Source organism: Natrix helvetica, assembly GCF_964273705.1.
Source record: "Natrix helvetica genome assembly, chromosome: 4".
Classification (NCBI taxonomy): domain Eukaryota; kingdom Metazoa; phylum Chordata; class Lepidosauria; order Squamata; family Natricidae; genus Natrix; species Natrix helvetica.
The window spans coordinates 87,615,009-87,759,187 of record NC_138550.1 but is presented as its reverse complement, the minus strand read 5'-3'; positions in this window follow the sequence as shown (position 1 = coordinate 87,759,187).

The window sequence follows — 144,179 nt, the reverse complement described above, 5'->3', positions numbered from 1 at the left end:
ATGCTTGGACAGTAATAGATGCTTCTCTTTAAAAATATAAATCAACAAAATTAATTCATGTAGCAAGCGACAGAGCCTACAATGCAAGTTGAAGTTTTCAACCTTCAACTCAAGGTCTTATTGTATTCATTTATTTATTTATCTTTTAAAAAAACCTCCCCTTACAAAAGACAAGGTAGAAAAACACTGAATATTCCAGAGTGCCATGTTATACTTAGTACAATATTAGCAAGGCTTGGTTATTTGACAGGAAAATATCCATGAACTATTAATATGGAAATATACTTAACAGTTCCGCCTATACATTACAAAGTTGTGTGTGTGTGTATGTGTGTGTGTGTGTGTATGCACGCACACATAGATATACATATACATATACTCATACACATATATACATATGCAGGCAATATAGCATCAGTTAAAAGAAATGCAAAAATAGCTTAAAATTGCTCTATTTTTAGCTAATTATTTTTTGTTTGCTCATTTGAATATAAGCACATTTGGAGGCAACGCTTATTGGTCATGGGAAATTTATTTTAGATTATAGTTAGGCTTGCACGAAGCTTTAGACAGCTTATGGCCCTTTAGCGGTTGATGATTACTGGCTTTTTCCCTCTCATTACTCAATGGGAATAAAAGCAACATTTTCTAAACAAAACGCAAGTCAGGATATGAATAATGAGGAAAAATAAATACGGTGGCAGGCTATTATCTTTCCCTTTTATTCTGAAAATCTAAACATGTTATAAAAGAAATCAACCAATTATCCTATTCTGCTTGAGGTTTGTTTGTTTCTTTATGGGGGGCTGATAGCTTTCAGTTTTGACAGGATATTTTGTATCATAACAGAACACCATGTCAAGCAATGTTTGCTTCCATAGGAAAATTGCTCTGTTCTTCTGCTGTAACCTTTGTGGTAAATTTGAAACCTAACAACATTCTCCTAAAGTATTTGTCCAGGGTCTGACTAAATGATGGATGGACTAGACAAATCAAATAACTGTTCTCTCAGGTTCGCCATGTTATATTTAAACCCGCCATCTCAAGTATATCAAACCTTTCAAGAGGAAGATGACCTTTTGAAGTTTTCTTCAAACTGGATTTGTAGCAAGACCTAATTGGTGCTGTGACCTAGATAAGTGAAGACACTTTTGCCTCAGGCTCGAGTATTGCTGATTTGTAACACTTAACGACAAATGATAACAGGAGTCACTGGCTACAAATAGACAACCGCCTCTCAAAGTATTTGCCTTTTATCAATTCTGAATGTTTTCAGCAATGTTACTGGGGAAAGAGAGGGAGGAAAAAGAGACAGCTGGAGTTGACCTTTTCAATGGCTGTCCTGCTTTCTTTCTTTTTTTTATTTCCTGGGGCTTGAGCTCTGCACACAAAGAAAAGGACTAGTATGTTGAATTGCCTATTTCTTGCCAAGTTTTGGGGAACTGACAAACTGCAGAATATACCCATCTCTGTATTAGAACTGAGAAAAAAAAATCCGAATTCCAGCAGCAAGTATTTCTTTCACTGAGGGAGGCATTGCCCATGACACTGCAACTGTCACAAATATAAAGAATGGCAGTTGCAAAGCATCCAAATTTTGATCATGGAGGCAATGCAATGGTCATACGTATGAAGTAAGTCATAAGTCACTTTTTTCAGTGCCATTGTAACTTCAAATAGTCATTAAATTAATTATTGTTAGTTGAGGGCTACCTGAGTGTATGTGTGTGTGTGTGTGTGTGTGTGTGTGTGTGTGTGTGCACTTATTAAAAAATTAAAAGAAAAAATACAAATTTTGAAAAACAATAGCAGGGAAAGCAAAGAAAGATAATAAGTGAAAAAAGTGCAAAGAAAAAAAGTTAGAATGAAATGGCTTCCTGATTTCTTAATACCATTTACAAGTACATTTATATTTTACTCTGTTTTTGTATGTATGTATGTATGTATGTATGTATGTATGTATGTATGTATGTATGTATGTATATGTATATACATATCTTCCTAGCATTTTCCTGATAGTGCAGAGACTGTTTTTACTGGATTAAATAAGTCTTGACCCATTGGTTGCAACAAGAAATGGCCGATTAGCTTGTTACCCAAACTTGACAATGTAAACTGAGAGTGAGTGGTCTAAAGTCACTCAGCTGGCTTTCCTTCATAAGGCATTACTAGAACTCAACAGTATTCTCATTTCTAACCTGATGCCTTGCTAACCTGTTACAGCTGATAAGGAGAGCCTGTGGCTTAGTGGCTAAGACTCCTGCCTAATATGTAATACAGCTCAGGTTCAAATCCCAGTAAGGGTATGGCTAGCTGATGAGAGCTAAATAGCTTGAAATGGATCTATACTAGTCTCCCTTTATTTATTTATCAACACAAATAAATATAAAAAGGCAACATTAAAAATAAAAATATGGTTTTCTGCCTGGATGGTTTTCTGTAATGAGCCGAAGGACAGAAAGAGGGAGTAGTGACCTTCCTCCCATATTTAGGCATACCAGGGGTTGTAACACACACACACACACACACACACACACACACACACACAAACATATATATATATATATATATATATATATATATATATATATATATATATATATATATATATATATATATATATATATATATGTTGTATTTGTGCTGATAAATACATATACACACATATATGTGTGTGTGTGTGTGTGTGTGTGTGTGTGTGTGTGAGAGAGAGAGAGAGAGAGAGAGAGAGAGAGAGAGAGAGAGAGAGAATAAATCCGTTCTCATTTATATGATTGTTATATTGTTCAGACGTTTGCAGATGACACAAGTCATTGGCCTCATTTGAGACACTGATGAGACTTCATACAGATTGCTGATTGAACAATTGGCTCTGTGGTGCAGCTATAAGAATCTGAGCTAAGATGACAGTGGATTGTAGAATTATTCCTTCTTTTTTTATCTCCTCTTACTATATTTGACAGCATGGTATCAGCAGTAGAGCCCTTCAAGTTTGGGGATTCTATCATCTCCCAGGACCTATCATTTAAGAGGCACAACAAAGAATATTTTTCCTGTCAATTCAGGAAGTTCATACTGTTCCAGGAGCTGTTGATAGAGCTTTGCAGAGGAATTATTGAGACTGTCACTTGCACTTCTATAACTGTCTGGTTTGGTACAGCAACCAAAGAGGACAGGATCCAGTGGATAGTTAAGACTAAAAAAAACCCCACCAATTACAACCAGCCTGCTTTTAATAGAAGACCTGAATATTGCCTGGATCAGAAGGAGGGTTGCGAAAATATCTGCAGACCCATCACTTCCTGAGGACCCCTCACATTGTTACAACTCTTTCCCTCAGGATGTTGCTGTAGGGCTTTATATGCCAAAGAAAACTACAAACAGAGACACGTTTTCCCTTGTGACATCACTTTGCTGATTACCTAATTCTCACAGTGCTGCTTAATGTTTATATATACTTACCCATGTAGTATGGTTATGATATTATTTATTTTTCTTATTAGCTTTGTTACTCTGCCTTTTATTGGTATTATTGGTTCATGCACACATATTCAGCCAAATATTCAGCCTGGGTTTGGCATTTTTGTCTACCTATCAAGTCCCAAATATGTTTTTTCAACAGGGAAATAGACTGTGTTTTTACTTGAAGACATTTCACTTCCCATCAAAGACGTTTCAATAGTGAAGGATGGAATGATTTATATTTATATTCTTACAGTCATCTGATCATTAGCACTATTTCTGGGAGTCATTGAGACCACTTGGAGGTTTATGTATGCCCTTGAGTTCACCTGGATAGTGCAACTGGGTGTGGAACTTTTTTGGATTTCTTGAAAGGACTGTGTTGTAAATAAGAAATAGGTTGCATCCCTCTCCCTCTGTTGAGATAGGGCTATTCAATCTTAATGTAAATGGAGTCAGCTTCTGGTCCCCGAAGGTGACGGATGTTTGCGTCCGCTGCTCGTCTTCTCGGTGGGCTCCCCTTAAGCTTAGGGGGAGCACAGGGAACCTTAGAGGGGATTCCTGCCGTAGGGCGGCTTGTTGGAGCCCCCTGGATCGGCGGCAGCTGCAGAAATAGCTTTGCCCCAGGAGCCGGGGACTGTGGGGGGTGCGCAGCAGCATGCCTTCGCTGAGCGGAGCCTGGAAGGAAACAACTAATCGGACGTTACAGCTGAAATGCGGTGAGGTGGGAAGTTTCCCTCAATCTCCTTTTTAACTACTCAATCGATGAACAGCAGCCTTTTTAAAACTGTGCTTTCAATCTTTTGAAGTGTTAGGACTGGAGGGGGGGTTTCACCCACCCCTCGGAAAAGCGGCAATTGGAAAATCCCTCTCTCTCAGAAGAGAGAGAGAGAGTTAAAAGTTACTTTCTCTTCCTCTAAGCAATGGGAGGATGATTTCTTGCTACAACTGCAAAGGAGGACTGCTGAGTTGATTCTTTTAAACTATTTTATGGAAACTTTGGACGTTGCTTTCTGATCTCCTGTGAAGGCGGAGCCAAGATGGCCAACTTCTCCTTCTACTTGCACTTATGAATGAAGTTTCCCTTTTGAAAGAATTTCTGGCTTTGTATTATATCACACCCTAGAGATCTCCAGGAGCCTCTCCTTGCACATATTTCCCTTGGATTTGGAACACTTGATTTATATCACCTGGCTTGGAGCTGTATAGAGACCAACACTCTCCTCTGGATTTGCTTGCCGTTTGACTTTTCCCGGTTGTGTCTTTCCACAGATGCCATTTCTTTGTGCAGACTTATAGCTATCTCTGAACTTGATATGGGTCCTAAAAAATTACAACCTGGCAAGCCGTCTTCGGCCCCAACATCTTCTACGTCCATCCCGGTCACCCAAAAGACACCATTGGCTTCATTTTTACAACCTAAAGTGACTGAAGAGAGCTCAAAGGAATTATCCATGGAGCAAATGTTTCAAACTATTATAAAGGGACAAGACGAACTGAAAAAGCAACTGGCAGATTTAACTGATGAGCTCAGAGAAATGCAACAACAAACAACACAAAATAAACAGAGAATAGGTGTGCTGGAGGAGGGCGTGACTGGGCTAAGGGAAGAGGTTAAGACAATCCAGAAGGGGAATGTAGAATTTGAAAATCATATGATAAAGGTGGAATTTGAGAGAATGTCTTTTTTTCTTAGATTTCAAAACTTGCCAGAAACAGAGAATGAAGATCTCAAGGAGATCATGACCACAATCTTAGCAGAATATATTAAAAGAGATAAACAACAGCTATGATGGGATATTGATTTGATCTATAGAATTAACTCAGCATATGCTAGAACACACAACGTGCCAAGGGAAATACATGTTAAATTTCTTAGAAAGACTACAAGAGATGAGGTCTTAGGAGCTCAAAGGGTGGGACCACTAAAATATAAAGACAAAGAAATAACCATTCTTAAACAGATTCCAAAGAAAGTAAGAGATAAGAGGAAGAAATATTCTTCTTTAGCAAAGAAATTATATAATAATGGAATCTGGTTTAGATGGCTATTGCCAGAAGGAATGCTGATTTTTGGGAGGGCAGCAGAATTAGAATCAACACAGTTGTGGAGGTGGAGGCCTTTACTAAGAAACACAGTGCCCTCCTAGATGAAACAGGGGACAGTACACAAGATATGAAGGAGGGAGGGGCCGTGGCTCTGCCGGCAGACAGGGGGGAGGATGCAACACTCAGAAGACTCAGGTCACAAAAATGAGTTGAAACATTATTGCAATTGTTGTTATAATGTAATTCATGGAAGGAATACAAAAGTGATTGAATATATTGTTGATTGAATGTAAAAACAAAAGGCTGCCAATGTTTATTCAAATTCTGATGTTTTCTTTTTTTTTTTGTAAAAATTGTAAGATTTGGGGGGATTTCTATCTTCCGCATGATGTAGCTGTCAAAATTTTCTATACCTATTTACCTTTTTCCTCAAAACATTTGCAAAAAACCAATAAAATTTTACAATACAAAAAAATCTTAATGTAAATGGCCTCTTTGAACCCTCTTTCAAACCAGTGGTTCTCTCTGTTCACAATGTGGAGTTTGTTGTCTTCAAAAGAGTGACCTTTGTCTTTCAAATGTAGCTGGACTGTTGAATCTTGTCCTGGTAGGCCTGTTCTCTTACATTGCACCATGCATTCGTGAAGTGGTTGTTTTGTTTCTCTAATGTACAGAAGGATACATGTTTCATGGCATTGTACTGCATATATCAAATTTCTCAGTTTGTGTCTGGATGTTTTATCCCTGGAGTGGACAAGATTCTGCCTTAGTGTAATTTTGGGTATAAAGTGTGTATGTATATTGTGTTGATTGAAAATCCTAAAGAGCTTTTCAGATATTCCAGCAACACATGGAATGTCAACATTGCTTTGTTTATTATTCTGTTCTTTGTTATGGCAAAACTCCTGCTGGGTCTTTTTTGATATTTGATTTTCTTTTTCTTTCTTTCTTTCTTTCTTTCTTTCTTTCTTTCTTTCTTTCTTTCTTTCTTTCTTTCTTTCTTTCTTTCTTTCTTACTATCTTTGTCTACTTTTTTGAATGAGGGCTCTCTAATCACCCACTTTACTTTTCATGTTAAAATGTATTCTCAAGCACAGGGGAAATCAGGAGATACAGGCACTTAAAATGTGTATAAAGTTTTATTTATTATTTATTCTACAAGAATCTGAACTACTAACAGTCAAAGGACATTCAGGGGAGTTAAGGCTAGAAAGGAATTCAAGGTGGGTTGGAATTAGATATCTTATGGGCATGTAGGGACACATAACAGATGACATGTTTAACCCCCGTATCAGGCTCAGTCTGGTCATTTCCTACATGTACTTTTAACATTGGGGGGAAAGTGCACTGAAGAAGTCATTACAAAACTGTTCCCCAAACAATTATTTCAGAAGATGTGGTGTTTTTTTTCCTGATTCCATTGCAGATAGTGAAAGAGCAGTAATAATGCTATAATATAGGAGATAGTCCCATCCTGGAAATATTTTGTTATGAGAAATGCTAGAAACCATGCTTCTGGGTATATTGCATTTCTGTTGATTGCATCCCTAGATTCCTATATATATTACATCACTGAAATCCTGAGTTTGTGGGTTTTATATGACTTCCCCAGAGAAAGAAAGGCAGCTTGGGGGCTTGTTAACATGAAATACAGATATTGAAAGTAGTGCTCATCTAGAATAATTCTTTTGAGGATAGGTTGCAAGAAGTGGCTTTTGAGGAGGGGAAAAATTCATTAAGGGAAAAAAAACCTTAAATTTATCCTTATGAACATCCTTAATTACCAACACTGACATCATTATTGCAGGGTTATTTTTTTAACCTTTATTTTTTACCCCACTTGGTTTGATAAAAGTTGTTTAAATAACAGTTTAATACTATGCTCTGCATTGTGGTTCTAAGCACTATTGGAGCATTAACTCTGATACATCTCCTAGAAAAAAAAAAGATTCATATTGATCGTTGGTCTTAATAGAGACATTATGATATTAAGGAAATACAAACCCAATTGCTTAAATGATAAGGTGAGACCAGTTAAAAGAAACATTGCAATATATTCTTTATAGACTTACTGTTCCTTTCTTGGGAGGTATTCCAATGACAGTTAAAGCAGTAGCTAGAAATACAAACTAAGATAGTGTACACTGTCTAAAAGTGGACAATTGCCTAGAATGTTTGTCCATTAAAGAATATATATATATATATATATATATATATATATATATATATATATATATATATATATATATATATATATATATATATATATATATATATATATGTATTTGTGTTACAACCCCTGGTATGACTACGACTATCAGTACAAATACAACACACACACACACACACACACACGCACACACACACACAAACACATATATCCCATATTTAGTCATACCAGGGGTTGTAACACAAATACATACCTATTTCCCTGGCTCAACTGATAAGGAACAGAGACCGTGGCTTAGTGGCTAAAACTCCTGCCTAAGATATATATACAGCCCGGGTTCAAATCCCAGTAAGGGTATGGCTAGCTGATGAGAGCTAATTAGCTCCAAATAGATCTATACTAGTCTCCCTTTATTTATTTATCAGTACAAATATAACATACATATATATATATACACATGTTGTATTTGTGCTGATAAATAAATAAAGGGAGACTAGTATAGATCTATTTCAAGCTATTTACTACACACACACACACACACACACACACACACACACACACACACACACACATATATATATATATATATATATATATATATATATATATATATATATATATATATATATATATATATATATATGTAGTCCCTGACATATAACCACACTTGAGCCCAAAATTTCCATTAAGTAAAATGTTTAAGTGAATTTTGCCCCATAGCTTTTCAGTGAATCACTGCAGTTGTTCAGTTAGTAACATGGCTATTGAATGACTCTGGCTTCCCCCGACTTTGCTTGTCAGAAGGTCATGAAAGGATCACATGACTGCAGGGTACTGCAACCATCATAAATATGAGTCACTTGCCAAGCATCAGAATTTTGATCACATGCCCATGGGGGATGCTGCAACGGTTGCGTGAAAAATTATCATTTTACTTTTTTCCAGTGCTGTTCTAATTAGTCACTAAATGAACTGTTGTAAGTCAAGGACTACCTGTACAATGAATGATGAAGTCCAATGCGTAGTTACCAGTCTCTAAAGAATTTTAAATCAGCACAGCAATGAAGAACAGGAAAGATGAGCCAAAAAATGAACAAGATGACATTATTGGCAAAATGTCAAAATGTTATAGGGGATAGATATATTTAAGCGATTTTCAACATCTGTCTCTGCACAGAGGAATTAGCATATTGGAAGGGAAGATGAGATGCTCACCTCATCATATGGTTTTATCTATGAAAATAGCTTAGTTTTTTGCTAACTGGAAATGGAATAATTACTGCAGGTCACTTGTTTGCATAATCATAATGAAATTTCACATCGTAGAAATCTTGAAGAATGCTTGCACATTGAGATATATTTCTGTCTAGCTAATGTTAATTGAAAACTTCCAACACTCAGTTTCTAAAGATTGGGGTGGGGGTGTTTGTGCATGTGTACATTGAGGGTTGTGACATAGTCATCAAAATCATTCATAATGTTTAGATTATTGCTTTAGTTGTACATCACTCTTTAAAAAAATACTGTAGAATTTCCCCATGGGCTGATTTTAATTTGTGGGTTGTCTTCTTCTTCTTCTTCTTCTTCTTCTTCTTCTTCTTCTTCTTCTTCTTCTTCTTCTTCTTCTTCTTCTTCTTCTTCTTCTTCTTCTTCATCATCATCATCATCATCATCATCATCATCATCATCATCCTTTTCATCAAACATAGCTGCAAATGTTTACTACCCCAAATTATTGACCTTTTCACTTTTCTTCAATGTATCTCTGATAAGGGTAGACTGAGGCAGTCTGGCAGGACTTAAGATGTAAATTACATTGCAGTCAGAATTCTTTCTTCCTATAGGAAAACAAGCCATGTTGCAGAGAATTGGAAACATGACCAAAACAACTATCCTGCCCCAGGAAAATGCTTAGTTAGTTCTGTTCACCAGTTTACAGCATCTCATTAAGGTCTGCTAGTTCTAACAGAGAAAGGTAGTTAACCTGTAACTTGTCATGAGAGCTAGGTTTTGCTCTTTGAGGGACAAGAGGTGGCTAAAGGTTGGCTTTGAGACACTCCTGACTGGGAATCTGGGAAATGTGTATATACATGGTTATGAATACATGCAATGTATTCGAATACAAGGGACTATTAGGACAGGGATGGTAGGAACGCTGGTGGGCTTATGCACGCCCCTTAAAGACCTCTTAGGAATGGGGTGAGGTCAACAGTAGACAGTCTAAGGTTAAAGTTTTGGAGGTTTGAAGAACAAAACACAGTGTCAGGTAGAGCATTCCAGGCGTTGACAACTCTGTTACTGAAGTCGTATTTCCTGCAATCAAGTTTGGAGTAGTTTACCATAAGTTTCTGTTGTGTGCTGTTGTTTTGTTGTGGTTGAAGCTGAATGTCCTCATTGACAGGTAGGACATTGTAGCAGATAATTTTATGTACTATGCTTAGGTTGGATCGAAGATGGCGAAGTTCTAAGTTGTCTAAGTCCAACATTTCAAGTCTTGTGGTATACGGTATTCTGTTGCGAGTAGATATTTGGAATCAAATCCAAACAGAAACATCATTGGTTTGTATTACTTACTTGTAAGATGAATATTATCAGCCTCCAGAGTGCATATTTTCAGAGCACAAAATATAAGCTGGGGCTATGTTGACATTTATAAGAGACTTGATTTCACTGAGAAAAGACTTGACCAAAGAGATCCAAATTGACTTGATTATACTACATTCCAGCTGGCACATATTTTCACTGACAAATTTCTCAAGACTACCCCAGAAAAGAAAACATACTCCTGAAAGTCACATTAAAAGCTTTTAAAAAAAGACTTACATTAAGGAAATTTACATTAAAGATGACTACATCAAGGAAATTTACATATCAAAGAGCAAAAAATGGGATAATTTGCATTTTAAAAGGTTCTTAAGCAATTTATTTTAATGGCTACATGAATTAGGGAAGAGGTATACAATGGCTGGGGAGGGTAAGAGATATTGCAAACAAAACAGTCATGGTATATTACCAATTTTTAAAAAATAATTAAACAATCCTATAGAAAGAACAGACTGTTATGTTATTAATGCCAACAGCAAAGTGACAATATTTTAATTGATATACTCTGTTTATAACAGGACAGTGTGATCAACCCCCTAACATTTTTATAAAGCACTGAAAAAAACTATTTAATAATGAATTAATTAGGGCAAAGTAAACTCATGATGAAGAATGCTCTACAATTCCAATTCAGCTGATTTGTTGAAATTGCAGAAGCTAATCATATATGTTTAAAAATCTCATTTTAATCAACACTATATAGTGTTTTAATCTTTCCTTTTAGTGATTAAGGAAGACCCTGTTTGCAAAGTATAAACATGGAACAGTATGATGTTTATAGATCATTCTCTCTTAGATAGAATAGGAAGTCATGCTCCAGATGGCCTTAACATATGGGGGAGATCAGCAAAGATTTAAAGATATATAGTTTGTAGCATGAAACAGCTTATGTGCCCAGATGCTGAAAGTGAAACAAATGAATATCTCTTTGCAAAAACAAAAAACAAAAATTGCTGGTAGGCATTTTGACAGACTAAATGGTTCTTTCAAAACAAGAACTGCTGATTATACTATGTATGTTAAATATTTCTGTGGGGGGGGGGGGAAGCCTTAGCTAAACTAGCCAAAGGCTGTAGCTCAGTAATTGGACATATGCTTTGTATACACAGAGTCCAGAGTTCAATCTTTGGCATGGTTAAATAGACCTAGAAAATTCAAAAATTTTGAAAGCTGCAGTGGTCAATCAATGGAGATAAAAATATACTCTGCCAGAAAGGCTCCAGTTCCAATTTAAAAAGAAAAAGAAAAAAAATATAGCATAGAAGAAAAATAAAAGGCTGCAAGAAAGAAAAAAATTGGAAAACTCAAGTACATTTAGTTAATGTTTATAAAGGAATCTTGTCTTTCCTTTGATACAGCCTGAACTCACATCTGACAAAAAGTAAAGGGCTATTGAAGCTTTGCTTCTCAGGAGGTCTAATAGTGTTTCTATTTTGTGTTTCTATTTGTGCCCGTGTTTTCCATTATAGCAATAGCAATAGAATTTAGCCTTATATATCATCCCATAGTGCTTTACAGAACACTGGGCAGTTTATAATGTCAGCATTATTCCCCCAAACAATGTGGCCCCTCATTTTACCAACCTCAAAAAATGTAAAGCTGAGTCAACCTTGAACCCTATCAGGATTGAACTCCATACTGTGGGCAGAGTTTGCTTGCAATGCTGCATTTTAACCAGGTTGTTGAAAATAAATTGTGGCTTTTTTTCAATGTGACATGTTTTTCTTTATTACTGTTCAGTCAGCATTGTGATTTTCTATTTAGATAATTCATTGTGTTCATACAGTAATTCTGTTTTCATGCTTCATTGAAAAGTAACAAGAAGTTTGGTTAAACCTGATGCCTGGGCGTATCAATATTAGAAACAATTATTTTTCCCCAGTTTTAAGGAACTTATGATGAATACAATCAAACATCTACAGAATACACATACATCCCCCAATTAAAAAAGAGCAAGTATCAGAAATAAAATGATTATTCAAATATCTTCAATTTTCTTGATCGTAACATGGAAATGGTTTGTCATTGCCTTCTCCCAAGATTTAAAGACTAAATTACATCCCTGATAATTCCCAGTGGTTCCACAAGGAAGTGTTTATTTGGTCTGGACTTGTTTAGCTTTCTTAGACTATCTAACATCTGCTATATGCTGCCAGCTTAGCTGGGTAATTACTGTCCCAACTGGTGAAGTGTATTAACTTTGGTTTTCAAATAATTGGTCAACTGCTAGGGTTATTAATCAGAAATAGAAGGAGTTAAAATTGCAAGCCATTACCAATATGTGAGAAATCATTTAAACTAATGGGTATTGGGTTTGATGATAAGAGTGCATAAAGTATCACCACCCCGAGTTTTAGATTTATAACCAGAGAAGCAAGTTTAGAAAGCTGTAAATTCCCATTAACCCTTAGTCCCAATTAAAGCAGAAATCACAGCGGGTTCTTTAACTAGCTGGTGTGAAACCATTTTCACAATTTACATAACAGAGTTTTTCAATTTACCCCAAGGCAGAGATTATTTCCTTTACTTTATTTTTTTTCCTCCTATGGTGGTTACGTGAATTTATTATCCTTGCCATCAAAGCCATCAGGCTTAGTGGGTGGGCTTGAGAAAGATAACTCAGTTGACTCAAATGACTGATATGAGAATAAAATCCGATCACTCATGCTGCATTGCAAATAGCCCTAAAGTTATGAGCCAGATGAATTGGATGTTAGGATTTCTTTGGACCTCTCTCAAAGTCAACTGATAGGAACTGACCATCAAGAGATATCTGTTAGAGGCATAGAAACAAGCTGGGCTTGTTTATTAATCCATAAAGCACTTTTATTTTAATCCCCCAAAAAACTTTTGTCAATCAATCAGAACAGAGCTGGAAGGAACCAGAGCTGGAGGTCATCTAGTCCAACCCCCTGCTCAAGCAGGAGACCCTATAACATTTCATATAGATGGCTGTCCAGGCTTTTCTTAAAAACCTCCAGTAATGAAACACCTGCAACTTCCGAAGACAAGCTGTTCCACTGTTTAATTTTCCTCAGTGTTAGAAAGTTCCTCCTTAATTCCAGATTTCTTCTCTCCTTGATTAGTTTCCATTCGTTGTTTCTCGACTTGCCTTCTGGTGTTTTGTAATATAAGTTGACTCCTCCTCAAATACTGAAATACTGCAATCATGTTACCCATAGTCCCGTCAGTCTGTCAGTCTCCCTCCCTCCCTCCCTCCCACCCTCTCTCTCTCTGTATGTGCTTAGTTTCTTTCAGCCATACTTGTTATATACATGGGTAGTCAATATAAACTGTATGTAATCAACAGTCAGCTCCTATTGAAATTAACAGGATAATTTGGCTGTGATTTTGATGGGGCAAAATATGACAAACATAGTTTAGATCACTCCAAAGAAATTTAAATGTCCAGATTTAAAAATAACAAACAAATATTATCCAAACCTCTACTCTTATGGGCATGTTTATACATCTAACCATGGCTCAGAAAGCAAAAGTTACTGGAAAACAGTAACACACCACTTGCCACCTTTTCCTAACAACAAGAAAAAACAACTGAACCAAGAAAAAGTGACTGGCTGGGTGACTTTTAATTAGGTGACTTTTCACCTAATTAAAAGTAAAGTTTTTCTCCTCCCCCCAACAATCAGTCACATGGCTCAATCAAGGTTACCCGTTGCCTGGTAACTTCACTCCTCCCTCCGGCCACCTGTGGGAATGTCCTTGGTTCCCAGGAGAAAGTATTTTGTTTTGGCTACAAAACTCCAGCTATCTCTATTCCCCCCAGCTACCTATTCCACAGCTCTGGTGTGGCAACATGGAAGTCTCAAAATGGCCTCAGTCAGGTCAGCTTCAGGGTTGACAGTTATATTACAATAGATATGAGTTTAAAGAGACCCTGCCTTGACTCTCTTTGGTACAAGACAGATGCTTTACAAACTCAATCTACCTCACAGGAATGTTGTAGGAAAAAGAGGAATATTATGTATGTTCACTGCTTACATATATAATAAATAAATAAATGGTTAATTTCTGTAAGGATTGAAGGGAAAATGGATAAAAATGAAACCTGGCAATGACTTATAACCAAGACATTAATAATGAAACTTAAGGCTTGATTTTGGCTGCTTAAGAGCAAGCTATTCAAACTAATGCAATCAAGGCTAGAATAGAAAAATCATCAAATGATTCAGTGCAAATTGCACAATGAAGCAGAATAAATTGTAGATCATATACTCAGCCCATGAAAGAAGATAATGCAAATTTGTTATAACAAGGACACAACACTGATGCCAAAATGATTTACTGGAAAATCTTTTTTAAAAAATTAATTTGCTAGTAATAAAAAAATTCATGGGAGTTGAAAAAGTAGTAAGAAATGAGCAGGTTAAAATATTGTGGGATTCCTAATATAGAGTCATAAAGTCTTGGCTCATAATACGCCAGATATAACTGTTGTTGAAAAGAGAAAAGTGTGCATACTTGATTACCACGAGAAAAAAGATAGAAGACAAACAACTGGAAAAAATCACAATATATCTAGATCTGAAAATCAAAATTGAAAGACTATGGCATAAACCAGCTGTGGTAGTCCCAGTGGTTATTGGTACACTGGGAGACATAGCAAAAAATCTTGGAAAGCAATTAGAAAATCTATGCATTGACCAAATTTCCATTAGTAAATTGCAAAGTACCATACTGCTTGAATCCATACATATACTATTCTGATACATTACAAAAACATAGGTTCTTGGGAACAATTTGATGCATATGAAGATCAACACCATCTAAAGAACAGGCAGCTGGAATTTCACATGTTTGTGTATATAATAATAATACTATTATAATAATAATTTATTTTATTAATAATAAACTATTGTTATTAATAATAATATTTTTCTCTCAGTTATACTATACCCCTCCAACAAATTTGTTTTCTGAATGGAGAAGCATAATAGAGGAGAGATTTCCTGCCCTTACACCACAAGTTGCTATAACCAAACACTGCTTCCTTTGGGTCTGTCCATTGCTAATTTTATTTCTTTAAGGATCAAAATGGAAAGGGTCTGCTGTTTCTATTCCAAAGTCCAAATTAATCCACTATCTTGAAGCAATTGTCCTTATATTCAACAACATCATACTTGGAATGACATTTGTGCATTTCTTTGTGCCAGAAAGAATGTTATATTTTCTGCTCACTCTGACCGGTTCAAGTAATTGAAACATAGCACTTAATTGATCTCTTCTGCCCTATAAGCAAAGAAAATAAGCTGATCTGGTCAGTCTTGATCCAACTGCTTTCTTCCCTACCTTGAGTATGTGCACCTTTTCTCGAACTCTATTTGGGAAAAAGCTAAATGTATTTTTGGCACAAATCCTATTGACTTTAACCAGAAACCTAATGGAGAACAAGAACCTGTTGAAATTCTAATGCTCTCAGCTTTGATTTTAGGTCCAACTTTAACTCATCTTATGGTTATCAACACCAAACAAACAAACAAACAAACAAACATCCAAACAAAAGAAAACACCTGCCACCTGAGCAGGTACTGGGATTTTTGAACTTCATCAACTTCAAAGATGAAATGATTGTATATAACAAAATGAATATATCAATTTCACAACTGTAATATTCTAAAGTAACAACAACAACAACGATGATGATGTAAGGCAGGAAGCACATTTCAGATTTCATTATATTGAAGAGAAGACTGATTTTTTTTCCAGAGAATCTGCTGTCCAAAAGTAAATTATACCCACATTTTAATGCATATTTCACCTGGTTCCTTTAAAACAAAACTAACAAAGAGATCTCTAGAGATCTGAAGAAGTTTCTTGGATGAGAAATGAAATGTCTTCAAAAGGAAAATAAGAAAATCCAGTTGCCTCCTGAAAAAGCACCTTTGAGACAGGGGTGAAATCTACTTATCTTCACTAATGGTGTCGCAAATGTGAATGCACGTTTGTGCGCTACCTCCAAGCATGCGCAGGACCTTCCACACATGAGGAGAGCTTCAAAAACATGTGATGACGTCTGGGCAAGTGGGTAAAGCCTACTACTGAGTGCACCTGCAAGGGGAAACATCTACTGTGCCACATGATTTAGATTAGCTAAAAAGCAGGAAATACTGTTTTCTAGCTAATATAAATCGTGCGTCACAGCTGATTGTCAGAAATACCGGTTCACCTGAACCGGTAGCAATTTTTAACTACCAGTTCAGGTAAAGTGGTAGCATTTTTTACTACCAGTTCAAGTGAACTAGTCTGAACCAGTAGCATTTCACCCCTGCTTTGGGACAACCATGACCTGGATGACTGAGAATCTCTACAGATTTTTAGATATACAATTTGGGTTGAACACTTTGAATGGTGTGGGAGTAGGAATGGATTTCCAGAGGAAAAATTACAGAAATCTGGAGCACCACTCAGGTGACCCTGAGTTCACAGATAAACCTCCAAGTGCTTCAATGACCCTCTAAAAGGAGGCAGATTACTAGCTGTCTTCAAGGAATATAAATCCTTCCATTCCCCACTATCCTGTCAGAGCTGAAGAAGCTTCTTGGATGAGAAGTGAAACATCTTCAAAAGAAACACAAGAAAGTCCAGTTGCCTCCTGAAAAAGCACATTTTCAACTAACAAAGAGATGTGCTTCTGAAATATTATTAAACACAATATAAACAATGGAAGACATCTGATAACCTACATTTTCCTCTCAATTTCCCTTGTCACTTCTTATATCTTTCCATATTCTGCAAAATTGGACACTCATTAACTAGGTTTTCTTTGATGGAGTTTCATAGCATTTCATGTCTGATTCTACCTTTGCTTCCCAATATTTTAACGTTCAATCTGTTCAGGTAATCTATCAACAATGTTGTTAATTGCAACATAAGTCTACGCTTCTGCAAGATCAATCTCTTTGATTGATTGACTTGTAAACTTTGATATTTACATGAATAATCCCATAGAGATAAAAAGCTGCTTTGATTATTTGTTGACATGATGTAGTTCAAATGTATAACTTAAGCAGAGTGAATACATAAAATTGTCAGGCATTCGTTGACACTGAATGGAAATAATGATTAAATAGATATTTGCTTTTTCCTAATAGTTATCTCTCCTCCCACTGAAAATGCCAAACAACAGTCCACACTATTCAAATCAGAACACATTTAACACTTTCCTTTTTGTTTGAAAGCTCCTAAATTCTTATGCATCCTAAACAAAAAGCAATTATCAGTTCTTTGCTCAAATAGCATGTTTTCTCCTTTCGAAAATTCATTGTACTGAAGCTGAAAGTCACAAATGCAATTAAACTTTTCAAAAGTGCTTAACATCAAATGTTAATGCTAATAAATTTGCAGAAAAAACATATTTAATTACTATGTACTTGCCATGTAATTACAGAAACTGCTGTTCCATGGTAACATAAACATATTAAAACTAGCAAGACCAACAACTTTTTAAAAAAACATGTTTTATTTGTTTTTGAATAAGGACAAACATATTTAAAAAAAAACCATCTTCCATTACAAATTGTAGAAAGTGTGTCAATAGGTTACAGTATTTTCATACATCTCTTTCATAGTCACCACCTGCTTTTCATATCAAATTGCATATTTTAAATTCAACTATATTCATGTATATCACAATTATTATATCGCAACCTTAATATATCTCTAATTGTTTTTACATCTTTTTATATATAATATTCAAAATCTAGAATAGGATTATATGATAACATTCCATTAAATCATCCTAAGGTCATCCAATCACAATACATTTTTATAACATATTCTAGATAAAGCTTTTAAACCTCCTCTCATAATCTCCATATATTGTTTATATAAAATTTCATATTATCAAACTAATGTATCTATATGTATTGTTATCATTATTAATCATTATTTAACTATAGTTATTGTCACTTCATTTTATACATACTACTAGTACACTAAATTTAGCTTAATTTTTATTATACATTTTCATTGCATCAACCTGTACCCCTCCAGCAATAGTACGGACTTATATCTCTTGTCATTTGTAGCATTAATGTTCTAGTTACTTTCTTAATAAATCTTGTATAAACCTCCCTTGGCAACATGCTATTCCTTTCGTATCTCACAAAAGCTTGAAACCCAATATCTGCTCTTTCCATTAGCTTATCTTTGGTTATCACTAGTGCTTCTATCAAGATTTCTTTCCTTAACTCCGTCAATTTTTCTCTTTCCTTTTCTGTGCTTTGAAGTCTGGGGTAGAGTTCCAATCCATTCATCTGCCCTTTCCATATTCCACTCATTTTTTTCTTTCATCTTTTGAACTCTGTACTCCACTTTCTTCATTTGGTAAACATCCTCAGTTTCTCCATCAGATTTTTCTGTTTTGTATTCCATATTCTCCAATTTATCTTCAATTCTCTCTGTCTCAACTGATAGATTTTGAATTCCAAACACAATCATTTGCAATGTTACAGTTTATTTTTCCTGCAGAGCCATTCTTCAAATTTTGCAGACACTGCCACTAGAGGGTTCAAGGCTATTTTAATAAACTTTAAACAGGTTCATTTATTATCTTTCAAGTCAAAATGTTGTCTTCCCTCCAATAGCTAGTGATAGAACTTCCAAAAGGCACCTGTATAAACAACTTGTGCTCTTCCTACTATTACTGTCAGTAGACAAACTGAAAGAACCTTGAATCTCAAATGAGCAAAGAGAAAGAGAAAAAAACCCAATGCATCTCTTATAAATAAGCAGCATCAGACTAAGTTCCATCCTGATATTGAAAATGGTTAGTTCTGGTTTTCATCTTCCTCATTTGATGTCCTCCCTATATTTAGAGACCCTTCTATTCATCTGCTTCCTTCTTTTTCTGTGAAAAAATGTCTTACTCAGTGCTTGACTCCAATTCTTATCCCATTTCATATCTATTCTCTGCGAACACATGATGTAATCACCTTGCTGAAGCTAAGCAGTCTTTATCCAAGGCACAGGTGTCAAACTCGATCATGTCACAACATATTGTGATGTTTTTTGCCAGGGTGGGCATGGTCTGCACAAGAAACATCCTCCAGTTTGATGCCCCTGACCTAATGCCTACCTGACACTCCGAGCAACATAGTACCTGTTAAAAGAAAAATGCTTCCCTGTGAATCTTAGCAGATTGGAGTTTCCAATAGATTCTACCAGGAAGCTAATCTTCCAATCATTAAAATTTTAACAATAACAACAAGAGCTTTCATTCCTGAACAATAGAATGGGTTGTGAGAAAACAGATTATTAGCTGTTGTAGCTATTTGTTCAAAGTATGACAAGGTGAGCTATCAATTTCTCAGAAATGTGGTATTTAATTGGAAGCTTTGCTTTTTAAAAAGTCTACATTTTTTTAACGATTAGAGCTCTAATTCAGTCAGCATCTCCCAGCCATTGTTGCCAAAGCTTCTCAGCATCTATATTACACTGAAAGCAGTTTCTATTAAAAATTAAGACAATGCCTCCTCGTTTTAGAACAGCTCTATGGAGCTCAAGCAGGAGACCTGAACATTCAGAGTTAGATTTTTTTTTTCTCAAGGAGACAAAGGCATGGAGTTGCTTTACAGATGTAGGTCAGAGTACCTTGTCTTTTATTCAAACTAAAGCTGAAACAGAGTCCTTAGTGATTAACATGAACCAGATGGAAATTGTTATCAGAAATTAAAAGCCTTGGTAGCCATCAGAGCATAAACATTCTCTGTGAGAGAGAAGCTAAGTGAAGCAAGCCAGCTTTTGTTCATTATGGTACCAGAGAATATGCAACACATGACAATTCCCCTTTTCTACTCACCAACTTCAATTGTGATTGGGGCAAGGAAGTAAAGGGAGAATGAAGAATGACTTGTGACAACCTGAGCATTAATGATGATAGTCCCAGCAGATGAGCAGGAAATGGAAGCAGCTGTTGTGTTCAAATGAGAGAGAAGTGATGACTGGAAAAAACACACATGGGTATTTCATAAACCTGATGTTAGTCTTCCTGAAAAATAGAAAGTAACTAGAAAGGCAAGCTGTCATGTTCAGACTTTTTTCTTTACAAGGTACACAGTGCTTCATGATAACATACAGATGTAAATCTGTCTTGCTTCTTCTTTTTAGGATAACAACTCTACTTCTTCATAGAACTGGAAATGCCACTCATTGTGAAACTTCCTTGTTGACAGTCAGGAATGACTGAATGGTATTTCTTTAAAAGATTTACAGAATCCTATGATGCATTGTAAAGAAAAAGAAAGCCATGAACATTAGCCACTTTTTAAAAAAATGTTGGGCTCAGAGTATGTTACTGTCTCTATATTTTCATTGCATCTTTCCTGGGTTACTTATTAGTACATGTCTTAAATGCTTTGGTAATGCACAGGAAAAGCTCAATTATTGAATGAATTAGAAACATTATTGCAACTGCAATTGATATGCAATATAATTAGAGAAGGAGAAAATGATAATTATTCTTCACTGGTCAAACCACTTTCTATCAGAAGCTAGTTCACCCAGGGATGACAATCTTGAATATTTGATCTGAATATATATGTGCATGTCTGTATCCTTTTTAAAAAATGGTAGCCATTCTTAAATTTCTTTGTATATCTTTAAGATGACACATTCATCATAAGCTTTTAGGAAGTTCACATTCCTCCATAACTATTTAGCAGAACTATCCTTTTAGTAAAATAAATATAGTTGCAGGTTTTCGAATGGGTTCACTGCAAGAAGCTACTTTACCCAGAAAAATAAAACATTTCAATTTCTTATTTGTGTATTGCTGCAATCAGAATTCATTGCATAAATTAGGGCCATATCAGAGGTTGTTAGAACCTCTGATATGGCCCTAATTTATGGCCCTATTAAAAATACAATATATATATATACAATATATATTGTATTTTTTACATATAAAAACTTTATTGTGAAAGCATTGCACAGCTGGGGTATTTAATTTCTTCATGTTGTAGTAGCAGCTTTCTTACAAAAATACCAGACTGTTTTGGGTAAGTTAACACCTCATGTGAGCCTTATAATTTCTTATGCAGTGCAAGGTCATAGCATGTAATCTAACAAGGTAAAGTATATCTGCTTCTTAAAGGACGCAAGAAAGGAACAGTTTAAGGTTAATTTTCTTTTCAAAAACTATTATATCATGGTTTTCTATTTTATAAGAACCTTGGTGGCTAACTATATATTTTATTTAAAAATATATTTTAATCACTTTCTCTTAATACCCATTTTGTACTCAGTTGTTTCCCTTAAATGCTTCTCTATGTTACAGTTTCTAAGAAATGGCAACTCACTGATTTGATCTTTTAATTTGTGAGAGAAAATAGTAGATCAGCACATTGAGGTATGTTAAAATTCCATTAAAATGTTGGTGTTTTACAAGAACACAACTAAAAACAATACTGTGCTAAAGGGTAAATGACCGAGTAGCTAATGTTCTTGCTCTGCCATAAGTAACCACATAAATTGAGAATACTTATAAATTACTTTTCTTTCTTCAAAACCAACCTGCTGCTTTTTTTTTTTTTGCTTATCTACCTTTTCACTTTCTTTTACCACATTTCCCTTCATGAAAGTGAAGGAAAGAGAAAAAATATATATTCTAATTCTCCACCAAGGTGGAAGAATTACATCAGTCCTTCAGTACTCATATGCCGTTTAGACCTGGTACAATAAGAACATTTCTTCCAATGCTTTTCTTAAAATGTCTCAGTTGATAGTTTTGTGACTGGAAACTATAGGAAGGAGGGGCCTTGTTAGAGGTAGCCCCAAAAATTTCTGCAATAGGTACATCTATTATTTTGATATATGTCATTTCAGGACCAATGAAGAACTTCACCTTTTTCTTACCTTTAAATACATCTTCCAATTATGTCTGACAAGTGGTACTTTTAATGTAGTTCTTTAATGTTGTCTTGTTAATGAAATGTCTATTGTTTTACATCATTCTCAGTTTTCTTGGGAATTTTACTTAAAGAGCATTTGGGTTTTCAAGTGGCTTACACAGATTAATATAGAAGTGTTTGTAGGAATCACATTTGCTAACTTTCCATGCTCAAATTCTATTTTGCAGGTTAAACCTTAGAAACACCCACAAAATGATTCTTGGCAAACTGAAATTTAAAAAGCACATTATATATATAAAACTTTAGTAAGACCACATTTGAAATACTGCATCCACTTCTGGTCACCACAATATAAAAAGATGTTGAGTAACATCTTTTCCTCTGGAAACTTTCCCCCCCTCTACATTCTAGAAAGAGTGCAGAGAAGAGCAACAAGAATAATTAGGGGGCTGGAAGTTAAAATATATGAAGAATGGTTACAGGAATTGCATATGTCTAGTCTAATGAAAAGAAGAACTAGGGGAGACATTATAGCAGTTTTCCAATATTTGCGGAGCTCCTATAAAGACAAGGGGGTCAAACTATTTTCCAAAGCACCAAAAGGCAAGACAAGAAACAATAGATGAGAACTAATCAAGGAAAGAAACAACCTAGATATAAGGAGAATATTCCTAATAATTAGAGCAATCAACAAGTGGAATAGCTTGCCTTCAAAAGTTGTGGATGTTCCATCACTGGAGGCTTTCAAATGAGATGAGACAACCATTTGTTTGAAATGAAATATGGTCTCCTGCTTCAGCTTCAGAGGTTGGACTAGAAGACTTCCAAGGTTCGTTCCAGGTCTGTTATAGTACGTTCTATGTTCATTTCTCCTTAGCTAAATTGCTATACTGCAGGAGACAATCTGAAACCCATGAGACGTGATACATTAGACTGTAAATGCCATCATCTCCAGACATTTAACATATTTAAATGTAGAATGACTTTGCAAAGTATGCAACTTTTCAAACTGTCTACATCGCTAGCTAGTCCAGGTGAAGATCCATTCCAGTTTTTTAATATGATTGTATTTGCTAAAGGTAGCATATTTGTTCACTGGACTTCAAGTACAGAAATTATGATTAAATTCTCTTTCTCAAAAGATGTTACTCAAGTTTTACTGCAAATTGGAATGGATTCCTCCTGGATCCTTTTTAAAGAAGTTGGCGTAAGGAGATATATTTGGAACATACAAATCTTAGTTTTTTAATAAATGTCTTAAACATTTTTCTTGGATGAATGCATGTTTAACTTTTCAACAATGAGACTATTCTGGAAATAAGTCTCTCTTTTGAAAGTGAACTGCTTCTGTTTGTTATTATTTTCTCTGAATGGTTTTTTAGCACAGTAAAAGCCTGCCTTAATTTCCAATATATTTGAAATATAATACATAATGCTACAGAGTATAGTGAATGTAAAATCATGAAAATATAGCTGTTATGAATTTTTAAAGCAATTTCCTTGATATACTTTTCCCAGAGAATACAGTTAAAGTAAATATACTGAGAAATCTTTTTTTTAAAAGCAAATTTTCTTGATACCATTTGTAACATCAACTCCCCAGGTATAGATTTTCCCAACATAAATTACCCAACTACTCCTCTACTTTCTACAGCTTTCTACTTTTTTCCCAATTATCTAAATGTTTTATGCAGCTGCTCCTATTCATATTTTCAGAAACTATTTTTTTCACATTTATCCCTAAATTATCCCATTTTTAGGATGCATTTTAAAATTCATTTTGCATTTGTAGATTTTGTATTTTGTTGTCTTTTCAGATACATTTCACATAGACTTTACAAAAAAGTAAAAAAAAATGTTTTCTATGTTATCATCATAAGCACAATGAAGTCCTTTTTAGTGGATTTCACACTACATACATACACACACACACACACACACACACACACATAATGTACATATAGCTGGAAAATGGCTTTCTTTAAAAATAAAAGATTAGGATATAATTTATATCATTTTTCCCCAACCTGAGCAACATCTGGATATGTGGACTTCCACTTCTGGAATTCTTGGTAATACTAGCTGTGGGAGTCTGGGAGTGAGAAGTTTACAAATTTGGAAGTGGTCCAGGTTAGGATTGACTGATTTACATGATGTAGGAGGAAAGAGGTGGATTGGAAAGAATGGGAAGTTGCGTAAACAAATTAACTAAAGGAAGAACTCAAGAATGGGAATGAGGAAATGAAACTGGGGGAGGGGATCACAGTTAGCATTAGTTGAAGATTTTTTTCATAGTTCCTGGAAGTGTATTTTCCCAGAGATTGAGACTAACCAACTTTTCTTTGAAGCAAAGCTTAAAAACCAGTCTGTTTTCTTAGGTCTTGGCCTAGAATGGTGTGTGTGAGATTGTTTTTACATATTTACTTACAAACATTCATTCATTCATTCATTCATTCATTCATTCATTCATTCATTCATTCATTCATTCAATGTGTACTGTATGGATACTATTCTCCACAAGTGAGTAGTTTATATCTATTTCCTCATTTTTTGCAGGGGGAGGGGACCACTGAAGTAAAGACAAGGATAGAGAAAGCTCGAACATCATTCTTCAAAATGAAAAAGGTCTTCTGCAGTCACGACATAAGCCTAAGATTGAAAATCAGGCTTGTCAGATATTACATCTTTTCTATCCTGCTCTATGGAGTGGAGAGTTGGTCTCTGACAGAAAGCCTCTTGAAGAGACTAGAAGCATTTGAAATGTAGATTTACAGATGGCTGCTATGTATAAGCTGGATTGACAAAAGCAGAAATGAGGTGATAAGCTGCCTGGGAAAGCCAAGGGAAATAATCAAAACCATTAAAAAGCAAAAGTTAGAATATTTTGGACATATGATGTGACACCCAGAAAAATATGGCATACTTCACGTAATCCTCCAGGGAAAGATTGAAGGCAAACGAGGTCCAGGCAGAAGAACAACATCATGGCTTCAAAACCTAAGGGACTGGTTTGGACAAAACTCAGCAGCACTTTTTCATGCGGCTGTTAATAAAAATAAGAGCATTAACATGATTGCCAACATCCGATGATGAATACAGAAGAAAGAAGGAGAAGGAGAATAAATTGTTTATGGTATTGGGGTAGGTTTCTCCCCCCCCCCCCTTCTATATTGCCCAGAGTTGGACATTTCTGGAATTCTGGAAAGTTATAAATCAGTGCAAAGGGAATCTGGATGATATTACATATAATGATGTATTTGTACCTCTCTTCTTCAGCTTTTCTGTCTTAGAAGACTCCGAGAGCCAATATTCATGCTATAAAGCCCCAAATGTCATTGTCAAAGAAGGCCCCTTATCAGCTTCAGCAATCTTGTACTCCTGCAATTTACTCTTTGTCAGTCTTTGCAGCTACTCTGAAATTTGCAGTCTCACACAGAATTATTAATAGATGATGGCATGTAAACTATGTAAAGAAATGTAGAAATGCACAGAAGTAGTAGCATTGTGAAGAATTTATAAGCCCTTGTGAATTAAATTAAAGATTAATCTAGCAGCCTGCACACACTAGAACCAAACAAGAATGAAAGGGTCACTGAGGATTCTTCCAATAAGTCATCATGAAGATCACATTTAGAAATATATGCATAGTTGTGCAATCTTGCAAGAGAAACATGTTGAAGACCAGAATCTAGAGGGAAAAGAGATGGGCCCAATTAAAATAATGTTAAAACCTAGCATATTTGAAGACCTATCAAGAATGTTAACATTTTTTTTCATTTATGACATCATTTTAATTAATATGCCTTATTCATATCATATCCTAGCATATTTTTGTACTGGAAATTACAAACAAGTATAATTATTTTTTCTATTGATTTTACTTTTTCCTCCCTTTTCTAGCACCACTTTCTCTGTCCACCTCCATCAAAAAGTTCACTTTGCTTATAATTTTCTTCCCCACATCCATGTTCTCCCACCTTCTCCTGTAATAGCAGCACTTTAAACTTTTTAAATGTTACTTTTCTTCCCATTTATTTTCTTTCATCTTCTCCAATCAGAATTTCATTTCACATATAATTTTCCTACGATCTACCTACTCCAATAATGATATTTCAAAAAAAATCTAAAAGTTTTCTATTTTCCATTAATTTTTATCTCCCTAGCTCAGTCCATTTCCTCCTACCTTCTCCATTAAGACACACTTTCTTTTTTCCCCCTTGACTAATTTTGTAGGTGTTTTATTCTGTATTACAAGATTTTTTATAGATCTACTGTGAATATCCCCAGAATGTAGAAGATAGACTGTTTGCTGGTAGACACTTCAAAATACCTCTGAAGGACATGGAAAGAAGAGATAGGAGCAGCAGTATCACTATCACCACCACATGCAGTGTGATGGTGCAGTGGATAGAATGTAGTATTGCAGACTAATTCTGCCAACTGCCAGCAGTTCAATCCTGACTGGTTCAAAGATCACTCAGTGTTCCATCCTTCCAAGGTCAGTAAAATGAGGATTCGGATTGTTGGGGCAATATGCTGACTCTGTAAACCACTTAAAAAGGGCTGTAAAGTAACTGTAAAGTAATTCCTGATAATTAGTTACTATAGTTTTCTTGGAGGTGGTTTGCTACCAAATTTTTCTTTGATTTTTTTAAAAAAACTTCCCAGGGTGGTTAACATTTTTGACACTTTTAATATCACTGTATCAAAGTACTAACTAGACCAATCTTGTTTAGTTTGTAAAATCAGTTAAATTCAGTTAGATATTGCTACCTAGTAAATCTATCTACTGTGGCAAATTGTGAAATATTATAGTTGTTAGAATTTCTGCTCAACAGTTAAAACAAAGAGTGGTTGGAGGTATACACAACTACCTCTTCTATTCTCAAACACATTTTCATACACAATTCTCATTGTCTGCATGAGAAGTTAAACATACCTCATGATGCTGCTGAAAATTGAAATTAATCATATCACATGTTGATTCTAGTAGGTTGATGATTCCTGTATATTGACTAAGCTCTGATTTCAATCAAACTGAGATGAATTAAAGTTCATTTATGTATTGTGCACCTGTGTAAACTGCATGTGTAACATGGTTAATTGGCTGATTTCCACCATACTTTACATATTCTTGGCTGTTATGAAGATAGGAGGGCCCATTTGTAATGTTCATGTAGGGAATGATTTTACTCTATCTCATTCAATTACTTTTTGTGTGAAAGTGCTCATTTGCAAAGCCTGTTTCTGAAATTAAACAACAGCATGATCATAGCATACAGACATTTTTGTATGGTTTGACAGCTGCAATTTTCATCTGCAACTCCATGCTGATTTCTTTACTAGGGTAAACAAAATGCATAAAGTAATGGCCAGGCAACACAATTCATCATTCCTGATGTGTGATTTCAGAATGCATAGGTCAGAATATATAATTACTAAGGTTGAACAGTTTGTAACTGTGATGGAAAGACTAGTTGATTCAATTTCTGAATCAAACTGATTTTCTGAATAAAATAATTTGATTGAATGTTTGGACCAAATTGGATGCCTCTGATTCTCTGAACTGATTCTAATCAGAATCTAAGTGGAATCAATAAGTTTTCCACTAATGGTTACATGTATCTTTACATAATTAATACAATAAAGTTTAAAGATGCCTACTGATTATCTGCCCAGTTGTTAGAATTTGTTTTTTCCATAAGAAGCATGTATAGGATGAACAGTGTGTAACTGTCTGATTAAGTTACTCGAAGGCACATAGATCCATAATTCTACAGTTACTACATGTCATGATCTTGAATAAAACTGTTAGATCGGGTAAAGGAAGGCACAAGAGGCTAGCAATAACAGCTCTTTATTAAAATACGTGCAGACACCCACTGAGGAGATGGTCAGACAGCTCCCCCTTTTAAATGGGAGCTGTCCAGCCTCTCAGCCAATCAGGTGCTCCTCTGTTCCCGCTGGCAACAGAGGACCTGAGTGGAGACTTCCATTGTTTAGCAGCAATAGAGGGGGAAGTATCTAACAAAAACTGCTAATTTTTAAAAAAAAAACGACCTAAGGATCAGCAAATTAAACAGCATAGGTTTCCACTGGGACTAGGCATTTGAAAGAAGAGGTAAATTAACAGGACAGAATTACAGGAGCATCTGGCTGAAGGCATGCCTTAAATTTTGAAAATGGAAAAGAAAAAATTGAGTGAGAAATATGCATAGAATAAGAGACCGGATCACAAATGTGCTCATCATTAGCTTTCTCTGTGAAAGTCTATCCATAGCCAAATTAATCATTTCCAGACTTGACAATCATTGTTGTAAGTAGTAAAAGAAGGCAAAAGCATGAAAGGATCAATAAATGAAATGAATACAATAAAAAAGAAAAGAAAACACACATACACACACATAGAGAGAAAATTGATTACCACAGCAATTGGAAAGCTGGAAAGTTTGAATTCTTTAAATCCCAAAGTATTTTGTATAGTTAAATGAAAGGGCAACTACAGATTTTCAGAGTCAAAGCTAAACAACCAATATACAGCCAGATGTGATTGCTCAGTTCAGTTGTTAATGAAAACCAATGTACAATATCATGTTAAAATGAAAGGAATCATATCTTGATATCGTGTCTAATTTTAGATAAAGCTGGAGGTTCTAATTCTATGTTAATCATAACCTCCAGTTGTGTCAATCATGTCGGGTTGTGGGAAGTGCTCAGAAAAATGGGAATCTTATCCTTACGAAAAATTTATATGCAGGTTAGGAAGCCACTGTATGGAAAACATGGTTCCAGGAGTGTGATATGGCTGAATAGCCCTCTCCTTATTTATCCAACCAATATGCTGAAAATATATTAAGGGAAGCTGTATGATTATCTGAATAAAATATTTTATTCAGATAAGTGTCAAAATAAGTGTGGTTTAAAAACCTGGGGGAAGAAACACCAGGAACCTGTGCTATGCTGATAATATTACCCTGATAGCTGAAAATTCAAATAATGTGTAAGCTCCAAGAACTAAGTTTAAATACAAACAAGACCAATGACCAAAAAGTAATGACAATTAGCCTTAGAATTGACAGTTAAGCTATTGAATGGTGCAGAGGTGGTATTCTGCCAGTTTGCACCAGTTTGTGTGAACCGATAGTGGCAGCAGTGGGTGGCTCCACCCACCTGCACAGACATCATCATGGACGTTCTGTGCATGCTCCCGGTTCTGAACCAGTAGCGAAGGTAAGAGGATTTCATGCCTGCAATGGTGGAGAATCTTTTATCAACAGTAAAGAATCAAATAATCAAGAAATACAGTGCAGAGTAGCACTCGGTAGAGCAGGCTTGAAGATCTTGGAAAAAAATATGAAAATGCCATTATATGTGTTTACCTAGAAAGATCAGAATTGTATAAGCTGTGGTATTCCATGTGACACTCTATGGCAGGGGTGTCAAACTCATGACCTGTGGGCCGGATGCGTCACATGCTGGCCATGCCCATCCTCGGTTTACTGAAGGGGGAAAAAGTCCCGATATGTCATGAGACAATGTCGTGACGACATGAGTTTGACACCCCTGCTCTATGGAAATGAAAGTTGGATTTGAAGAAGATAGGGAGAGTATTAACCCTTTGATCTTTAGTCTGGGTGAAGATTCCTGAAATACTGCAGACAGCCAAGGAAAGAAACTGTTAGCTCATTGAACAATTAATCCAGAGGTCTCATTCGCGCAAATGACTGTGCTTAAATAATCTCACTTCAGTTTCATTATCATCCACTCTGTCTGGGAAAGGATGTAATGCTGAAAAAGTAAAAGGAATGAAATGAATTGTAAGTGTTAGATATTAACATATATCGGGACAAGTCTTCCCTCTGGTCCGCTCCTACAGCGGGAAACAGGTATCCCTCTGATTGGTCGAGGGGCGTGCCCAATCCCTATAAAAGGGGAACCCTCCGACTACCAAACAAGCTGGATCACTATTACTACTAATAAAGAGCTGTTAAGTCACTTCGTGTCCGCAGTCTGTCTCTCGTTGCCCAGATCTAACATTGGCGACGAGGATGGGATCGAGAGACAGATAGGACGAAGAACGCTACCTCCAGAATCTCCGGATTTGATCCAGCCCAGGAATTCGGCAGCAATTCCGACAGCCATCTCAGATCACCGCAGCGCGGCAAATTCAAACAGAGAAGATGGCGATGCATGCTCCCCCCGCTCCTTTCGACCCAGCAAACGACGAATGGGAAGCCTTCATGATTCGTTTCGAGTGTTTCCTCGAAGCGAACGAATACACGGGGATCACCGATGCAAGGAAGAAAAACATCTTCCTCGGCTACTGCGGAAAAGAAGTCTTCAATACGGCCAGAGACCTCACCGCGCCTACTCCAATACAAGCAGTATCGTGGACAACGTTGCAACAGACTCTGCAAACTCACTACGCGCCAAAACCTTCCCGCCATGTCTGCCGCAAAGAATTCAACATGAGGACTCAGAAGGCGGGAGAATCCATTAATCAATATGTTGCAGCCCTACGAAAAGCAGCAGCTCACTGCGAATACAGGGATCTGGAAGAACACATCTTAGAGCAACTCATCTGTGGGTTAAGAGACATTTCGCTGCAAAAGAAGCTGTTGGCAAACCCGAATTTAACCCTACAGACAGCGTTAAACGAAGCAAGAGCGTCAGAATCAGCGGAGAAATCATCTGTAACCATACAACGAGGGGCCAACATAAACCAGCCAGCAGCAAGGCAAACCAGAGTGCACTACGAGGACGCAAGCCCTGACTACGAGAATCCCGAGTTCGAGGACAGTCACCTGATGCAGAGCAGTCACTTAAGGCCTGGGGGGAGACCCGGATCCCGTTTGCCGCCCTGCGCAAGTTGCGGAGGGAATCACCCCAGGTCTACTTGTAGGTTCAGGAACGTTGTTTGTTCGCATTGCAACAAACTTGGGCACATCGCACGAGTGTGCCGGAGCGGAGTCCCTGCCTCACGGCAGCCACCCATGTACCGCCAACAGAAGCCCAACCCAGGGGCTTGGCGAAATCAAAAAGGGCGCCCAGAGAGAAATCCACAAGTGTTTACCCAGAGAGAACATTTCCAAAGAGCTGAACGAGCGTATCCCCAGAGAGATTACTCACAAGGAGTTGAGCGAGCGTATCCCCAGAGAGAATACACACAAAGAGCTGAACGAGCGTTCTATCAAGACGCTCAACGAGAGTATTTTCAGGATGTAGATGATGAGATAGAGTTGACCCAGAGAGAGGAGTTGCGAACGTATCTCACCACAATACATCAAGTCCGCCCTAAGCGGCCCAAAAGGCTGAGAGTCACAGTCCTCTTGGAGGGCTCACCCTGCGAGCTAGAAGTTGACACAGGATCGACCCTGACGATCATTTCATGGGCATCCATGAAACAGGCTATCCCTAGCCTCAGAAAGAGCCAACTACACGCTCCAGACGTCCTGCTACGAGACTACCAGGGGAACCAAGTCCCCATCGTGGGCCAAGGCACATTCCACATCCGTTTCAAGGACATCGAAGCCCAGCTGCCCGTGACCATCGCCAGCGCGCCATTGCAGAACCTTCTGGGGCTTGATTGGTTTGAAGCCCTGGGGTTAGAAGTCACCGGGATCAACGCCGTAAGAAACAGCAGCGCTGAACAAATTTTTAAGGAATTCGAGGATGTGTTCAGCCCCGGTCTTGGTAAGTATGTGGGTAAACCAATATCATTCAATTTAGACCCTAAGGTGGCGCCAATCCGACTTAAACCGAGACGAGTGCCTTTTGCACTCCGCCCTAAAATAGACAAAGAGATAGATAAGTTAGTGGAGCAAGGAATCCTTGAGCCGGTAGATCACGCGCGCTGGGAAACGCCCATCGTGACCCCAGTCAAGCCAGACGGATCAGTCCGCATCTGCGCGGACTATAAGTGCACAATTAATGTCGCGCTACAACAGAGCGCATATCCTGTGCCAGTAGTACAGCACTTATTGCACTCGTTGGGGCCAGGAAAGGTATTTGCAAAGTTAGACATGGCACAAGCTTACCAGCAACTGCCAGTTGATAGCGCCACAGCGGAGGCCCAAACGATAGTGACGCATAGAGGAGCATTCAAATGCAACCGGCTACAATTCAGCGTTAGCATTGCCCCAGGATTGTTCCAGAGCGTCATGGAACGACTGTTGCAAGGGATACCAGGAGTCGTCCCCTATTTTGACGACATCTTGGTGTCAGCTGCAAACGAGGAGCAATTAAACAAAAGAGTCAGATCTGTTTTGGCCAGAATCAGAGAAAAGGGTCTCCGCCTTAAAAAAGAAAAATGCCAAATTAACGTGCCTAGTGTAGAATTCCTGGGTTATAGAGTCGATGGTCAGGGAATACACCCCACTTCAAAGAAAATTAAGGCGATCCAGGACGCCCCCACACCACGAAATCAGACCGAGTTGCAGGCCTTCCTCGGATTACTTAACTTCTACAGCGTTTTTCTGAGACAGAAGGCGACCGTTGCTGAGCCACTACACCGTCTACTCCAGATGAACGCACCATGGAAATGGGGACGATCCGAAGCTGCAGCTTTCGCCGGAGTAAAGCGTCTACTCACCACTGACTCATTGCTTGTTCAATACAGCCAGACCCTACCGCTGGTATTGACCTGCGACGCATCACCTTTCGGAGTTGGAGCAGTCCTCAGCCACAGGATGCCCGACGGAAAAGAAGCACCCATCGCGTTCTACTCCAGAACTCTTTCATCGGCCGAAAGAAATTACAGCCAAATGGACAGGGAAGCGCTGGCTGCCGTCGCGGGAGTAAAGCGTTTCCACGAATACCTCTACGGCCGCGATTTTGAACTGATCACAGATCATAAACCGCTGTTGGGACTTTTGGCGGGCAACCGCCCCACTCCGGTCTCCATTTCTCCTCGCATGACCAGGTGGACTGTTTTCCTGGCTGCATATTCATACAAATTGATACATCGACCGGGCTCCACTCTTGGACACGCAGACGCACTCAGCCGTTGCCCATTACCTGACATTCTGCCAGACCCCACTCCAGAAGTACCGGTATTGCTCATTGACTGTTTGGATTCGGGACCGGTTTCTTCCTACGATGTTGCAAGGTTCTCCTCTAAAGACAATTTAATAAAGCAAGTTCAAACTTGGGTTTGGAGGGGGTGGCCAAAGGGAAATGTGGGCCCGGAATTCAAAATGTTTTGGTCGAAACGGGACGAGCTCTCAGTACTACAAGGATGTTTGTTGTGGGGGGATCGAGTTGTTATTCCGCATGCTTTACGTAAAAATGTATTAGATGCTTTACATGTGGGTCATCCGGGGATTGTTAGAATGAAGGCGTTAGCAAGAAGTTACGTGTGGTGGCCAAACATGGACAAAGAAATAGAGGAGTGGGTGGCCACTTGTGACCCATGCCAGGAATCGAGACCAGCACCCCCGGAAGCGCCCGCCACAGAATGGGAGAAACCCAAAGCACCCTGGTCGCGAATACACATCGACTTCGCAGGGCCATTCCAAGGTCAGACTTTCCTTATAGTTGTGGATGCATACTCAAAGTGGCTAGATGTAGTCCTAATGACTTCAACCACGGCAGAGGCAGTCATAAAGGTTCTACGGCGACTCTTCGCCACCCATGGCCTGCCAGATCTCCTCGTATCCGATAACGGGCCCCAATTCACGGCCATGCACTTTGAAACATTTTTAGCAGGGTTGGGAATCCGGCATGCCCTCATCGCGCCATTCCATCCAGCATCAAACGGACAGGCGGAGAGAATGGTGCGATTCGCAAAAGAGGCCCTCGTCAGGATGGGTCCAGGTGATTGGCAAACACGCATTGACCATTACCTCCTCATTCAACACATTACCCCGAGCGCAACGACGGGTAGGAGCCCCACTGAACTACTCATGGGCCGTCGCCTACGGTCTCACCTAGACCGGCTCCACCCGAATTACTCTGCCACGGCTCCCCCAGACTCTACAAGTAAGGTCCGGTCTTTCAGAGTAGGGGATTCAGTATACGCTCACAACTACACGGGGGGAACATTATGGATGCCGGCAAAGGTCATAGGCATCACGGGTCCACGATCGTATTTGCTAGAGCTAGAAGATGGGCGGAATTGGAAAAGGCACATCGATCAACTGCGGGGTCGCCTAGCACACTCCAACCTTAGAAATGAAGATGAAAGTTTCCTGTCTACGGAAAGTCAGCCACAAGAAAACCCCAGCATAGGAAACAACGACGCCGGCGAGCCAAGCGTGGAACAAGACTACACACACGTAGCAGAGCAACCCCCAGACAGCGCAGCCGAACAAACTCCTGAACGCCCGAGCAACGAAGGCACAAGACCTCCAGAACGGGAAATAGAAAAAGCACCCGATCCTGCAACTACTTCAAACCAACCCGCACCCAGTCCTGCAACCACTTCAAGCCAACCCGAACTACGACGTTCCTCCCGAGCAAGACAAACACCCACCTACCTAAAAGATTATGTTACCTACCGCAACGTCCCATCTAGGAGGGGAGGGGTGTTAGATATTAACATATATCGGGACAAGTCTTCCCTCTGGTCCGCTCCTACAGCGGGAAACAGGTATCCCTCTGATTGGTCGAGGGGCGTGCCCAATCCCTATAAAAGGGGAACCCTCCGACTACCAAACAAGCTGGATCACTATTACTACTAATAAAGAGCTGTTAAGTCACTTCGTGTCCGCAGTCTGTCTCTCGTTGCCCAGATCTAACAGTAAGGTAGATGGACACAGGTACAATAGCAAGGAATACACTGCAAGATCCAATCTGGGTTTGGTCACCAAGATCAGAAGTTTAGTCTTCCAAGCTTTCGGACTCATGCTGGAGCTCATCCTCAGGGACTTCCTTTCTAGTAGAGTGTAAGCTTTGGGCTATTCTCTGTGTGTTATTTATATGGTGCCTGGTTGTATATGGCTTTTTAGTAGTTGATTTGGAGCTGTTCCCCAGGCTTCAATCACTTCCCTGGCTATTTTTTGTCCCTGCTTCTCCAGCAATCTTAGAAGCTGCAAAATTGAATGTATGTCCTAGTTCCAGGATGGTGAACCTATGGCATGCGTGCCACAGGTGGCACGTGGAGCCATTTGTCAGGGTGATGCCCTGTCAGCTAGCCAGCGTGCATGTGCGCGTTGGCTAGCTGAGTTCACCCCTTTTTAAAGGCATTTTTTTGCCCTCCCCAGGCTCCAGAGGCTTTATAGGAGCCTGGGGATGGGGAAAAGAGCCTCCCCCACCCCCACCCCCAGAGGCCCTCCGTAGGCTTCATGAGCTTCCCTGAAGCCTCCGGAGTGCAAAAAATCGGCCCTATGGGCAAACCAGAAGTTTCGGAATGAACTTTCGGTTTTCTCGGAGGGCCGTTTTAAGTGCTCTGGAGGCTTCAGGGAAGCCTCCTTAAGGTCCCTGAAATCTTTGGCGCATTCAAAACGACCCTCTGAAAAAACTGGAAGTGACTTCTGGTTTGTTCGGAGGGTCCTTTTGACTGCTCCGAAGGCTTCAGGGAAGCCTCCTGAAGGTCCCTGAAGCCTCCAGAGGGTCTCCGGGGGGGAGGCTTTTTTTTTTAGCCCTCCCCAGGCTCCTATAAAGCCTCAGGAGCCTAGGGAGGGCGAAAAAAGCATGCAAAAAATGGGGGGGGTGCCTGTAGTGCGTGCATGCGTACTGGGGGGTCACACATTGCATTATGGGTGTGGCATGCCCACACATGACCCCTCTGCACTTCCCCCTCTTATGGCATGCGAGCCAAAAAAGGTTTGCCATTGCTGTCCTAGTTCATTGCAATATGAGGCTACCAATGAGTTTGGGTCTCCTTGTTGGACAACTTGCTTGTGTTCTTGCAAACTGGTAATTAGCTTCCTTCCCATCTGTCCTACATAGTCAAAGGGGCAACCCATGTAGAGGATCTGGTAGATTACATTGAAAGTATCTCACAACTCCAAGCGATCTTTACAATGTATAATTTGTCCCGATATGGAATGCACTGTGCAAAGAACAAGTTAGGGATGGATCATCATAAAGAAAATACATATACATGGTCATTAGAAGTCAAAAATAATGGTTACACATAATCAATCAAAAAGCTTATAAATTATCAAACAGCAAGAATTTCAATGAAATAAGCACAATTCAGCTTGAAAAAGAAAATATAAAATGATTTTTTTTAAAGGATGTGATGCTGTGGGTGATCAGCATGATACAAAGAATACCTTGGTGTGGACCTATTCTTTTCCAACTTGTCATCTCCCAAAATACCTTAATTACAATGTATCATAATTCATCCTTACCATTATGACATCTGTTATAGTGATTCACCTGAAATGCTCTAATTTTGATTAGTTCAAGAAACTTTATGCTAGCCTGTTAAACACTTTTTATGGAGGAGAAAGAGGGGGAAGGAGGAGGGGGAAGGAGGAAGTGCTAAGAAAATAGAGAAATTTAACAAGAAAAAGTTGTAAAACTTGACTATCTTGTCTGCAAAGATAGTTTTGAACAGTTTGGCCATATGACCAGAGGGAAAGACTTTGGCAGCAATAACAATGAGATCAAAGTAACTGAGCAAGTCTGGTAATATATTAAAAGGCTATATATTTAACTTTGTATTTACATATTTTCTATTTAGTAGGATCTTGAATAATTTTAGAGAAACGTGGAACATTTTTGCAAAGTATAATATGAAAGTTACTATATAGGACAATGACTAAATGATGGGAAACACCAATTGTCATTATCTAATTCTTCAATGGAAATATATATTTCATTTATCCAACAGTGAGACATGGTATATCTAAAGTGAATGATATAAACGTCAGTGATATAATCTGCTAGTCAAAAAATAATATAAAAGCTAGGTGTAATTGCTTAGCAGCTGCAAACTTATATACAAAAAGTTCAAAACTCCAATTAATACTGCAGTCCAAATGTTATTTTTATAGATCTCCTGTCTGGGTGCTAGAATATACTGTAGGTGCTCTAAGGGGCATTGTCGAACTATGTTGAGGCATAAGGGTCTGTTACAGTGATTCCTACTGACTTTTAGTGACCTCCAAATGTCTAATGTTTATTTGAAAATTCCAATTAAAGAGAAGTCTTCCATTTCACCAGCAGTCTCAAATCATAGGGCTGTATGATTCTCATATGTATCCTTAACTACTGAACTTTTGCATTATTAAGTACCTGTATGAAATCAACTGGCAAATAGTATTCTCAGGTGTTTGAATGGTTGTGCATATGTGTGTGTGTTTGTGTGTGTGTGTGTGTGTGTGTGTGTGTGCATTACTCAACAATATTACAAGTCATACCTAAGTATACAGTAGAAATTTGGTTTCTTTCTTTGTGGTGCAGTAAACACTTCCCACACCCCCTTCCTTTTCTGGAACTGTCAAAGTGGCTCCATACTTGTAGCAACTTGACAGTGACACTTTGGACAGATGCCTCAAGCATTCCAACTTGTCCTCTGCAGTGATAACACATTTCCACTGGTTACACTTTCACAGGAATTTGTCATTATTTCTATTCCGTCTTCTCTCAGCTTCAGCTGCTTGTCGAACCCTTAAGATGGAATGTGCATTCTGGCAGCAAATGCTAAACAATAACACTAATTTGAACCATACACTAACCTCAAAACCATCAGATGTTTATGGATGCTTTTGACTGTCTAGTGTCCATCCAACTATCATTTTTGCTTTTCTTTTTTAAAAAAGAAGCAAATCCCAGATTCAAAGCCATTGCATCAATTACTCACTAATGAGAAATAGAAATCCAGAATTTTTTTAAACATATTTTTTCCAATATTTAAATGAAAATATTTGGTGACCCAGATTAGCAGCATGGTGGCCTAATGATGAAACTGCTCACCTCTCACTGGGAAGGTTGAGAGTTCAATTCCAGATAGTTGTTTCTCTCTTAAGGAACAGAGAAAAAAAATCTGCTGCAAACTCCATGTACACATCAGAGAGGGTATCCGGCCAGTAAAGACTCAGCTCCACCCAGTCACCCCGACTCTGCCCTGAATTAAGTGATTATGAGGTTGTAAAAAGAAAAAAAAGTGCTGCCACACATTGGTTCCCAGAATATAGCAGATACTTAGTTCTCACTCTAGAAATACAGCATCTACCCTTGTGAGAATGACTTGCTTTGAACCAAATGACTAGTAGCTTTGAAAGCTTGTTCTTGAATCAACTATTGGTAACTTAAGAAAAAAATATTCCCAATGTACTCACCTGTTCCATTCCAGGGTCTCTCCTTCTGGGACATCCTGAACAAGAGGGGTTGGAATGTGGTGGAATACAACTTCTTCCACATGGCAAAACAAGATTTAATTTTACTAGCTCTCTTTTTTTGTATGCAAAATCAAAATGAATGAATGAATGAAAACTACCTCTATATTACTAACCTCTATATATTTCAATTACTAGTCATTGAAACAAGTGATCAGAATTGTTGATACAATGGAGAGGATGAGGGTGGAAATACATGAAGCAGCTGTCCAGCTTTGCTTCCATGTTTTTTTGAAGCACATTTACTGAATCAGATCATGTTGGGGATGTCTTTGAATATTCACAATTGTGTAAAGACAATACCTGGCCCTACGTGCTTCAACCTCCAAGACACAATATTGTCTTTGCTTGCTTTTAAAGCTACAGTATATGTTAGTAGCAGGGGAAGAGTGATTCTCATTTGTCAGGGGCTCAATCAGCAGAAGTGAAAAAGATTATTTAAAATTTGAGGGTAGCATTTCCCTCCTCTTTCATGTGGCTCAGAGTTGTGGAAGTAATCGTGAATTGGAATGATTATCTTATTCCTTCAGGGTCTTGTAGTTGGATTGACAGAAGGTATTTATGAAGCTGTATCAGAAAAATAGCTGTGAGAAGAAAAGTCTCAGCTTGCCTTTTCCACAGTCCCTGTGTGTGTGTGTGTGTGTGTGTGTGTGTGTGTGTGTGAAGGACTGATAAGCCTATTTATTAACATCTAATGTCTGGTTGGGCTTGCAACGGATGGGCAATTGGTTTCTATCTAAGATAATAGAGAAAGGCCACTGATTATCTTTTCATTGCCCTTAATGACCGCTTATGCCCTTAATATCGCTCCTGACGGGTTTTTAATTGGGTATTTTAATTATATTTAATTATTTAGGGGTTTTTTAATCACTGTATTCTAATTGTTTTTTATTCATCAGCCGACCTCCTCCTTGTGTATGTCTCGGTATATGTCTCTGTTATATGTTTGTTTTGTCCACATATTTATTTCATATGTTTCATTGTACGCCGCCCCGAGTCCTTCGGGAGAGGGTGCGGCTAAGAAATAAATATTTATTTATTTATTTATTTATTTATTTATAATATTCTCTGGCCCCTTTACGACAGAAAAGAAACTAATCAGTAAAGTAACCTCTCTGGTATTAGTGGACAGAAGGCATAATGATAAGTTGGGAAGAGAAATGAATCATAATCACTCTTCATTGGATAATATCTTCCATTGAAGTCTAATAGTCCATTTCATGTTAAAAGGTTATTTCCAGATACAGGGGGGGGGGGGAGAGTGCATTCTAATGAGCAGTGATGAGACTCACCTCATTAATGACCTTAGCAGATGAAACTTATATTTCAAGTTGAATTGTTATCATGAGAGATTGATTAAATTGATTCAAATTGCACCTGGTTATAATGGCAATTTGAGACACTATTTTGTGAATGGTGTGAACAAATTATGCAGTAAGAATATCTTTGAAAACGCAGTTGTTTAATTCTGGAACAAATCTTCCTCTTCCTCCTCCTGTTCCTCCTCTCTCCTCCTGCTCAACCCCTCCTTCTCCTTTTCCTCATTGTCTTTCAAAAGCAGAAAATATTACTGTGCAAACCTTATCTAAGGTAAATCGTCTGATACTGTACAGTTTTTGCCTTTAACTTTTTTTTCTCTTGCTGATCATTTTTCTTTCAATCATCCTATTTTTTTTTCAAGTTCAAAAGCCTTAACCACTCTCATCAGCAACACTCCCCCCACTTTGCCAAATGTAATCTGTTGGGAACACATGAAAGCCCTAAGGTGAGGGGAAAGATCCCCATCAGGATGCACTTAGACATTGGCATTAGACTACATCTCAGCAGGAGCATACATTGTCTGTGAAATTCCCAAGCCCTTGCAATTTCAAAGACCTCAACAGTGGCAGATTCAGTCTTCACATAAAGCATCAATTTATAGAAATAGCACACCCATCTAAACACCACCTAGCTATCAGCAATGTGAATTCTCAAACCATTCAAATGGGTTCAGAAACATTTTGTACATTATAAAAAGAAACGCTGTGAGTAGGTCAGATCGGCTGATTCAGATCTCTATTTTCCACTGCTCTATTAAAAAAATGACTTCACACAGGAGCGAGAGATACATTTTACCCAGAAACAGAGAGAAAGAATGGACAAATGACTTGAATAACCAGTTTTGCAGCAGTAATGCATTTAGTTCTCAGTCAGCGACATCTACAAATATTAATACCGTTAATCCTTTTGCTCTGATAGAGATATTCAAGCATGAAAAACAGAGGTAAGATTTAGCAGAAATCCTTAAAAAAAAAGTAGCCCGCCTATCAACTGTGAAGTGAAGCATAATATTGATCTGACTTCATCTGATGGATTCACATTTTGGTGGAAAAGTGAAGACCTTAAAATGGGATCAGTCACTTTTCTTAATGCTAAACTAAATTTATTACAAGTTTTTTGCCACTAGCATTTTGAAAATCTGTTTGCTTCATTGCTTTCAGAACAGGTCTATGTGTAAGAATTGTGGAGGACCTGCCAGGAGATGTCATCAGGAATAATTGTGTCAAAATGAAAATTTGACACTTTGGATCCCAGCACTAAATTTGCACTGCTATCATAGTAAGACCACTGTCTAAACAACTTCAGTCAGGTTCTGAGCTACTTTTCTTTTCCTTGACAAGAATATTGTACCCAATGTTATTGACATCTGAAATGTAAAACTAATATTATGTTTAGGATAATGCAGAGGTGGTATTCAGCCAGTTCTGACAGATTCTGGAGAACTGGTAGTGGAAATTTTGAGTAGTTTGGAGAACTCGCAAATAGGTTGGCCCGCCCCTGCTGCCTCCTAGCCTTCCATCTGATCTTCTTTTGTTGCCCTGAACAAGAGAATGGAACTGGAAAGCAGGTTAGTGGGGTGGGAAGGGAATGGGGATTTTGCAGTATCCTTCCTGCCACACGTACAAAGCCACATCCACAAAGCCACACCATGCCCACCAAGCCACGCCCATAGAATCAGTAGTAAAAAATTGTTGAATCCCACCACTGAAAATATCTCTGAAAATATCTTGCACTTTATCTGGAAGTTGCAATTAATCCATAAATTATCAAGTAGATATGATGATTTCTCTGCCCCTCCCTGCACATTCTTTAACCCCATTAAGATTATTGACATTTTAACATTTATTTATTTAAATGACTTACATAGCTACCCATCTTATTGCATAGTTCTAGGTGGCACAGGAAGGTTAAAACCACAACCAAACCAAAACCCAGTGACATAATTTATGTAATTTACAAATCAACACAAAGTACAAATATACATCCAAAAGGCATAGTCAGGGCTAAAAGTCATTCTATCTCCAGTCCATGAAGATAAGAACCCAACAAACCAACTAACTTAATTTTCTGACCCAAATGCCTAAGGAAACGTCCATGTGTGTAACATCTTTGAAAGACCTTCCAGTTCTCTGGGGAGATGCTATTGCACAGGGTAGGGGTTAAGGTAATGATAATTTAATAGCTGACCAGCTGCTGTAAGGCTGTAAAGATGATTAAATGAAAATGAGTCAGCAGGGTTACTGCCACTTTAAGAAGCTGTCTACATAAGGGAGGCCATGTGAGGGCATCTCTTTCTCCATGTGTGCTTCAGTGTTATAGTTGAAGATTGCTTGCTTGCCTGGCTTTGCTCTCTCTCTCTCTCTCTCTCTCTCTCTCTCTCTCTCTCTCTCTCTCTCTCTCTCTCTCTCTCTCTGTGTGTGTGTGTGTGTGTGTGTGTGTGTATAAAGGGGGAGTAGTGAGCTCCCTCCCATATTTGGGCATATCAGGGGTTGTAACACAAATACATACATACATATATATATACACACATACATACATATGCACACACACACACACATGCACACACACACACACACACTTACACACACACACTACTCTGACAGTAGGCACTGAAACAGAGAAGACATGATTTCTAGGTCCCACAAAACAGTATTTCACAAAAGAAGGGTTCTGATGGGGTAGGTAGTCCTACAAATAACCTGTTCCTGTGCCTTTTAAAACTGTATGGATTACAACCAGCACCTTGAATTCAGAGGTGGTATTCAGCAGGTTCTGACCAGTTCTGGAGAACCAATAGAGGAAATTTTGAGTAGTTCGGAGAACGTGGAAATACCACATCTGACTGGCCCCACCTCAGTCTATTCTCTACCTCCCGAATCTCACTTGATTGGTAGGGAACGGGGATGTTTCAGTAACCTTCCACTGAAGTGGGGAGGGAATGGAAATTTTATAGTATTCTTCCTCTGCCACGCCCACCAAGCCACACCTACAGAACCAGTAGTAAAAAAAATGAATCCCACCACTGCTTGAATTGCATGTGGAATCCTCCAGTAGTCAATGCAACGTATGAAGCAGAGGTGATATAAGAATGTATCATGAAATTACCAAAACTGCTCATGCTGCTGAATCTTAGATCATTTGTATTTTCCCATGTAGGGTGCATTATAGTAATCCTGTCAGCTGTGAATAGGCTGCCAGGCAGAAATGGGTGCAGCTGATGCACAAGATCTACAAATATTTCCTAGCTAAGGTTGTCTCCTACTTTTCAAGCAGAAGCCATGAGACCAGAAGGAGCCACGAAATCTGTATAGACATGGGGGATGTGAATTTCTATTCAGGAATAAGGATGGAAAGTCTTTATCTTACATTTGGATCCATGGACTCGCAAAATTCAAGAAGCTCTATGCCCCAGTCACTTCCATGGGAATTCTGCATCTAAAGTCCAACTCTATGTGAATCTGAGCAATATTATCTGAAACATGCCTAAAATAATCATCATAGTGGCCACACAAGAGTTTCCTGAACCTCACATTACTATTGCCCAAGATTTTTTTTAAAAAAATGTCCCCACTGTTGGGATGTTCATCCCCCACCCCCACCCCCATAAATTGAGGCAATCACAACTTCAGTCAGGTCCAAACTTCTTGAGGTGGCTCTGAATTCTTCACTAGCCCCTGACTCTGGACCGTAGGATAGTAAATTAAAATATATCAATGCTATAAGCCTGGGGAATTTCACTGCCATGGACTTCAGCAGCTCAGATGGGAAGGGACACTGATGCACTTTTATCAGTTCAAGTTGATGCTTAGAGAACCAAATCAGCGTCTCACAACCAGTTATTTGTAGAGCAGCATCCCTGAAAGCCATCAGAGCCTTTTGGATAACAGTGATTTCAGTGCTGCCAAAATTCTGGTGCTATATTATTATTATTATTATTATTATTATTATTATTATTATTATTATTATTATTATTATTATTATTATTATTATTATTATTATTATTACTACTACTACTACTACTACTACTACTACTACTACTACTACTACTACAACTACTATACGATTGTATCACAGCGGCCAGTTGATTCGCCAGATTTGGCATTGATTACTAGTCGGGCCCCACCTAGGGGCCTAGGACGTCGTAACGTATTTTCGTAATATACGTGCAGATCCAAGCAGTGCAGCTTTTTGCATTTGACTGATGGTAATTTTGTCAAGTTTTAACTGTTTTAAATGTAATTCCAGTGCTTTTGGAATAGCACCCAGTGTGCCGATTACCACTGGAATTACCACTGCTGGTTTGTGCCATAATCGTTGGATTTCAATTTTTAAGTCCTGGTATTTCGTGACTTTTTCATGTTCCTTCTCCTCAACCCTGCTATCACCTGGTATTGCGATGTCTATGATTGTAACCTTCTTTTTCTCAACCAGTGTGATGTCTGGTGTATTATGCGCCAGTATTTTATCCGTTTGTATGCGAAAATCCCACAAGATCTTGACCATCTGACCCTCGACGACTTTTTCAGGCTTATGTTCCCACCAGTTTGTTGCTGTTTTAATGTTATAATTTTTGCACAAATTCCAGTGGATCATTTGTGCCACTGAATTGTGCCGCATTTTATAGTCAGTCTGCGCGATTTTTTTTACAGCAGCTGAGTATGTGGTCAACAGTTTCATCAGCCTCTTTGCAAAGTCTACATTTGGCATCATCAGAGGATTTTTCGATTTTGGTCTTAATGGCATTTGTGCGGATAGCTTGTTCTTGCGCAGCCAGGATTAGTGACTCTGTTTCTTTCTTTAATGTACCTGCTGTTAACCATAACCAAGTTTTTTCACTGTCCAGTTTATCTTTTATTTTTTCCAGAAATTGGCCATGCAATGCTTTGTTCTGCCAACTCTCCATTCTTAATGTTATCACATCTTTTTTGTATTCTTGTTTCGTCTGTTGGGCCTTCAATAGATTTTTGTTCTTTACTTCGATTAATAGATGTTCTTGACTTTCTTTTAAATAATCAGCCAGTGCATGTTTTTCTTCTTCAACTATTTGCTTCACTTGTAATAATCCTCTGCCACCTGATTTCCGGGGTAGGTATAGTCTATCAATATCACCACGTGGATGTAAACTGTAGTGCATTGTCATTAGTTTCCTGGTTTTTCGGTCTAAAATGTCCAAATCAGCTTGTGTCCAGTTAACTATACCAGCTGTGTATCTTATAACTGGTATTGCCCAGGTGTTTATGGCCTTGATTGTATTTCCACCATTCAATTTAGATTTCAAAATTTTCCTAACTCTGTTGGTGTACTCTCCCCTGACAATAGTTTTTACTTCTCCATGCTTGATGTTATCCAACTGCAAAATGCCTAAGTATTTGTAGGCTTCATTTTCGTTGCATTTCATTAGTTGGCCATTGGGCATTTCAATTCCCTCACATGCAGTGATTTTGCCCCTTTTTATGGATACAGTGGCACATTTTTCCATGCCAAACTTCATTGAAATATCGGTGCTGAACACTCGGACTGTGTTTGTCAATGATTGGATTTCTATTTCTGACTTTCCATAGAGTTTCAAATCATCCATATATAATAAATGCGAAATTTTTTCGGCTTCTTTGGCTGTTTGGTAGCCTAATTTCATTTTTTTTAAGATTACTGATAGTGGGATCATCGCGATGATGAAGAGAAGAGGTGAAAGTGAATCACCCTGGAAAATTCCTCGCTTGATATTAACCATTCCGTAGTTCTCATTCCCTACTGCCAACTCGGTTCTCCATTGTTTCATCGCCTTTTCAGTAAAGGATGTAATATTTTTGCTAATGCCAGTTGTTTTTAAGCATTTTATGATCCAACTATGTGGCAATGAGTCAAATGCCTTTTTGTAATCAATCCAGACCATATTCAAGTTCGTTTTTCTGTTCTTACAATTTTCTAATATCATTTTATCAATTAGGAGCTGATCTTTTGTGCCCCTGCTCCTTCTTTTGTTGCCTTTCTGCTCTACTGGCAAGATGTTGTTTGTTTCCAAATAATCCATAATGTTATCTGCAATAATGCCTGTGAGTAATTTGAAGGTTGTTGGCAAGCATGTTATTGGTCTGTAGTTTTCAGGTATTGTTCCTTTAGTTGCATCTTTCTGAATCAAGTATGTTTTTCCAGTTGTCAACCATTCATCAATTTGGCCATTTTGTAAAATCTCATTCAGTTGCCTGGCCAATATTGCATGTAAACTGGTCAGATATTTGAGCCAGAAACCATTTAATTGGTCCTTTCCAGGTGATGTCCAATTCTTTACTTTTTTTACTCGATTTTTGACCATCTCAGTTGTTATTTCTAATACTTGCATTTGTTTGTTGCCAATGCTTTTCTCAAAGTCATGTATCCATTTTGCTTCCTTATTGTAGTCCTTTGCATTTTCCCACAATTCTTTCCAGAATTCAACTGTGGCCTGCTTTTCTGGTTTTTGACTTTTGGTGTCATCATTCACATTAAGACTTTGATAAAAACGCCGTTGGTCTGATCGAAATTGCTGATTTTGTTTATACTGGATGATTCGTGCCTCATATCTTTCAATTTTCCTAGCTGTTGCTGTTATCTGCTGTTTTACAATCTCTACAGCTTCAATGATGTTTCTTGTATCCAATCTATACCTTCTGATTAGCTGATCTATAATTTTGTTGTTTCTAAGTCGTTGCTCACGCATGTTCTTCAAATTGCTAGCATCTGCCCTTAATTTTTTGACTTTTTGTTCCAATCGGATTTTCCACTTTGGCTTTGATGCTTTTTCTGTTGTGTAACTAGGTGCTTTGATTTTAATGCCTAGTTCATTAGTGACTATTGCGGCTGCGCTGTACATTAACTGGTTCGTTTCCAAGATGGATCCCGATTCAATTGTTGAAAGCACTGCATTAACCATTTTCATGATAGGGGCCAAAATTTTCTTAGGCACAGTTTTTAATGATGGTAAACATTGCCGTTCCTTATTAAGCAGAAAATGCTCCATGATCTTGTCCTTCAATTCTTTTTGTTTCTGAGTTAGTTCATCAGTTGGTTCAGTGATAACTGGTTCTGGTGATAGTGTTGTTATTTTCTCCCCGACAGCTTCTTCTGGGAGTTCTACTACAATGCCTTTAGGTGTGTCTTGAGTATCAGTTATTTCTGCTTGTGATGTTGTTTTCTTAGTTTTGCAATTTGCTTGAATTTCCTCAAGTTCAACTTCACTAAACACTTTATTCCGTGTAATAAATCGCCTTTGATCTGCAAGTCGTTCTTCACTAACATTTGAATCTGGATGTTGTTGTTTCCATAATTCATACATTTGCTTTAAATAACCTCTTTTCCCAGGCTCTGAGTTGTAATAACAGGCCATTATGGCACGGTTTTCATCTGCAGTATATTTTTGTCGTTTTGTTGGCTGGTCCACTTGTAGCCCACTTGTCGACGGATGTCCAGGGACCTCAACATCCGCCGCGGCCCTTGTTAACCTGCGCGATGACCGATGCGGTATATAATTTTTATTTGTTTCTTTCACCATGTTATATGGGTTGGCGGGTTTTTTTTATGGGGCCAGGTTGCCAACCTGACCCCAACCCTCCTCCTTTCTCATCCGGGCTTGGGACCGGAAACGGCGGAGTTGTTGTTGTTGTTGTTGTTGTTATTATTATTATTATTATTATTATTGTTGTTGTTGTTGTTGTTTGTTTGTTTGTTTGTTTGTTTGTTTGTTTGTTTGTTTATTTATTTATTCAGTTTATATAGCTACCAATATCAATCCGATGTTATATAAAACCCGAACGGGAACATTTCTAAGCAGGACCCATCTGTCAACTTATAAAGCATTTGTATGTCTGTTAGCAAGTTGCCATGGTGAGGAAATGGGGGCAGCACATTCCAGGCATACCTTCAGCTAGAGTCAAATCTCAGATTACTACAGCAGGCTTCTGAGGCATGCACCTTGTTGTAGAGTGTGATTTATGACACAGACTGCGGGAAGGGAAAAAACAGGGGCAAAATTCAGCCATAATTTAAATAGGGTCAGATCTGACTGCAATGGGATATTGCTGAAATGGTGTTCCTAATAAGTGACTGGATTTCTTCTGAAACATGGCTTGATGCTCATGGATTAATTTGGGCTTCTTTTGGAAACCTGGCAAACAGTAAGATCTCCTTTTAAAATCTATAAAGATTTTACCAGGTCTCCTGAATCCTGGACTCTCCAATTGCTCCCCAATATCTGGGGTGCCTGGAGGGAAACTCAGGCAACCATGGCAGAGGGTGAACTATCCCAAGAGAGCCTGATTGCAGTAGGAGTGCAGCCTAACCTCAGCCATCAAAGCTAAGATGCCTGCTCCAGCGACCGAAGCAAGTGGAGATGAGTATTTGTAGAAGGGCTACCCCTTGTCAGAGGCATCTTGAATAAAGAATATAAATATCCAGGCTGATTGCCATATAACAAAATTCCATGCAGAAAATCCAAACAAGCCTGGCCGTGTGTGTGTGTGTGTGCAGCCTTAAATCCTATACCTGTACTCAAATTGTTTTTGCTTTGCACAGGTCACTTTTGGAAAGTGAGGGGAGCTGAATGTCAACTCATAAAGCATTTGTATGTCTGTTATCAAGTTGCCATGGTGAGGAAATGGGGGGACACATTCCACTCATACCTTCAACTAGAGTCGGATTTCAGATTACTACAGCAGGCTTGAGAGGCATGCACCTTATTGGAGAATGTGATTTATAACACAGACTGAGGGGAGGGAAGAAACGGGCAAAGTTCAACCATAATTAAAATGAGGTCAGATCTGACTGCAATGGGGTATTTCCGAAATGGTGTTTCCTAATAAATGATTGCATTTCTCTTAAAACTTGGTTCGAACCTCATGAATACATTAGGGTATCTTTTGGAAACCTTACACCATCCTTCTTAGCATACACACAGATTTCCGGAATGCAAACAAGGGCAGCACTCTCATCCATGATTAAGTCTCCAGTAGTAGGGAAATTTTACTGAAATTATCATATGAAGTTTTAAATTATTGTTTATAGTTACAAATTGCTTCAAGTTTCAAGAGATGGAAATGGTATATATTTAATCATTTCCATATGCTGAGATCAAGGAAGTTTTGATATGATGCTAGCCACCAGTGACGTGCGGTGAGGTTTATGGCTGGTGAGGCTGGTGAGGTCATCAGGAAGGCGGGCAATGGGACCACGTGTGCAGGAGGCTGAGGCAGCCTCAGCCTCCTGCACACGTGGTCCCATTCCCCGCCTTCCTGAGTCAACGTGAAGGGGACCACAGAGCGCGAGCTGGCAGAGCGCGCTCCGCAGTCCCCTTCAGGTTGACTCAGGAAGGCAGGGAATCGGACCACATGTGCCTTTTCCCTTTTCCCCTTTTTTTTCTTTTCATGATGAGAGCGGTGAGGCTCTGCCTCCCCTGCCTCCACTGACCGTACGTCCCTGCTAGCCACAGTATTCAGAACCTTCTGGGACAAATCAACATCAGTCATTACCTTCAGGAGCAGACCAGTAAAAATGAAAGTAGGCACTAAAGATCAACATTTCAATAAAAAATAAGAAAGGAGCTACATAAATCTCTACTTCCTACTTTCTGGATTTTTTTTTTTGAAGATGTTTCACTTCTCATCCAAGAAGCTTCTTTAGCTCTGATGGGATGGTGGGGAATGGAGGGATTTATACTCCTTGCAGCAGCTGGTCATTTGCTTTCTTTTAGTGAGTCATTAAGCCTGGAGGTTAATGTCTTCAAAGAAAAACCAGAAAGTCCAGTTGCCTCTTGAAAAAGCACCTTTGGGTTATCTATTTAAATATTGTCCTGTAATATGTGGGGATTAATTACCACTGGGTCCACTAACCCAACTTCTCAATCACCCAATGGAATAGTAACTTGAATACTGAGATTCCGCAGAACAGCCATCCTGGAAGACCTGAAATATCAATTCCATTATCATGTCATGTCATTTTATCTTAGATAAAATGAGCAATGAGTAACGGTGTACAGAAAGGACCACAGAACTCCCCACTTTGTCTATTTCCTTAAAGCAAGACACAAAGATTTCATACTCTGTGAATTGGAAAATATTGTTTACTGATTTTTGCAGGGGAAAAAGATGTAGACAAAAAACCTTAGCAATTTTCCAATGTTAGACATTCTCTAATTTCTGGTTGCTTCTTTAACATGCTCCCCCTCCCCCCTGTTTATTTCTCTTTCTAGATTATGAACAATTCATGTGTACAGATCTCAAAAGATAAGCTAATCAACAAATAATAGCCATAGACATCTTTTATCCATTATGTTTAGTTTTAATATATGATATAAACACAGCTTCCTTCTATAATGCATTTTGCAATGTGATTATTTTAAAAAATCAAAACATTATAGTAGGTCAAAACCGTTCCTGAATTGGCAGTCATTACAACCACATATAATTTGAAATTCCAATTTCCTCAGCCTCATGATGCATAAGGTGCCACTTCTTTCAGGAGCTGCTTATAAATATAATTGAAACTTATGGAAATAGCATATAAAACATGTCTTTCACTGAGAGACATACTGACCTGGTTGCCAACTATTTCTGAAACTGCATTAAGGATTGTTTCCACTCCACTCCTGGCAAACATAATTTAAGTGCACTTTTGATTTTTAAGATGTTTGACCATGAAAAATTCAAGTTGGAATTCAGAATTGAATAACCAGTTATAATGTATTAGTACTTCTATACTGATAAGTTATTTGCTCAAAGTTGTGTATTGCAGTGGATCAGAGTGTAAGTCTACATATATAAAAAATGTGTGCCTAAATTGGCCAAAGAAGTATACTATAGAAGGGTACAAAAAGTTTTGAAAATTAATCTCTTTATTTTCCCCCAACTGTGATTTTGTTGTATAGCTTTCATGTGACCAGTCTGGCTGCTAGTATTAAAAAAAATTATTTAATGCATTTCTAAAGTCACTCAAATTAAAACCGTCATCACAGTCTGTAACAAATAAATTCCATGAATTATCTCTTGGAAGATAAGTACTTGTTCTTTTCTTACTGGTTTGAACCTTTTGCTAATTAATCACTTTGGATGAACTTGAATTCCAGTGAGATTGTGATGAAAAGTTATTTTTAAGTCTACATCATCCATATGGTGAGTAAATTGCATATATATATATATATATATATATATATATATATATATATATATATATATATGGCTAGCTGATGAGAGCTAATTAGCTTGAAATAGATCTATACTAGTCTCCCTTTATTTATTTATCAGTACAAATACAATATATATATATATATATATATATATATATATATATATATATATATATATATATATATATATATATATATATATATATATATATATATATATATATATATATGAGAGAGAGAGATTCTTTATGTGTATTGGTGAGGGATAAAATTTGACTTCTATTTTTTCTGGTAACACTATCAGGTTTTTAGGTTGATTTAATCATTTTTCTAATTGTCAGATTGGCCATGGTCCTTTGAAATTAGGCAGCCAAGAAACTGTATAAATTAATACATCTTGATTAGTTCTCCTTATTCATTCTCACCCTCCTTCCCCTATCCAGTTCAAATGTTTGTTTGTATGCTTACATTTCTTTTTCCAGTTTCCATTTTGCTATAAGTAATTCTCAGTTAGTTATGGTAATTGGAACTGAAATACCACTCATTCAGTTCCATTGAGCTGTGGTGGTGCAGTGGTTAGAATGCAGTGCTGCAGGCTACTTTTGCTAACTGCAATTTGGCAGTTCCCATCTCACCAGGCTCAAGGTTGACTCAGTCTTCCATCCTTCCAAGGTCGGTAAAATGAGGACCCAGATTGTTGAGGGCAATATGTTGACTTTGTAAACCACTTAGAAAGGGCTCCTAAAGCACTATGAATGGTTATGAAGTCTAAATGCTGTTGCTATTGTAAATTGAGCAGTCACTGAACAAGAGGTTGTTCATTAACTCTCTTGTTTTGTTTTTGTTTCTCTATTCTTTAAAACCCAATCTAGAAATAATCTAAAACAGGATGATGATGATAATGATGATTTGAATATATTTATTTTTGGGACGCGGTGGTTCAGGGCTAAGAGGCTGAGCTTGTCAATCAGAAAGGTCAGCAGTTTGGCAGTTCAAATCCCTAGCGCCACGTAACAGAGTGAGGTCCCGTTACTCGTCATAGCTTCTGCCAACCTAGCAGTTTGAAAGCATGTATAAATGCAAGTAGAAAAATAGGAACCACCTTTGGTAGGAAGATAACAGCATTCCATGTGCCTTCAGCATTTAGTCATGCCGGCCACATGACCATGGAGACGTCTCTGGGCAGCGCTGGCTCTTCAGCTTTGAAAGTGAGATGAGCACCACCCCCTAGAGTTGGGAACAACTAGCCTATATGTGTGAGGGGAACCTCTACCTTTGTTTAAGTCCTAAAGTCTCTTTTCCATTCTAAAATAATATCCAATATGAAGTTTGTAATGTTACACATGTTTCGTAACAATGTGAGGGTTAATTTTTAACAGGAAAAAAAAGAACTGTTGCAAGACTATCAAATGCCACATGGTTATGCTTTAATATGCAGAGTAATAGGCAAATGGTTTATTTAGCTTGAATAAAAAGGATTTACCTTTCTCAATATATGCTGTTACATTTAGCAATGTAGCTAAGGTAAACACCAAGGCATTCTCAAAACAGCTGTCATACCAACATCAACTTAATTGTATACATAGCTTTCACAATACTAGGTATTTCAGATGAAATTAATTTGGAAGCATATTGAGCAACAGTCTATAGCATTAAAACTTCCAGTTCACTCTTTCTTGAGAAACATTTGGCAGTCTGTGCTGGAAACAATACACAGCTTAGATTATTTTGAATGAGATAAATGGTCTACACATTGATGTTTCATAAAGGCCAAAGAATCAGAGTTCCGTTGAGATTAAAAACAAATCAAAAATAGTTTCATATAGCTTTTTTCCCATCATTTGTGAGAAGGACTATATCTAAACCAGAACTGCACAGCAGAAAATATTGTTTCTCACAACTAGAGAAACTAGTTATTTATTAGTGTCATGGGCAAATAATTCTACACAAGGAGCAAGAAACAAATATTAGACACAATCTCTTTCTCTAAAAGACTACATATTTCTGAAAAAAAATACCTAAAGGAGCAAACTTCCCAATCAAATTATCAAAATGAAGGGATAACTTTTTTAAAACATAGATTGCATTTAGGATGCATTTACCACTATTATGAGAATTGGAAAAGAGATATTTTAGTGATATTTCTTACCTATACCATCTTCCATGAAATTCCAAAATAAAATTTAAAAAAATACACCAGCCCCCTATGGAAGATATGGATTATCCCAATTCCTCCTTCTACATACTGCTAGTAATTAAGTTTTGTCAGAACAGCAATATCAATTTGATGTTACGCAGAAATGATATACTGTATTTTTCAGAGTATAAGACACACTTTTTCCTCCCTAAAAGAGGGTGAAAATTTGGGTGCATCTTATACACTGAAGTAGCCACAAACATGAGGCATAGAGGAGGTGATGGTCTCTGGCAATCCCTGCAGCCTGGAACAGCTGAGTGGGGGGTATTCTGGGATGTCGATCCACCTGCGAATCAGCTGCTCATGCTGAATCAGGGCTGCAATAATGTGCTGAAGCTGACTTAACTGTTCACTATTTGCTGCAAGGATTTGTCAGAGTTTGCAGCAATCATGTTCAGAAAGCACACACATGTAACTGATTCAGCAGGATTCAATAACTGTTCTTTATATGTAATATAAGACATTAAGTAATATACAATACCAAAAGCGGGTTTTGCAATGTGGTAGTTCAGCAGAGGAGAGAGGTTTCACTTTCAGATATCACCAGAGCATGCAGCTTTAGTACAGAACAAGCTATACCCAGGCTCCTTGCTTTCTCCTTCCTTGTTGCTTACACAGCAAATGCTGTTTGTTTCCAAATAGCCCTCAACTCTCTCATACATTGACAGGATGCTAGCCAGATGAATACCATGGATGCTGGTAGGTAAAGACAGATTTTTTTTTCTTATTTTCCTCCCCAAAAACTAAGGTGCATCTTATACTCTGGAGCGTCTCACGCTCCTAAAAATACAGTAATTTTGATGCTACTCAGATATTTCCTTAAGTTAGATGAAAGTACACCTGAGGATTTCATTATATTTGGACACAAGAAGGAAAATTGGGGGGAGCTAAAAAAAGGAATTATAGCGAGATTAATGCAATTTCTTAGGTGGATGCTCTTCTGATGGCCTGCTTCTACGACTTTCAGGATCAGCTTTTCTAAATAAACTTCATCCATTTGTTACCTCATCCTGTCACTTCAAAGGGGTTGAATTCAACCCTCTTATTTGTGTTGGATTTTCTTTTACAGTACAGATTTTAAATTTGAGATAATGGATTTATTTAGGGATGGAAGCATATTTTATTTTGGTGTATTATTATTGATTTTATGATTGAATGGTATCGAAATTTATAAATAATTTGTTGCCCTTGAATTGACCTACAATTTTGTTTTTACTTTGTCATTATAGTGTACTAAATGTAGATTAATGAGAAAAAAATGAATTTCAATAACTGTAGAATCAGGCTGCAGCATAACAAAATTGACAAAAGTGAAGGGGGTCTGAATACTTTCTGAATACATTTAAATTGAAAAACTCTTTTGATAATATTGTCAATAAAGGTTATTAGTATACAAGCCTCATGTAGAAACAAGTACCATACAAAAACCATATTTTCAGTTATAAATACATACCAGGGAAATGCATGTTTCTCATGAGACAAGCAGAAAACCCCAAAATGCAGAACCAGAGATTTATATTTTTTATTAGCCCCTAAAGTCCCTTGTTCTATTAAACTTGACAGCTCTTAAGTTCTTTATTCTGAAGCAGCTTGAATGCTGCTTTAAAGGAATTAAATAACACGTTTGGCAAATGTAGTGGCAAGTTGGCCTGCACTTCTCATAAATCTTTTTGTGTGATCAGCTCTGCTCCTCAGTGACCAACATGAAGTAGAAAGCCCTTCTTTTAATCAAGATTCACTACACATTACCAAAATCTTGCAGAGGAAAAGGTCTCTCATGGATCCACCAAATGGAATTAACTTTTATGGAAATTGCATACAAAATAAATGCCTACATTAAGAAAATGTAGTTAGGAAAAAAAAGTGCACTGTGACAATTTATATTTAAAAAAGGACATCGAGAGAATTGAATAAAAGCAGTGTGTTATGTGTGTGCGTGTACATGTTGAAAACTAGATAGCAATAGCAATAGCACTTAGACCAGCGATGGCGGACCTTTTTTGGCTCGCATGCCACAAGTGGGGGAAGCACAGGGGGGTCGTGTGCAGGTGTGCCGCACCCATAATGCAATGCGTGACCCCCACAGAGCGCATGTGTGCACTACAGGCGCTCCCCTCCTATAAAGCCTCCTTTCACCCTTCCCAGGCTCCAGAGGCTTTATAGGAGCCTGGGGAGAGCGAAAAGAGCCTTCTCTGCCCCCCCAGAGGCCCTCCGGAGGCTTCAGGGACCGTCCAGAGGCTTCCCTGATGCCTTCGGAGCGCTCAAAATGACCCTCCGAGCAAACCAGAAGTCACTTCCGATTTGCTCGGAGGGTCATTTTAAGCGTTCCGAAGGCTTCAGGGAAGCCTTTGGACGGTCCCTGAAGCCTTCGGAGGGGGCAGGGGAGGCTCTTTTCGCCCTCCCCAGGCTCCTATAAAGCCTCTGGAGCCTGGGGAGGGCGAAAAATCGCTTTTAAAAAGGGTGAACTCAGCTGGCCAGCGCGCGCATGCACACTGGCCAGCTGACAGGACCTTGCGTGCCCTGACAAATGGCTCCGTGTGCCACCTGTGGCACGTGTGCCATAGGTTCACCATCACTAACTTAGACTTATATACCGCTTTACAATGCTTTACAGCCCTCTCAAAGCGGTTTACAGAGTCAGCATATCGCCCCCAACAATTTGAGTCATTTTACCCACCTCAGGAGGATGGAAGGCTGAGCCTGGTGAGATTTGAACTGCCAAATTTCAGTCAGCAGAAGTATCCTGCAGTACTGCACTCTAACTACTGCACCACCACAGATAGATTAGAAATAGATACACGCACAAGGCTTATACTTAGGGAACATTGGAAACCCCAACTAGATCTTATTTACTATAGGTTTTTTTTTAATGGCCCAGAATAATGAAACCAATAAAACAGATTCTGTATATTCAAAAGAGAATTCTTCTGCCACATTTTCAAATTAGCTGAATTTCATGGACATTGCATCAGATCGTCAAAACTTCACTGTCCTACCCATTCTCTTCCCAGAAGGACAGTCCTTGTTGATACCATTTTAAAATAACATTAGTTTCTGTGCGCAGTTAAATGGACACAAATTATCCCCCTCTTTTGTTTCCTATGAGTGTCACATGGAATACCAAGGCTTTCATGATTCTATCTTTCCAGGTAAAGAAATGGCATTTGAATATCCCCTACCCCAAGGCCTTCACGGCTTCTCTACTGAATGTTAATCTGTGATGTGCTGTACTTCTTGATGCTTGTCCTTTTATAGTTGATCCTAAAAGGGAGAAACTGTCCAACACTTAGATATCTTTATTATCTTCTCTAAGGGTGTTTGTTCTACCTGTGGTCATTAAGACCTAAAATGTGGTCTTCTTTGATTTAATTTTAGTCTCGTGTTTTTCACTGTTTTCTTTGAATTCAGGATTAGGCATTGTAGATCCTTTGCATTTTCAGTGATCAAGGTGTTGTCATTAGCACAGCACAGGTAATTAAATACAGTACTTCCTCAATGGATGCTATTTTTGTGCACCATTTTTAGCAAAAAAAATATAACACCAGCAAATTGTGTTCACTGCAGTTGACATTGCCAAGCATACTATTTTAATTCCATTGAAATCTCAGTGGAATTGCATTGCCCTATTTTACCTATAGTTACTTTTGTTTTAAAACCTATGCTTACTTTCAAAAGCCCCTTAAAGTGTTTCAATTGACTAAAATAATTCTTTACACAATTATTGCATATTTTATTGCGTTTAAAGGCCTGGAAACAAAATCAGAACATTAAATGGATAATTTGGTGGATGTCTTAATTTTGATGTTCATGTCAGTTCAGCAGCTGTGGGTCAGTTCATTTGATACTTGCTCAGAAAGATCAAATCCTTCAATCATCTGTGTAATGGGGAATAATTGAGCTTCATGCTTTACAGACAGGATTTGGGTTTGCAACAGTGAACTTAGCACTTCCTACCGAGAGACACATATCACTACACACTTGGAAATACTCTCTGTCAATTTGTACTACAACTGTCAAGCGCAAGACAATTCCTGCTGAGAAGAAATATTAATACCACTAACTTAAAGTTGCCAGGAGGATGCCTGTTCCCAGCTTTATTACACATCATATCAGTTTCTCTCAATAGTGCTCAGATACTTTTCTCAAGAAGACGGATACACATTGCTTTGAAGTATAATCTAGGCAGAAATTTGCTGACAATGTTAGCTGTTCATTATTACCTTACAGCAACACAACCACCTTGATAAGACATAATTTGTAATGTAAGTTAGAAGTGTCTAATATACGTGTAAATACGGAACTAGACACAGGGAAGTGTTCATTTTCCTGTAAAAGTAAAATGATTTGATAGTTCTTCTCCTACGAATCATCCCACAGTTAATTAAAAATTTAAAGTTTCTCCAGCATGAATTTTGCTGCAGGCCTGCCCAATTTTTGTCAATCTGCAAAGGCAGTAGCCCAAATTGCCTCTTGTTAAGGAGAAGGATAGTTTGAATCTGTCCTTAAAGTTCCAAAGTGCCAAAGAAACTTACTCTTACTTGGATGTTATAGAGATTGTTCAAACCACAATACTCAAATTATCTGCAGGTAGCTTTGTATATGAAAAACATAGTAGCTTCTTACATTGGTTTTGGAACATTACCTTTATATTACATGGAGCCAGGAGAAAGAGGAGGATGAGAAAGAAGAAACAACTCACTTTATGAATTGTGAACATTGTAGAAGTAGAGCCATATTAGTCTGTGGTAGCAAAAAATATGAAAGCACCCTTTCTGACTAACAAATGTTACTAAAAGTCATTTTTCAATGAGCTGCAGCTTCATAACCAATTTATCTTCTTCTCCCTTTTCCCAACACTTTTGCTCCCCCATTTCCTCCCCCCACCTCAGCCCAATTCTATACTAAATCAATCTATTCACTCTATGCATATGATGAAGTCAGCTACTGATCGCGGAAGTTTCTGCTTTTCAATAAATGTTAAGTCAAAAATGTGCTACCAGATATCTCATTTTCTGAATGGTAGGAAATAGCTCCAAAATGTGAGCTCACTTCAAAAGGCCTTGCTATATGTTCAAAGGTATGATGGTGGAGACTTTGGTGATGAGTTCATTATTTTTGTAACACTTGCATAGGGTTTAAATCTGATCAGATGCAAACATATCCACTAATATATTTATGAGAATTTTCATTCAACAAATCATATTTCTGACATACGGCTTCTGTGATACAGAATATTAATATCTCTCAACAATAGTAATCGTGAGGGGGATCTTGGAGTCCTAGTGGACAATCATTCAAATATGAAACAGCAGTGTGCTGCAACTTCCAAAAAAGCCAACACAGTTCTAAGCTGCATAAACAGAGGGATCGAATCAAGATCACATGAAGTGTTTATAATGCCTTGGTAAGGCCACACTAGGAATACTACATCCAATTTTGGTCACTATGATGTAAAAAAATGTGGAGACTCTAGAAAGAGTGCAGAGAAGAGCAACAAAGATGATTAGGAGACTGGAGGCTAAAAACATATAAAGAACAGTTACTGGAACTGGGTATGTCTAGACTGATGAAAAGAAGGACTAGGGGAAACATGATAGTAGTGTTGCAATATCTCAGGGCCTGCCACAAAGAAGAGTGAGTCAATCTATTCTCCAAAGCACCTGAGGTTAGAACAAGAAGCAATGGGTGAAAACTTATCAAGGAGAGAAACAACTTAAAACTAAGGAGAAATTTCCTGATAGTTAGAACAATGAATCAGCGGAACAACATGCCTCCAGAAGTTGTAAATGCTCCAACACTGGAAGTTTTTAAGAAGAGTTTGGATAGCCATTTATCTGAAGTGGTGTAGGATTTCCTGCCTAAGTAGAGGGTTGGACTAGAAGACCTCCAAGGTCCCTTCCAACTCCATTATTCTATATTCTTTAATACATACAGTTTCTCAGAATCATCAGACATAGCTAGAAACCAATAGGAATAGCACTTAAACTTATATACCACTTCATAGGGCATTACAGCCCTTTACAGAGTCAGCATATTGCCCCCAACAATCTGTGTCTCATTTTACCAACCTTGGAAGGATGGAAGGATGAGTTAGGTTTGAGCTGTTCAGGATTGAACTACTGGCAGTTGGCAGAGATAGCCTGCAATACTGCATTCTAACCACTGCATCACCTTAGCTCTTTAAGGACCCCTCCAGAAAGAATTTAAAGTAGAAGCTATTACAAAGAAAGGAAATCACTATACTGGAAGGAAAGATGCATAATATGCATAATTTATATGGAAATAGAAACAAGCTATGTTTGAACATATTTGTGATAATATCCTGGTCAAAGGTTGTTCTTTATTCAAATCAACCAATTATTGTTTGATAAGGTTGGGGTTGTGAAGAGTCAGACTGAACAACAACAACAATAACAACAACAAAGATTTTCATCTTTTTCCAATAAGGTCTTCAGGAAGAGGAAAGTATTCATTTGCATAAACATTTTGATTTCTCCTGGCAGAGAGCTTTCTGTGGCTACCATCCAAGTAAAGTACCTTCAAAGTACTCTTCAACTGTTGCTTTGTGCTTTGTGAGATTGACAAAAATTCCCCTATAATTATATACATTGCCATCAAGCTATTTCATTTTGATTTACATTATATAACATACAGAAAGAAGAGTAAGAAGTAATAAATAAATAAAAGAAATTGGAAGCAAGAATAAAAGAAATGAAAATCCAGGTCTAAATTATGCCAAAAATAATTTTCCGTATTTCTCTATCTTTGCAGAATATATTTCCTTTGATCCTGTCCCAAAAACCAATTCGTATATTTCTCCTTTTATTTAACTTTCCCAGCTTTTTGTTTCTGAGAATCTCTGTACTATATTTTGGTAGAGAATCTTCACCCAACTACAATTTTTCTAACTTCCCTTTCATATTAATCACTCATTCTTCTTCCATACATTATTTTTAATCCAATTCTCATTCATTCTTTCCATATGGCCAAAACATCTCAACATACAACATGTTTTTCATATTAGTCATTCACTTTTTCATCCAGTCCATATCAATTCAGCACCCATTCATTCTTGACCTTATATTTTCTTTCGTCATACTTTTTTTTAAAATCCTTTATAAGGATCACTCGTTCACTTAGTTCATTCATAAGTTCATTCACTTCATGTGTTCTGATAAAACATACTCAATAGATTTGAACATTTTATATTTTTTTAGAGCCTCCCCTAATCAAAACCCTCTGGCAAAATTTTAACAGAATATATAATGTCTAAAGAAGACGGGAATGAAGAAAGATTAAGCAGAGGAAGTACCATAGCATGACAAGACCCTATGTATGCAATTTAGCAATAGATAGCCAATGTGGGTAATACTGGGAAATCCTACTAGTGGATGGAAACTGCTGGACTAAAAGACAACAGTGAGGCATTGATCATTGATCTTAGCAACCCAAAAACAGGGACTAAGCACTGGATTCATAAAAGCACAATTCTGCCACACTAGACAGGACCTTTGCTGCAGACTATGCAGAAAGGTCTCAGAGGCAGTCCAACAGAGAGCGATTGAATTAATACAGCAGGATTAGCATACACTGAATGACACAACTAAGTAGCTGGAAATGTGTATACAAACATCAGCAATTGTAAGGGCTAGACTTTCCCATGTCCAGATTTGAGATTCCAACAGAAGGTCATGGAGAATAACAGGGTTAAGATACTGTGGGATTTCCAGATCCTGACAGAGTGGTAAGTACTGGTCAATCAACCAGACATCAGGGTAGTAAACAGTGACCAGAAAATACCAGTGGTGTTAAATGTAGCAGTGCCTTTCTTCTAATTTCAAATAGAGTGAGGATTTTTACCAAGCTTTCAAAAATGTTCTCACCAAACCAGCAGATTTCATTAGGGTAATCCGAGGGCTACGAAATATATTGCTTTGTAGATGATAACCAGCATTTTAAATATATTTATAGTAGTTTTTGATAGGTTAATTTAGATACTTAGACAACAAGGCAACTGGAATCATCTGTATACAAAATTCATATCCTCAACCAGTAAATCTCTAGCATAACACAAGCATTCTGTTTGCTTCTGCTTCTGCCTCTGTCTCTAAATATGCCCCTAGACCTTACCTGTCTCTAGCTCTAGCCACCTATCCATAAATGTGTTAAATGGTTCTTCATCTTTACCTGGAATTATGTGAGAATTTGAGGTGATTCTTTCCTGCCCCTATCTTCCCAATATTGATGAGGATCACTTTTTTTCTGCCCCTCTGTCAGACAGGAAGTAGCTACTAGGAGTAAGACTTTGCCCACCCTATATTTCCTGGTTCACCTGTTCTTCACCAGTTCTTTCCAGACTAGATTCCTACTCTCTGAGAATACATCATTTTCATCTGAGGAAATAAACTTTTCACAACCATTCTTATATTTCTTGCTATAAAATAAAAATCTGGCCTGTGTTTTCCCTGAATGAGCAGGATAAAACCACACTGACCTTCCCAAATTTTCTTCATTCTCCTAGCTTGATTACTTTCAGTCAGAATTCTGCTCCTTCCAAAAAGATGCTTTGTAACTTAATTATTTTTATTCATTTTCAAGCAATTTCCATAGCACTTCTATTTTCCATTTATCTGTACAGACAACTGTCTTTTAATCATATGTTATTTTCCTACAGTCATTCTTCTTTTATTCAAGTTTCTATCACCTTTACCTTTTCTTCTGTTCCATTTATTTTCTAAGATCAAGTCTTGATATTACCAAATTATGGGCTGTCATACATTCAGAATTTTTAAATTGTTCTTATAACCTCCGTTGACTCCTTGAATCTTTATGATAGACAATCAAATTAATTGTGCCTTTTATCCATTCTTTGTCATACTTACCCAGGAATTACATTTTATTGTTTATTTGAAGCAAATAAACCTTTGCTAAGCAAATATTCACCAATCACAATTTTTGTTTATTCTTGAGTCTATTTGTAGTCCATTTTTCTTTGATTTCTTGCCTTGTTCTCACCCTCCATTCAGATAACCTAGAAGAATAATCTTTTCCTCTAGATTCTGAACGTTTTACAATTTTTCACAAAAGCCACCTTTTTCTTTCATTAATACCATACATTGGAGCAGGGGTATCAAACTCAAGGCCCGGGGGCTGGCTCTGGCTCATGGGGTTCTTAGATCTAGCCTGTGGGGTGGCCCTAGAAACAGCAAAGGATCACCCTGTGGTGCTTTTGCCAGTGAAAATGAAGCTGGGGAGGGCCACGGGCAGCCCTCCTGAGCTCCATTTTCACTGGCACAGGGTTACAGGAAGCTGTTGCAACCAAAAATGGAGATTGGGAGCCCATTTTCATTGGCAGAGTACTTAGGCCACCAGAAGCACCCCCAACATGAGTGATGTCAAGCTGGGCCATCCCCCCTGGTCCCCCTGAGGTCAAACACAATCCTGATGCGGCCCCCAATAAAATTGACACCTCTGCACTAGAGCATTACATACAACTATCATCATATAGAATTCTTACTTTTATACATTCACATAACAATACTAATAACACAAATTCACATTATGTGACTTTTTTTTCATTATTAAATCTATGCTTCACTTCCCACTTCATTTTACAGGATCAAACTGCATTCATTCAGAATTGTTATATTGTTCCTATTTCTTTTTACAAATACACAATGCAATTTTTTAAAGTTAATTTTACTTGTTTATTAATGCTAGTGTTTGTCAATTATACCTGACCTGCATACATTTACAACTTACAAAATTATAATTTAGAGAAAAAATCATGTTATTCTCAGTTAAAAGTAAAACATTTCAAATACCCCTGAATATACCTAGGAAGGACCTTTTATCCTATAAAATTGATGAGAAAATCTAGACTATAGATATTGGTATAGTTATGCAACTTAATTTGCACAGTCTCACTAAATATTTGATTTCTCAGTTAGGCAAGAATAGTTGCAAGAGTTAACATGAAATGTAAGTTTTTCAGTCAGCAGTGGAAAAGAAAAACAGGTCCATTAAGGTACTTACATATTCCCATTTCAATATTGCTTCTTTTTAAAATTCATCTTTAGAAAAATGAGTGTTAGCTTTTTATCTTCTTAATCTTCATAGTGCATAAAATATATATTTTTAAAGGGTTTTTTTTTTTTTTTGCATTTATTAGCCGCTCCCTTTCCAGGCAGGACTCGGGGCGGTGTACAATGGGCATATAAAACATAAAACATGTGTACAAACACACAAACATACATATATACAAAGACACACATGCACGGAGGAGGTAACAAATTACAACATTTAGACAGTTAAAAATCAGTTAAGTATTATTTTGGTAGCCATGTAACAAGATGCAGAAATATGCTGTTTGCTATTTTTTTTTATTTCTATAATCTGGTCAGATGAAGCTTTCTCCACAATTTTCATATAGCAAAATATATTTTATGGATTGCTGATGGGTTTGCCCATAGGAATTGGAACACTCAAGTAGAAACAAAACCAGCACTTTCAAAAATCAAACCGTAATAGTGTTTCAAAAAGTCTTTCACAAATTTGAAATTGCAGTTGAGATTCTAATCCTGAAATCCAATATGGAACTTTATATTGCAATGACTTTGTGTGGCAAGAGATCACAGATTCCCTACCCTACACGTTCCCTTAAAACAGCGGTTCTCAAATAGTGGGGCGCGCCCCCCTGGGGGGGCGCGAGGCTCCGTAAAGGGGGGCGCGAAGGCTCCCTTTCCATCTGGGTGCAACGGCGGCGGCGGCGTGGGCGAGGCATAATATATCCCGCCTGGAAGTGGCAGCACTTCGCACTGTGGATTTTCATTGGAACCGCGGGCTGGAGCTGTTCAAGAAGCCTGCTCGGGCGGGGGTGGGAGGGAGGGAAGCATGGCTGTCCCAGGCTTCCCTCCCTTCCCCCCCCACCCAGCCCAAGCAGACTTTTTGCACAGCTCCAGCCCGCGGCTCTGATGAGTCTCTGAGCAGTCCCCAGCGCTGCCACTTCAAGCCGGGATATATTCTGCCATGCCCTCGGCGGCGTCTTTATGCAGGTAGCTCGCCTCCCCCCCAGCAGCTCCACCGCCAGCATTCCGTCTGGAAGCGGAAGCGCAACAGCCGCTGTTGGGGAAGGGACAAAGGGGCGGCGGTCGCCCGATCTTGCCACCCCCACCCCTTCGCCCCTGGTAACGGCGACTGTTGTGCTGCTGCTTCCAGCTGGGATGCTGGAGGAGCTGCTGGCAGGGAGGGAGGGAAGAAGGGGAGGAGGGAGTAAGGATAGACAAGCAAGAGGGAAAGAGGAAAGAAGGCAAGCAGGCAGGAAGGAGGCAGAAGGAAGGAGGGAAGAATGGAACTGGAAGGGAGGCAGGGAAGGAGGGAGGGAGAAAGGAAGGATAGGAGGATAGGGAAAGAGGAAAGAAGGCAGGCAGGCAGGGGGAAAGAGGAAGGAGGGAACTGGAAGGGAGGCAGGAAGGAAGGGAAGGAGGAAGGGAGGGTGGAAGGAAGGATAGACAAGTAAGAGGGAAAGAGGAAAGAAAGCATGTGACTACGGTGGGAGAGGAGGAAAGACCGGTGTGCTATGTTATGCAGAGGTGTACTTATAACAATTTTATAGACAAATTATACTATTTACAGTTGCGCGGGGGGCGGGGCGCGAAATGTTTTCTTCTTCCTAGGGGGGGCATGACAGAAAATAATTGAGAAGCACTGCCTTAAAAGAAGAAAAATGTGTTTCTCTATGTCTTGCTACACTAAAACTTCCTTCTTTTGCATCCTACTTATGGAACAGTGGGAAAATGGATTTTAAAGAATTGCTTTTGGTACTCTATCCCTTCTGAGAAAACTGGGAAGTTGTTATGTTCTTATGTTCTTACATTAAGAAGTAAAATTGAACTACAACATGAGTACTGTCTAGCTAATTGACCAGTTAACAGTAACAAAAGTAGTATTTCTATCTTTTTTAGATCTGCTGTATTGTAGACTTTTCTCTTTGCCATTAAGTTTTATAGTTAAGTATTGGGCTTTCTCTCATTCCAAGGAAGGAGGCTTTGACAAATCACTTCTGGAGAACTACAGGGTCTATTCAGGCAGTCACCAGAAGTCTTGAAGGTGCAAGCCAACAAACACACAAACAAATAATAATTTAAAAAACTAAAGTGAATGCATAAAAAAGGAAATATTATTACTTTTCAAATATTGTTTTCCTCCTAATTACAACTTCCATACCCTTCCACAGGTTTTTCTTTCTTTCTGCAAGTAATAACCTTTTTAAAAAGATTGTTGGCTATATAAAGAACCCATCTAAATCTGAAAGCAAAGCAAAGCAAAGCCAAGGATGGTATTGACAGGGGTGGTCAAGGCACTATTTCCTACATTTTGAAGATCAAGTTTCAGTTTTGTCATTGTGCTTGCATTTTCAACCTATATCCGTTTAAAACAAAATTCAACCATAAAAGTAATTGACATGATCAACTTTTTAAGATGAAATGGGGCAAAAAACATGGCAATATGTATGTCTCAACAATAACAATTAAAATTTAAAAAAATGCCATGATCAAGCAAAGCCTCCACCAATCAGATTTTTGGAGGCTTAATTTACTTTGTGTACTCCTAAACTACAATGCTTACTGATATTTCTTCAGAGGAGGCTATTAGGATAAACTTGAAAGAAAATGCTGGGGGGTGGGAGAGTTAGTTCAAGAAAGCACTGTTAAGTATGGATGGGACGTTCCTTGTTCTGGTACTGTTAGCAATATTGAGGGAACAATCATGGTTCATTTGCTTAAACTTGCTTTAAGTTTTAAACTTAAAACTTGACCCAGAAAAGTTCTGCAAAATTGTTTAGGATTTTACCACCTTTTGTTCATTGTAAGAAAGCAAAAAATTGAAATAGCTGAGAAGGATAAAGTCCTGTAACATTTGTAATGGGATGGTGGGGGAGACAAGAATAAAATAGGGGAAAGATGTAATCCATTTCCCCTTTGGTGTGTTGAAGGAACAAAATAATATTGATGTGGAAGTTTAACAAATTCCAATGTAAAGAAAGTGATTTCTTAGTTTATATAAACTTTCTTAGTTTCTATAAACTCATTTGCCAATTAATTTTAACAGACTAAATATATGTTAATATACTGTAGCCTAAATTTTAAACAGCTACAATTGAGATATTAATCATGCCTGCACCAGACCTAAATTGGTAGTTTGAGAGAACTTACTTTAAGCACATTTCAAACTGATTCATAATAGTGCAAAGGGTTACTTCAATCAGTATTGGGCAATGCTTCAGCTTTAGTTTCAGTTCTAAATTGCTTTTAAAATCAAAATCTATAAAAATGGGCACTGTCAAATCAGCAAAACAATTTCTTTGAAATAATTGCACAGTTGCGCAGTTAGGAAATGTCCACTTTCTTTCCTCTCCTACATTTCTTTGAACACTCTTTATTCTCCGCAATGACATATATTTATTTGCTCAAAAAGAAGTGATGAATATGAACTCAGTATTTAAAATCAAGTGTTTCCCCATACTTTTCACTTTTTTCCCCATTTTGAGAAGGGAATTCAACATGCATTTTTGGATTGTTATAGTGACAATCAAGAGATCACAAGCAACCATAACGCAACCTTGTAATCTCCAAGTTGGAGCTGAATAAACTTGTAGGTTACATCATCCAACAATAGTGGCATATGTTATTGAAAACATAACTATCAAAAACTACAAGAAAAGTTCAAAAAAGTTTGATGATTGCAAACAATTTTCTTTGTTTTCTGCAGTGCAACTGGGAAAACATATTTTTGATGTCCCCAAATTTTATGTTATCAAGATGTATGGCTATTTCAACCTTTCTGACAGACCGGCAGAGCTGAAGGACTTCTGTAATTACATTAAAGTAAACGACTGCAATCCAGGATGGCATGTTTTGACAAGATAGCTATCTCTGCTTCAGACTATGTACTGTTAAAATCCTGGTGCTCTTGACAAGTTTAAGTGAGGACAAATGCCCTGGGATATTATGGAAATATAAAAAATATTGAAGAAAATGCAATCAGAACTTTTATCTTTGTCTTTCCTTGTGGAACTGCTTCCACTCCATATTTAAACAACAAGGGCATTGGAACATCCGATAAACAACACACCCAGGGAAAGATCCCTGAAGGGTTGTTTTTTTTACCTGGCTGTCACTTTTTCAACTTACCGAACACTAACCCAACTGGCATTCCTTTAGTTTATATGACTCTCCTAGGTTAAGGAAAGTCCTGGAATCATTCCACAAGATCTTCCATATAGCAATGGGTCTGCAAGTAGCTTCAGGGGCTGGGGTTTGAAGCAACCTGGGGGGAGGGGACTGTAATAAATTAATTGTTGAAGCAGTAGGCATTTTGGAATTTATTTTTCAAACAGTAAGTTGTGCCTTTCATTTCTTAATCATTTTTAAGGACTATTAATCTTTATTAAACTAAGAGAGGCTCTCTTTAGCAACCACCTTTTTAAAGAGCTGTACCATTTTGGGGATTTCTTCATTCTTAAACAACAAGGAAGAAGGCTGTTAAGGCAAGTTAAAATAAGGAAGTGTGGGGTATCTTTAAAAAATGATGGAGAAATATAAGGCTAGAGAGTTGGGATTTTACTTTATTATTTTTACTCATTTATAGATTGGTCTGCTTTACTGTGGGTAGATAAAGCTTTCTGTTTTTTATGATTCCTGAATGGCCAGCAATTCTTCAGTGATTTACAAAATGCTACTCTTTGACTATAGAGAGAGTAAGAAGATGGAGAAGCAAAATATTAGGAGATGTATTTGAAAAATCCTTAAATAAAATCCAACAATTCATAGACATTCTCCAAGGATGTTTAAAAGCTATTCTCCAAGGATGTTTAAAAAAAAAAACTAGTCAAACTACTTCAGAGATACAAATATATGTAGAAAGTTACCAAACCATCAAGGCAATTTCACAAGTAACTGACAATGTAGAGAAGTCAATTGTGATTTTGGAATATAGATCTGACACCAATCTTTATTATGATAATTTAAATATAAACCTCCCAATACAATTGAAAGAAGAATTCCAAGAAAATCTTCAAGTTTCAAAAGGACAAGTATGGGACTTTTTCTCCATGGAAACTAACAAGGTTGAGAAAAAAAAGTTTATAACATTCCAGAGAAGAAAAAGATTTCATTTCATGAAGATAAGCTGGAAGGAGCAGTGGTAGTATTCTACAGATTCAGACTGGTTCAGGTGGGGGTGGGCCCTGATTACCTACTCCAGCATCATCCATCCTATTTAGCCACGTTTTCTAATCCGTATGCATGTGTGCAAGCCACATATGCGAGCAAAGCACTTGTGCGGAAGGCTGCATGCATGAGGGGAAATCATGCACGCTCACAGTTTTGGTGCACAGTGAACTAATGGTAAAATTATGTGAAACACACCTCTGGGAAGGACTGACTTAAACTTAATGAGTCAAGTTTTAATGCAAAGTGGGTTAGAAAATGCTTTGATTTTCCTTTATATATAATGCTTAAATAATTCTTAAACCTTGTAAAATATCACTGAAAGAATATTTGAAAGTATCCATGTTAAGACAAAGTTAAAGAAAATATGTATTAGCTTAAAGAAAAGTTTAGAGTTTTAAAAAGGATGTATACAAGAAGAACTTTTGAGGGAAACTTAGAGGGAGTGATTTAAATTTAATGAGTTAATTGAGGTTAGTTGGAACTTTGTTGTCTAACTGAAAGTGAATTTTAAGAGAGGAAGTTAAAAAAATTAGAACTTTTTGATCTTAGAAATATTTTAAAGACAATTTTTAAAGTTTTAAAATAGATTTTAAAAAGCATTTCCCCCCTATGGTTAAATAATCTGAAAGAATACAGTGAATTTTGTTAATATAAATGGACATAATTTATGAAGATTTTTACATGCAAACAGAAATATATATTATTTCCCCAGCAAGGAAAAAAAAGCAGAAATGGTTAAACCGATTGCCTTATTCAAAGAGGAGAATATATTTACAATTATATTTTCTGTTTGGAAATAACTTCTGGAATTTTTGCTTGTGATGAAAAAAAATGAAATTTTGGCTTTGGCTTTGCTGATTAGATAGACTTGCTTTTATATAAATGACTAGTATATACTAATGTGTAAAAGAACAAAAGTTGAGGCTGTGCTAAAAAGAGTTGGCAGTCAACACTTTTTTCTTGTCCCCCTTGTCCCCATTATTTTATTTCCCTCTTTCTTTTTCCTTCCCCTAATTTTCTATTTCTATTTTTCTTTATATTTTATACTTGGACAAAACAATAAATGTTGGAGTTTTAAAAAGTCAACAAAAGGAATGGAAGCTCCAATACTGGAAGTTTTAAGAAGATGTTGGATAATCATTTGTCTGAAGTGGTGTAGGGTTTCCTGTCTAAGCAGGGGGTTGGACTAGAAGACCTCCAAGATTCCTTCCAACTCTGTTATGCTATGCTATGCTATGCTATGCTATGCTATGCTATGCTATGCTATGCTATGCTATATCATTCAGCAGCAGTGTGTGAATTTGTCACTGATACCTATAGAAAACTTGAGAATAATGGAGTTTCTTGAGTTACAGTTAAGCTCAAGTAACTACTAACACCAAATGTTGCACAGAAATGTAAAAGTGACTTCACAGTGTCCTATATGCGTGCCAAGAAATACTTGAGTGATCAGTACAATTTTAGAATCCATAACAGCCCTTCCAAATGCTGTTGCCTTTTCTTTTAGAATTTTTTTTAATGAAGAACAGGCTTGCAATCTAAAAGAAACTAATTTGTATGCACTGTGTAAGAATGTAGTATTGTTGAAATGGAACTGGTAAGTTGCCAGAGAAAAGAGGAGTGAAACTTTTAAACAGAGTTGTCCAGACTCCATTAAACAACATGAAAATAAAGATGAAGTAATGCCACCACTTCTGTATAATGTAACTCATCCAGAGGTTTTACTCAATGTCTTCTCAGCAGTGACTACTGCTTGGAATGGAAATAGACTGGAAAAGGTATGTTAAACCTATATCATCTTTTAGAAAGAGAAAACACCTACATAATTTTGTTAAACAACAGAAAGTTGGTAAAATGTACCAGGAAAGGGCAAAAATAAACCAGTAGTTCCATACATTTGATGAGGCATATGTAATATTATTTTTTTATAAAATTGGATATGTTTTCAGTCTTTTTTTTTAAATTGTCATCATTGTCCTCTTTTCTTAGCTTACAATATTGGACATCATATGAATAGAGTTGGCCAGATCATATTAACAATGCAATCATATTTATGAATCAGAAATACACTACTATAGGTTTATGAGAATTTACTCCTGCAGACTCTGGCTACCAAGAATGAAATACTGAATTTGTATACAATACTGAAGATAAGAAATCAAAATTGTCAAATTTTACCAACAAGTACTAACATGAGTTTCTAACCCAATTGTTTGCAATTACAATACAATACAATAGTAGAGTTGGAAGGGACCTTGGAGGTCTTCTAGTCCAACCCCCTGCCTAGGCAGGAAACCCTATACCATTTCAGACAGATGGCTATCCAACATCTTCTTAAAGACTTCCAGTGTTGGGGCATTCACAACTTCTGGAGGCAAGCTGTTCCACTGATTAATTGTTCTAACTGTCAGGAAATTTCTCCTCAGTTCTAAGTTGCTTCTCTCCTTGATTAGTTTCCACCCATTACTTCTTGTTCTACCCTCAGGTGCCTTGCAGAATAGTTTGACTCCCTCTTCTTTGTGGCAACCCCTGAGATATTGGAACACTGCTATCATGTCTCCCCTAGTCCTTCTTTCTCTTAAACTAAACATACCCAGTTCCTGCAACCGTTCTTCATATGTTTTAGTCTCCAGTCCCCTAATCATCTTTGTTGCTCTTCTCTGCACTCTCTCCAGAGTCTCCACATCTTTTCTACATCGTGGCGACCAGAACTGAATGCAGTATTCCAAGTGTGGCCTTACCAAGGCATTATAAAGCGGTATTAACACTTCACGTGATCTTGATTCTATCCCTCTGTTGATGCAGCCTAGAACTGTGTTGGCTTTTTTGCAGCTGCTGCACACTGCTGGCTCATATTTAAATGGTTGTCCACTAGGACTTCAAGGTCCCTTTCACAGTTACTACTACTGAGCAAGGTATCATCTACACTGTACCTGTGCATTCCATTTTTATTGCCTAAATGTAGAACCTTACTCTTTTCACCATTGAATTTCATTTTATTAGATAGTGCCCAATGTTCAAGTTTGTCAAGATCCTTCTGTATCTTAAGCCTATCTTCTGGAGTGTTGGCTATTCCTGCCAGCTTGGTGTCATCTGCAAATTTGATGAGTTCTTCATTTATTCCCTCATGCAAATCATTGATGAAGATGTTGAAGAGTACTGGGCCTAAAACAGAGCCTTGGGGTACTCCACTGCATACTTCCCTCCATGTAGATGCAGTTCCATTGAGGACTACACGTTGAGTGCAGTTGGTCAACCAGTTACGAATCCATCTGGTGGTGATGCTGTCTAACCCACATTCTTCTACTTTATCTAGTAGTCAGTTATGGTCTACCTTATCAAATGCCTTACTGAAGTCCAAGTAAACTATATCGACGGCATTCCTCTGGTCCACTAATTTTGTCACATTATCAAAGAATGCAATAAGATTAGTCTGGTATGATCTGTTTTTGATGCCAATTAAAAAGCTTATAGCTTGTTTGCTGATTTCAGCTTACTGTGTTTCCTGTTTTCCCTAGGGCTTTAAACAGACTTAGGTCATTGTTTGCTCTCTATATCTCCTAAACAGTGCAGATGAAATAAACTCTCCATCAGCTCTAACAGAGGTGTTTCCTTCTCTTTCTCCATTGGAATAGTCAAGGGGCAGGAAAAGTAGAAAAGGAATAATTTGAAAATGCTCTTTGAAGTGTGCCTTTAAATAGTATCTCTCTAAAACTTTAACTCAATGTTTCCTTTCCTTTTGGCAAAGTTTAGGAAGATAGAAAAAAGTTCACAGATCTGCTGCCTTAAAGCACTCTTGAATTGGCAGATCTTAGAGGAATGTGTTCAAGGAAAGATAATCCGAAGAGATGAGCCATATTTGAGGGTTCCTTTAATTTGGGATTCCTGCTTTGATCAGAATTGCTGAATAGCCCCTTCAACTATAATATGATATCACAGGGGTGGAGACCTTTTAAAAATGTTTTATTTTTCATACATGTCAAAATTACCTGATGCTTAACACACCAGTTTCCTTAGGGAAAACTTATTCATCTGTAAGTGAACAGTTTACTCGTCTCTGCTCTAGACTATTATCAATAACCAGGCTAGCTAGGGAAGGATGGAAAGTGGTCCTTTATATCTAGAAGATAGTAAGGTTGGATAATGGATGGATAGACTGATTTATTGATAGATGATAAATGTAGATTAATAGATAACCAGCTTAATTTATGAAACTTGCTTCAAGATTAGTTATATTCAGATAATATTTTTAGTTTTGGGGTTGATTCTGTAGTTCTTTATGTTTCACATCATACATGACTAAGAAAAACAAATCCTGAATCTTTTCACCTAGGATATTCCTGCAATTAATATCTATTGATGACCTACTCAAATCTGTAGAAGATACTGTAATTATTATTCAAAACTCCATCAATAATTATAAACACATCCAAAACTTGATTCAGTAGAACTTTCTGACTCATTTATTACAGCTTTGACTTTCTTGAATTGTTTGACAATTACCTGTTGTGAGAAGGAGGCATAATCTTAGGATCACCGAAGGAACTAATACTGGTAATCAAGAGGTATCTATTCTTTTTGATTCTTCACAGAAAGGAAACATAAGATTATATCCAAAGCCAGTGAGGTTACTATAAAAGAACTCAATTCTCTGATATTTTATCTGCCAGAAAAGCCAATAACTCTGATTTTAGCATTCCTCCCTGAGTTTCCAATGTTATGGGATCTGGGTTAAATTCCTCTGGTTGCTTTGTTGTAGCTGTTAAAGTTATACAATAAAGATAACAGAATATGGTACACTGAGTGAAAGATTTTAAATGCTATTTAAAGAAAAATGTGAAAGAAGATTTTAGAGAAAGGCAGCATGTCCCTTTCTTCTTGCTGTGTGGCACCATAAAATCTTTCGGCTACAATGTTCTTCCTGTCTTTTCTCCATCATTGCCACACTAGTGCACTTCACCTATATCTTGATTAGGACTCAAGGCATAATTGGTCAGCAGATAATACTGCAATTTTTTTTGAAAAAGTGAATATAATTTGGTCTAATGCAGGGCTGTCACACTCCTGGCCCATGAGCTGGATGCGTCATGTGCTGGCCACACCCACGTCCAGTTTAGCAAAGGGAAAAAAGTCCCAATATATCATGTGATGCTGCCATGATGACATGAGTTTGACACCCCTGGTCTAATGTAAATGATGGCCTTGAAACATTCAACTACATTTGTAGTTGAAAAGCTAGTGTCTTCAGCATTTTTTGTTTTGACCAGATACAGAGATTAAACTTTCATATTCAACCCTCATAAACCTAGGCAAAAGAGCAGGACTGAGTAAAACATAGAGGACAGGTAGAAAATCTCCTGTTATCCAAGGAGAACTACTAGCTTCAAGATAACCATTAAGATATGGCCCATGGCTACATCCAAAGAACTGAGCAGACCACAGAATTCTTCACTGAACTCTGTCTCAATTCTGCTTTTGTATAACCCATGTGAACAGCCTTGTTCATTTTCTCATGTTTTCCTAATAGTTATCTTTAAAAAAAGAAATCTTTATTTAAAACCTTACTCCTCTGACTGCTGAACAGCTTATATCAGACAAAAAATTGCATAATTTAACAAAAATGATATACTTAGCATTTTTGTTACAAAAATCTGCTTTCCTTTGATTATTAAATTTAAATCTTGTTTTTCCTTATGGCTGAGGGATATATATATATATATAATGAACGACAGCAATAAAACATTTTATCGGCCATAAATTAAAACATGACAAGGGACAAGACAATTTAAAAAAAAATTATATCAACAATAAATTAACAATAAATTTTTTAAAAAATATATACTCAATACTTTTAAATAAAACAATTTTAAAAAATTCTATACACAATAAATAAAGTATTCTTTAAAAAAACATTAAAAGCATTAAAAAAAACGGGTCACTTGCCAGCAGGCAGAATCAGCAGCTCTCCGATGTGATGGATGCCGAAGGGAGCAGGCAGGCAATGAGGCAGCAGGTCAGCTGGACTGAAGGGACAAGGGACAACCGGGTCAGCTAGGCCCACCGTCTGGCAGGCTTAGCCAGCCAGGGGAGGCTGGGGACTGGGGGGGTAGCAGGAAACCCCCTTTCGGCCATGCGGCGTATGCCAGCAAGTGAGCTGCGACGGATCGGGTGGGGCGAGTGAGCGACAGGGCCGGAGCAGGCATTCCAGAACTTACTTCTGGGTCCATTGTGGAACCTCTTCTAACTGGTATGGTAGATTTGACGAACCTCTTCTACCGAACCGGTTAGAACTGGTGGGAACCCACCCCTGGTATGTAAGTATATGTATATACATGTATGTATGTATGTGTATGCATGTATGCATGCATGCATGCATGTGTATGTATATACACATATATCTCCATCCATCTAAAAGAAGGAAAAGCAATTAGCAGTTGCTTTCCTGGAAGATAAAGTTGGGAGGGGAACATCATCTGGGAATTTTCCAGGGGGAGGATGTTGTATCCTGAAGTCTGGCAGAATATCTTACAAACTGCTAGCAAAGCATCTTAATAAGGATAGGATTTTCTAAAGTCAGTTTAGAGTCAAACTGGCATAAGCGCAAGACACGAATAATGTAAGCATGCAGTATAGATGGGGTGGGAGTTGGGGAATGAAAGCTAGGAGAAAAAAAGTATGAAATTATTTCAAATGAGCACCACAAATGAACCTACCTACCTCCCTTCCTCCCCCCCCCCCCCGTCTCTCTCGCATGCATATATTGCATATATTGAATTCTATTGCTAATTTATTTATTATAGAGGTTGGGATCAGATAATCTCAAGTAGCCAGAAATTTGAACAGATTTGGCCCATGAGTTTAACAGAATGCATGACTGTCTCCTTTCATGAATACTCCTTTCTTTGCATGGTATGAAAGTTTTGCTGCACTGTAATTTATCTATTACACACACACACACACACACATACCCCACCCCCCAAAAAAGGTTAATAAATTTTACATTTCAAAGGTACCACGGTTTCCAGAAGTTGGAATTTAAGAATCTTGAAGTTATCTCCAAGTTCTTGGTGACTTTAGCTGGATGAGAAACATGGTTCAGGAATTACTGACAAATCCAAACAACAACCTATTCCTAAGGTAAACAAATTCCCTTTTTTTAAATTCAGAGATTAAGTGAAATGTCATATTTTATAAAATCTGGGAATTCTGTAGCTCCTGATTACCAGTGGTTATTTTGCACACAACTCTAAGACTGCAGATTTACATTAGCCTGGAAGGTATTTCTTAACAACACAAATTTAGGCTCTGCTATAAAACTAAAATGAAACATTTTCTCCAAAGCATAATATCTGAGAATTGCTTCATATGTATAATGGTAAAGGCATGAAAGGAAAGGTATCACAGGCCTCAGTAGTAGAAGATTTATTCCACTTCTAAGCCACAAATAAAACAGTTTTCTGGAAGAACTCGGCAAGGATCAAGGACTAGAAATAAGCTTTATTTGAAAATTGCTTGGTTAACCCTAACCTTAACTACATCACAGAAATACATCAGGATTTTTCAGACCCAAATGGACCACATGTAGTAGCTTAGTCATACTCATGAAGTAACATCTCCCCCATGCTTTGTAATGATCCTGAAAAGAAGGGAAACATGCTCTGATGGAGCATCAGGTCCCACATTTCCTCTTGGGATAAACCTTAGAATCAGTAAGAAATGATTGTCAGCTAAAATTATTGATTCTAAGATTTTCTTCTACTCACATTTCCTCTTGGCATAAACCTTAGAATCAATAGGAAATGATTGTCAGCTAAAATTACTGATTCTAAGATTTTTTTCTACTCATACTAACTAGGAATTCTAGCATGTGGAAGAAAGTTAGGATATATTCATTCGTGAATCTAATATGATTGCATGATGGTTAATTATTAGTAATCAATATTTTATTTGTAGTTATGCTTTTGATGCCTTCACCCCACCAATACACTACAGAAATAAAAATTATTGCAGTCAACCAAACAAAGCATTAGAGAAGGCTTAAATCCTAATGCAAAAATAACTCATGGCAGAGTGCTGTGAAAATAACAATGCTACGTTGTTTTTAAAGTACCAACATATTCTTATAATATTGTATATGATAAAAACTATGTATACTAATGAATATAATACTTTGACTCCAGTGACGTGCGGTGAGGTTTATGGCTGGTGAGGCTGGTGACGTCATCAGGAAGGCAGGGAATGGGACCACGTGTGCTGGAGGCTGAGGCAGCCTCAGCCTCCAGCACACGTGATCCCATTCCCTGCCTTCCTGAGCGCGCTCCACCAGCTCACACTCCGCGGTCCCCAACAGCAGCTGCTTTTCAGTGCTTTTCTGTGCATCTGACATTTAGGACATCCGGCTATCTACCTAAACGCCAGATGCACAGAAAAGCACTGAAAAGCACTTTGCCTCCAAGCCACTTCGTCTTGATGACATCACCGCAGCTGCTAGGCGCGGCCGGACGGAGGTGGCCAAAGCGACGCTGAGGCAGTCTGGGCGGACGAAAGAGCGAGAGAGCGAGTGATGAAGGATCAGGCAGCCTCATCCTCGGTCGCTCGCCCGCCGGACTGCCTCGGTGCCACTCTGGCTACCTCCGTCCGTCCGTCCGTGCCTGGCAGCTGCGGCGACGTCATCAAGATGAAGTCCAGCAGAGGCAGAAATGTTGTCGGCGCTCCCGGACTTCGTCTTGATGACGAAGCCACGAAAGCAACTGGGGAATGACGAGGACCTTCCTGCCTCTGCTGGACTTCGTGCACTCCTCACGACTGCAATATATGTCCAGAAGTGGCTTTTGTGGCTAATGGGGTTTGGGCTTCTAGCCCAACAACCCCTGCCACTTCTGGACGTCTATTGCAGTCGCGAGGAGCACGCAAAGTACAGCGGAGGCAGGAATGTTATTGGCGCTTCTGAGAACCCTCCTGCCTTCGCCGGTTGCCCAGCTGGCACCGCCCCGTGTGCACACCTCCTCCTCCTCCTCCCTCCTCTTCCTCTTCACTCCCCAAAGGCTCTTCTCCTTACCGGAGCTTAGCGGGAACCGTGTAAAAGGGATGGGAGGAAATATATATGATTATTATATATTATATATTATTTCATGATGAGAGGTGAGGCTCTGCCTCCCCTGCCTCCCCTGACCGCACGTCCCTGTTTGACTCATATTCTGAATTCTGAGCACCTTGTGAAAAAAAGAGAAATAGGCCAAACTTTTCCCATGTTTTCTTTCTACAATTTCCTTGAGGTGGAATGCTTTCCTACTCAAATTGTTCTTATGGTATGCTTATTATCAGAATATTTGGATATTTCCTGTTGTAATACAGAAAACAAAACCTTTAATCAATTGTATTCATTTAATTGTAAAATAAAATCAATAACATCATAAATATTTAGTCTACTGGGATATGATGTTCAGTTAAGTTCTTTCTACAAAACAAAGATATCTTTGAATTATTAGTCATTGAGATGCTGTATGGTTGACTGCAACTTTTTTGCCATAATAATTTTTCCAAAGGCAAAATTATTTCCTCTAATCATTATCAGGGATTTTTCTTTGTGACAAAGGTCATTTTGGACATGCTGGCAGCATTTCCAACTGGGTTTGCATTGAGAAATTTCTCATGATTGAGAAATATCAACTTGTTCTTCTGCTTTGCTCATTTGCTGCCATAAAGCCTGTGAAATAGCTAATACTGATGATGGTATCTGGAGGCTAGAGGGCCACAAAGACAGGAAGGACCAGAAGTTGTGAAGTATTCTGCAGATTTTAAGTGGAGCAGAAAACAGCAATGGGCACTGAAAATTTTGGAAAGTATTTGAATCTGAGAAAATCTGGATGAGATGAGAGATAGCAGTGTTCCACAAAGAAAAAAAGAGTTCCCAAGCACCTGAAGGCTAGACAAGAAATGATGGATGGAAACTAATCAAGGAGGGAAAGCAACCTAGAATTAAGGAGAATTTTTCTAACAATGAAAACAATTAACCAGTTGGCTTTCCTTCAGACGCTGTGGGAGCTCCATCATTGGAAACTTTTAAGAAGAGACTGGACAGCCACTTGTCTGGAATGGTGTAGGGCAGGGATCCCCGAACCCTGAGCCATGGCCGATTTGGAATTGGGCCATGTGAGCATGTACATAGGTATGCAACTCAACTTGCTTGAACTGTGGGCAGGGGGGCAGTCATATATGTGTGTGCCGGCCTGCTACTTGCTCAAGAGCTGTGTGCATGTGTTCACTGGCCCACTGCTCATGTGGCCAGCCAGTTCCCCTTTCTTCCCCCAGCTGGGCTACCAAGCCACAAAGATTGGGGACTCCTGCTTGAGTAAGGAGTTGGACTAGAAGACCTCAAAGGTCCCTTCCAACTGTGTTATTCTCCTATATTTGGACAAAGTAAAACAGCCTTATTCATCAATCTTCTTTCTCAGCTACAGTTTATGGGACTTGAGATCCAAAAATATTGGCAATTGTTTGTAAAAGATTGGAACAAGAGGGAGAATATGAAGCCCTACAGCTATGATTTATTGAACAACCAACAGTATAGGTTCCTAGCCCAGTATATAAAACAGATTATCTCTCTGCTTTAGATCCTATTGTTATACAAAGGATAATATAGCAGAAGGTAATATGATAGATTTTTCTGGCTAGGGACAACACAAAAAAAAACTGTTTATAGAAAAATAATTATGTTATAACTCAACAGATATTCTCTTATTTTATTGTGTAAGAAATGGTGCATGGAGAAATGGGACTTATGGTGGTATCAGACATAGGTATTAGTGGTGGGTTTCAAATTTTTTTAGAACCTCTTCTGTAGGTGTGGCTTGTTTTGTGGGAGTGGCTTGGCGGTCATGTGACTGTGTGGGAGTGGCTTGGCGGTCATGTGACATGGGCATGGCCAACTTGTAAAATGTGGTGAAACTCACTTAATGACGCTCTTGCTTAGCAACCAAATGGCCTGCCGCTGCCTCCCCTGCCCCACGCTTAATTGCAGCTTACTTACCTCCTCTGAGTCGGCAGGCAGCAATAGAGAGCCAAGCAGGAAAAAAGGTAAGTGGGTTTAGATAGGTTCTTAGAGGCGGGCGGGGAGATTGGTGAGCCAGCCAATCAATGAATGGTGGGCGGGGCTAGGATAGTGCAGACGGACGGGGGAGAGAGTGAGCGATGGAGCGGCTTCCAGACGGGTGGGGGTGAGCGAGCAAACGAGCAGCCTCTGGACAGGCGGGGGTGAGTGAGCAAGTGACAGGGTGGGTCGGGCGTTCCAGAACTTACTTCCGGGTCCACTGGTGGAACCTCTTCTAACGGGTTCAGTAGATTTGACGAACCGGTTCTACTGAACTGGTAGGAACCCACCTCTGATAGGTATATATGTTCAAACCACAAATAAATATCACAAAAGTTGCATTTGTTTCTATGTGGAACAATGTTTAACCTCAAATTATGAATTTATAACTATTCATCTGCGATTAATTTCGCATGGTCATCCTTTTTCTCAGAATGGAACAAGTGTTTGTGATAGGGCTGTTCCACCTCTCTCAGATACACAGTCACTAACAAAGATTAATTTTCAGTTGAAAGAAAGCATGTAATTCTTCCAGAAGAAATAACAACAGTCACAACATTTATGTGGCACCTGAAGAACTAAATGATGCATATCAGATGCATATGTTAATTACCATGGAATAATAACCTTTTAAAGTTTAAGCATGTTTTGGAGCTTGGAGGAAGATCATTTCAACCATAACAATAGTACTTAACTGACAGTTTTTAAGATACATGTCTTGATTTGGGTTTAGGGTAATAGAAAGACTATTTTTACAGCAGTGAATGCCATTTCAACCCTAGTTACTGATATTTTATTCTGGCAAATCTATCCATTTAGGCTGAAAAGGCAGTACGCATACTATGGCTGTCAGGAAGAATAGTACAAATTAAATAAACTAAAGCATAAATTTTAAAATGTAGCAGTATGCACATTACATTAAACTACCTGCTGTTCTGTGACTCTTCTTTGAACAGTGAAATATGATAGTCTTGGTGTCTCTCTAACATCGTGATATGAAATATGAAAGGAATAATATAAGTAGATTTTTACTTTCAGCATGAAAGTAAAAATAACTTTTGTTAAGATTTCTAATTCTCACTATAGGCCTACAACCATTTACCTTGGAATAGGCCATTGCACAAAATATGAGGCTATCACACCAGTGATTTATAGTAACATCCAACCATTGCTGTAGTGATTTATCATTAATGCATGCAGACTTTACATAGCTCCCGTGATGACTGGATAATACTATAAATCACTAGTGTGTATAGGCTTTATGGCTTAGTTCTGAATAAACAATTCATAGGACTGATCACTAAAAGCCCATAACATTCCCATACAAATGTTCTGAACATACATTTGGGTTTGTTTGTTTTTTTCACACTAAATTATTCCTTCTGGAGGTGCTAATCCTAGCGGAAATACAAAATAGCAACTCTTCTGCTACATGCCTGGATCACATTAAAAATATATGCACATGCACTGTAAAATACAATTCTAAAATATGATTTTGAAACTACAGCTCAGGATTAAGAAATGTCTTCCTTAATAATAATCTTAACTCCTTATATTAGTGATAATGGACTAGATAGCTTCATAAGAGACTGGAAACCATTTGGAAACCGTTTGTGGACTTTCTACATGTTAAATATAATATAACAGATCGTTAACAGGGATTTGAAGATTATTGTAATGATTAGTTGAACCTGTTGATTGCTTTTTCTTCCTTCTTCGTTTATATGTACGTATGTATATAAAAAGGGAGGAGGATTCATTGCTTTTTGTTTTCTTTCAGCATCCAGCCGGAGTGGATCCTATATGTTAAATTTAATTGATTACATTTTCTTCTCTTTTGCACACTTTTATTGTTGTTAGGGTTAAATGTATGCTTTTGTTTTGTTTCATTTTGTTTGTTTTACTGTTTTTTTAAATAATAAAATAATAAATAATATTTTAAAAAATCTTATAAAATCTGATAAAAATGTAGTGTTGGATAAAAGTTACATATACTAGAACAGGGTCCCCAACCCTCAGTCTGCGGCCAGTGCCAGGTCACAGCCTGTTGGGAACTGGGCTTCCAACGTGATGGGCAAGCACATATACAAAGCTGCATTTGTGAAACCAGTTCATCCCCGTTCCCCCACCTCATTGCCGCTGGTCCACCAAGCTGGAAAGATTGAGGACAGCTGTACTAGAAAAGAAAAAAAGGAAGCAATCCAAAATTCAGAGCTTCAGGAGTTCTGTCTTGTAGACTGCTCACTAACTAAAAACAGTTGCAAAAGCAATACCATGTAAGTAAATAGGGGAAAGAATCCTAGAAACACAAAGAAGTGTAATAGAAATAAAATCGCTTCCCACACCAATGTCTGTATTGTCTCCAAATGGTAACATTAATGATAAGGTAAGATCACACTTTTTTTGCTTCTTAGAAGATATAGATAATATACTTATTTAGAAGATTCTGAATCATTAGAATTTGGACTGAATTCTGGTTTATATCTATGATTTGAGTTTAAGAATTACGAACTGGAACATTACCTTTGGAGGCACTTCATTTTAAAACTTAGTGTTATGCTGAAAATTGATTAATTCAACATTGTTGGAAATGAAATGATGTGTGTGTGTTTAAAGACAACAGATAAGCATCCTAGTAGATTTGATGTGAGATTCTTATGCAAGGGCACCTGAGAAATGTGCCTTCTATTGTACAATTACATCACAGCAGCCTAGAGCCTTTCAATACCCTCAACCAACTCTTGGTTATAAGGCAACTTCAGAAACACTATCAAAAATAAAATAGAAAATATCCAGGGAATGTGGCAATAAATTAAAGATATTCATAAGAGAAGAAAAGTTTAGAAATGAAAACATATTTCAACAGAAATAGAGTCACATAAGGATCTATAATAGTTGTAGTGTACAAGTTTTTACATCCAGAATTTAAAAACTATGAGCAAAGCCCTTTGTTCGGAGTCAGTAACACACATATTCATATATACATACATACAGAGGCACACACAAAAAACACACACACACATGAATGAATGGAACAAAACACAATAAAAAACATTTCAAACTGGAAGGCATATGATCCAAATCTTGAAGTGTTTCTGCTGAAAATTCACTGAAATCAAAGGAAAAATACTTAAATGCAAATAATTTGTTTAATTGATATCTGTTAGATATTAGCATATATCGCTGTAAGTCTCCACTCTGGTCCGCCGCTAGGGCGGGAACTTGGGATCGTTCTGATTGGTCGAGAGGCGTACCCGATCCCTATAAAAGGGGAACCCTCAGACCACACACCAAGCTGGATCACTACTACTACTAATAAAGAGCTGTTAAGTCACTACTTGTCCGGAGTCTGTTCCCTCATTGCCCAAATCTAACACTGGCGACGAAGGTGGGATCGAGAGACAGATAGGACGAAGACACTACCTCCAGAATCCAAGGATTCGATCCAGCCTAGGAATTCGGCGGGAATTCCGGCAGCCATCTCAGCGCGGCAAATTCAAACGCAGACAAGATGGCGATGCATACTCCTCCAGCTCCATTCGACCCAATCGCCGATCATTGGGAATCCTACATGCTACGTTTCGAGTGTTTCCTCGAGGCAAACGATTACGCAGGAGTACCGGACTCTCAAAAGAAGAACATATTCCTGAGCTACTGCGGCCGAGAAGTCTTCGAAACGGCCAGAGATCTCTCAGAACCAACACCCATACAGGCAGTATAATGGGCGGTGCTACAACAGACATTGCAAACACATTACGCACCAAAACCTTCCCGCCACGTTCGCCGCCAGGAATTCAACACGAGGAACCAGAAGGCGGGAGAATCAATCAACCAATATGTTGCAGCGCTCCGGAAAGCGGCAACGCATTGCGAGTTCAGGGATCTGGACGAGCAAATCCTGGCGAGACTCATATGCGGTTTAAGAGACATCTCTTTACAGAAACGGTTGTTGGCCAAGCCCAACTTAAGCCTACAGATTGCACTCGATGAGGCGAGAGCGTCTGAATCAGCGGACAGATCATCCGAGACCATACAACGCGGATACAGCGCGATCCAGACCGGAACCAGACACGCCAGAGTACACTATGAGGACACCGAACAAGAGGTTGAGGACACCGAATTCGAAGACAGCCATCGTATGCGGAGCAGTCACACAAGACCGGTGGGTAAACCCAAATTCCGTTTGCCACCATGTGCAAGTTGCGGAGGGAACCACCCCCGGTCTACCTGTCGGTTCAGAAACGTTGTTTGCTCGCATTGCGACAAACTGGGGCACATCGCAAGAGTGTGCCGGAGCGAAGTCCCTGCCTCACAACGGCAGCCTCCTATGTACTGCCAACAGAAGCCCAACCCAGGGGCTTGGCGAAAAAACAAAGGGCGCCCAGAGAGAAACCCAAGGGAGTTTGCCGAGAGAGATTACACACAAAGAGCTGAAAGGGCGTATTACCAGAGAGCCGAGAGAGAGTATCCCCAGGATACCGATGCCAAGAGAGAGTTGACCCAGAGAGAACCATTGCGAACCTATCTCACAACGATAGGTCAGGTCCGCACCAAGCGGCCTAAAAAGCTGAAAATCACTGTCCTCCTGGAGGACTCCCCTTGCGAGCTTCAAGTTGACACGGGATCGTCCCTGATGATCATTTCATGGTCCACCATGAAAAAGGCAATCCCTAGCCTTAAAAAGCGCCAACTGCGTACACCAGACATCCTGCTAAGAGACTACCAGGGGAACAGGGTCCCCATCGTAGGTCAAGGCACGTTTCGGGTACAATTCAAGGACATCGTAGCCCAGCTGCCCGTGACCGTTGCCAGCACGCCCTTACAGAGCCTCCTGGGACTGGATTGGTTTGAAGCCCTGGGGCTAGAAGTCACAGGAATCAACGCCGTGGAGAACAGCAGCGCTGAGCAGATTTTTAAGGAGTTCGAGGATGTGTTCAGCCCTGGTCTTGGTAAGTATGTGGGTAAACCAATATCATTCAATCTAGACCCAAACGTGGCGCCCATCCGACTCAAACCTAGAAGAGTGCCTTTCGCACTCCGTCCCAAAATAGATAAGGAGATAGATAAACTCGTAGAACAGGGGATCCTTGAACCGGTGGATTACGCACGCTGGGAAACGCCCATTGTGACCCCAGTTAAACCAGATGGGTCAGTCCGCATCTGCGCGGACTATAAATGCACAATTAATGTCGCCCTACAACAAAGCGCGTATCCTGTGCCAGTAGTCCAACACCTATTGCACTCGTTGGGGCCAGGAAAAATATTTGCTAAATTAGATATGGCACAAGCGTATCAGCAGCTGCCAGTGGATAGCACCACGGCGGAGGCCCAGACTATAGTGACGCACAGGGGTGCTTTCAAATGCAACCGGTTACAATTCGGCGTAAGCATAGCTCCCGGTCTGTTCCAGAGCGTCATGGAACGGCTTTTGCAGGGAATACCAGGAGTCATCCCGTATTTTGACGACATCTTGGTGTCAGCTGCAAACGAGGAGCAACTATTAAAAAGGGTTAGAACTGTTCTGGACAGAATTAGAGAAAAGGGTCTCTGCCTTAAAAAGGAAAAATGCCAAATTAACGTGCCTAGCGTAGAATTCCTGGGATATAGAATCGATGGTTTGGGCATACATCCAACATCGAGGAAAATTAAGGCGATCCAGGACGCCCCCACACCACGAAATCAGACCGAGTTGCAGGCATTCCTCGGACTACTTAACTTCTACAGCGTTTTTCTGAGACAGAAAGCTACCGTTGCTGAGCCGCTACATCGACTCCTCGCAAAGAACGCGAAATGGGCATGGGGACGCTCTGAGGCAGCAGCTTTCACCGCAGTCAAGCGCCTGCTCACAACCGACTCACTACTCGTCTAATACAGCCAAACACTACCACTGGTATTGACCTGCGATGCATCACCTTTCGGCGTCGGCGCAGTTCTCAGCCACAGAATGCCAAATGGGAACGAAGCGCCCATAGCATTCTACTCAAGGACTTTATCATCGGCCGAAAGAAACTACAGCCAGATGGACAGGGAAGCGTTAGCCGCTGTGGCAGGAGTCAAACATTTCCACAAGTATCTCTACAGCCGCGATTTCGAACTCATCACAGACCACAAACCACTGCTGGGTCTTTTGGCGGGAAACCGCCCCACACCAGTCTCACTCTCCCCGCGCATGACCAGGTGGACTGTTTTCCTGGCTGCGTACTCCTACAAACTTATACATCGACCGGGCTCCACACTAGGGCACGCAGACGCACTCAGCCGTTGCCCACTTCCAGAACTATTAACAGACCCCACGCCCGAGGTACCGGTTTTATTAATTGACTGTTTGGACTCAGGACCTGTTTCTTCTTTGGACGTTGCTAGATTTTCTGCTAAGGACAATGTAATCAGACAAATACAAACTTGGGTATGGAGGAGGTGGCCCAAGGGAAATGTGGGACCCGAATTCAAACTGTTTTGGTCAAAACGCGAGGAATTGTCGGTTTTACAAGGTTGTTTATTATGGGGGGATCGAGTTGTTGTTCCATTCGCATTGCGGAGAAATGTATTAGAAGCGTTACATGTTGGGCATCCGGGGATCGTAAGGATGAAAGCGTTAGCTAGGAGTTACGTTTGGTGGCCAAACATGGACAAAGAGATAGAGGAATGGGTTGCCACTTGCGATCCTTGCCAAGAGTCTAGACCAGCACCCCCTGAAGCGGCCGCCATAGAATGGGACAAACCGAAAGCACCCTGGTCGCGAATACACATTGATTTCGCAGGACCAGTCCAGGGACAAATGTTTCTCATAGTTGTGGATGCATACTCCAAATGGTTGGAAGTAGTCCTAATGACTTCAATCATGGCAGAGGCAGTCATTAAGGTACTACGGCGACTTTTCGCCACTCATGGCCTGCCCGACCTCCTGGTCTCCGATAACGGGCCCCAATTCACGGCCATGCAATTCGAAACATATCTAGCAGGTCAGGGAATTCGGCATGCCCTTTTCGCGCCATTCCATCCGGCCTCGAACGGACAGGCGGAGAGAATGGTGCGATCTGCGAAAGAGGCCCTCGCTAGGATGGGCCCAGGTGATTGGCAAACACGTATTGATCATTACCTTCTAATCCAGCATATTACCCCCAGCGCCACGACGGGTAGGAGCCCCGCTGAACTCCTCATGGGCCGACGTCTACGGTCTCACCTGGACCGACTTCACCCAAATTACTCTGCCACATCGCCCCCAGACTCTACAAGCAAAATTTGGAGTTTTAGCATAGGGGATTCAGTATACGCCCACAACTATGCAGGGGGAACACTGTGGATGCCGGCAAGGGTAATTGGTATCACGGGTCCACGATCATACTTGCTGGAACTAGAAGACGGTAGAAATTGGAAAAGGCACATAGACCAACTCCGGGGTCGACTGGCGCACTCAAACCTGCGATCCGCTAACGAGGACTATATTCCGCCGGAAAGTCAGCAACCCGAGAGCCCAAACACAGAGGATTACAGCACCCTGGAGCCCAGAGAGGAACCGGAGATCAACGACGGATCGGGACAGCATCCGAGCGAGGAAAGCCGTCCAACCCCCAACTGCGAAACGGAACAAGCAGAACAAGCCGATCTCACACCCACTCCAACTCAACCCGAACTCCGACGATCCACCCGTGTAAGACAGAAACTGACATACTTAAAGGACTTTGTCACTAACAGGAACACTCCGTCTAAGAAGGGAGGGGTGTTAGATATTAGCATATATCGCTGTAAGTCTCCACTCTGGTCCGCCGCTAGGGCGGGAACTTGGGATCGTTCTGATTGGTCGAGAGGCGTACCCGATCCCTATAAAAGGGGAACCCTCAGACCACACACCAAGCTGGATCACTACTACTACTAATAAAGAGCTGTTAAGTCACTACTTGTCCGGAGTCTGTTCCCTCATTGCCCGAATCTAACAATATCAATATCATATTAATAACTAGAATGACTTCTTTTGGATTTGAGGAGATATCTATCTATCTATCTATCTATCTATCTATCTATCTATCTATCTATCTATCTATCTATCTAATCTATATATATCTATATCTATATCTATATCTATATCTATATCATCTATATCTATATCTATATCTATATCTATATCTATATCTATATCTATATCTATATCTATATCTATATCTATATCTATATCTATATCTATATCTATATCTATATCTATATCTATATCTATATCTATATCTATATCTATATCTATATCATCTATATCTATATCTATATCTATCTATCTATCTATCTATCTATCTATCTATCTATCTATCTATCTATCTATATATATATATATATATATATATATATATATGTTGTATTTGTACTGATAAATAAATAAAGGGAGACTAGTATAGATCTATTTTGAGCTAATTAGCTCTCATCAGCTAGCCATACCCTTACTGGGATTTGAACCTGGGCTGTATTATATCTTAGGCAGGAGTCTTAGCCACTAAGCCACAGGCTCACCTCCTTATCAGTTGAGCCAGGGAAATAGGTATGTATTTGTGTTACAACCCCTGGTATGCCTAAATATGGGAGGAAGGTCACTACTCCCTCTTTCTGTCCTTCGGCTCATCACAGAAGACCATGCAGGCAGAAAACCATATTTTTATTTTTAATGTTGCCTTTTTATATTTGTGTTGTATTTGTACTCATAAATAAATAAAGGGAGACTAGTATAGATCTATTTCGAGCTAATTAGCTCTCATCAGCTAGCCATACCCTTACTGGGATTTGAACCTGGGCTGTATTATATCTTAGGCAGGAGTCTTAGCCACTAAGACTGTGTGTGTGTGTGTGTGTGTGTGTGTGTGTGTGCATGATATATATGTGTGTGTTTGTGTGTGTGTGTGTGTGTGTGTGTGTGTGTGTTATATATGCTGGTTTTGTTGTATTCGGGTCTTTTCCCATGTAGGATTGAGATTGTCTTGGCAACGTTTTGTTTGTGGGTGTGTGTGGGTGTGTGTGTATGCATCCCATTGTATATACTATATCCAAAACTATTAAAAGCGAAGTAATTCTTAAGTAGAACAGAGGAATTCAAATTAGCTCTTACAAATTAATAATTACTTGGATGATAATGCCATATACTTTTGCTTCTTGCAATCATCTTAAAACAATCTTCTCCTCCCCCACCATCATATTGCCCTTATGTTTGCAGCCTACCATACTAAATCAAATCCATATCAGATGCTTACTGCTATACAACATCTTTGCACCCAACACTGTACAACAGATGAAATACTAGTATCATCCTACATGCCACCAATCAGTTTTCACAGGAAGTTCTTCAGACAGAATGTGCATTGTTCTCTTATTCATTGGGTGCAATTCTTGAGACTGTTAATAAATTGTGCTCTTGAAGTTGTTGAAACCAGAGGGCTTGGATCAAACTTAAAAACAAATAATCCAAGTTGGGGGGTTGTTTTACCAATGAAAATATGAGAGAAATTTTGAAGAAAAATAAGAAAAAAATAAAGTCAAGATAACCCCATAAGGATTACTTATGGCACTGTCTATGCAAATTCTAACTTAAGAGAGTAGAGCCTAGGTCTAAAGAACATTGCATTCACAATTCACCTAGAGAGAACCCAGCAAAGTCCGTCCTGCAATTTCTTTTATTTTACTTACTGTCACTTTGTCTAAATTAGACTCTCCACCTAATCACAAAAGGGATTCAAATTCTGGGTTTAGCATAAAGAGCTAATTTAAAATTAGACTATTCAGTGACTACTGCCTCTTCATTAAGTTTATAATGTTAATATATGTACACTCTAATGTGTAATTAGTTTTAATAGTTGCACTGGCTGTAAGATTAAAAATGAGATGAAAAAGTCCCCCTCCTTTAGGGTTTTTTTTTTTTTCGGCTTCAGATTTGTTCCAATTAACCTCTCCCTTCTGTGCTGAAGCCACTCCATTCATTCCTTTTAACAGTTGGCACAAGGAAATATTGCTACAATGCTTGCTCACTTAGGCTAAATTTCCATATTATTGAGATAACCATTATCTTTTTTCTGTTCCCAGTTGTTTGGCATCAGTACATAAGCTTTTTAAAAAATATGCTATTTGCTACAGAAAAACAGTTGCTACGTTACTTTATGGTACTTACACCATTTTGACTTTAAACATGCTACAGAGGGATAGAGAGAGATGGATAAAATTGACCACGGAACTTCTTCCTGAAAATATCTTCAATGTATTCCCACACTTCTATTTACATTTTTTTTAAATCATTAACTTGACACACATTCCCGAAGGTGCAGAATTTGAAATCATTCTTTCCCAGCCTCTTGACACATAACTGAGCTTTTAAGCACAACTAATGCTGCTCACTAGTAAGGCTTTTTAACTAAAGGCTAATAAAAAATTATGTAATCAAAAGTAATCAAGATACTATTGACATACCTCAGGACAATAAATTGGTACAGCTACATTGGGATTATAGCACTTCAATTCTACATTTTGTTTATTTGATGTATAATAAAAGAGCAAGAGAAATAGAAGAAACTACTGTGTTTTCCCGAAAATATGACCTACTCAGAAAGTAAGTCCTAGTTTGATTTTTACACATGCACCCAATATAGGCCCAACACCCCCAAATAAGCCCTAATTAAGATCCTGAGTGCACTCCAGGGTGCACAGATAAAAAAAATAAGCTAGGGTGGGGATTGTTGGAGTGGGGCTGCTCTACTACTTACTTTCGGATAGTTGCAGCCAGACCTCTCATACCTTGGCCCATTTCTTTTGCTCCAAATTGATCTGAAACTCTGTTATCAGCTGCAGAGGCCTTCAGGAAAGTCTTGCTGGCCTTGCCAGAGGAAGAAGTTCCTGAAGGCCTCAGATAATGAAAAAGAGTCTGGGATGATGCACACAAGTGAGGTGAGTCAGTGGATGACATCTCCCACCAAAAATAAGACCTGGCGCCTTTTCTGATGGCAAAAATAATAATATAAGCAGGGTCTTATTTTTGGGGAAACACAATATATAGTAGAATTAAACATGGTGGAGTGAATAATACCTTTAAAATGCATTTATCAAAATAATTATAACTTATTAAATATAAAACGATAATGTTGATTGAGCAAAATGTAGTGTTACTTCTTGAATGATCATCTCTTGGCCAATCTGCTGGCTAAGAAAAGGAGAGTGTTCTTTTTTTTCTAAAGTACTATGCTGTAAGTTAAGAAATATCAATCGGGTAAGCAAATAGAAAGGCTGGTGCCCAAACTCCCACAGCTCTTCCTGAACTGGATTAGTGTTCACTCTTACCTCCAGCAACGAAGATATAAAAATATTAAATCTAATGCAAATGAGAGAACTCTCATTTTCATCAGACTCAACAACACTGGAATCAGAAGTAGATACAACCTGGAATTCATGGATTCTGATAAGTATATTTATTTTCAAAACAAACAAAAATGAATGAAGCCAATAAAAAAAATCATTCCAGTTACTGTTATCAAATGCAAGGCATGTTTATAAAGGAATTAACATCCCAATTCTTACACATTTTTATCCTGTCTGCATGGTGCAATGGATTTGAATCCTGCCTGCCTGCCTTCCTCTTTGTGGCCTCTTTGTGTAGTCTGCACCTTGGATTCTGTCTAATGTGGTAGAACCCTGATTCTATGGATTGGTGCTTAGTGGTTGTTACTGTTTCATTTTCACAAGTGGCATACCAAACAGGATCAGGGTAAACTGATATCAATATACTAATTTTGTCTAGCCAATAATTAGTATTAGTATTAGTATTTCAATCATTAGTATTTTCAATTCTCTATTGCATTTAACAGTCAGCAATTACATTGGTTACAAATCTCTCTACAGTTTGATATTAATCTTAGTTTAATATAGAAAGATTGATTATTTACTCTGCAATGAAAAATTCCTCCTTGACATTCTGAATTATTATAGATTTTGAATATCCCTATCATTAATCAAATAAAAAATAATTATGTCACTGCAAGATAAATATATTATTTTGAGTTTATTGGAAATAGCATTTTTCATTATCTAATTTCTCTGTCTTAATAACTTGAACAGCTAAGTGTCAAGTCACAAACAACACAATCTGCATGTAGGTTATGCCCTCTGTTAAATGTCATTTCTCCATGTCATGTAATGAAGCATCACAGATCCAGGAAATAGGAGAACATCATGGAGAGATTATGAGTATGGGAAAAGAAGGGGAAGCTATATTTTAGGAATGATGGAAGACATTCTGCATAATTTAGTTGGTAATCTTATGACCAATACTATTGTTTTGATAGTAAAGATTCCAGGGTAGATAAAAGAAACTGTGAGGGTCTTCTAAAACATGTACTATTATCATTTTGCAGTCTGAAGATTTCAGCTTTTGAAATCTGATTTCCCTTATATTCAGTTTAGTGTCCCGTTTATTATCTATTTATAAGTTACTTCAAGATAGCAGCAATTGCATGCACAAGTATTTCTGATTCATTATATTAAACATAGTCCTTACTGATATGACATGGGATTTCCTTTACATTTTTATAGAAGATAAATAGCTTCTCCAAATTAATGTACAGTACTACCTATCATTTATAAAATATGTTCTCTTCCTCTCTCTTTGTTTTTGTCATAGCATTTAGTGGATGGATGGATGGATAGATGATAGCTAGCTAGCTAGCTAGCTAGCTAGCTAGATAGATAGATAGCTAGCTAGCTAGCTAGCTAGCTAGATAGATAGATAGATAGATAGATAGATAGATAGATAGATAGATAGATAGATAGATAGATAGATAGATAGATAGAGCTTTCTTAGTTCTGTTTTAAATTCCTTTTTCACAATGATCTATCACATCTTGCTCATGTTTATGCTTGTTTTCAGTGAGGTTTTTTTTTTACTCTCTTAGCATTCCATTACACATTTAAACAAACAGAAACATATCCACTATCCACTAGATTTCAACTACAACACAGATTATATCAATCAACAAGAATTCCATGCAGCATCAGAAGGAGCATTTAAATTCACAGGTCTTCCCACAGAGATTTTTTTTAAAAATCAGACAATCTATCACACCACAGACCAGAAGATGATGAGAACAAAATCAAGTCACAGCAGAGGACAGCACAGCCCTCCAAAATTGGGGGGGACGGGGACGGGACAGACTATCATCATTCCATCATCAGACAAAGGCCAAAGCAGTGTTATCATGGTCAGATCATAATATATACAAAAAGGAAAATAATTACTAATTAATTGAGGAATGAGAAGCAATGGACCCATCTTTCCACACTTCACTGGATAGCAATAGTGTTTAGACTTGTGTACTGACCCATGGTGCTTTACAGCATTCTGTGAGTAGTTTACAATGTAAGCATTATTTGCATATTACCCCCAGGAATCTGGGTCCTCATTTTACCAATCTCAGGAGGATGGAACGCTGAGTCAACCTTGACCCCTTCCAGCATCAAATCCCAGGCTATGGGCAGAGTTTTCCTGCAATACTGCACTTTGACCACTGTATCACTAGACTCCCAAAACATAAGCCTGTTATGCCTTTCCACCCAATTGTATCATTACCATGTACTTACAACATTGCAAAAGAATCGACCCAGAAACTTAGGCACCGCACAGAAGGAAGCAAATAATCCATCAACTCTTCACTGCAGTGCCTCCAGAAAATCAGATATGACAACAAATGAGGATGAAATTGTGGTCTCATTTGATATCACAGTCTTTTCACATCCATGGACCAAGATTTGACCAACTAGACAACACATTTGAAACCATCAACTATATCTTCAAAGGAATCAAATTCACAAGGGAAGAAGAAAACACAAAACACTACACTTCCTGGATATCCTTATCACCAGAGACTGTGACGGCAAACTAGAAACAATAGTTTACAAAAAGAACATCCATCCAACCAGGTGCTCCACTACCAAAGCAATAACACAATTTCCCAAAAGAGAAGCTCTGTAATATTTAGACAAGCACAAGCACACTATAACAATCCTGAACATCAGAAAAAGGAAACAAATCATCTACAGAACATCATCCAACAAAATGAATATCCATGCAAATTCATCAAAAAATACATTATCACTCAATCCAATATAGCACAACCAACATAAACTGTATATAGGATAATACTACCATGATTAAAACTTATTTTATTTCTCAACAAATGGACAGATTTAACCATAGTTTCAGCTGGAAAACTGTGACCATCCTAGACCAAGCCGAGTCTAAAAACACTAGAACATTTCTGGAACCTGGCACTCTGACAAATTGGCCATCAATAGACACTTAGACATAAACAATATCTACATACAGTGCAAAAAACACAATCAACAAAAGGAACACAAAGGCCAAAACATCTCACCACCAGCAGTCAAAACCCAGGTGAGCATAAATTAACACCCAGATTAACATCAGAACAACAATCAATCAATAAAATAATAATAATACCCCAATCAAGGAACTGCTAAACAAGCTAACAGTAAACAGTCCAACCAAAGAATCACCAAGACCACTCCCACCAACAATTACAGAGCAAGCCACTAGAATATAAATTGAGAACTAATCCTACTCCCTACCAACACTGAAGATACTACATAATTTGGGTAATGAAATGTCTGCGAGAAAACAAATGAACTTGGAGAGCACCAAGGGACCCTCAAATAGAAAAATACAACAACTCTATAAAGTATGTCTGATGAACTCTCTTCTCTTGAGAGATTCAATGTAGAAAAAAAGGAGAGGTTTTTTTTTTTAAGAAAAAAACATATATAGAGAGGCAAACAAGCTCTTAGAAGCATAATTTGATCCTTTGGGAATTTTTTTCCACAGTTTCAGTAGGAAAGAGATCTCACCAGTCTTTAAAGTGGCAGATATATTTCATTAATATTTAGAAGACTGACAAGTCTTCTTTGGAAGAACAGCATTAAACAGTTTCTAATATACAGGACCTCTTTAATGGAAGCTTTTGGGAGTTACATACTGAAATGATACTCCCATCCTACAATTCTCAATGATAAGTGAAAAGGACAGAAAGTCACTATATGTGGCACTACCCCACTTTCAGAACAAGTTCATACAGAACAGAAATCTGAAGGGGACAATTTTATGGAAGCAAAATCTAGAAAAGATCCCTGAATTTCTTTTGACTCCAAGGAATATTAAATGTGAGGCAGATTTTTACTTGAATGGACCCGCTCAGTCAGTTTATCTATTGCAAAAAGAATAGGAGGTTCATTGAATTGGGCTTCTACAAATCATACCAACTGGTCCTCTCTAAAGTTAGGGTCCTCAAGTCCTTTCTTCTGATATCAGTTATAGCAGCAGCAAAGTATGAACACAGCCTGAACTGTTTTTAGAACAAGCACTATTTTCTAAATGGTATGGTTGTTTATGCCAGCAATAGCACAATTTGCATAAGAATAATTTTGCATGCCTATATTGTTTATATAATGTATAATACATGTATTTGATAAATATGTATTTAATTGACAGAGTGTAACAGCTTTTTCAGAGTGTTTTCCCCTCCCTAAAGACACGCATTTCAAAAGCCATCTGCCTAAATATGCACAAGCTACATTCACTCTTCACAGGTAAAATGATGCATATGTTATAATCCACCATGAAGCAAATAAGAAAACAAGGATCTGGCATTTGTAAGCACTGTATTCAGGAATGTATTAATAAAAGAGGAAATGGAAAAAAAAACCACATTAAAGTTTACATACTTCTCTGACATTTGAACTTTTGCATACGGAGCAGCCCATTTTTATCTGCATAAGAAACCTATGAAAACTGGGACTCAGTAGGAGGTTAAGTTGGATGGTTTACTGCACTTTACTTTACTTTACTTTTACTTTTATTTAGACTTTTATACCGCCCCCTCTCCCCAAAGGGACTCGGGGCGGTGTACAGTCAGATAAAACACATCAATGAAAACACTGATCACACATGGATGAAAATCACATGGTTTTCAATACATGCCAATAGGCGATTTTGATCCTTAATACCACAGGCACCGGTGAAATTGTGCCTGATATGATTTGAAAGCTCAGCATCAAAATGTCATTTGTAGAGCATATTTCATATAAATATATTTCAACATGATTCACAAAATGATATTACATGAAAATACAACTGCATCATCAATATACAACCAATCCCCCCAACCTTGGCAATAACACCAAAAGCACTTTTCAAATTCAACCTATTGAATGGGCCCAGCTCATCAAATGCAGCTTCCTTCCTCTTCAGACATTAATCATCTCAGAAGCAAGAGAGGGCAAACATATTTTAACATTTCATCAGATTAATGCACAAACTAGTTCAATTGGAGTGGCCTAACTAGAGCGCTTCCGATTATGCATTTTAACAATGGTCACTCATTCATGTTCAAGTGATATGTGGATGTATAATCAGTAGCTGAAGAAAATGCACTGTGATTCATACCCCAATGCAGAGCAGTCAAGGATAAGAAATCACACAATTGTGTGAATCATTCCTTGGTTTAAATTGGTTTAGTTGTTATTATTTTTTTCTTTTTTTTAGCATGGCTCTCTTTAGCACCTTTGTAGCAGATCATTTTTGATGTTGTCTGAAGAGTATAACCAAAACTATTAATTCCTATGGTGAGCAAAATCAAAACATTTGCATTCACCCAGCAAAGTGATTCACAGGCTCTATCATTACAGGCATAATGAAGCCTTCTATTTCAGGATGTTATGCATGAGTCACATAAAGATTTCATAATATTGGGAGCTAGGTGTACCTTGGGAATATGGAAAGGGAACATTGTGTTATTAACAATGGTACTAGATGATGTCACACCGTTGTTAGCAAAGACGCTGGAAAGAATGAAATTGCCTTTTTACCCCCCCCCCCCAGTGCGATCTTACTCTGAGAGATCATATCCTACCCAGAGATACCATGTGGCAAGATGGATAGCTGCTAATTTGTACAAATGAAATAAAATCTGTTCATCCTTCACTTGGTACAAATCCATCTGAATTCACTTTCTTTCCTTCCTCTAAATATTTGTGAATTTCTTACTCAGATTTTATTTTTGAACTAAAATGGTTGACAAGAATAAAAGGTAGTGGTATTTATTTTGCTAAACTGTCTGTTTGGCTGCTGTTTGAAGCTCAACAATCATTCAGGCTTATTTGTCCCTCAAAATGCCAAGACCTAGCATATCCATGTTTTTAACATCAGATCTGGCCAATAAACCACTCAAAGAGAAACATATGGAATATGGTCAGAAAATAAACATAATTAGCTTTTGGTGCAGTGCCAGTGTCCTATCTAATATCAGCCCAGCCCTTTGATGTCTAAATATTCCTAATTATATAAGAATTCTGCCAGCTTTAAGAATCTCTGCTGCAAAAATTGCTTGTGCGTTGGGCTGAATCCTTGGATACCATAGTATAAGATAGGTAATCTCTATGGAATGATACCTAGGACTATTGAAAGAGGAAGGATATGTAAAGTTTGACTAAATCTTAGAGACTCCATGTTGAGAGACAATCAATTTTTGGGAATAAGCTCAGTGACTGCTTACCAATGATAAACTTAATGAAAATCAATGATATTTTTTGAGCTGTGGTGGTTCAGTGTTTAGAATTCAGTATTGCAGGCTATTTCTACCAATTGCCAGCAGTTTGATTCTCACTGGCTCAAGGTTGAGTTAGCCTTTCATCCTTCCAAGATTGGTAAAATGAGGAGCAAGATTGTTGGGGGAAATATGCTGTCTCTGTAAACCACTTAGAAAGGGCTGTAAAGAAGGAAGATCCAACATTGCAATGGAATGGATGTGCGGTCTCGATGCTCTGAGACTGCCGCTGATACTTTTGCCACTGGGTGGTCCAATCAGACCTAAACCGTCCCGAAGAGACAGTGAACAGGAAGACTACAACTTGCTGATCTCAGGGACCCCGCAAAGTCCCTGATCGATCCAAGATAAGGTTTTCAAGCTGGTGACAAAAGGCAGCCTAGGCTGATGAAGTTGGGACAGCTCCAGAATGGAAGGAAAGCGGAAAGAGAAAGTGTGTCCATTTGGTGAGGGATCCTTTCTGTTCAAAACAAAAGACTGCCCAATTTTTTTTCTCTTTTTAAGCTAAATTAAATCCTTAAGCAGAAGAAGTAAGCAGTGAAATTAACCTGCATTGGATTGTTTTGGATAGTATTTTTTTTTCCTTTTGGGGTGGTGGTGGTGGTAATTATACTTTGCGGATTGAAGTCCTCGCAACTTTTTTTTTCTTCTCCAAGTGAATGGACCAATTTTTATTCTTCTATTTTTTGTAGCTTTACTTTTTAGCTTAAGGATTAAAATCTCCTTCTCTATTTTAACAAAAGTTTCTACTATTTGCTATTAAATTCCATTTGAGAACTTTGTTTCCCTTAAACCTGAGACAACATTAGTGAGTGAAAGGAAGCAATACTGCTGCTCAGAGGTTAGAGACTAAAGTTTCTGAAACTACACATTTTCTCCTGTTTCTCCTTTGATCTTACTGTTTCTGTACTTCAAAGTTCCATAATTAAAAGTGATAAGAGCTAAGGGCACGAAGTGTTTACACAAGTGTCCTTTGAGTGCTTTATCGGCACTGGGAGAGGGAAAAAAACAGAAATCCTTTCTTGTGAAGATTACAAATGATCTTGCATTTAAGTTAAATATATAAAAAAAGTCTGAAAAGCTAGAGTTGCAGCAATTTACTATTTGGAAATATTGATCAATTTTCAGAAGAGGAAACTTTAATTTTTGCAAAATATTTGGGATGTAATTCAAAATTTATTGGAGGTAACTGGGAGAATTGAGAAGAAGATAGAGTTTTTACTAGAAAAAATGATGGAGATGGAGCACCAAAAATTGAAGAGAAAAATGAATACAAAGATAAGAAAAATGATGATTTGATTTGTGGATTGAATGTGGTTGAAAGTGAAAAAAAATGGGAGTATGGAAAAGGGAATTTGATGGACTGGAGCTCTACCCCAAATTTCAAGGCATACAAGAAGAAAAAAGGGGGAAAATGATGATTTTAAGGAAAGAAACCTGACCAGAAGCACAATCGACAACCAAAGATAAATTAATTAAAGTAGCAAATGGAGGGCACCGACATTACCCGAGAGGTGCAACAAGTAACAAGGTGCGGAGAGATGTCCATAAAAACTTTACTAAGGAAATGAACAGAAGATTAATTCCATAAATGGCAAAAGAAATAAGACTATATGCCTATTGGAAGGACACAGGTTGATATTTGAAAGTTGATAATAAAAAATTAGCTAAGTCTGGTGATTAGTAAATAGTAATTTAGTAATTTTTAGATTGCTATGTTAAATAAATAATTGATAATGGCAACAAGATACATTATTGGGTTGGCTGGAAGTGAGGAAGTTGGATATAAATAGTAAATTATTTTGTTAATAAATATTAATGATAACAATAATAATGAAATAATAAGAGATATAGTTAATGATATACATATGTACTGGTTTAAAATAAGGAATTTGGATATAAATTGCAAACAGTGACTTGGAAAAAAAAGGCTTAGAAATTTTGTTAATTAATCCTTATTTTGAACTGTTATAAAGGTGTAATGTTACTGGATATATGAAAGTTGATAAAAAATTAACTAAGTTTTATAATTAGTAAATAATAATTTAGTAATTTTAGATTGTTATGTTAAATAAATAATTGATAATGGCAATAAGGTACACATATTTGTTGGCTTGGTGAGAAGAAATTGGATATAAACAGAAAGAATTTTCTGTTAACCAACATTAACTATAACAATAAATAATGGAATGATAATGATAAGGGATATAGTTAATTTATATATATATATATATATATATATATATATATATATATATATATATATATATATATATATATGTGTGTGTGTGTGTGTGTGTGTGTGTGTGTGTGTGTGTGTGTGTGTGTGTGTGTGTGTGTGTTACAACCCCTGGTATTACTAAATATGGGAGGAAGGTCACTACTCCCTCTTTCTGTCCTTCGGCTTATCACAGAAGACCATGCAGGCAGAAAACCATATTTTTATTTTTAATGTTGCCTTTTTATATTTGTGTTATATTTGTACTGATAAATAAATAAAGGGAGACTAGTATAGATCTATTTCGAGCTAATTAGCTCTCATCAGCTAGCCATACCCTTACTGGGATTCGAACCCGGGCTGTATATATCTTAGGCAGGAGTTTTAGCCACTAAGCCACGGGCTCTGTTCCTTATCAGTTGAGCCAGGGAAATAGGTATGTATTTGTGTTACAACCCCTGGTATGACTAAATATGGGAGGAAGGTCACTACTCCCTCTTTCTGTTCTTCGGCTTATCACAGAAGACCATGCAGGCAGTATGGCTCGTGGCTTGTGGCTAAAACTCCTGCCTAAGATATATACAGCCTGGGTTCGAATCCCAGTAAGGGTATGGCTAGCTGATGAGAGCTAATTAGCTCGAAATAGATCTATACTAGTCTCCCTTTATTTATTTATCAGTACAAATATAACACACACACACACACAAACACATATATGTGTGTGTGTGTGTGTGTGTGTGTGTGTGTGTACTACCATAACAAACGGAACTTGGACACAAATTGTAAACAGTGACTTCAAAAAAAAGGCTTAGAAATTTTGTTAACTAATCTTTATTTAGAATCTATATAAATAAAAATGTAATGTTTGTTTGTTCAAAATCTCAAATCTCCAAAAGTTGTTCACTGATTGCTTTGAAATTTTGTCACAACGTTGCATTTGACTATGCACATGTTTTTATATATGTATATTATATAGATGTCACACCTGTGACAGGTAAAACATGCTTTTTTAAAAAACATGCTTTTTTGAAAACCAGCGCCATCTGCTGGATGTAAAAGCAACACACGCTATACCATAGCGTTAATTTCTTAAGTATAGTATATTCAGAACAGTTCAGCCTCTCTCCAGATTCGTCCCGACGGTCCCTTTATATGTGTGGCTGGGCTGCAGCTGCACCCTTTCTCCTTTCCGCCCCTCCTCCGACGAGGTTCGCCATTTCCACCAAGGGGAGCCAAAGCCTTTTGGCCTCCCCCTTCCCTCTCTCTCCTCCCCTCCCTCCAGATCTTTGCTGTCTGCGGCGGGGCGGCGCCTGCCTCATCCCTCGGCCACCTCCTCCCACCCTTAAGCCGGCCTGCCCAGCCCAGAGGAGGTGGAGGCAGAGCATCTCCTCAGCCCGGCCAGCTGCGCGCGCTCTCCACCCCTCTCACAGGAAGCCAGCTACGGCCTTGCCAAGGTGGCTCTGATGGGGCGGCGGCTGTGTCAGCCTGAGGCTCAGTAGGGCTGGGGTGGCCGCTGGGAGCCCCATGAGGTGGCAACTACTGCGGTGACAGTGTCTCTGGATCGGGCCGTGGACAGCGGGGGCTGCCTCATGTCCGCGTCACCATGGATGGCTCCTTCCTCCTCCTGCTCCTCCTGCTCCTCAGGGGACGCTGGCTGCCTCCTCTCGCTGCCACCGCTGATGGAAGTTGGGTCGGGGGTGGCGGCCTCCTCCTCCTCCTCTCATCCTCAGCTCGGCCAGGCCAGGGCCTGTGGGAGCGTCCTCTGTAGCGGCTCTTGCACGGGCCACCATGGCTCACTTCCATGCGGGGGGCGCCTCTGCCGGGGGACTTGCACTTTCTCTTTTTTTTCTTTTCCATTTAACCAGACAGGGCCACAGCAATGTATGGCCGGGTACAGCTAGTATGTTATAAAGGCTTAAGATTATTGGATGATTTTTGTAATAACTAATGAAATGCCATTAGGTGGTTGTGTTTTTAACTATGGATTATTTTAGGCAAAAGGATGTTAAAACAACTTTAGTCAAATGAGAATTATGCTATGTTGACAGTAAGATTCATAATGAATTTTTGATATCTGATATGAATAAGCAATGACTGTGGAAGAGATGCACGAAAGTTATTTGTAACCAAGTGACACACTTTCTACAAGATGTAATGTAAGATGATTCTTTTTTTTGTGTGTTGTTTGTTTAATGAAAATAAAAATAAATGCAAAAAAAGAAAGGGCTGTAAAGCACTATGAAGCAATACATAAATCTATGTGTTAAGTACTAGTGCTAAAATGATCAATGAATGACACCAGAAGTACACAAGAATAGAATAGAAGCTATTCCAAAGCAGATTGGCAACACTGCAATGGTACTGGCTGAAAGATCATGTTTATTCAGATGGATGTAAGAATTGGAAAACTGATATCTGAAGATGAAATTAGTCAGACCAAAAGAAAATATTCTGTTCAAATATTTCGTTTCCTATCTGGTAGTACACTTGCAATAATTTATTGCTTTTGAATATTGATTGTTGGTCTGATTCTTGCCAATGAGTATAAGTAAAAGAGCTAGTTAACTCAGCTTTTCATTTAATTTCCTCTTTAGCAGGCTTACCTTAGATCCTAGCAACTTTCCATCAGGTTTTATCTCAACAGGTGGAAACTGGATGGCCACTAGTTCTTCTGACATCTTTGCATAAGGGAAATTACCATGCAGAATTTGCTAATCTCCTATTTTAATCTCCTTTTTTATAGAAAGAAGCAGGAAATTCAAGATTATACAGCTGTTTTCCCCCCTACAACCTGCAATTTAAAAATTATTAGATAAATGAAAATAGCTATTGCATGCTGTCTTTTGCTAGTGTGAATGATGCATTTGACACATGAATAAGACCTGAAGAAAGTGGAAAGAACTACAGTTCTTAAAGGATGAATGGAATGAGCAGACAATATAAACTTCATATGTTGGAATTCCAACATGGTATAATAAATTGGGTTGTAAGAGATAAAGTCATATTTCATGGAAAACGTGTTAGGTATTTGTGACGGTTTATGTACTTTGGTTCTGCATTGTAATAATCCAAGGGCAGTAGCCACACCCTTCCAGAGGCAAAGTGCAAAACACCTAAGAGCCATGATGAAAAAAAAAATCAGGAATCTGGTAGCACCTTTTCCAATTAACAAATGTTATTAAAAGGCATTGGGAGATGCATCATACTTTATCAAGATGTTAGTCAGAAAAAAAAAATGCAATCATGTTCCTGATTTTTGTCTCCCCCCACAACCCTTCCAGGCTATGCCAGGTCTCCTCCCACAATGTCTAAGCTTCAAGGGATTAGGAACCCTACATGAATAAGAGGCTTATATAGATGAAGATTAATGACTGGGACTAAATAATTCTGCTCCAGGTGTTAATCTCAGGTGATTTCCTGCACTCACTTTCTCTTGCATTAGCCTACGCTAGATTGGAAGTCAGAAAGGTACATTCTTAGTAGCGCCAATTAAAATTAGAAAACTCTCTTCACTGAGAAAGAAATGTGCCTATCAAAACAGCTTGTGCTGGAATAAAGCACACATTAAAGGTGCAATTGCATTGAAATGTTGAATCAGTAAACCTCTGAAATTTTCCTTGAAGTGCATTTTATTGCCTTGGTGGTTGCTGGGTGCAGAAATCCAACATTCATAGAACTTCTCTATACATTTATCCTATATCAGGATAAAATATACATCAGCATTCATTCATTCATTCATAAGATCTCTTTAGTTACCCAAGTCACATAACTAGGGGCTACATGATTCCGGAGTTACATCAAATAAAACTAAACCCAAAAAATATTACCAAACCATATACAATCAAATTAAAACAAACAGTAATTAGCATCGTTATTCAACTTTGCATGGACAAAATCTACCAGATGCATACCAAATATAGAAAACAGAAAACCCTAAAGAAGGGTAAGGTTATGCAAAGAGATTTCCCAAAATTTACTGCCAACACTTCTTTTAATACAGGAGAATAGGGTGTACCTGAATGTTCCATCAGTTGTATAAACTGTTGCTTTTTCTATAGTATAGTATAGTCTTTATTGTCATTGTACAAAATAAATACAACAAAATTGACACAGGGTTTTCTTCTCTAAATATGTGCCTTAATGTGCATTAAAAATCCACTTATTTTCTACCCAGCTTTCATCCATCCCTCCACCGAAACATAAATGCTTTTTTAAGTGCTTTGCGTTGATTTTAGTACAAATCTGCTAAGAAGCAAGCTTGTTAAAACCAGACTATAAAAGATAAAGTGCTAGAGGGCTACTGAATAGACTTCTTTCATCAAAGATGCAGCAATATAGTGATGATTCAGTGCCACAGGGTTACAGATTCAGAGAAGCCTAATGCTCAAGGCATTCATCTGCCTTGCTAATCCCACATTCCCATGAGTTTTGAAAATTCAGTCTTAGATGTAATTCTGCTTCCTTGGAATCCCCGTGCTGCACTTAGGTGGAGTGAGCAATCCGTAGAAAAAATAATTACCAATAAGTATTGGAGAAATATGCATACCTTTGGAGGATTAAAAAGAAATATACATATGTAAACGCCTTTAGCTTTAGTCCCCTCCTTGGAGAATCCCATTAAATATAATTTGTATACTACATACACTATTAAAATGATTTCACACTAAGTCGGATCAATCAATTCTATTAAAATTCCCACTGCAATTCCATGACTGAACTCGCTTGACATCAGATTTGTCATATATTAGAGATCACTTAAAAACTTCTTACATGTCCCTTCCACTTTCATGACTAGAAGCTCTCCTTTTACCCACTTTCCTAATGATTTAGTTAGTTTCAAAATCAGGGAGAAGTTACAAAGTATGAATGGATGTGTAGCAGGAATCGGATATCAGGCCTTTAACCAAGACTCAAAGACTTATATGAAAAGAAAACAGGGAAAAGGTGTGTCTGGGAAAGAGAAAAGAGCATACAGAACAGAAACTAATGATAGATATCAACTTTCTTGTTGCATTTAATATTTGCCTATTAGAGAAAATGTCCAAGTGACAGTTGCCAGTGTGAGGCTACATTACCTGAATATGTCAAGAATACAACAGTTATACATACAGAAAACCTAGCCAAGAATGAATGAGAAATGTATCCCATCCAATATTTGCATACACAATTTCTGTACTTACTTACATAGATGAACTAAATAGCAAGTGCGTGCTGAAATCTAACTACCATATTTTTCAGAGTATAAGATGCACATTTTTTCCTCAAAAAAGAGGCTGAAAATATGGGTACTTCTTATACATCGAATACAGCATTTTTGCCTCCCGAAGCCCCGCCCCTTCACCAAAATGGCCGTGCATACCCTTATGGAGGCTTTCAGGGAGTCCCTGGGGGCTGGGGAGGACACAAATGAGGAAGGAACTGGCCATTTGTGCCCCCCCAGCCCCCAGCAGCACTCTATAAGCCTCCTTAAGGCTATGCATGCAATTTTTTGACAAAAATTAGGCCCGTTTTTGTGAAAAATGTGCCTTTTTTGCTCGTTTTTGGCCTCCCTCCCTCCCCAGGAGCACTCTGCAAGCCCCCCCAAGGCTATTCAAGTATTTAACTGATTGATGAGAATTAAATTGATTAAGTGCTGTGCCAGCAGAAACAAAGTCTTAGGTGCTGCAGATTGTCAGTTATTTCCTTCTCCAGCAATGGATAAATACACCTAGAAACATCTACCTACCTACCTACCTACTCTCTCTCCCTCTCTCTCTCCCTCTCTCTCTCTTTAACTATTTACTGTATTTCTCTCCCCCCCATCTACCTATGTACCTACCTACCTACTCTCTCTCTCTCCCTACCTATCTACTATATTTCTCTCTCCCTCTCTCTCTCTCTCTCTCTCTCTCTCCCTCTCTCTCTCTCTCTCTCTCTCTCTCTCTCTCTCTCTCTCTCTCTCCCTCTGCGTACCAACCTACCTATTCTCTCTCTCTCTTCCTACCTACTGTATTTCTCTTTCTCTCCCCCCTACCTAGCAACTGCATTTCTCTCTCTGTCTTTATCTCTCTATCTACCTACTTTTTTTAAAAAAAATGCCTCATCAAAACCTTGGTACGTTTTATACTCCGAAAAATATGGTATTCTCGATTTTTACAATGTACTACACAATTCTAACATTCCTAGAGAGAAAAAGACAGACAGTAAATTTGTGTCTAGAAGACAATATTTGTCAAAGTGCACTTTGTGAAATGTATATATGTATTAGTAAAGCTGAATATGGCAACATACCAGTGGTGGAGTTGCAGGCAGTACGCCCTGGTACGGGCGTACCGGAGCCAGCACAGAGCACCGGATGCTGTTCCGGTATGGTGCTCCGGAGGGCCCACCCATCCGCCCGTGCTCCTTACCATGTTTTAAAGGTGTCGGCACTTCCGCACACACACATGGTGCATACAGCGCCTGTGCGACACTCCGCTGAGCAGCTGGAGCATTGCGGAGGCTTGCGGAAGCGTCATTTCCAGCTACAACACATATGTGCACCGTGTGTGTGTGCACACATGCCACACACGTGCATGTGGGTGACGCCGGGGCTGTTTCAACCGGATCGGTTGGAATGGAATCCGGAACCCACCACTGCAACATACATACATATATGTATACATGTTCATGCTTAAGGAAAAAGGGGAGGGAGTCACAAAACTAAACACTTGAGTAAAACTGGACTTGTCTATCCCTAACATTTGCTTTAATTCCATAAAATCATGCTAACAATTCAAATAAAACTTTATTTACTTAATGTTGCTTGAAGACATGAATAAGATTATACAACATAAATGTAGATTACTGTCCAGAATATAACTGAGGTATTTGAATCAGGCATTTACTGTAGTTGTTGGTTCAATCATCTTTTACTTGGGTAGATAATTCATCTTAGAACACAGAACATGAGTTGCCCAGAAGATTTAATTAGTTTTGTAGTAATAGCAAAGTCCCGGTAAGCCATACTAAACACTCTGCAAAAACCCCGGGCTGGTTTCAAGAGTTAGATCTAGGTCTCTATAAATATATTTTCCATCCATATTGTGTTGTTCCAGAGAGAATCTAATCCAATTCAATCTTAAAATCAGAATTTCTGTACTTTCAGATTACTGGGGATTGTGGGACGAGGAGATAAATGGCTGTAACAAGCTGGTTTCCACAATGGTTTGAAATTTAAACAATACTCACTCACAATGTTAATTGGAAAAGTGTGCCAAACATTATAAGAATTGATGTAAAGCATTTCAGTGCTATCTCTGTACGATTTGTTCTTGAAACTGTTTATAATGTTTTTTGGTGTTTTGAGGATGAAATGCATAACAACAATTGAATAGACCATGTGAATAAAATGTGTTAAATTTATTAGAAATGGAGTATTAATTAATTTTCATTTTATTGTACCCATAGTCTTTTTCTTTTCTGGTTTATCTGTTTTCATTTAGAGACAGAACTTGATGAAATTTTCAGCCAAGATATCACTATGAAGGGGGATTGTAATAGACCAGGTGGTTGTGAGTTGAAGACTGGAAGAAAGTATAAGACATGACTTCCCTTGCTTTTTTTCCTACAGTTTTTACGTCAGATACCAAAATAAAATAAAGCCATTCAAATTGAACTTGACTGTGCCAGATTGCATCCATATAGTGAAGAGGTTTGTTTTTTGAGTGTGAAGTGGATTGTCCTTGCCTTCATCCAGGATAGGATGAATGGATTCATATTTTACGCTCTCTCAGCTCTTCGAAGTACCCTAAATTTGAATGGAACTCTACATCATCGAGAAATGGGCTATAACCTAAAGCCAGAATTTTGCTTCCCTCTTATATGCTAGTGAATTACGATAAAGCTATCCTGACCTTTTTAAAAGCTTTCTTTGTTTCCCGGGTTTAAAGCATGCTTTTGTTTTTGTAATTGTTTTTCTATAGCTTCCCCAAAATCTCTCTCTCTGTGTCTCTCCGTCTCTCTGTCTCTGTCTCTGTCTCTCTCTCTCTCTCTCTCACACACACACACACACTCTCACTCACTCACTCACTCACTCACATGAATTAAATGTCCATAGTCTCCAACCAAAGCAGAAAGTTCTCTCTTCTCTCTCTCTTCTCTTTGTCCCACCCTCCCTCCCTCTTTCTGTCTCTCTCCCCTTCTTCCTCCACCCCTCTCTCTCACACACATACACTAGTGTATAGCCCTGGAATTTCCAAGTGTTCTCCCATCCAGGCAGAGCTACAGCCATGCACAATGTCATTTCTATATTTTACAAAAGAGGGAACAGTAAGTGAAAAAAAATTGAAGAAATTAATTTAAAAGATATCTGATTTTAAATAAGGAACAATACAGACAAGCAAAACTCAACTTCAGTGTTGAGTGTATATTCAATATTTTATATAAAGTCTTATTTTCTTTTCAGTAATGTTCCTTTTCATTCTTTCCATTAATATAGCTCATTTTTACAACACTGTGTCTAACCCACTTTGTACAATAAATCACCATAAAGTGATGCATAGGTCAGATAGGAACCAATTCAACAAGATCTGAGATGAAATTGTTCACTCTTAAGAAAAAACTCTATGGAGGTTAAGCTACCCCTTGTTGACTGAAAAAAATCTTCAGCATGTATACCAAAACACATCTTCTGAAAAAATACCTTAACTAAAAGATTTTTAACTCCTCGATAGAGAAAAAAAATGGAATAAATACAAAACAACTTCTCTTTCTTCTATCTATTACAAATACAGAAAAAGAGAATGTTTTCTGTTTTGATGAAAACATACTTGACAAGAACTCAAGAGCAGATTCTTCCCAATTCAGACTTTTCCCCTCTTGTGTTCCTTTGGAAAGCTGAACCTCTTACAGGTACTGAAAATTTAGCAACATAATTGTGATTTTTTTAAAAAAATGCTTAACCTGCCTGAGCTCTTCTCAGAATGTGATAGCATTTCTATTGCATTTCCATTTCTGTTCTGCTTAGGAAGCCCAATCCATGTCTCTTCAGGAGACAATTCACATACCCTGTACGTGTTGATGAATGTTGCATATAAACTGGTGATAGGATCTTTAACTTGTATAAAGGCTTGTTAGAAAACATTAATTTTTTTTTATTCTGGTGAAATTCAACTGAAGACTTCAGTAAGAATGTGTTTGCCACATGTTTTTAATTTTGTTTTTGCCCGAAATCTTCGCTTTTGAAGGCTGCCAATGTTATTCGTGCCTGTTTTTAAGAGCTTTAAAGGATATGTGGAAAGCCATTCCTCTGCTCCATAAATAAATTGTGCAGACCTGGATGCTTGCTGTGCACAATTGAGTGACTCGGTGTTCTGCTGAAAATTCATAGCACATGTTCACATTGAAGGAAGTTATGTAGAGATGTCTCTACATATTCACTTACGAGCTGAAGCCTAGGTAGATTTGACATGCCTGCCTAACTTGATATGTATTCAAAGAGTTTTACATAAAGGCAAGGCACATGTGGCCTTTAGACATTGCATCTCTAACTTCAGCTGGGTTTTGAATTTAATCTCAGGAAAGCTGAAATTTTTCACCTCTAATTTATTTATTTATGAAATGTATGCAGTCTCCCACCTTGGTATAAGGTTCTGGTTAACAGTTAAAAAAATAGTAAAAACAGAAAACCAATACAAGAAAGTAAAGCAATATAAACAATATAAAAACCATTTAAAATCACAAAATGAAATTCATAACTGAGGTAACCATGTCCACACATAAAAGTTAATATAGCCAATGTCCTGGCTCTACTATGCCACAGGACTCTATGCCTCTTGGCCAATCTATATTTTTAAGGTCTTGCAAAAAGCTAGTAGAGTTTAGCCTACTCTGATCTCTGGAAGGGGGTGACATTCAACAAGTTAGGAGCAACAACAGAATAAACTTTCTTCCTGGGTCCCTACATATGGCACTCCCTGGCAGACAGGACTTGGAGAATGAACTTCCTTCTAGACCTGGATGGTTGGGTACATATGATTGGAGAGAGGTGATCCCTCAACTTCCCTGAATAGTTATGGTGTACTGAATATAGTTCTGCTTTCATGGAGTCGCCAACTGTGGCAAAAATAGGTAAAGGTTTCCCTCCCACATATGTGCTAGCCATTTCCCAACTCTAGGGGGTGGTGCTCATCTCCATTTGAAAGCCAAAGAGCCAGCACTGTTCGAAGATGTCTCTATGGTCATGTGGCAAGCATGAATCAACACCAAAGGCATATGGAATGCTGTTAACTTTCCATCAAAGGTGGTTCCTATTTTTATACTTGCATTTTTTACATGCTTTCAAACTGCTAGGTTGCCAAAAGCTGGGACAAGTAACGGGAGCTCACTCTGTTATGCGGTGCTAGGGATTTGAACCATTGAACTACTGACCTTTCTGATCAACAAGTTCAGCGTCTTAGCCACTGAGCCATCAAGTCCCTGATGTGGCAAAAATAGATGATTACTGGATTGGCTCCTCAAAACTCTTTCTGGATCAAGGAGAGGACAAGCATTACCCACAGGTTTGCTTCAGACAGAGTGTCCCTGCAAATATATGATAAAATAACAATTTTCTTTGGATGTGATTGATCTGGGAGTTGTGGAGTGGGGAAAATCATCCTGCCCAAGACATGTTTCTACACCTTTGAAAGAAATATTGAATTCACCCAGTTTCTCTCTTAATTATTTTAGGAAGCTGTTATTATTGATTTCTCAGCAGTTAAGAACCTTCCAAAGGGCAAATTTTATTATGCCGCCAGGAGAATCTTCTTTTAACCTGGATGAAAGAAGCTCGATGTAAGTTTAAAGATTAAAAAATTGGAAAAACAGTAAAAGGATGACTAGAAGATGGATTTTTCAAAAATTAAGGGGTGAAATGGACTCCAAAGAATATTTCCTGTGCAGTATTTAAAATTTTATGAAGAATATATTAAGATGTTGAAATTAATTGTAAAAAATTCTCCTGTGGAAAGTTTTGATTGGAAAATAAACAGCTGATAAGAGGACGCTTGAAGGCTGATGAGAGAGAATCAGAGAGAGAAAACAATTAAAGGAAAAGAGATTAATAAAATGGAGCAATATTGATTATATAAAAATCAGATATAGGCTATTCGATATTGAAACAGAGGATATAGAAAAAGAACAGATTTTATTGGATAAAAAAGAGGCTGTGAATGAATGAAAATGTGAAGTTTTAAAAATGATTTGGAAAAAGTTACTGTCAATCTGAAAATGAAAAGATGCCAACATATAAGAACATAAAGATGCCAACACATAAAAATGATATGGAAAAAGATGCCAAAATGGATTACAAATGAAACCAGAGGATTTCTTAATAATTAAAAGGGGACATGCAAATAATCAGAAGAGTGACTTCGAAAACCTTCTTATCTTGAATTTTCAAAAGCAATGGGTGAAATCAAGGAATGTGCTCTTAAAAGGAGACAAGGACAAAAAGATAGGCAATCAACATGTGGGATATTATTTTTGATCGGAACCGAAAGACAAGATCTTAAGGATCTGTTGATATGTCAGGGGGAAGAGAGATTTCTTTTGCTTTATTTCTTACAGAAAGTTGATAAATTGAATTACAAAATGTATTTTTTTAAAAAAAAATTAAGGTTAAAATATATGTGTTACTATTTCTGGTAGCTCTATGTAGAGCTATGCTTGTTGGGATTGGATGATGAGGTTTTTTTACAATTTGATTATTGATAAGGAATAAGTTATGGGAAGAAGAGATTTTTCAAAATTGAAATACTAGAGAAGATATTAAGCTGAGCAGAAAGATACCATTGTTGACAATACGGAAAGTTACCAAATGGTAAAGAAGAGCAAAGATTTCAGAAGTGGTATTCAGCAGGTTCTGACCAGTTCTGGAGAACCAGTAGCAGAAATTTTGAGTGGTTAGAGAACTGGTAAATACCACCTCTGATTGGTCCCCCCATCTATTCTCTGCCCCCATCTATTCTCTGCCTCCAGCTGATCGAGAGGAAATGGGGATTTTGCAGTAACCTTTCCCTGAAGTGGGGGGTGGGAGAATGGAGATTTTATGCCACGCTCACCAAGTCATGTCCACAGAACTGGTAGTAAAAAAATGTGAATCCCACCAGATTCATGTACCTTCCACATTTGGCTCCCATCAGATGTCATCCAATAGTGTGAACAATGCAATTTGAGACCCATATCTAGGCCTGAATCCAAACTGAAAGGGATTCAGATAGGATATAGTGATGCCTAATTTAGGACATCTACATTACAATCGTAAAATTGGAGAATTCTACTTGAGACCCACCTAACCATGTTTGCATGAATGTTGGAAATACCTTATTGCAGATGTTTTTGTGACCTCTTGATGAATAAAACAAGAATTTGTGTAATGAATTTAATATAACAATTAAAATAGTCCATTTACACATAATATAGTAAGTGTGTGGTGGGGGAAAAATTCCTCATTCATAAAAATTGAAACACAGGTGAGTTTTTAGCGCTTTTCTCACACTATCTTGCTTCTAAAAAACATCTTGCCCCATTTTCAATTCATTTGTTTCCACTTGAAAGTCTTACCTAGAATGAATTGTCCATATTATTATTTTTTTACATGCCCCCCGAATTTTTACTACCTAGAACACAATGAGATTGTAAAGTGTTATCAGACAATCAGGGAGAGTAAAGAATTTATACAACCAGTTGCAATTTTTCCTTCAGATTGATTTCCTCAGTTCAAAAGTGAGCTCCAAAAGACATTGGAATTCATCCTCAATAAAAATTGGAGGACTTTTAAAAACTGTTGGACAAATAGCCTTTGTCTGTTTATCCATAAATGGGGATAACGGTGGAAAAGGAGAAAAAGGCTGACAACCGTTGAAAGCTAAACACTCTTCTCAAAATTACATTTTAAATACATGTGGGTTTTCTTAAAGGCTGTTCAATTTCAATAGGTATCACAAGATTGCATGAATCTGCTTTAACATAATTACCTCCAACTAAGCAAAAATGGCATCATTAACATCAGTTATGCTAGTGCAGTACATATAACCGTATGCTATTTTGGCAGCTCAGAGCACATAAAGTCTTTATTTCTTCTTTTTCTATTTACTTTGAGTGGATTTTAAACTTTAAATTGGATGAGTGGATAGTAACTGAATTGTGTCAAAATCTACTGACTTCTTCAGATTAGCCTCTTCTTCTCTCTTCTGTTTTGTTCATGCAGGAAAGAGATGAAGACTTTTCAATGGTAATGCCCTGAATGTGGATATTTCTTACAAATAAGGTTAACTAGAAGATTCCCTTCCATTCCTTTGACAGATTAGTTTTCCCATTTAGGTTTGTAGTTTGTATGGGTATATATATATATACTGTACATGTAATGTTTATTGAAGAAAATGTTTACAAAGTTCAAAGCTACAAGGAGAAAAATAGAATTAATCAGTAAATTCAGGGATCAACATTTATTCCATTTTCAACTAAACAGTGGTGTCAAACTCACGTCATCATGGTAGTGTCACATGACATACCAGGACTTTATAATAGCCTCAATGCAGTTACCATACATAGAATTGAAATTCACATTATAAGACAATGGGAATTTCAATTCTTTCAATCACATTCTTTCCCACTAACATATCTGTATATTGTAACCAAAAATCTTAGCCTATTTTATCACGTGCTATTGAACTTGTTGAACTGGGTGATGCAGTGGTTAGAGTGCAGTATTGCAGACTTTGGTGGGTGTGGCTAGGTGGGGGTTATGATTTAGTGGGCATGGCCAACTTGACATACTCACACCCATGCCCGGTCAGTCACATGACCCCCCCACCAAGCCATGGCCACAGGAAAAGTAGGATTTTGTTTGAAATTTCTACCCCTACCCTCCCTTTGCCAGTCGCCCCTATTTCCCCTTCTTTAGCAGCCCTGCCCTGCCCCATCCCCTGCCCCACTTGCCACCATCAAATTGTGCCCCACTGTGAGACACGCATCTTACCAGAGTCTGGCAGCTCCGTCACGTCTTTCAGCCATTTTGTGAAGGTAAAAACTTTGCACAGTAAAGAAAAACTTCTCATCAGTGCGAGGCTATTAACAACTGCTCACACTCACAAGACGTTTTTCTTTAGTATGCAAGGATTTTCCCTGCATACAATAGCTGAGAGATGCTTGAAATGGAGTGTAATTTTGGGGCGGCAGGCGGGACAGGAAATGGGGTCAGGCGGCCATGAGATGTGCATCTTACAGGAAACTGGCAGCTCCATATCTTGTGACTTTGGGGAGGGGGTTGTTTTTAAAAAAACACCTCTCCAGATGAGCTTGAAAACTTCCGAGGTTGCTTCAGGAGGGGGCAGTCAGATAGCATTTCCCCCCAACTCCCCATGCACCTGCAGCCTTGGAGCCTCAGAGCCATAGTAAAGAAATCTTCTCATGAGTGTGAGGCAATTAACAACTTCTCACACTCATGAGAAGTTTTTCTTCACTGTGCAATTGCCAGGAGTTGCTCCAAGGCTGCAGGCTCCAAGGCTCTGAGGCTGGAGGCACCCTGGGAGAGGGTGGAAATGCTAGCTGACTGCCCCCTCCCGAAGCAACCTCGGAAGTTTTCAAGCTCATCTAGAGAGACGTTCTTTTTTAAGAAAACCCCCCAAAACCAACATGATCCGGAGCTGCCATTCTCAGGTAAGATGCACATCTTGCAACCAATCCAGCTCCAGCCCCTGCCCCTCCTGCCATCCCCAAATTGCACCCCACTGTGAGTGTCTCTCATCCATTTTTTTGCAGGGGAAAACCTTGCACAGTAAAGAAAAACTTCTCATGAGTGCGAGAAGTTAATTGTCTCACTCTCAAGAGAAGTTTTTTCTTTACTGTGCAAGGTGGAGCGAGTGAGCAAAGAGGTAGAGGAACTGCAGGAATCTTCCAGCATGTTGCACCCCGTCCCAGCTTTAGCTCATGCCTCCATGCCATTTTCGGGCACCCAGCATGCTGTGGCTGCAATCACAACAGTTTCGCAAGATGCTAGCCTGGCAGGGAGGGGCCCGCCCAGCCTAGCAAGCATCATAGCCATGTGGCTGTGAAGCTTGCCGGGCTGCCCCGCTTTCCACTGGGTGGAGAAATAAGTGAAGGCTGGAAGGGGGTGCAATATGCTGGAGGCTTCGTGCAGTTCCTCAGCTCATCCAGGCTGCAACTGAGCCAGTGGATGGAGGCACCACAGGGCACAGCTGGGAGTGTGCACCCTTGCCCTTCCCGAGTGCCAGACTCTGCCATTGCCATCACCTTTGCCCAGCTCACCCCTGGCTGGCTCCTGACTAGGAGGCAGTGGCTGGTTCCCCCTGCCCTCTGTATCACCAACATGAGCGTGGCTCTCTAGGAGCTGCAAATGCAGTGGCTTCATCCTGGTGGGAAGGGGGGCGCCCATCTCAGCCTGTATAGCTGCGTGGCTACAAAGCTTGCTGGGCTGCCGCTGTCCCCGCTGTGGCTGCAATGGCATGGGGAGGGGGTTAGGAAAATGCTTATCTGTGTCTAAGAAGGAGGAGGCAGTTCTGTTGTGAAGGCGAGGCAGGGCGAGTGAGCCAGTTCGGGGGCATGGCCAGCCTGCCGTCCCTACCAGTTCAGTGACCCAGGCCCAATTTCCACTACCGGTTCACCTGAACCGGTGTGAACCGGTAGGAACCCACCTCCGCTTCCATCCTTATGAGATGGGTAAAATGAGGACCCAAACTTGTTGGGGGCAATATGCTGACTCTGTAAACTGTTTAGAGAGGGCTGTAAAGTGGTATATAAGCCTAAATGCTGTTGCTATTGTTGAAATGGAACTTTGAAATGTTCCATTTCAAATGTCAACAATAATTTATGCATTTTAGTAAATACCGGTTCATGATTTGTGAACTTCCCTTTCAAATTTTGTTACATGTTATTCTATACCTGGTAGATTTTTAATTTAGTTGTGCATATGAAAAGGATTGAAAAATAAATACCTCAGTAGACATTTGTTCTATTTATTTCATCTTAATTGATCCATTTTCTTATATTAACAAATCTTAATATGTTATTTATTTTCCTTTGCCTGCTGTTTATCCACCCACCCACCCACCATTTTGCCCTTCTTGTGTTGAGGCCAATAAAGGAAGTTTGGATCGACATCTATTCCATATTCATAATATGGAATACATATAATCATTTTTAAAGTCCACATTAACTTTATCATACCATAACAAAACATGCCACCGAAACTTCAGACCATGTCTCCTCAGTCTAACATTCACTTATTTCATAACATAACCCATTCTTTCATCAAAATCAAATAGTAGAGAGCAAAATACATTTGAAAATCAGACAATCTTGAACAATGTGAAATTTAACTCTTGATTTCTTTCCTGGACATCTAAATCTGGATAAATATTTTTACCATTGTTTCAAAGGTGCATTAATACAAATATCAGAGGAGGTAAATAAATTATCAAAATAGTAATAAAACAGTAGTAAATTATCAAAATCAGAATTTGCAGAGCAGAAAAATATTTACTGTGCCCTCCTACAACTTCTGGTAGACTTTGGTAAATCTGTTCTTTTCCAGTCTCTATAATATTTGCCCATTTTACTCATAATTCAATTGCATCCCACTTTCATTTAATATTAGGACCAATCATCTAAAGAGAAAGTGGTCTTCCACTTACTGAATTTATGCTTAGATGGTGATTTGTTGAAAAATGCTTTCATAAAGTCTGTAATTAGCATGGCTTAAATGGCCAATTTTATGATTTTTTATTGTATTTGGTGTTAAGATGAGAGAGAGAGAGAGAGAGAGAGAGAGAAAGAGAGAGAGAGAGAGACAGAGAGAGAGAGACAGAGACAGAGACAGAGAGATTTAAATAGTTGGTAAACTGATTTAATACAGGAATATAGACACTGTTGAATAAAATATAGTTATTTGCTACTTTCAACTCTAAAACTTCAAAATCACCCATACTTTCTATTTAGCATTATGTAGACTTAGGAACATTATTGGATTCTTCCAGAATTCTTTGTAGCACTACATCAAGTGGCTGTGATCAACTGCATCAGAATATGCAGCTTTGGGACCATAGTCAAAGATTGTGAAAACTTTCTCATCACCCTGGTGAGAAGTGAAGATTGCCCTATGTCCTGCCCTGAGCCAAAATGTTGTTCAATTATAAAGGACTTGGACTATGCAGATATAGCACAATTATCTTCCTCTAATAATTGGAAAAAGTGAAATGTTGCTGCAAAATCAATACAAAAGAGAGACTTCTTAAGAGAGGATAATTCATATTCACTTAAACAACATGTTATGGATATAAGATCGGGCATTCTTTGCTACTTTGAAACACTGCTTTCTAGAATTAAACAAATGCAATGTGATATAAAAATAAAAGAAAGTCTCTTGTATTATTTTCTTCAAGCCTGCCAAAAATCCTGAAAAGAATTGTGTGCTGAAAAGGGGGCTAGCAAATAGAATGTTTTCATATTTAATAACAAGAGATTATTAATAGTACCAATACCCAAATAATGCCCACCTTAAAAAGAAGAAATTTAATTCTAGAAAGCAGGGTTTCAAAGTAGCAATGCATATTCTATTTTATATCTGTAACATGTTGATTAAAAGAGAAAAAAATGGATTTAAAGGGTTGGGGGAAAAGACATACTCCTTACAAATCATGTTTATTTCAGAACACCAGTTTGGATATATTCTCAACATTTCACAACTTGTACTTTAAACTTATTTGGGCATGTTTACTGTCTTTATAACATCACTGGTGTTATCCAAAATCCCACCCTATTCTAACAAAAATAGAAATTAGCACTTTGTAAAAACATGCTGGCAAATATTTTGACTACAATATATACACAATATGATGTGGAAAACAATTAGCTTCTCAAATATCAAAACACTTAACAATTTTCAGTTCTGGAGTTCATTTTTCTCCATAAATGGGAAATTGAGCCTGTTTCTCTTTTAAAAAATATATCAATAGGGGTGTTATTCTTTCTCCCTCTTCTCCCCCCCCTCTTGCCCTCCCTCCACCCCCTTCCTCCCTTGAAAGCAGCATAACTCTGCATTTCTTTAAAAAGTAACCATACAGACGCATTTACTGCCATATTTCCCCTGGAAGAATATGATATATGACCCAATGAAAATTGCTTAGTTCCTGTCAACTTTAGCATTGGTCCAAAACAAGAGATCAGCAGAACTTTCAAAAAAAATTCTAAACAAATATTGATTGATAAAAAAGGTACAGTTGTTATCTTCTTTCTTGTTTATCCAAATATTATTAAGGGTTTCAAAGAAGGGAGTGATAGAAGAGAATATTTGTTGGTCAGTGATGAACTGTGGGCTCCTTGGTGCTCTATGACCTTGCTTGTTTTTATTGCAGATGTTTCATTACCAAATTTGGTAACTTCTTCAGTGCCAAAGCTAGTGGGAAACTAGCTTACTCACCTACTTTTCACCTACTCATCTGAGAGGACTACTCTATATTTTTTAATGTGTTTTGAGATGATACTTTATTAAGCTACTGTAAGTATTTTACTCCATCATTTTTTTCTGCTGAAAATTGAAGCACTGTAAATTTCCTATTTTGAAGTTTTCCATATGAACTCCTAAGAAGGGCTATAATTTTGAAATAATCTGAGATATAAATATTTAGGATTCTGTAACAGAAGCATTTTGGCTTGTATAACCCAAGGTCATCAATAAGTTGCTTAGAGGATTGGGCTATCGTTTCTTTGACAGGCAGTAAAATTGCCTCACTTTGAATACTTCATCAAGGATGACACAATTTATTTCTTTTGACATGGGAAAATTATTACCCATTTTTTTCAATTGTGCAGTTTTTTATATGTTTCTCTATACAGAAAACTTTTGAGGATATTATTTACTCAGATCCATGCCATCGGGTATTCTGACATGATTTGGGATGAAAACTGATTACTTTGGTTGATTTAGACAGGTAAGAGACTGATGAAATGTAACATTATTGGTTCTTCTGGAACTGTCAGTGGTTTTGGTTTTAATCAAGCATTCTGGATCGTTTCTCCAGGTGAATCATTATTTTGTATAAAATATAATTATTATAAGAATTTCAGAAAAGTTTTATTCTGGATCAGTAGACTCTTGTTTGCCATGTTCTTTAATGTTTACATGAAATTGCTTTAAGAAATAATCAATATGTGCTTGTTAAACCATTTTCCTTCTCCAGAAAAGTTCCTAGAAAATGAAAATCTTAATTAAGTGTTTCAAGAAATAATGAATTAAAGATAGAAAATATATAATAAACTTGATATTCATGCAGTTTTTAGTAAATAGCAGTGTAGAGCTAGGCACTCTTTCCAAAATGTCAGCTTTTTCTTATTCCTGCTGCAGTATTTATATCTTGGCCACTTTGCATAGACATCTTCTCCGGCTTTCTCTCTCATATTCCCCTTCTTGTTTTGCATCAGTTATCACTGGATATTAGTGTAATGAAGTTTTACTTTGCAACATTCACAGTTAATTTCAAAAAAAATATTTTGTAAAAGGCAGAGACTTCCCACCTCACTGAACAGTTTAATTTTTCCTCATTGGAATTCCTCCCTCAATAAATCATGTTTGGGATGAATCTGTTGCCCGCAAAGTGACAAGGAACTATGAAATCATAGCGTATCAAGTATCTGTTCTGATTTTCATTTACAACACCCAAGCCCATATGCAATGCAATCCAGTGGTGGTGTTCACTGGTCATTAAAAAATGTGAAAGATCCTGTGTTCCATTGTCAGGGAAGAGCTTGATTCATTGGAACTCAGGTATAAATTTGAGTTTGCAGTCCATTCCCAGAAACAAATATTATTTTCTGGGGAAACAGCCCAGACAATGTTCATTCATTTTATATTCATTATATACTATATATCAGGGATAGGTTCCGGCAGTCAGTACTGCCGGTTCGCTCGTGGGTGTGCCATGCACGTGTGCACACTTTGCATGCATGCATGCGCTTCATGCACGCTGCATGTGCATGCTCAGTACAATAAAAATTGTTCTGTGCATGCGCAGAAGCAAAAACCAAGATGGTGCCGTCTATGGCGCCACCCAGAGAACCAGTTTGGGGGCGTGGCAGGCCTGGGTCGCTGCTGGTGCCAGCAACCCAGGCCACCAAACCGCTACCAGTTCGGCTGAAGCATGATCTCTGTGTGTGTACATGTGTGTGTGTATATATAAATAATATCTATCTATCTATCTATCTATCTATCTATCTATCTATCTATCTATCTATCTATCATCTGCCTGATATGTATGTGTGTGTGTGTGTGTATGTATATATATATATATATATATATATATATATATATATATATATATATATATATATATATATATATATATATATATATATATATATATATATATATATATATATACACACACACACACACACACACACACACACACACACACACACATATACACATACATACATACATACATACATACATACACACACACATACATACATACATACATACATATCAGACTGTGTGTGTGTGTGTGTGTGTGTGTGTGTGTGTATATATATATATATATATATATATATATATATATATATATATATATATATATATATATATATATATATATACATACACATACATACACACACACACACACACACACACACACACACACACAGAGGTAAAATCCTTATTTACTATTCAAATGTCTGTAGTATGTCAGTGTTGATCCAGATTTGTAATTTTGTCTCTCATTTCAATTTACTTTTTGCAAGAACATTTTACTAGAGTAAAGGACTTCATTTCTTCATTTTACTGAGACAATGAAGGACTAATGAATAGCAGTACGCATAGCTTACTGAGTTTGACAAAACCATCATTGATAATCCACAGTCTTCCATGAGATCCCAGTACAACCATGTTTAATTTCAGTAAGCCTTCCTTAAATCTGTTAATCCAATCATCTTGGGTTTTTTAATCCAATGTATTACAAGTAACAGAATTTTAGTATTATTTTTAATCCTACCTATATTTACTCAGCTTTTTAAAAACATCAGTTTTTCTCTTGGAAATGTTCTGCAACATTAAGACCTGACTTTAGTAACAATTAAGCTGCTTGCCTTACAGAAGAAATATTGGAATTATGTTTCCCTTCCATCCACTTTACTCTCTCTGTAAGGATGATAACATCCTGTTTTATAGATTATTTTTCTGATGCTAAATAATAGATGCATTTGTGTCTATGCTTTAGATTTTTCTTGTGTTGCTAATTCAAAGTGTTTTATCATGCAAAACCACATCCTTTTGTTTTCTGATTAAGAGTTGAATATTTATATGATTTGCACAACAATTACTGCACTTATTCTGAGGATTTTACTCACACAACACTTCAGAAGAGAAAGCAGAAATAAAAATTGGGAATAATTATTTGATAGAGCACTATCAAATGCTTCAATATGATGTAAGGAGTTCAACAGGACATACTTCCAAGTAAAATTGCAAAATAGGATTATTTTTGAGCTCTTCTTAACTGAAGTTTTTTTTGAATTGGGCACAGGTTAAACATCAAAACCAAGGCCGATAGAATGGCTACCATTAACTAAGAATTACAGCATTTCAAACAAACATGGATTCTCTCTTTGTTCAAGCAAATATTTATTTTTACTTCAAGAAAAAAAATAAAGATTTGGTGGATAAACTTGTTGATTCCCATGGGAACTTCAAAATCCCTGCTTAAATATAATGCATTTGTTGTTATAGCTGTTTTGAATAAAAGATTGGACAATTCTTCACCAATGCTTACATTGCTTCTCTTCTATGTTGTGGCTAGCTGTTCTTAAAGCTAATTTTAAAAACTCCAGTCTTAATTGAACTTGTTTGGTCATTCTATTCCATTCCATTCCATTCCATTCCATTCCATTCCTTTCTTTTCTGTCTTTCTTTCTTTCTTTCTTTCTTTCTTTCTTTCTTTCTTTCTTTCTTTCTTTCTTTCTTTCTTTCTTTCTTTCTTTCTTTCTTTTTCTCTTTCTCCAGAACTGGTCAGAACCTGCTGAATACCACCTCTGATCTGCTCATTGTTGGAACCTCAATTGCTTCTTAACAATTCTGAGTGTTTTACTTCATCAGGACGTGATCATTTTTTAGGGTCCGGATGCATTGCCTTTGAGTGACCTCCTCAAGTTAAACTCAAACATATATATGGATCCAGCACAAATATTAAATTAGATGTAACTGAAATGAATTACCGTATTTTTTGGAGTATAACACGCACCAGGGTATAAGATGCACCAAAGTTTTGAAGAGGCATTTAAAAAAAAAAAAGTACGGAGGGAAGGAGAGAGAGTAGTTAGGTAGGTAGGTAGGTAGGTAGATAAAGGGATAGAGAGAAAGAGAGAGAGAGAGAGAGAGAGAGAGAGAGAGAGAGAGAGAGAGTGAGTAGATAGGTAGGGAGAGAGAGAAAGTAGGTAGGTAGAGGAATAGAGAAAGAGAAACAGAGAGAGAGAGAGAAATAGAGCAGAACGGTAGGGAGAGAGAGGGTAGGTAGGTAGGTAGAGGGATAGAGAGAGAGAAAAAATACAGTAGGTAGGGAGAGAGAGAGGGTAGGTAGGTAGGTAGATATTTCCAAGTGTATTTATCCATGTGCTGGAGAAGGAAATCACTGACAATATGCAGCACCTAAGACTTTGTTTCTGCTGGCACAGCTCTTGATCAATGTAATTCTCATCAATCAGTTAAAGAGCTTTCCAAAAGGGGAAAAAAAGTTTTTGCACTCTGCAAACCTCCCAAAAATGTTTTTGCACTCTGCAAACCTCCCATTTTTTTTTTAAAAAAAGCTGTGAATAGCCTTGGGGGGGGGGGGCTTGCAGAGTTCTCCTGGGGTGGGGGTGGTCAAAAAAGAGCAAAAAACGGCCCATTTTTTTGTGAAAACTGGCCCTTTTTTGTAAAAAAAATTGCATGCATAGCCTTATGGAGGCTTATAGAGTGCAGCTGGGGCTGTGGGGGGCAAAAAACGGTCCATTTTCTGCTCATTTCTGTCCTCCTCAGCCCCCAGGAGCTCTCTGAAAGCCTCATATAGGCTCTGCATGGCCATTTTGGTGAAGGGGTGTGGCTTGGGAGGCAAAAAATGCTGTATTAGATGTATTTGATGCACCCAGATTTTCAGCCTCTTTTTTGAGGAAAAAAGATGCATCTTATACTCTGAAAAATATGGTTATTGAGTTAGTAGACTTGATGCTTCTCCCTGAATATGTAAGCATGTATCTATCCTGCTACAAATAACCATGACAATTTGGTGGAACATTTTGGAGCACCTGAGAGACATACCCAAAACCTTGAGAGGTGTTGAGAGGTCTGAAGTTTGTAATTCTGATCTACTGGCATTCTAGTGACTAAAGTTTCACCGCACTTGGCAAAATTATACCAATGCAAGATTTCAGGATGGATTTGGAAGGCTCAGCTTAAGTAAAAAATGAAACTAGAAAATAGAGTTTTGTTAACACTAGCAAAATCCACCTAAAGAAAGACCAGATAAATGTTCATTGCAAGCCAAAGATACACAGAATAATTCTTTTGAAACAGATGTGGTCAATGCTGGACCAATGGTTAAACAAAATTTTTACTAAAATAATATCTTTCTCCTCTGTTTATAAAGAAAAGTTACTGAGACATTTTTCTCTGAACCATATAAGGCAAAGAGAACTGTTACTTTACTCTCTCTTTTTAAGCCTTCACTGTACGAAAGCAGCCTTTTAAAAAAATTGAAACAATTTTTATTTTCCATTTTTGGATATGATTTTGCAAATGTGTTTTGCGATGACCTTTGGTTGCAAAACCATATTACTAAATGGAAAACAGACATTTGACATGACAGATTTAATGCTCAACTTTCCTTTCTCTGATGGACTGGCAATCTTTGCCTTAACCTAAACTATACTTTTAATTACAGATCTTTAAATTACAATACAGGCAATTTATATAAAAAAGCTGCAGGCTAAAGACAGGCTTTGGGTTAAAGAGTTATAATGAGGGTTGGTAGGCCTTGTTAGCCAACATATTTTAATGCTTAAAGCTTTCAGATGACCTGAAACAAAAGAAAGTGTTTTATATTTTTTAGTAATGCAAGGAATACATGCTTCAATCTGGATATTTCTTGCATATAACCTCAGAGGATAAAACATGTTCTTTTGGGGGGAGAGGGTCTGGGTAAGGGGAGATCAATCAGTACATCCTGTGTTGTGGCTCTTTTCCCATTCTACCTCATTATATCTTATATGAAATTGAAAAAAGGTGTTGTAATGAAATAGAGGCAAGAAACTGGTCACACTTGAATCAACTTAGTTTATTGTTTTTCTAACCTTATGTTCAGATTCTTTCTGCATTAGTTTCCCCTTTCATAAAAAAAATCTATGCTAAATAAATAAATAAGCACACAGAGACAGTTCTTGTCCTAATTTCTATCAGGTTGTCTTTGATTCACTGTCCTGTTTCCATCATCTTTCCTTCACTTCTTCATTTTGTCTTCTCCTTCCTCCTGGTTGTCTGTGCTTTCAGTCCCTCATCTTGTCTTTTGTCTTCTTTTTAACTTCACCTTTCTTCCATCTCTCCTTTATTATTGTCATTTCAGTTTTACTATCAGTTTCGTTTTAACTGGCAATCTTTTCTTAACTACTGTTCCTCTGTTTCTCTGTTTTCATTTCTCCTCTTAGCAGTCAACAGGAAGAGAGTGCTTGGGAAGGAAAGGGGGACAAACATGCTCATTCCAGCCTAAATTGGCAATAGAAGATGGGCAGATTCCAATTGCTGACTATATTTTAAACCCACCTTTTCATAAATAAGGCCATAAATCCATATTGTTAATAAAATATGCTATGGCAAAATTAATGGAAGAACAGGGAAAAAAAACATTGGAATAACTGAGGATGAATCTCTGTTTGGATTGGACATGTGCCCAAGGATATAGCATTAAAGAAAAGATTATCAAGGCATATTTGTGCTGTTGCTAGGAGGAAGATGCCAAACATTCAGACATGACAGATAAGGCATTCAGAAAGACCAAAGTTATAAAAAACAAAAAGTAATGGGCTAATCAAGGAGAGAAGCAACCTAGAACTAAGGAGAAATTTTTTAACAGTGAGAACACCTCACCAGTGGAACAACTTGCCTTCAGAAGTTGTAGGTGTTTCATCACTGGAGGCTTTTAAGAATAGACAGGACTGGCACTTGTCTGATATGTTATACCTGCTTTGAGCAGGGGATTGAACTAGAAGACCTCCAATGTCCCTTCCAACTCTGTTATTCTGTTATAATCTGTTATAAAAACCAAAACTAAACCAAACCAAAATTTCAGAAAGTAACTTCCGAATCACACTGTTGGAAGAAATGTCCTGGGTTCAATTCCAAGTGAGGAAAAAGGCACTGGAAACATGGAGGCTGCTTAGAAAGATGGTTTTAATGGTGGACAGGACCACATGGCTTGAGTTCCTGAACAGAAAAGGGGGATCACATGCTTCAAGATGTTGGATGAAGCTGAGATGCTGAAAGTCCCTGGTTTTATGCTCTCTCTGGGCTTTGAACTTGAGCTTGTATTCTGATTGGTTGTCAGAGTCTCAAGGGGCCATGCAGGGACAACTCCGTAGGCTGTGTTTTGAGTCCAAGTTTGGTTGAGCATTGCTTCTTCCCAGGTGCCATGTGATGAGATAGGTAGAAGGCTAATCCTACCTTTGTTATGTAGAATAGACTGGTCCAGGAGCCAATGGCCCATTGACAAAGGTGGAGGGAGGGGTGCCAGGAAGCTGCAGGGAGCTACTTTGTCTTTAAAATATCTTTCTCCCTTTTCTCATCCAGGGAAATATAATATTGTGCCTTTTTAATATTTCCTCGGATATTTCATTCTTCTAGGAGTGGGATGGACACCAACTTCCTACAACACAAACCAAGTCTTTTTTTAAAAAAAAAGTCTAGGATCACTGTATTTTCTATTTGGTTCATGCACAATGAAATACAGAGCATTGGCACCACCACCATGACTCTACACCACTATCTTCAAATTCAAAATAGAGGCATGCATCTGTATATTTAAGTATATAGAAAGATGATAGTGGCTTCCAAAGCATTAGCAAAGTCAGAATCCAAGTGAAGATGGATCATTCAGAATCCATATCTAGGGAAACTAATATATTTCAGTCATTTTGAAAGGCATACAAGAATATAGAAAGCAATTTGAGATTAGCGCTTGATGGAATGTTAAAAGATACCTTTTTTTCCCATTCAATTATTTAATATCTTACCACTGTGGTATGATGGGAAGGCTCAGCAGATTTAAAATCTACAATTAGTTTTGAAATGCCTCCATGTTCTGAAAATGAGAAGTTCACACAGTCTGTTACTATATGATCTAGATTTAATTATAAACTTAATGACTGAATCAATTTTATATGTGTGCTTATATTTATGTAAGATTTTTTTTATTAATTAGGGCTTGTGTGCCTGTGTTGTGTGTTGTGTCTGAATATAATCATTATTTATATCACTGTTTTGGAGGATGTATTTCACTATTAAAATAAAGAAAAATTGGGTACAATTGAATTTTTTTCTGGACTGAACACATGACAATCCAGTCAAAGCGTTCCAATGCAAACTCAGTTGTTTAATTGGCTACAATAGGGATGTCAAACACAGCGGCATCACAGCGGCATCACATGATGTATCACAACTTTTTTCCCCTTAACTAAACTAAACCCTTAACTAAACCAGACAGGGGACATGGCCAGCACATGATGCATCCTGCCCATGGGCCATGGGTTTGACAGCCATAGGCTAACATCTAGCTTGCATTAATATGAAGCAGGCTTATAGCTATAGTTCAGAAATCCCCTAAAAGTATCAAGACTGCAAGAAGAATCAGCCATTCCTGGATGACATAAAGACTGACTGATCTCTTAAAATGATGGTGAGTAAACAGAGACACACGTAAGTTGAGCAAACAATTCAGTTGATACTAGTATAAAATATTCACCCTGATTACTAAAGAATCTTAAAATGGGTGCCACGCAGTATCTCTCTGGGCCACCGAAATGGCATATCTGTCATCCTGAAACAAATCCCGAAGAAAGTAAGAGACAAGAGGAAAAAATATGCACTATTAGCAAAAAAAAAATTGTTTGATAAAGGATTTTGGTTCCGGTGGCTTTTGCCAGAAGGTATGCTGATCTTCTGGGAGGGCAGCAGAGTTAGAATTAATACAACTATGGAGGCGGAGGCCTTCATGGAAAAAAACAAAGCCCTCCTAGATAAAGCGGATGACACCACACAAGATATGGGAGGGGCCGAAGCTTTGCTGGCAGGCGGGGGGGGGGGGAGGCAACAATGAGAAAACTCAGATCACAAAAGTAAGTTAGAAAAATAGTGCAATTGCTGATATAAGGAATCTTTTTGTTAGATACAAAGTAAATGATTGAAATTATTGAAAGATATAATGTAAAAATAAGCTGTTAAAATTTAGTTAAGCAGTAACATCTTGTTTATCATTTTGTAAAAGTTATGAGACTTGGGGGGAATACCATTTCCTGCACGATGTAGCTGTCAAAATTTGTACCCATATCCATTACCCCTATCCTTAAAATTTTATAAAACCAATAAAACTTTTTTTCAAAAAAGAAAAGAAAAGAAATGGCATATCTGAGATGTCTCTAGAACTTTGAAAAACTACCCTAGGTACTTAAAGCTGATAACCTATTCTGTTAGAAGCTTATTTATGTACCAGTTGTATTTTTCCGAAGTTACCTGAAAATGCCATTATTTTGGTTTTGGATATTTTATAATTAGTGGTTCTTAACAGAAAACTGACTGACTACATTAAAGGTTTTTCTAAGTCCAACTTGGGTCAAAAGAGAGGATTGCTGCATATATTAATAATTATTAATTAATATTATTAATATATATTAACTTAGGGATCTGTTTATCTGCTATTTTGGAGCATGTAGATCATAATATCTCAAATATTTGATCAGAGAGCTGTTGTACTGTATATTAAATAACATAGAACCAAAATAAAACAAGCTAAGTGTGAGGCACTGCTATCCTGTGATGTATATTCTATGTTTTTATGTTGTAATTACAAAACCCACTTCACTAATCTTTGCTCAGATCAGATTCCCATTATCAGGAACACTCTCTCACACACCTGTAAAATATTTCAACCACCAACATGGTCAGGTGGGATGATCCCCCCCCTAACTGTACAGTCCTCTGCCCTTTCTTTTTATGAGCACAGCATACCTTAATTTCATCCCATTGTCCTGAACTGCCATCACTATACCTACACTGAGAGAATATTTCGCATAGTTAGACTTGACTGTGTTGATTGCTCTACAGAGCAAAATCTGATTAAATTGAAGTACTTCTGAATTAATTGAAGTGCAGAGTTCTTTGCATTGCATCTTTGGGAAAAAATATTTGGGGGAGGTGGGGCTTCACACTGATAAATAGTGAGTGGACTGTGTTTATCACTTGCATATCACTGCCAGGTAACTTAACTGGAGTTCAGATGAAATCAGTGAAGCGCCGTCTTGCACAGCATGGTGCATAGCAATGGCTTGAAGTGCAGTCATTTTCTATAGCAAACGAGAAAGCTTAAATCCAACAAGGCAAGCTTTGTTCCTTTGAGAAGCAAGTCTATGGAGTTTAAAAATATCCACACCACAGTCTCCTGATTGCATATTCATAGTGGCACAATAAAATTCTCTCCCCTTCCACTGGGATTATTGCCTTTTTTCATGCAAAAGCCAATTTCAGAAAGGAGATAGGCAAAAGAAGGTGCCCTCCTTAACTTACCTTAACTTAACTTAGACACAGAGATAATATACATCATCCTGCTAGATGGTTGTCTTTCTAAAATATATAGAAACACTTTCTTGCTATCCAAAAATAAACAAATAAACAATTATGAAGAGTTGTCATTTATGATGCTTGTTCATGTCCTAAGCCTGAAGAAAGGCACAGAAATACAAAGGAACAGGCAGATGAAGTCAATTGAAGATCCTGGAAAGAGAGGAACTATTGGAAGCGAGACTGATGCTGTTCCTTTGATGTTAAGAATGATAGTATAAGGATACCATAATGCAAATGTCTATGCTACACAGTGCTAGAATCTAGACTTAGGGTTGATTAGAATTCCATTAGTAAGGAAAAATATAGAGATGGTGGGATAGCTACAAGAATATCATCCCATAGTGTTATCAGATCATATATTCTGTCTGTTAAGGTCATTGCATGTTTTACATTGCTATTTTATTATTCCTGTCTAACATTTCTTATGCAAACAAACACAAACTCCCATTGGTAGACATTGCACAGATGTTTATATAATTGGATAGTAGTAATTCATTTATGTCTTCCATGAACTGAGGTAAATTCCAGATTAAATTCTTTAGCATGTCCTGGGAGGGCAATCTCGGGCACCAATGTCCCTATGATATTTGCCAATTGAAACAATCTCTAGGTAAACTAATGATCTGACATTACTACAAGACATATATTCCATTATAATAATCTGTTGCGTGTTCTATACTCACTTAAGCTACTCCACAGTCTTATTTTGAAAGTCTTGTTAGAGACTGTGATCCTTTTATTGACTGCATCAGTAAATATTAAAAATGCTCTGTGTCTGCTAGCCAGCAGGAACCAGTCAGCTCACTTCCTTCAGTTAAGAAATGTCAGAAACACAATTCTTGAAGAGAAATTATCTCTCTGCCTGTCTGTCTATCATCGATCTATCAAGCTATCAATCTATCGATCTATTGATCTATCGATCTATCAATTGTCTGTCTGTCTGTCTGTCTGTCTGTCTGTCTGTCTGTCTGTCTGTCTGACTGACTATCATTATCTACGTATTCATCATCTATTGGCAATTTATTTTCCAATTTATTTCCAAAGCCCAGAATCTTTTCCCCGTGGGTCTAGGTGATAAGGCATCCTCATCTGTACTCAATTAAGAAATAAAATTGTCAAGAACTATTTATTTTAAGTAAACCTGGAAGGCTAACATTTTCTGTATTTTCTCTGAAAGGTTATTTCAATTTGATATATAAAGAGGAAATTGTAAAATATAATGCAATTACCTTTGGATGACGAGACAAAATGGCACAAAATGCCCTTAATTCTTGACATCTAAAATTCTAAAAATAAAATTGGTCTGACTAAATGCCTAGTTTACTTCTTTCCTTATTAAAGAGACTATAAACAATTTATAGTGACTGGCTGCCAAATGAAAGATCACAGTTCATTAAATAATAGTTACTATCAAAAATCAAAATTATTCTAATTCCATTGCAAATTAGCCTTGATATTTCATCAAGAGGAAGCTCCAGAATTACTTACTGGCTTTAGCACTGGAGCGGGAAAAACTGTATGCTTATGATAAGGCACAGCTAAGTGCCCTGTGTTTTTCGCTGTTTTGCTTTCTGCAAAAATGGGAAAGGTGAAACATGGTATTTTCTACTGAAAAGCTGTGAATTTAACTTCAGTCTCTGCTAAGTAAATTGGGGAGATGGGTTTTTTAGCAACATGGCACAGTGCTCAACAACAGGCAAATCTAAGAAAATGTATATTTCTATAACCGTGATGGTGAACCTATGGCACATGTGCCACATGTGGCACGCAGAGCCCTCTCTGCGGATATGTGAGCGGCTACCCCAGCTCAGCTCCACCACGTAGGTGCACGTGTCTCCTGTTTGGTCTCTGCCGCGCATGCGTGGGGAACTGGGCGCGCAGTGGTCGCAAATGTAGGGTGGGGGGAATGCAAAGGATTGCAGTGCATGTGTGGGGGTACACAGGCATCATGCATGCACGGGGGCAGGGGGCACGCAAGTGGGGTCACACATGCATTGCATTATGAGTGTGTGCATTTATGTGTGCTTTCAGCACGCGACGACAAAAAGGTTACCCATCACTGTCCTATATCTTAGTTTCCTGTGGGCATTGGTGCACATTCCAAGACATTTGGTTTGCAGAAGATCCAGGAGTCTTAGAACAGCAACTTGTATCCTCTTTATTGACTTATATGTATAGCAGAAGAAGAGGGATCAGAAAAAAAGGGAGCAGGTTAGAAATGGATGGTTCTCATCATAAGGGTAAAGCCTAGTACCTTCAGCAAGCAGAAGATGAAAGTATTTTGTTATCTGGCATCAGCAGCCAGTTCTGTCTGGTATGATAATCATTCCAACTGTGGGAGGGTGTAAAATCTAGGTGGATGTCAACTGTTTGCAATTACAGGAAAAACAATCTGTTGGAGAAGTAAAATGTGTTGATATTTTTTAATACTGATGCTCTTTCTTGTACAAATAAACACCCACCGCTCAAACACCAACAATGCTATTATTTATTTTATCTTGTAAAGCTCAAAGTCAAGGTCAGCTCCGGGTGATTACAGTTATACATTTTTCTTGGAAGCTTTATGGTTGTGTTTGCTTTATCCAGGATGTGCTTTTGACCTCTCAGTCTATCTTACAGCTCTGGAATTCCCAGATGTTCCCCATCTAAGTCCTCATTTTGGAGACTAGCCAAGGCCAGCTATATGCTGCAATCTGCTCAAACGTTTGCCCTAAACGCTACAAATACCATCATCCACTTGCTTCACAAAAGGTTTACCTGCCAGGAAGAGGACAGAGATAATCTGCTAAGCAATAGTTTGGAAATTATTTTACTAAGGCTCAAAGAAGCCTACTGTTTCAATCTCTGTATCTCAATTGAAGTACAAGTTCAAAGTAAGTAGATTTTAAATGATAATAGTTTGAGAGGGAGTCTTGTGAATACTGCAGAGAGTTATAGTCCAAGAACATTTGAAGGATCATAAATTGTTTATTCTTGTTTTGAAATATCTTCAGATAGTTGGAAACAACTGAATGGGGGGGGGGAACCCTCCCTGATGTATGGTGGTAAGAGAAACAGTTGCAAATTCCAGCAGGAATATTAAGAAGCAAATGCAACATAAATTGACAGTATCACAATACTTTGGCACAAATCAATAATAATATCCTTCTGAAACGGATTATTATAGAACTAGAAAAAATACCAAAAGTAAATCGAATTGTGAAGACAAATCAATGTAATTGAAGTGTCTAGTTTGTAAAGAAGGCAAGTGGAAAGGTGATAAAGGGCCCATAAAATTATGAATGGTTGTGGAAAAAATGGATAGTGCATAACTCAGCATCAATATTTATCTGAGACAACTTTTAAATCTGTAGTCTTTCAAAGACTATTTGTTCTATTAAAGAAGGATAGAGCTTAGAGGTTGTTGAACTACAGATCTCAATAACCCCCCACAGTATTGTCTCAATCTTTAGAATTTCCACCTCCGTGTGAAACATACCGGAATGGCAAAATAGTGTTTGCTCCTCACACACAATATAATTGATATTGGAATCCATCATTAAACAAACTTTACTGCCACTAGATGGAGAAAAACTGGTAGAAAAGTTAGGTGAACAAACAGAATAGTTCTATCAAAAGTTATTAACTTTCACAGATAAATAGAATTGGATTCAAATGCCTTGTATCTTCTAATGCCAGCTAAGTGAGGTAATGGGAGCAAGCTAGGGGAAGAGTTTAAAAGGCATATCGCTACCGATAATTGCCAACAGAGAACTGATTTCTGCTCTCCATTGATGACAACTTGGCCTCCAACAGTGATTACTTACTTACTTTTTTAAAAAAAGGCACTTTTAATCTTTAATCATTTAGATCATGTACAGCTATGATATTAACATTCTACTACTAATTAAATATTCAAGAAGGATTTTTTTTTCTTGAAGGAAGAAATGAGAGTGAAGTAGTTATTCCACACACCACATACACAATGTTAATATTCAGTATACAGTAAGTAATGGTAGCAGTGATTACTTTCTATCTAAGCTTAAACTCGAGCTAAATGAGCCATGTTTCTATTTATTTATTTAATCATTCATTCATTCCATTTATTCATTTAATCATTCATTTGGAAAAAGTGATCCTTGAATGAATATAGAGTGAGACGCTAACGTAGTGTCGACTGGATGATTCTCAGTTTTATCATTATTTATTATTATATCAGAATGGAAGGCAATTTTCTGTCCCTATGCCACTCTATAAAACTTATAAACATCCATTCTATCTGGGTTGAACAATCCTTTTTAAACCAGAGGCCACACTTGAACTTTGGGTGGCACAGCAGGAACTCGACTCCATGCCAAAATAAAAATGAAATTTCATTTAATTCTATTCATATTAAATGAAGTTATTGGAATGTAGCTAGTGTGATGGTTCCCATATTATTCGATAGTTTTTTTCTTCTTTATGACAAATCAAACATTACAGTTCTTCAGGCAGTTTGGGGCTTCACAAATGAGGGTGGAGCCAGGTCATTGGGGGAGGGAATAGGAGAGTAACAGACAGATTTTGATAGTGTTTCGTAGGAGAGGTTATACAGGTTGTCCTTGACTTATCACAACGGGGAGAACAGAATATTCATTAGTAACTAGCATAGTCCTTAAGTGAGGCATCATGTGACTATGCCCAATTTTACAATCCCTTTTTGCCATTGTTGTTAAATGAAACATCACATGACCATTACTTGCAATTTTCGCTGTATGTTTCCCCATTAATGGTGGTTACATCATTGCAAGATGCTGCAACTGTCATAAGTGTGAGCCAGTTGCCAGATAATGATCACATGAATGCTGGGTGCACTGCAATGGTTGTAAGTGCAAGGACCAGTCATAAGTCACTTTTTTTCAGCACTGTCATAACTTCAAACATTTGCTAAACAAATGGTTCTAAGTTGACAACTATCTGTAATGGTAGGCATTAGGCTGGCCATTCTGAGTGAAAGAATGGACATTTTGATGTTCACTTCCATTCCTACTCCAAGAGCACCTTGTTGAAAAGCTTAGCCTTATGCTGTTGCTGTTAAACACCAATTCTGTGTACAATAACTGCACTTGCTCCATGATTTGATTTTCCATAATTTGATATCTGGCGTATATCACTAACGTTAGCAAGGCAGGAAGGTACAGCAAATAAGGAAACTAACTCACAAGAAGACTAGAACTTTTGTTAATAACATAATCTGTCAAAATCTTTCCATGTCTTCCCTTCCCTTCTTACACCCAGGGGGAGAGGGGCACCAGTACAAATGTCTTAACCCTCTCCTGTCTCTCTACATGTTTCTTCTTCTCTTAGTATTTCCATAATGGTACTCTGGTTTCTTCTCCAAAGTCATCTCATTAGCTGTCTACAAAGCCATCAGCAAGAGCCTTCCCTAACTCCAGCTGGTGTTCCAGTTGTGACTCTTTTTGGAATCGGATACTTGGATCAGTCATCCATGCCTTTATTACCTCCAGATCAGGGGTGAAATTCAGCCGGTTCTGACAGGTTCTGGAGAACCGGTAGTGGAAATTTTGAGTAGTTTGAAGAATTGGCAAATACCACCTCTGGCTGGCCCCAGAGTGGGGTGGGAATGGAGATTTTGCAATATCTTTCCCTTGCCATGCCCACCAAGCCACGCCCACAGAACCGGTAGCAAAAAATTGAATTTCACCACTGTTCTAGATTGAATTACTGCAATATTCTTAATAAAGTCCAGGATATCCATGTGACCCTCTCCTCCAAGATGACTCTACTCATGAGATGATGTTTCAAGTCCCCTTGCCCAGGAGAAAAAGGGATTAGGAACAGAGAAGAAATGCTTATCCATAGTTGCACTGAAACCTGTAATAGGTTTCCCCATTCCAATCCAGTTGGCCTTAACTTTAGGCATTTTCAAGAAAATTGCTAAAGCATAGCTATTCCTACAAACATTTGGATAGTAATATCTGCTCTTTGCCAGTTATTTGTTTAGAAATGTGCTATCTGAATTTTATATTATTTTTTTAAAGACTGTTATGATATAGTTTGGAGGTTTCATTGTTTTATGACAGGTTTGTAATCTGACTGGAAATGCACAATGGTGGCAGTGTACAAGAAATGGAAAATAAACAAATAAATATGTCTTTAGAAGGGCTCCTGGGTTACAACTGATTATATACCAAAAGTATGGTATCAGTTTAAGAATAGGACACTTCATGGCTTGAAGACGGGCTTCTAGACTGGAGAAGCAGAAGACCTTTATTTAGATCTTTTGTTTTCAGCAGCATAGCAACCTGTGGCAAATGCTATTGAACTAATTGGATCTTCTGGATAAATATGCATAGAGCATCTGGATAAACTAAGGAAGCTGAGGGTTTTTAGTCCTTCTGCATAATAAAGAGCTTCTGGCATTATTTGATCATTAGAGCTCTGAGATATGTTTTTTTGAGATGGGGAACCCATGGATGGTGCAGCTCCATCCGCTTTACCCCCTGCAAATTAATTTGCCTGTTTTTACCCATTGCCTCTATTCTCCTTCCACTCATGGCCTTTGGATGCTTTTTAACTCCATTCTCCCTAACCACGCTATTGTCTTCCTTGATGTGGCTGCTGAATTTGCATCTTTAAAAGACAAGGCAGGAATGAAATGTCAGAGTTCCCTGATGTTTTATACTTGTCATGTATTTCATTGGGAGGAGTAAAATGTCAAGTAAACGGCAATTACACAATGAATACATGACATTTTATATAGCTGATGGATAAGCAGAAGGGAAAAATCACAGAAATGGCATCTTTGCTGATGAGAAGGCAAAGAAGAAATTGCAGAGGAATGGAGCAAGGGAAATATTGTACTTCATTATTATTTTTTTTAAAAAAAGAAAAAGTGGTCATGGCTCACTCAATATTCTTGATATAATCTTCAAATAATTTGATGTATGGCATTTTAAGAGCACGAAGAAGAGTGATTGAAGGACATAGAAAAGAGGTAAGAATTTTATTTTATTTTATATGGATTTTTGGCACTCAGACTTGACTGACAATACTAGGAAATTCAAATTCTCCAGTGTTAGGCATGTAAGCTCTTAATTGCATCCGTTACATCTCTGCAGGCTGTGTTGCTGGATTCAGTGACCTGCACATAACCTTTAAGAAGGAAAGATAAATAACCATGTCCAGTTATTCAAAGGGCATCGGGATCAAGAAAATCATGAAACTGTTTCATGTGGCCAAGTCTGGCTCTACCATTATCAAATAGGGATGCATGAAGCCACAGTGAGGCAGCACAGTGCAGAGGGCTTTACTGTGTGCCACACCAACTGCTCTGAATCATTTAAGCTATTCTGGTTTCTTAATGTACAGAGAAGGAGGATGTTCTATTAACGGCAAAGGGAGCACAAATCAAAATGTTCACATCAAAATGCCTTGGAACAGACTTCAAGGTGGCTCTCATGATTTGCACCTTCATTATCACATCTTATCCAATCTTCCTTTTTTTATTCTGCCCTAGGACCATTTCAATAATGGAATGTCCCAGTCCAGGTTATCAGTGTTTCCATTACTGTAAATGTGATCGTTGTCATGAACTTCATCTGCAGTTCCTAATTGAACTGCCTGTTGCATTTCCTAAGGATGTCCAATATAAATATTACAGATAACTAAAACTTCTTCCTCTTGTTCATTAGTAATATGCCACAATCAGAAAACATGATTGATGTTTGTGGTTTTTCTTCCTACAGCACATTCTGCAGCAGACTAGATATTATGCAGTAGGCTGTTGCTCAGTGGCTAGGAGACTCATCCACCATTTTCTCTTTTAATATTCCCATTACAAATCTGTCAAAGAGATTGACACTAATGAAATTGCTAGTTAAGGCCAAGTACTGGCTGCACTTTTGTCAATGGAAGTAATTAAGGTGGACAGTGCTTGGTTATAACACTCAGGGAAGCATCACACAACTCTGATCTGATTCTCTGCATGGTAAAAAACATTCCACCATCGTGTAATTTTTTAAATGTGCTATTAGCTGAACAGCTAAAACATGCAGTGAAAGGGAACACATACCTCCATTAATTTAACACATGGTATCATTTTAATGTTTAATAAAACCTACTGGGGTGATTACTTCACTGCTGTTGGTTTAAAACATCTGTTTTTTTAAAAATATGTCATAATTTCATTTGATTATTCACTCTTTAAATCCATATGTGTGAATGCTAGGGTATATTCAGTGAAAACAACTGCAGAGCTATTTCTAATAGTGAACTGGTGTAGTAACTATATTTACATTGATATGTATCTGTTTCATACAGTTATGATTCTCCCTTCTCCTGAATCATGAAGTGTTGGAAATATTATATTAACAGGAATCTTCCAAAGAAAACTACAATTTCTCATACAATGGAAAGGACAGTTAAATGTTTTGAAGAAATTTAGTTTTCAGTGCTAAGTCTAATCAAGTTGAACAATCCTAAATTTTGCTATTATTTATATGTAAATAACATTTTAAATATGTGTCCTTTAGATATATTGAACATCACCCGTTGGATATCAATGAAAGCCTTGAGGGACATTAGTTGATAAAGGTTGGTATAGATAATATACTCAGTTAATCCAATACCCAAAGGCAGCATAGCAACAGATTTGCTCATATATCCCCATATTATAGAGAAAATTGGCAGTTCCTGCATATCTCTTGAAATAAAATATATTGTTTGCTGCTAAGTGTGGGATTTGACAAGTTTGATGCAAGTCAGAAGGGGAAAGAAAAGGAAAGGAAAAGAGAAAGGAAAGGCATTCAGCTTTAAAACAAACATTTCATTTAAATTGTTTTTATAACAAGATTAAATATAGCATATTCTGTTTCAACAACAAAAACAGAGAAAGGTAGCATAATTCAAAAACAAAACAAGAACTTCTCCATACTACAGTGCTATCCTGTTTCAATTAAGCAAATATTGTAGAATTATTGTGTCTCAAAGAGCTATTCTGTCACTGTAAGAAAACAAAGAATGAAGCTTAGGACAATAGGCATGCATATTGCATTTTTGCAGTTAGCTAAGTTTTTATTTTATGTAACCAGTGGTAAAAAAAAATGCACTGAAAATCTCTATATAATCTTTAAGCAAGATTCTGTAAATCTTTGAAGAAAAAAATTGCATTAAGTTGTGGTCTTCTTTGCAGCTATAAAATATTTACAGCGCTGAAAAAGATGGATTCCTCACATAAAAGCATATACATGCACAAATGTATATTATTCCTACAGCCAAATGTACTGTATATGTGGCATATTTTATAACAATATGCAGCCAGCTGCTTTAATAAGAAAGTAATTTATGTCTCTTGCATCTTAGGATATAGTGTGTGTGTGTAGTTATCATATACATCATATATATATATATATATATATATATATATATATATATATATATATATATATATATATATATATATATATATATATATATATATATATATATATATATATATATATATATATATATATATATATATATATATATATATATATATATATATATATATATATATATATATATATATATATATGTGTGTGCTGGTTTTGTTGTATTCGGGTCTTTTCCCGTGTAAGGTTGAGATTGTCTTTGCAACGTTTCGGCAGGATCACACCTGCCATCTTCAAGCTGTGGGCTTGGAGATGGCAGGTGTGATCCTGCCGAAACGTTGCAAAGACAATCTCAACCTTACACGGGAAAAGACCCGAATACAACAAAACCAGCATACCTAGACCCGTGAAAATCTACGAAAACACACACACACACACACACACACACACACACACACACACACACATATATATATATATATATATATATATATATATATATATATATATATATATATATATATATATATATACACACATTATATTTGTATAAAAATGATCAATATACATCTTTTTGTATGCATTTTTTTCATATAAATTTTATTTAAGTACAATTTACAGTTATTTCTTTGAACCTTCTCAACACAATGAAAAAAATCCAAAGTTTTGCAGCAGAACTTTAAAAGGTCATAGGACTTAATTTGCTATACTGTAATCTACTTAGGCAGACCACTGATAAATATCTTCACTAAACCAACCTCTTTGTGGTCAAGTTTTAGTTTACCTACTCTATTTATAAAAATATGCAGATGTCTATTGCTAGGATATTTCATGGCCACAATTTTTATCAGATAAATATGTGATGTTTGAAATATTCCATCTGTTTCAATATATTCTTCAATTCCCATTTTGATCACCCTGAAATCTGTTAGGAAAAAAAAGTTTACTGTTTATTTCATATAATATCATGACTTCTGCCTAATAAGTTCTGTTATGATGTTATAGTATGATTGGGTAATATTAAGCAATATTTTTTTTCATTCAATGTATATGAAAGGGGTCCTTGGTGCTCTCTGAACTTGCTTGTTTTCTTGCAGTTTCATTACCTAAGTAGGAAACATCAACAGTGCTAGTAAGGAGTGCTGTTAGTTGGCCAACTAAAGCTCTTCAAAACATCCTAAAGAAATCAAAAGACCCAGCAATCCCAGAATAATAAAAAACAGGAGTCATGTACAACATACAATGTAAGAACTGTAACAACCATGTAGGACAAACAGTCAGAAGACTGGCAGAACACATCCATGAACACCAACTGGCAATTAGAAGGTATGAGAAAAATTCTTTAATTTCACAACATATAGACAGATTTAACCATAGTTCCAATTAGGAAAATGTGACAATCCTAGACCAGGCCAAATCCAAAAAATGCCAGGGATCTCTAGAATCTTGGCATGCTAACAAATCAGCCATCAATATACACATAGACATTAACAACATCTATAGACTATGCAAAAGAGACAATCAATCAGCTCAAAAGAGAAAAAGACTCCAGCACCTCTCCGCCCATAATCAGCACTCAGATCATCATAGATTAACTCCAAGGTCAACTTCAGGCCAACAATCAAGTAAGAAATACCCCAGTAAGAAACTGCCAAATAGCCTGGGGCGGGGCCGAAGTCATGACGATACGATGTGCGATCTCAATGCTCTGAGATCGCAATCGACACTTTTGCCCCTGGGGGGATCCAAACGGATCTAAACTGTCCTGTAGAGACAGTGAACAGGAAGAACTCGGGGATATCGCAAAATCCCTGAAAGAAGCAAGAAAAATTTCTTCAAGCCAGTGACAAAAAATCCAGTCAAGGCTGATGAAGTCGGGGCAGCCACAAAACAGAAGGAATGGAAAGTGAAAGTTTTTGGTGAGGAATCTTCATTGTTTTAAAAGAAAGACTGCCTATAAAAACTTAAGAATTGATTTAAATTGAAGAATAGAAGATTTAAGCGGTGAAATTAATCTTGCAACAGTTCTGGACAGTGGCTATCCCATTTTCTTATATGCTATCTTCATGGATGAAACCTTTACAAGCTTTTTAAAATGGATGGATTAAGTCTTCTGTTTCTACCTTTTTTTCTGTGACTCTCGGTGATTTATAAACCAAAGTTTTCCTCTTTCATTGCTGTGACTATTATTATTTTTTAATTCATTTAAAGATTGGACCTCTTTTTCTAATTTGAAATACAAAACAGATATAAAAAGAAATATCTTAAAAGTGCTGTGTGCCGGGAGGTTTTGTTGATTGGAGCTTTGTGTATTCAAGCGGAACTTTTCCCTTTCTTCGCGGTTTGTTTTGACGGCTCATTACAGAGCGATAGGGGTAAGCCAAATGTCCCTTTGAAGCGTGTTTTCAACCAGAGAAGAGGGGAAAAAACGGTTTTTGTGAATCCATGTGTTAACTTAAAAAAACCTTTCAAGTGAGAGCTCTTTGTTTAAGATGGCGGAGTGTCAGGAAAATGGAGAGATTGTAAGCCTGGAGACAATATTTTCAGAATTATTAAAATTAACAAATACATATGAGAAGATTGAACAAAACCTGGAACTTTTGGAACAGTTAACAGAAAGATGTGATCAAAAATTTGATGAAGTTCACCAAATGCAAAATGAGGAGATTAAAACTCAAAGAATTGAAGTGGAAAATGAATATAAAGCGATCAAACTTACTGACATTTATGGTAATTGGTTTGTTTTTGAAAATGCAAAGAATGGAATACTGAAAGAGGAAATAAATGGAGAGGAAACCTATTTCAAAGGGCAAGACATAGAAGAAGAAGAAAAAAGTAAAGAATTTATGGACTATGAAACTTTATTAATGAAGAGATGGATAACATTGCTGACAACTAAAGACAAGTGGAATAAAGAAGCAGAAAGAGGGCATCAGGATTATATGAGATATCTTACAAGCAAGGAGTTGCTAGGACCAGTCCATACAAAGCTCATTAGAAAGAAGCTTAGAAGATTGATACCACAAATGGCAGAGGACATAAGATTGTTTTGTTATTGGAAAGATGCAGGTTGATAGATGGAAGAGTATAATTTAAAACTAATAATAATAATAATAATAATAATAATAATAATAATAATAATAATAATAATAATAATAATAATAATAATAATAATAATAATTACTTTTATTTCTAGACCGCACCCTTTCCTAGGCAGGACTTGGGGCAGTGTACAGTTGTGTAGTTAAATCTAGTGAAACTCTTGTGATAATAGGTATAGTTAAATAAAATATTGATAATGACAATACTGTATACAATGTGTAGTGTTATGATAAGCAATAATTGGATATGAATATTGAATGATACCTGAGATTATATATAAAAGTTAATAATAATAATAATTAAAAAGAGAACTAAATTAGACACAGTTAAGTTTTCATTATTAGGGGGGAAATGTTGTGACACAGAATATAGCCAAATAAAGAAAGGATAATAATAATAATCTATATATATGTATGGGTATAATATAAGGAAATTGGATGTAAATTGTAAACAGAGATCTGGAAAGGAGGATTAGAAAACTCTGTTATTAAATATTATGGATGTTTAGCTAGAGTAGGATATAAGGATTTAATGCTAATGGAGGATTTTATAAATAAGTAAATGAAATGCCAGTATGTGATTATGTATTAAATTTTGCTATATTTCATGATGAAGGATGTTTAAACAATTATAGTCAAATTAAAGTGGAAGTATGATGATGGTAATATGTATAAACATTTGAGTTAAGATACTAGAGTTAATATGAATTATACTTGATGACGGTAGAAGAGATGTACAAAAACCGTTTGTAACCAACTGATGCACTTTCTACAGGATGTAAAGAAGGAGGATTTTTATGTTTGTTTTAAAAATTAAAAATAAATAAAAAAGTTTTTTGCAAAAAAAAAGAAACTGCCAAAGAGCCATTAGTAAACAGCCCAAACAAAGAATTTCCAAGGCCACTCCCTCCCACCCAGACAGACAAAACACCAGAATATAAACTGACACCACACAGCACTCCTTACTAGCTCTACAGATAATAGTCTGTAGAGATTCTCAGTCATCCAGGTCATGGTTGTCCCCTCTACAGACTTTTAGCTGTATGATTTGGGATGAACACCTTTTGAATGGTATGGGAGTAGGATGGGATTTCCAGAGATAAAATTGCCAGGAGCACCACTCAGGTGACCCTGAGGACACAGATAAACCTCCAAGTGCTTCAACAATCCTCTAAAACAGGGTGTGGAACTCACGGCATCACATTGTCATCATGTGACATATCACAACTTTTTTCCTCTTTGCTAAACTGGGGGTGGGCATGGCCAGTGCGTGATATATCCAGCCTGCGGGCCATGAGTTTGACACCTCTGCTCTAAAAGGATGCAGATTACCAGCTGTCTGCAAGGAATATGAACCCTTCCATTCCCCACTATCCTGTCAGAGCTGAAGAAGATTCTTGGATGAGAAGTGAAACATCTTTAAAAGAAAAAAACAAACAAAGTGCAGTTGCCATCAGAAAAAGCACCTTTAGGATAGCTGATGATGTTACCTAGTTAGAGTAATGAAACATTTGCAAGAAAACAAGTAAGTTCAGAGAGCACCAAGGATCCCTCACTTCAGCCCTGAGCTACAAATATTCTCTTTTATTGGTACTGTATATTTAATATATAAGTTGTGAGGCAAAGGTGATTGCAACTGAAGTTTACATGCCTATTGTTAGATGTGATTCATTATTTTATAGCTCATTGAGCTTTGTGGTGAATTGCTCTTTATCTCAAATATGGGGAGGGGGGTGAAAGTTCTACTAGTTTCCTGACAGCAGTATTATCAACTTCATTTGGAAATGTAATAATTGTTCCACTGTGTGCAATAATTGCTACTCACATATGAGAAGTTCAAAAAGTATCCTAATATATCTGAAAATTGCATGAAAACATGTATTTGGGAAAAGGAAATTCTTCATTGGGGCAACGTGCAAGCAAAGAATTGCATGTGATAGAGTGGTGAGTTCCGGATCCCGTTGCAGCGTACCGGTTGGGCACCCACCACGTGCATGTGCACAGCACATGCACAGCGCATGCGCACAGCACATGCACAGCGCATGCATGCGTATCCACCACCTGCGACGCTCCGGTTGCTTGGCGGAGTGTCACGCAGGAGCAGTATGCTCTGTGTGTGTGTGCTCAAATGCCCCAATTGGCTGAAATAGCCGTAAGGAGAGAAGGTGGGTATGCCTGTACCAGGGCGTACCAGTCGTATCCCACCACTGATGTGATATGAATTCAGGCAATTCCTTGCTTTACACAGAATTTGATTTCAAGACTTCTGACATAATACAGAGTCCATTAGTTTTTTTTAGTTTTTAGTTATTTTGTTACATATGATTTATTCAGTGTTTTGGGGTGAGGAATAATTAGATTATGGGCTTAGGCTAATTAATGTGTTGTTGATATTGTAGTGAGTTTGTAAAACCATACAATGGAAGTATGTTAAACTTTTTATGCTGTAGAACAGGTTAAACTGTTCTGGCTTTCAGAAAGCCAATTCCTCAGACTTTAGCAAAACCTCCATTCCACCCCCATCCCCCACCCCCAGATATGAGGGTTGAACTGATCAGTTGATTGCAGAAAAGCTGGATGAGCCCAATTTCTATTTCTTATTGAAAAAGCTGCACTATCAAATCCCACCCTATGACTTTGCTAGATCTGACAGGGTAATGGCAGTTTGATTAGCAAGAAACTACACCAAAGCTATCAAACTAACTACCCATCAGGCTTGTCAAAAAGGGTAGGCTAATGACAGTATTTGTAATGAGACTCACAAGGGCCATTTTCCATGCTGGGCAATTTTTCCCTTGAAGCAATCAAGCAAGCAAGTCTGGTCAGGTTAGCAATAAACATTTTGCTATCAAAGCTGCTTTTTCCATTGAGGCTCTTACCCACCAGGGGCTAAGGAAATCATTATGGATTTTTTTTTTATTTAAAAAAGAAATCACTAAATTGCTGAAGACATACACATTTGGCCCTTCCACTTAACACTTTGTTTATACATATAAACAAACAAATAAAAACTTTGTGTATGAGTAAAGTTGAAGGGCCAAATGTGTATGTCTTCAGCAATTTACTGATTCCCCCTATATATATTTCATATACACCCTCTCTTTGTGTGTGTGTTTGTGTGTGTGTGTGTCTGTGTGTGTATGAAAGAACAGATTCCAATCTGTTAGTATGTAGCTAAAATAAACTATGCCTAGACCAAATATAAAGCTCTGCAATATTATTTATATATATTTCCTCCAAATGTTTTAATTTCAATAACAATACAGCTGATTGTCAGTTGGAGGTGGTGTGTGTATGTGTGAGAGAGAGAGAGGATGGGAGGGAGGGAGAGAGGGAGAGGGAGAGGGAGAGAGGGATAGAGAGAACTTACTTTGTTTTTCAAATTCTATTAAGAATTTATCTTACAGATTGAATGTCATTTCTGGATGGTAGGTAAGCTTCCTATTAACCTACCAGTAAAAGGAAAAGTGCAATTATCTACATAGGATCCCTGCTCCATAAGCAGTTAAGAATTGGTGCATAACACAAATTGGTGCAAAAGTGTTCCTCAGAACAGTTTTGGAGATAGTCTT